Raw genomic sequence first — 121036 nt, forward strand, 5'->3', positions numbered from 1 at the left:
GAAGACCTCAAGACAATTCTACTTCTGGATATTATTTTTTTAAAGATTTTATTTACTTATTTGACAGACAGAGATCACAAGTAGGCAGAGAAGCAGGCAGAGAGAGAGAAAGAGATTGGGAAGCAGGCTTCCCACTGAGCAGAGAGCCCAATGCGGGGCTCGATCCCAGGACCCTGGGATCATGACTTAAGCCGAAGGCAGAGGCTTTAACCCACTGAGCCACCCAGGCGCCCCTACTTGTGGGTATTTATCCAAAAGAATCAAAAGCAGGTTTTAAAGAGGTATTTGTACACTTAACGTTCATAGCAACATTATTCATAATAGCCAAAAAGTAGAAGTGATCCAATGTCCACTGATGCATGAACAGATAAGCAACATGTGTTACATACAAACAATAGACCATTATTCAGCCTTAAAAAGGAAGGAAATTCTGACACATGCTGCAACATGGATGAAACTTGAGGACATTGTGTAAGTAAAATAAGCTAGTTGCAAAAACACGCGGTATTATTCCACTTACATGACTTATTTAGAGTAGTCAAACTCAAAGAAACAGCAAGTAGAATGGTGGTTGCCAGGGCTGATGGAGGTGGAAATGAGGAGCTGTCATTCAGTGGGTATAGAATTTCAGTTTTATGAGATCAAAAGGTTCTAGAGATTGGTTGTACAACAATATGAATATACTTAACACTGAAGAAGCTAAACTTTATATGATGTGTATTTTACCAGAATTAAAAGTCAGGTAAAAAGAAAAACCAAAATGAAATGAAGAGGTCAAGAGTGGGATGGTTCAGGTTAGAGTGCTTCAGCCAGCATCTATATCTGTCTTTTCCTTGGACCTGAAATCTCCATGTATTTGTTCAAATCTTGGGAATTTAAGCATTTTTAGCTCAACACTCATGCCACTTATGGTCTAGTTGGGCCTTGGCCTCATAATATTGCCTTCTTGAATTCCAGTTTTGTGAACTGGGTCCTTGCATCCCTGTACTGGCCTGTTGATGTCTCTAGGGTTGGGGTCCTGCTTTGCTCTGTTATAGTTCCTTCTCTTCTGAAACCTCATCCTTGTCCAAGAGTGGAACCTAATGTTGAGACTCTGATTTCCTGCTAACTGAATTCCTTAAAGATGACTCCTGTCTGCATTGATTTCTTGGGTGACCAACTGTGCCAAGTTGCCCAAGACTGTCCTGGTTTTGCACTGAAATTCCTTGATCCTGGAAAATTCCTCTGTCCTAAGCAAACTATAACAGGTGGTCATTCTACATATAACTGTCCTCTGTTGATGTGTTCTTCAGTGTTGGACCTTCCAATGCTTGTCCAGTAGCACTTGGTGAGGGTATGGGTGAACCTGGCCTGGAGGCCAACTATACAACCTGGGGTTAGAGTCATACCTAAAATGACCCAATACGAGAGGACACAGAGGATGAGGAAAAGCCAAATATTTGGAAGGCACTGAAATTCAAAACTTGTAAGCCAAGAAGAGGAAATTTAATGCTACAAGCTAATGTTTCAGAATGGTGCTAAGATTTTGACACAGATCAATTCATTTAATCCTTGTAACCTTATATCACACACTCTGATTACTACCATTTTACAGATGAGGAAACTGAGACTTAGAATAATGTGTAATTGGTTTTGCCAGACTTTGAACTTAGGCCATCTCATTTTATTTTATTTTATTTTATTTTTTTTAAGATTTTATTTATTTATTTGACAGATAGAGATCACAAGTAAGCAGAAAGGCAGGCAGAGAGAGAGAGAGAGGAGGAAGCAGGCTCCCTGCTGAGCAGAGAGCCTGATATGGGGCTCGATCCCAGGACTCTGGGATCATGACCTGAGCCGAAGGCAGAGGCTTTAACCCACTGAGCCACCCAGGCGCCTAGGCCATCTCATTTTAAACCAGTTGCCAGGGAGCTTTAAAACAAACTGATACCTGGCTTTACACCTAGAAATCCTCATTTAGTTGGTCTGAGGCATGGCCTCAGCACTGGGGTTTTTACAAACTTCCCAGGGGTTTTGATGTACATCCAGGATTTAGAACCACTGCACTAAAACCCAGCATTCTAATAGCTACTCAGTTCTATCTTTAATGAAGGTGACGTTTCAGAAGATGGGCAGAGCTGGGACAGCTGGACTGAGAGCTAGGAAGGAGTAATGAGAAGAATTCTCAGGCAGGCACCATGGACATAGCCACATGCTGTTGCTTCCTTCTGTTGGCTCCTGCCGATAGGTGAATCAGACAGTCTTAGACATGGGTGGTGAAGACAAGTGCCACAATCCTGTTTATTGTCTCTTGACATCTTACCCTGATGTCATGTCCTTTTTGCACTAGAGGCTGGGTGTGTCCAGCTTGGTACATGCCCTTCACAACTGACTGGATCAAAATGAGGTCCTAGTCTATCCCAGAATTCATGTCTTATAAAAGTTATCCTCAATTAAAAAAAAAAAAAAAGGACCCTCCTCATTTCTCCTCATCCAAGGCCATGATTTTTGCCTTGGAAAAGATACAGAACCAGGAGATAGATTTTGAGATTTCACTTGGTATGGTAAGAGTTTACCATTTCTTTGGGGCAAGTGTATTATTTACACATGTCTAAATAAGTTATTTATAAGCCTAATTCTTTAATTCTTTTTAATTCTTTTATTTTATTTATTTTATTTTAATTTTTAATTTAATTAATTTAATTTAATTCTTTTTGTCATTTTTCCTCCCCCCCTTTTGTTATTTTTCTAGGTACTATGAAATCAGAAATTGTTCACAGTTTGGGTGGATATCCATTAATATTGGTGCTTAGACATAAATCAATTGGGTCTACCAGGTCTCTAGCCTCAAAAACACTATTCATACCTTTCTGGGCGTTAGTGGTTCCTGGTCTTGTATAATGGTCCCAGAACATGGTTAATCTATAATCACAAAAGCTAGCTTGTACAAAAGCCCAACTGCAGATAAGTTGGTTAAGTGTCCAATTGTTCTTGGTGGATGCAGGAATTTCCAGAAACTTCATTTTCCCTTCAGGTTCATATCTAAAAGAGTATGCAGTCATTTTCCATTTTCTCATAACTTTCTGTTGCCTACAAAGTTAGAGTTTGAGTTGATAATTCTGTGGGCTGATAGAAACATAGAGATAGAGCCACCCTCCCTTGCTTGGTCTTCCTTGGCCCAGAGAGGGTTTTTGAAATGCCTGCTGGGGTGGGGTCAGGGGACATTTCTGGCCCTTGGACAAGGTGAAGCCCTGGGTCGTGGTTGAGAGCCTGGCCTCATTAACACTGGCTTTGACCACTACATCAGGGATCAGCAAACTATGGCCACAGGACAAATTCAGCCTGGCTCCCATTTTTGTCCAATGAAATGGAGTTTTGTTGAAACACAGCCAAAGTGTGGAATGACAAAATTGACTAGTTGTGTCAAAGACCATATGTCCTGCAAAGTTAAAAATACTATCTGGTCCAGAAAAATTTTTGCAGTAAGTTATTCACAGATTTAGAGAAGAATTGGTTAAAAATATTCACTTTGTCTCTAACCTCTTCTAGGGGTCACCACCAAACCAAAACAGGCCACCTCTTGGCTTAAATATGGTGCTTCTGCAGATTGGAGTCAGGCTGCAATGCTGGTCTGTATTTGGTGCTAACAGTTTTTCATTTTGCAAACACCCATTATAAAAAGACGCTTGTGTTTTTCAGAACTCATTGGAAATTATAAACTAGTGCTTGGTGCAATTTAGATTTGTGCTCTAACAACAACAACAAAAAAACAAAAAACAAAAAAACTTTTTGGAGGCTGCTTGGAAAAGTTTTCCGGGACCATCATTTTTTATTCAGCCTACAAGAATGCTCAACTATTTATTTTATTATTATTATTTTTTGGAACTCTCTTGTCCCCTTGGGTCTTATTGTTCTCATATTTTTTTTTAAACTCATGAGTCAGAACCCTGCTACAATGAGAAAAACGTTCGGTCTCAAAGGCCTTTGCTAGCGTGAGAGATGGCGATGAGGTGCAAAGATGTCACTGAACGAACTAAATATAGGCTCAGCAAGGCGCTCTCAGGCCAAGCCATTTGGCTTTAGATGGAGGCCTGCTACATGTCATAAGCCTCCTCCCCCTTTCTCTACCCTGTGTCTTTTGCACCACTCTGAGGAATCTTTCTCCTTAGGGTAGGGCTGATGAAATGTTCCTAAATTCCCTGAGGATACACGAAACTTCAGCTGCATGAACTCTTTCCTGGAGGAAGCAAGCTGGTTATGGTGACCAGGCATAGGGTCAGGACCCTCAAATTACCCTGTTAGAGCATGTTTTCTTCCTAGTTCTTAAGCTAATTTGCTATGCATTTGAGTGGCAACACTTAGCTAAGTGTGGATTTCAATTTGCTTCTTTGTACCTATGAATCAAACAGTATAGTTTACAGATTGAACAAAGGCATGTGCATTTTTAACGACAAGAAAATAATAACAGGACAGAGTCACTTGGGAGAGGGAGTGAACAGTACTATATTTAAACCAAAAAGGAATTGTCCAGCTGATTTTAAACTTCCTTAGTTGTCTGAGGCTGGCTGGCTTAAATCTCCTTAATGGTCTATGTCAGAAGGTAGGAACCTGATTTCATGACCTTCTTGTGATTGATTCCCCACGTTCCTAAGCACAGAACCTAAATCCCATTCTGTAGGAGGAGAGATACCCCAGCAGAGGGAGAACATGAATCCTTGTTTTTCCTCTGACTCACTGAGTGACCGTGGAAAATTCTGATTACAAAACATGGAAAAGCAAAGTTTTCCCTTGAGAAACATCTCCTTGACAGTGTCTCTACCCATCTACACAACCTGTGTGTGTAACACTGCCTCCTTAAGAGGTAAAGAAGGCTGGGACCTCTACAACTCTGAGAGTAAGGGGAGCAGGCTGCAGACAGCTGGGGTAACCAACTTGGCTGTGAGCCTAACTTTTGTCATGGGTGACTTTATCGGTTAATCTGAGTGCAGCTGCTATACCAGATAAACCTTGAAATCTCAGTAGCTCAGCTTTTACTCATGTAAGAACCCATTAGTGCTGGAAAGAGGGGTGGGGTGCGGAGTGGCATTTTCTCTATGTAGTCTTTGGAGGACCCAAAAGAAGAGATGTTCTGCCATTTCAACACATGGTTTTTATAGATGTCCTTGATCTAGACATCCGGCCTACAGATGGAGGGACACGTGGGAGGTTTTTATGGCTCAGGCCTAGAAAGAGAGCACATAATTTCTGCCCCAAATCCAGTGCTAGATCTGAGTCACATGGCCTTGCAAGAAGTTCTGGGAAATGTAGTTTAGCTGTGTGCCCAGGAAAAAAGGTAAAACAATTTTGTGCACAACTAACTAGTCTCTGTCACAGAGGCCAAAGCCTACTTCCCAGCATGGCTGGTAGTGATGCCAGGGTCTTGAAGTCAGATGATAAGTTATACCTGTATCTAAGAGGGTCTGCTTACTTTGAAGAGGCCAGTGGCAAGGACATGGAGAATTTCATTTAGTCCCCTCAGGAATGGGAAGAGAAGGCTTGGAAGAAGCAAGCAGGGTTTCATGGTGGAAGACCATAGCCATATGATCTGGACCCAGACAGGCTTTAGTCCTGGGAGAAATCAGAATGATCTCAAGGAAACCCAAGATGGAAACTTAGTCATGATTCCTTAGCCAATGCAACAAAATAGGAGAAGTTGTAGCCCAGGCTTTGGGTGGGTGCTCAGGGCCTGAGACAAATGTATTGGGTATGCTATGGAAAGTACAATTCTAGACCATACCATCTGGTGGAGGGGGGTCTTTAGAGCTCTGCCAGACTCAGAGGAATGAACTCTGGAGATGAGCAGGATAAATGTCTTGTGTTTCTTCAGTTGGTTGCGGTTGAGGAATATAGTTCCACACACCATTTCTCTCTTTGAACCTAGTGGAAATTGTGGTTGAGGCTCCAAGGTCTATTTCACTACGGCTCTAAACTCATCTTGGTTACTTCATTCATTTTCCTAGCCAGGCAGTTTGACAGAGCCAAGAACGCCCATGTAAATCTGAAGTTGCATAATTAATGAGGAAGTATGAAATTACCAGTCCCTTTGGTAGCCCTCTGGACCCACTCTGCACCTATGAGTAACACCCCTCTTAGCTGGGGCATTTCCCAGCACAGGATATGGAGATGCCTTGGATCTGTCCATTCCAGCTCAGTGACTGAGCTGGGTGACTATAGAATTTTAGCAAATCCCCCTCCCACTCAGCATGCCAGAGGCCCAGGGAGAATTGTTACAAGTAGGACATCAGTCTTAAGGCAAAAGTGGGAGGGATGGGCTAAGAGTCTGAGTACTATAGTTGCCTACCAACCTCCATTCAGGTGGCTGGAGACAATGAAGCCAGAGAGTGGGCTACTTCAGAAACCATGGAGGAGTTCATGCCCAGAATTTCGGGCTGCATACTAATTTTTGGAGGGATGGATTTGCAGCAGGCAAAGCTAGAGTATGTGGCTGATGGTTGAGAGCCAGGGAAGCTAGCTAGCATAAGTGGTTTAAAATCTGCTAGAACTAGGGCTTTCCTTTTAGATTTCTGCAAGCTTTGCTCTCTACAAAAAAGTGGTAGAAATTTTAGGACAATCAAAAAGGTTTTACTTACACTTCATTTACTACCAAACACTAGAGCCAAAACTATACTTGACATTACTTATACAGCCTTCCACCCTCAGTTACATCACAGTGGTCTGCTCAGAACTAGCACTGCCCCCAAGTTGGTGTAGTAGAAAAGATGGAGATGTTACCATAGCCTTTCAGGTGAATCTCTGTAGGATCAGGCCACCTGAGCAGATGTTAGCACTACTCTACCTACAACCCTTGGTCCTTTCAGTATCTGCGTCTCAGGGTCCAAGGGCTTTTTTAGAGAACAGGGAAGGGAAACCTCTTTGCCTCACTGTACCCAGGCATAGGGCAGGCTGGAAGTACCAGGGAATTGACACCTGTCACTTCCACCCTGAGCCCTGGCAGCAGGCTTCAGTCAACTTGGGAACTGGATATAAATACCTTCTCTCTTGCCCCTTGGATGTGCATTGTTCCTCTGGTTTTCTGTGTGCATAAGCTAACCACAGTAGTTGACTCTTATAGCTGTCTTTCTTTCCCTGTATCACTTAGTATTTCCTGTTCTTCTTAAATAAATGATTTGCATGTGAATCTTTGTATCAGGGTCTGCTTTGGGGAGAATGCAAAGACTCTAGTTTCCAGAAAATAGCCCGGGCTGCATGCAGGGCTAATTCTGATACTTCAAATAATGTTTCCCCAGGCAGATACTTTGAGATCATGTTGGAATTTAATCTCAAACTTTCCCCTTAGGTATCTCCCCCCGACCCTAGGTAATCATGATTGACACAAGGTGATTCCCATTAGAATTTTCTTTTTACATTTTTGAGATCCAAAGAAGATTTATCTCCACATAAGTTACAGTAGTGGCCTAAAATTTTTTGGTATTATCCTCAGTAAGAAATGTGCTCTATATTGCAAATCACTGCACACACATTCATAAAAGTAAACCAAGTCTTACTAAATTCATCCTATGACTTCTGCCATGATCTACTTTAATATTTCTATCCTATCCTATCCTCACCCATCCCATCCTATCCTATCAGATTTTATTCTATTCTCATTAAAAAATGAAAACTATTACTCACTAAAACAACTTTATAATTCTGTAATAGGTCAGCACTCACAGTTTGAGAAACACTAGCTGAAGGAGAAATATATTTTAAAACAGAGACCGACGAAACAGTGTTCTTTTTTTTAATTTGACAAAGAGAGAGATCACAAGTAGGCAGAGAGACAGGCAGAGAGAAAGGGGGAAGCAGGCTCCCTGCTGAGCAGAGAGCCTGACGTGGGGCTCGATCCCAGGACCCTGAGACCATGACCTGAGCTGAAGGCAGAGGCTTAACCCACTGAGCCATCCAGGTGCCCCCAAAACAGTGTTCTTAAAGGAAGAAAGTTCAAGAACGGATTTATGGGCTATTATTCATTGTCCTTTAAGTTAACTATGTAGCCAACTTTGCTATTAGAACCCACAATTTATTAACATCCTCTATCCCTAGAAGAATGAAAAAAAATAAATTGTAGATACCAGGCTATTTGGCAAGAGGTGGAAATTTTTTCAGATATCCCCAGTTGAGTGAGAAGATACTCTGTTTCAAATGGAACAAATAGATATTTCGGAAGAAGTATCAGTTGAATATTGGGAGGAAATTGGGAGGCTTCTGAAGGTTTGGAACAACACTACTGGGTTTGCACTTATTTTTAAGAATGGCTCTAGCGGGGCACCTGGGGGGCTCAGTTGGTTAAGCGACTGCCTTCGGCTTAGGTCACGATCCCGGAATCCCGGGATCGAGTCCCTCATCGGGCTCCCAGCTCCATGAGGAGTCTGCTTCTCCCTCTGACCTTCTCCCTTGTCATTCTCTCTCTCATTCTATCAAATAAATAAATAAAATCTTAAAAAAAAAAAAAAAGCATGGCTCTAGCGTGTTGACTGGATGGAAGAACCAGCAGCTGGGCACACGCAAGCTGTGTGTTCACTATGATCTTATACATGTGTGGTTATCTCTAGCTAGCTCCATGGGCTTACCAGAGGCTTATTTGGATGGGGACTCAGAAGAAAGACCGTGAGGGGAAACACTGAACTCGAAGGTTAAGCCCTATGAGTGGGAGAAGGAAGAGTTCAAACCCCTCAACCATTCAGGGGAAGACTTCTGAAGGGAGAACAATACTGTTATATTCTCTGTAAATTATAATTCTTTAGCACAAACAGAAGGATGTGTGTGCACATGTCTGTGTGCACATTTTTACCTTAGCAATGGGTAGTTAACTTTTGAAATACTGGGCTAAGAAATGCATCCTTTGTGAATGTTCAGCTAGCACTTGAAAGAATATAACCAGCAGTACTATTTTAACTTCATCTCCAATGAGCACAAGAAAGTTTGCTAGCTAGCATAAGGGATGATACACTATTTTTTCATTGGTCAAATGAGTGGTAATCTAATTATGTTGATTAGCTAGAAATATTGCACAGGCACCACTGTCCTTATATGAACAATAGGGGGTAAGACTCTAGAAAGAGCCTGGCTGCCTACCCCCTTCACAGGGGGTACCCCTGTGACCTGGGGCTTTATCCAGCCTTGCTTAACATCTCAGCAGAGGATCTTGTGGCCTGACTTCTGACTACAAGTTCAGATGAATTCTTCACCAGAGCACTGATACATGCTTGAGTGACCCTTTTATATCTGGTGTTGCTTAGGACTTCATTGTACTTATTGTCTCAGGTCATCTAGTAGTTTTGGGGTCTGCTTGTTGTGGGTATTTGAACAGGTGGCTTCTTTGGTTTGAAATGTACTTTCAGTAAAACCCTTGGTAATAAGGTTGTGTGGGGGGGAAGAATTATAATTCTCACTTGTTTATAGTCACTGGAAGTAACTGATATCTGCCAGAATAATCTAAAACTCATGAGCAACCAAATTAGCTTAGGCCAGTTCCCTACATACATTCATTTGATCTATGAAGCTTGTTTGAGGGTTAGAGAAAAACACTGGTTTTTGAACACAGCGTGGTAAGTGTCATTGGATTTGTTTTCCAGCTCAGTCTTCATAGTTCCGTGGATATGGGGCTGAGACAAAGGATGAATCCAAAAGCCATGTTGCTATGTCCCCTATAAAAAATGTGGAATGGAAGGCAGCCCTGCTTTTTTGAGGCATAGTCATAAAGTGGGTAGCAGTATGATTTTTCTTCAAAACACAAGATGTGAGTAATATTACATTTCTTTCCTTCCTGTAAATAAATTTAATATGCTCCAGTCCCCCATTTGACCTGACTGGTGGAAAGGCCAAGCTCTGCTATGATGGGATGCTTCTTGGTATCGTGTGAATGCCCAAAGGGTCTCTTGTATTTGGTCCCCAAAGATGATGTGGTAGTGTTTAGAGAACTACTGTTCCTCAAGGATGGAGACTCTTCTGGGGCACTGGGGTCATTGCCAAGGCTAGGAGTCCAGTACTGAGGATCCAGCCTCCTTAGGAACCCTAGGTAGCCATTGCTTTCTGAGGTTGTTACATTTTAGGCTAGTGCATAGGGTCAGGGTAGAGGCTTCCAGTGCTTGTGCAGCCTACACACTTCTGTGCTGTCTCCCCAGTCTTGAAGGACACTCCCCAGATCACTTTCTGGTGTAGCTCCTTTTATTCCTTTTATTTCTGAGAGGATCCCATATAACCATTCTTCAGGGGACCTTTAGAAACACAGTGTGTGAAATCTCCTTCTTGGAAGTGTGGCTGGGAAATAATATGTCAGTATAGGTTTTTTTCGACAAACTTAGATCCTACAGTGTAACCCTATTGTGCTGAGAGCCACATCCAATAATGTTGAAAAATGGGTGAGGAATAACTGCAGAATTGTCACTTGAATCAACCCAAGGAAGCAAGATATAACCTTATAAGATATGAAACAGCAGAGAAAAAGTAGAAATAAAAGTGGAAGAATATAATTTTTTATATTTTTGGGGGGGCACATATGTGTACAAGGAAATGTGTATTTAATTATTTGTTAATAACACAAGCATCATAGCTATGACAATCATGATTTAAAATACCACTTAATTCGGGGGATGCCTGGGTGGCTCAGTGGGTTAAAGCCTCTGCCTTCAGTGCAGGTCATGATCCCGGAGTCCTGGGATTGAGCCCCACATCGGGCTCTCTGCTTGGCCCGGAGCCTGCTTTCCCCTCTCTCTCCATCTGCCTCTCTGCCTACTTGTGATCTTTGCCTGATAATTTTAAATAAACAAATTTAAAAAAAAAATCTTAAAAAAAATAAAAAAATACCACTTAATTCAAGATGAATAACATATTTTAATAATCTATATTTGCTTAGCATTATATATTTTCATGCATGTGATCTCATTTGCTGTAACCACATTCTGGGAAGGCAACACAACAGATAGGAATTCCCCTTTTTTGTACCTAAGAAAAGTCAAGTGGTTTCCATGGTACTTGAGCTCCAAAGTCAGTCTGGTAGACAGTTGAGTAGGACTAGAACAGAGATAGATTGCTTTTCTACTTAAGCACTCTGCCCTAAGCTATAAAACTAGGAGTAAAAATATGGTTTATAGATGACTTATTCTATAAGTCTGAGCTGAGCAACATTCCATTGTATATGTGTATTATCTTCTTTATCCATTCATCTAAAAATGGACACAGGTTGCTTCCTTATTTTGGCTATTGTAGATAACACAATAAACATAGAGGTGCATATATCTTTTTGAATTAGTGTTTTCATATTTTTTGGGTAATTAGCCAGTAGTGGAATTATTGGATCATATGGTAATTCTGTTTTTATTTTTTTGAGGGACCTCCATACTGTTTTCCACAGTGGCTGCACCAGTTTGCATTCCTACCAACAGTGTTTGAGATTTCCTTTTTCTCTACATCCTTGTCAACACTTGTTGTTTCTTGTGTTTTTGATTTTCACCATTCTAACAGGTATGAAATGATATCTCATTGTGGTTTTGATTTGCATTTCCCTGATAATGAGTGATGTCAAGCCTCTCTTCATGTGGCTATTGGCCATCTGTATGTGTTCTTTGAAGAAATGTCTATTCATGTCTTCTGCCCAATTTTAAATTGGATTATTTTGGGTTGAGTTGTATAAGTTCTTCAATATATTTTGGATATTAACCCTTTATCAGATATATCATTTGTAAATATCTTCTCCAATTCAGTAGGTTGCCTTTTTGTTTTATTGTCTCCTTTGCTGTTCAGAAGCTTGTTATTTTGATGTAATACCAATAGTTATTTTTGGTTTTATTTCCCTTGCCTCAGGAGACATATCTAGAAAAATTGTTGGTAAGACTGATGTCAGAGGAATTACTGCCTATGTTCTCTTCTAGGATTTTTTATGGTTTCAGTTCCCACATTTAGGTCTTTAATCCATGGTGTGAGATAGTGGCCCAATTTGTTTGTTTGTTTGTTTGCATGTAGCTGTCTAGTTTTCCCAACATCATTTGTTGAAGAGACTCTCTTTTTCCCATTGCATATTCTTGCCTCCTGTGTCAAAGATTAATTGACCATATAATTCTGGGTTTATTTCTGGGCTCTCTGTTCTACTCTATTGATTTTGCATTTGTTTTTGTGCCAGTTCCATACAGTTTTGATTACTATAGCTTTGTAGTATATCTTGAAATCAGGGATTGTGAATCCGCCAGTTTTGTTCTTTTTCAAGATTGATTTGGCTATTTGAGTTTTTCTGTGGTTCTAAACAAATTTTAGGATTATTTGTTCTAGTTCTGTGAAAAGTGCTGTTGCTATTTCGGTAGGGATTGCATTAAGTCTGTAGATTGCTTTGGGGAGTATTGAGTGCATCAGTGACAATGAAGCATATCTTTGGAATTAACCACAAAAGGCTTTCCTCACAAAATCCAGTGAATGACTAAATTCTCTCTTTCTTAACACCACATACTTAACCCAACTGAGCCAAGAAGTATTAAATGCTCCTGGAATTCTGAAGATGAGAGCTTTTGGAGGAATGTAGGTTTATGGAGAGTTCGTTTAGGTATGTTTCATTCAGAAATATTTAAAGAGTAGCTACTATTTAAACCACCCTCTGTGGCTCAAATTGAAATTAAATGTAATTAAAACTTTTTGATCCTGGTCACAATAGCCACATTTCAAAATAGCCACATATGGCTGGTGGCTGTTACTGGACAGTGAAGATACAGTTTCTTAAAGGAATAAGGTTTCTTTAAGAGCTTTCCACTCATTATAATAGAAATAGAACATTTCTATAATCACAGAAAGTTCTGTTGGACAACACTGCTTCATAGTTACAAAGATGTAAAGGGATCAGACTTGGCCCCTCTATTTTAAGAACTTATAATTATTACATGCCTGTAGCAGAACTTAGAATATATCACAGCAAATTCTACAACAGAGTTATCAGTTCAGTTGAGCAGTTATTTATTGTGATAGTCACTATGCTAAACTCTGTAGACACAGTGGTGGCTAAAAATTGGTCTCTGCCCCATAGTATTTTACAGTTCAGTGAAGATATGAGTAAAATGTCTCAAGTCCTTGAGGACCAGAGCAGCTCTCTCTGCCTGGGAAAGTTATGAGAGGAAAACACAATTATGTCCATTTCTTCTGTCTTTCTTATCCATGTAGATGAATAACACAGAGAATACTTTAACAACTGTATTATGTAATAAGCAAATTATTGTAATTTTGTATTGACATTCCAAAACACTGAGCTCTCTTTGCTCTATTTTACAAAAGAGCCTGGACCATACAGTGGGAACCATGACAACTCCCAAATTTCCTGGCAACATTATTCGTAATGCAGGAAGTTAGACCTCATGCCAGTGATACTTCTCCTTGCTTTCTCCTGTTCCCTCCCCATCACCATGGGTCAGGTGCAATAGATATTTGTATTTAATAATAGTCTCACAGTTCTAAGTGGTCAGCAGTGATCTTTTATTGAAACTTTCAGCAACAGCTGTGTTATGTCTCTTCCCCCTTTATTATATCTCATTTAAATTCCATAAATAACGAAATAGTTGTGTCATTTACAGTAAGATAACTCCTCATTTAATTTGTGGGTAGTGGCTAAATATTAACTGTATTTTCCAAGACTCATATGAAAGAGGCATCTATTCATTGGCTGAATTCTGGAAGGGGGTGAAGGGAAGTTCTTCATTGCCATCCAGGACTGGTGCCAAGGATTTAACCCTCAGGTTCTTTTCTCACAGGCATTAATGTTACTTTATAGAGAGAAAGTTGCCAAGAGAGGGCAAGCACATTGCTGTGAAGATAGAAGTCTATTTCAAGCTGATTTATTCTCTTATTTTAGTGACTTTGGGTAGTTACTTCTTTTTTATCTATGCCTGTGTTTCTGCCTCTACAGTTGATACTGATACAGCTTTTGTTGTACTTGCTATTTGTTTTGAAATCCTTGTAATCTTAATTGCTAAAGAGAGATCTGGCAGCCTGAACTTTCAGAAAATCTGGATTTATATCTTGCTCCACCAGTCACTAACCAAGTGACCCTAGGTAAGTCATTTATCCTTGGTGTTTTATTCTTTGTATACATAAAATGGGGTTATGAGTACACTTCTTATATCATGGGAATACAGGAAGACAGAGATGTGAAAGAGTTTGGAAGATTAGAGTTTTATGGAGATTGACATTATAATGGACATGTTTGCCAGTTTGCCAGTCACATCCCTATTGCTGATTAGCTTCTCCTTCCTTCCACAATTCCTTGAATGGACAGCCTTTGAAACCAAGCTACCTCTGACTGGGCCAGAGTGGACATCAAATGTAGGAGGACCCATTGTATTATCTAGTCTGAGCAAATCAGATGCCCCTCTTGAGTCTACAGAGATACAGAAATGGAAGTCAGATGATGATGGATCCTTTAAGTAAATGGTCAGGTAGACTTTGAGCATTTTGACTCAGTCCATATTGATGAGCACAAGAAGAGATATGGTTGTATGAAGGCAGGCAAAAGCATGGCTTAAATGCGTTAAGAAAAGCAGGTAGATGACCCTGGGGCACTAGAAAGAATGAAATAAGGTGATGGAATGAGGGGCTGCCTGAAACTTTCTAATTTCCATGAGATCTGGGTCTGTTGTAGGCATTTTCACATTTTTATTTGCATGATAGTCTAATGAAGTAGGAAACAACAAGGCTTCTAGCTTGAGAGTTGAGTCAGTTATAAGACTTATCCACACTCACAGATGGTTCTAAGGTTGATTGAGGATTTGATTACAGGTTACTGCTTCTAAACTCAAAGTTTTTTTCTGTTGCAGGCATGGCTTATTATTTGCATTCATTATTGTTTAAGGTTGAAATAAGGAAATCTAAAGAAATTATTCTAGTCCAGTGTAGATACTGAAGACTGATATTTTATTTGTAAATTGCCTGGACAATATTTGACATCATCCTAGATATGTGTTCTAATGCCAAAAACCTCACTATTAAATTTATTTTCTCCTCTGGAATATAGATGACACTACTGCTTTTTTCCTAGTCATCCTACTCAAATCATTACTCATTTCTGTTAGAACCAGAGTGTGAGAGTTTGCAAGGCAATCATATATTTAATTGGTGTGTACTCATGGTTTTGGTAGACATTTTCTGACTGGTCATCTCCTCAGTTGAGCCTGCATCTTCAAAAAATATTATTAGAACATATTTAGTGATAATCACAAAAGCAAGCATCATTTCATTTAAGATCTAAGTTTGTATAAAAATGTATTTTTTCATCAACAAGTCATTCATTGGTTTTCAAATTTTCTTAGTGATGGATTATTTTATCAAACAAAATATGCTAAAAACTGATATGAAAAGAAATCACAGAGGAGCTTGCCTGTCTGAAGACAGTGGTGGATGTTATTCTTCTCATCTCTACCACTAACCTCTTTCATCTTAGAGAACCCAGTCAAACACTTCTAGATTCTATAGAGCACAGTTTCAAAGCCATCATATTAAACCATTAAATTTATTGTCAATAATTTTAATTTTTACAAAAAGCTATATTCTTAGCAGAAAAATGGCAAAATATTAATTCCATTTTGGAATTTCCTTCATTGTTGCTTTTAATGAGATTCCCTGAAGACAAAGGCCTTCATCTCACCATTCTTTGTCTTACCTTTCTATTCCCTGCTTCACCAAACAGTTGTTCCGTAAATACCTATTGAAGGAACAAAGTGAACTATTATGTGAATAGAACCTTGGATTAGGAAACACATTATCTGTATGACTTCTAACCATTTAGTGTTCTTTTTTTCCTTTCCCCTTAATAACACATAATGCTATTGTAATACTGCCAAATGGTATTCTACTTTTTGAATTTCTCCCAAGGATGGAGTGGATTTCTACATAAAGAAGAGCTTTGGAAATAATATCATGGGTGTTAAACTTGCTGAGTAACCTTGAGTAAGTTATTTAACTCCAATGAGCTTCTATTTTCTGATCTCAAAGAGAGAGCAATTGTATCCTTTTGACCTAGATTGTAGCACATAAGCCATATGGCTATTGTAAGGGGTACCATTTGTGAAATGCTTAGTACACTGCTTGGCATATTTTATATGTTCAATATATGGAAGCTATTTTTATTTTGAGGTCAATATAAGAAACAATGAAGCAAAGAAGAAAATCACTGTGAAAATGTAAAGTCAATATCAAGCCAAATTACATCCATCAATGTGAGCATTGTGCTGTACATTTCACAGTGCTCACTTGTGTTATAGAGTTGACAGAACTTTCTATTCAGAGTTGGCAGGTAACTAAATCTCACCTTTTCCAGGTGGTTATGCAATGTGATGAAGGATTAAAGAAATATCTTCTCAAAAAGGACTTTGACTAATGACTGGAATAGTTAATATCTCATTAATAGCTGGCAAGATATTAATAAAAATGAAGAAGAGGGGGGCGCCTGTGTGGCTCAGTGGGTTAAGCCGCTGCCTTCGGCTCAGGTCATGATCTCGGGGTCCTGGGATTAAGTCCCACGTCGGGCTCTCTGCTCAGCAGGAAACCTGATTCCCTCTCTCTCTCTCTGCCTGCTTCTCTGCCTACTTGTGATCTCTCTCTGTCAAATAAATAAATAAAATCTTTAAAAAAAAAATGAAGAAGGGTAGATTTTGCTCCAAAACGGGTTTGCCCATTTATAAGTGGCTCAGGTGGGCAGATGTCATCTTTTTTATTTTATTTTGTTTTTTTTGATTGCCTTCTACCTGTGGCAAGAACCTCATACTTTATGCTAGTTTTCATGTTTTTCAGTTGTTCTGTTGAAGTACTAGTTAGGTGTACAGTAAACAATTCAACATTCTGTAGCATCAAATCACTAATTCAACTTAATTTTATTTGCTTCCCCATGTCTCACTCTCCCTCTCCCTCTCATCACACACACACACACACACACACACACACACTCCCTTTTCCTCACTTGTAGCTTTCTAGCTCTGTGGAATTTTGTGTGACTCATCACATAGTGAAATTGATGAAGTCAACAGCTGCTGGAAAGTCAACTTTTTCCTTAGTAACTGTCAACATGTGTTTGCTATTATTCAATTAAGAAAAATACATATTTCAAATATCCATGATAGTTTTTGCTAAAATTTTCCTTGGTGAAACTCATATTTTGACATATCAAAATGTATAAATGGGTACAGTAGGGAAAGTTTTGATGGGAAGAAAAAAATCATGGAGAAATAAAGTGGAAGAGAAGAACAAATGATGTGTATGTTGTTGGTAATGCTGTAGTTTATATCAGAATGTAATTTATATCAGAATTTATATTCTTTGACTTTCTTCATGACACTATTTTTAAAAAAGATTTTATGTATTTATGTTTGCTAGAGAGAGAGAGAGAGCATGAGCAGGGGGGAAGGACAGAAGGAGAAGCAGACTCTCTGCTGAGCAGGGCCCTGATGCAGGACTCAATCCCAGACCCCTGGGATCATGGCCTCAGCTGAAGGCAGACACTTAACTGACTGAGCCACCCAGATACCCCCTTCATGATGCTATTAATGGTAAAGCAGAAACTTGGTACCTCATGCCTTCTATAGTCTCCAGGAGGTCTGTTCATCCATCCATTTATGCATTTAACAAATAATTGAGTATTAATTTATTATGGTGAAATCTCTCCTTCATGGAGTTCACATCCTAAGGGGGATAAAGAATAGAAAAATGTAAACGGAAAAATAAAATGATTATTCAATGTGATGTGGGCTGTAAGGGGAAAGGCAAGAGGTTAAGATGGAGATTAATATAGAGAACTTGCTTCAGGTAGGGAAGACATGGAAGACCTCTTTCTTAGGAGCCATTGAGACTGAGACCCAAAGGATAAGAAGGAGGCAGCAGAGAGGACAGTGTAAGAGCATTGGTCAGAGGGAAGAGCTGTGCAAAGTCCTGTGTCCAGATAGAACTTAACATGTTCTTGGAACTGCATGATCAGTGTGTCCGGAGCAAAGATATTGAGGAGGTGGTGGTATGAGATAAGGTGAGAAAGATAGGTCGGGCCTGGTCATGTAAGACTTTGTAGGCCTTGATAAAGAGACTAGATTTTATACTGAATACAGTGAGAAGTTACTGGAGTGTTTTAACTGTGTATGCATGCATATGTATGTGGGTGTCTGTGTTGCCATATAGCAAAATGGCTAAATGATTTAGATGGAGAACAAGAGTGGAAACAGAAAGACTAGCTAGGGTAGACCAGGATTTAATGATGATCGTTCAGTGTGAGGTAGTGACAGTGGAGATGAGTTCATGAGTTCAAAAGAAAGATTCATAGTCAAGATGGAACTGACAAAATTCTATGAACTGATGATGCAAGAGAAACCATCCTTAGAAAAAATTGCTACATGACATGGAAGGACATTTCACAGTGGTGGAAAGCTACACAACCAATAAACCTATGAATTGATGCAGAGAGAGCACAAGCAGGGGGAGCATAAGCAGGGAGAGCACAAACATGGGGAGCAGGGAGAGACACAGAGGGAGAAGCAGACTCCCCACTGAGTGGGAGCCTGCCCTGGGGCTCAATCCCAGGACCCTGAGATCATGACCTGACTGGAAGTCAGATGTTTAACCGACTGAGACACCCAGGCCTCCCATGTCCTTGTACTTTGATAGGTGATGAATTCACAGATGCTAATTAATGATGACTAAATAACAAAATAAGTAAAATCAAATAAAGAGAACCACATAACACCAATGGTGACATTGGCCTATAGTTATGCCTATGCTTACATCTGGACACCTGAAGTAACAAATTATTTTAAAAACCTATTTAGTTTAAAAATAGAGTTATAGTTAGGATAATTTGATAATATTTGATGTCTATAGATATTCTTTTGATAAGTTTGACTGTAAAAGATAGAGAAAATTGTTGATTGGAGGAGGATCTGATTTCAAGGGATAGAGTTTTGTTTTAGTGAGAAAGATGTAGGTCATGTTTGAAGGCTGATGGAAACAATCCAGAATACAGACTGGGGGAAATTGACGGTAAAGGAATGGAGCTGATAATCAAGGAGCAAAGGTCTTGGGAAAATAATAAGGAATGAAATTCAGGACACGTGGAGGGAATGGCTTTTTGTCTTTTCTCCATTTTAGCATAAGGAAAAGAAAAGAAAATGGGAGAAAATATAAGTAGATTTGTTGTCCATTGTGGGAAGAAAGAGAATTGATATTGATAGTTCTAGTAAGTTGGGTGATAAATAACACCTAGAGAAACTCATTATTGCTCAAGCAACTGACAGATCTGAGAATGCATATAAGTCAAGTAAATGAAAGGATTCCTAGAGACGTAAAAATAGAAGTGCTTTAGATCTTAATGGTAAAATGGTTCTGTCAGTTATTTATATCCTATCAGATTCCAGTATGTTATTGAATTTTCTGAATACACATAAATATTATAGTTCATTTCAAAAAGCTTATGTTTCTTTCCATCTTTGAAATCTCTGTCCTGGAGTCTGTACATTAACTTGTCACTAGTGATTTTATGGTCTTGAAAGTCACTAAACTATAAGGTCATCAAATATACACTATTGCAAAACATTTTTTATGTTGTAAAAACTTGTATTTAAGTTTTGTAATCAAAGATTTGGTAAATCTGTGAGAGTAATTTTAATTTTATACTTTAGATGTATAATGTTGTAGCAATATTTTGATTGCCATTCATATTGTTGACCATTATTTGCTCTTGGTAGAAACACAACTTGCTTTTCTCGGTTTTTGCATTATCATTAATTCTGTGGTTTGGTGCCATGGTTCAGGTTCCAGACTCTGGAGCCAGACCCTGTCACTTGCTGGTTTTGTGACCTCGAGCAAGTTACTTGGCTCCTTTGTGCTTAAATTTCCTAGTCTGTAAAACTGAGATAATAATGATAGTACATACCACATAGGATTATTGGGGGGATTAAATGAACTAATACATTTAAAGCATGTAGAGCAATGTTTGACATGTAGAGATTATTATGAGGTTTAACTACTATTACTTAACTATTGCTAAAGTTTACTCCGACTCTGCTCATATTACTTGCTTATTATGTATTTAAGCATGTATGAAGTGATTCTACAAGCCGGTAGGAACAGGAAACTTTATGAAGAGGAGGAAGGGTTAGGGCTCAGAAACCATACAGTGCAGATAGAGGAGTAGAAGGAGCAGGGCTTTGGTTGGCAGAAACACCTGGATTAAACGAGATTCTTATTAGTTATGTGAATTGGTGACTCATTAAAATGAAATCTTTTGCAAAATGAGGGCATCAATACATTTTGAAATCTTGTATAAATGACATAATACCTGTAAAGCACTCAGAAATGACACAATTATTTGACTCCTCCTCTCCATTTTTTAAAGTGAGAAAAAAGTAGTATATCTTACATATAATTTTTAACTTTACTTTTTAAATTACTATTATATCATGAATATATTTCCATGTCATTAAATATTTGATTACATAAGAATATTTAATAATTAATAGTAGCTTATTAAATATGTAACTTAACCACTTCCCCATTTCTGATTATTTATGTTGTTTCCAATATTCTCTACTGTTGACAATCAAATAATGAATATTTATGGTGATTGACCCTTGGTATATCTCTGTTATTTTTTAAAATTTTTTATTTATTTAAGAAAGTGAACGAGAAAGAGAGAGAGCACACAAACGGGGAGGGGTGGGGGAAGAAGGAACAGAGGAAGAGGGAGAAGCAGACTCCATGCTGAGCAGGGAGCCCACCACTGGGCAGCATTTGATCTCAGGATCCTGAGATCATGACCTGAGCTGAAGACAGATGCTTAACTGACTGAGCCACCCAAGCTTTCTGCTCTCTCCCCCGACCCTGTTATTTTTATTATATAAGTGAAATTGTTGGATCAATCATATGTACATTTAATTGTCCTCCAAAAAACCTTGTATCAACTACATTTGCCAAAGCAATGGATGAGTGTGCTTGTTTCTCTGTACCCTCATCAACTTGGATATTATTATTATTTTTTTTTATCACTGCAAACTCAGGCAAAAATAGTATCTCATTGCTTTGATTTTTATTATATCATTACTAATGAGTATAAGTGTTTTGATATGTTGTGCATTTCTTTTTGTGAATTATCTTTTCATATCTTTGCCTATTTTCTACTATATTCATCTTTTTCTTGACATGAGATTTCTCTATATTTTCAGTGTACTATAATGCTTTGCAATTTATATATATATGAACATATATAGATACACATACTTTCTTTTGACACTCTTGATCATTGTTTTAAATTTATTTCTACTGTTTTTGATATATAGGAGTTTAACATTTTTATGTATTCACAGCCATGATGTTTTATTCTATGATTTTGTTTTTTGTGTTATGTGTGTTTTCTCTACCTCTCCACTTTCTGCCCGGTTTTACAAATATGGATTTTCATTTATAACTGGAACATATAAATATCAGTGCTTACATTAGAGAAGGTATGTGTCAACTATTCAGACAGAGCTCTACTCTATTAGGTTAGAGTGTATTATTATTTAACTAACACTTACTGAAAGTGTGAAGTATGAAGCTGCTTATTCCCAATATGGAATAAAAGTTATCTGAACCCATGTAGTTATTTGTAGGTCCAGAAATGGAACTGTTTCATGTGTGTGGCTGAACCAAAATATATATAAGGAAAGTCTTGATTTTGTTAATATGCATTCATTTAGAAATTCAAATAATAAAGCCAAAAGAAAGATAGTCCCTCTTTAAAGTAACATCATGAATTTTGCTTGAATTGGGTGCATAACTTTGGCCAGTATTTCACATACTACCATGGTTAAAGACATGTTTCTAGTTCATATGCTAGAAATAGATTTATTGGGCAAATACAAATGCCAGACTGGGTTGCTAAATACATAGCCTCAGTGCTTTCTTGAGAGCCCAACTAAGAGAGAGACTCTGTAAACTTCATGAAAGGAATTTCAGAGAGATTAGAAGAGGATCTCCTTTGAAAAATTTTGTTTGGAAGCTGTGATAGTTAATTTTATGTGTTCATTTGACTGGGCCATAAGATGCCCAGATATTTTGTCAAACATTATTCTGGGAAGTTTTGTGTGGGTGTTTTTTAATGAATCTCACTTAAGTAGACAAGTAAAGCAGACTGCACTCCTCTGTGTAGGTGGGCCTTGTCCAATCATTTGAAGGGACTGAATAAACTAAGAGGCGGATCCTTCTCTGCATAAGACAGAATTCCTCCTGTTTGACTGCCTTCACACTGAGACATTAGTTTCTTCACTGCCTTTGGATCTGAGCTAAAACATCAGCTTTTCCTGGGTCTTGAGCTTGCCAGCAGCTTTAAGACAGGAATTCCACCATTGACACTCTCTTGGGTCTCCAGCTTGTCAACTCACCCTGCGTACCTCAAGACTTGTTAGTTCCCATAAATCACGTGAACCAATTTCTTAAAATAAATCTCCTTATCTATATGTATATGTCTGTATATAGCTTTTAATATTATTCTTTATATATACTAGTATATTTTCAAATATGAAGAATCAATATATTTCTTATTGGTTCTGCTTCTCTCTAGAACCCTGACTAATACAGAAGTTCTGAATGTAAACTTAGGCAAGGCCAAAAATAAACTGTGACTGAAATACACCTCTTAAAAAAAATTCCAGTTAAGACATTGCAAATTTCAAAGCATTAGCCCCTGGATGTTTCCCTTACCAAATGAGAATATTAATATCCATCACACAAAGTTGTTGGGGGCTCAGATTAGATGACACATAGGGTGGTTGGGGAAATGGATTACATAGATGATGGAGATTAAGGAGTGCACTTGTTGTGATTAACACTGGGTGTTATATGCAGGTGTTGAATCACTGCCATACATCTGAAACTAATATTACATTTTATATTAACTTACTGGAATTTAAATAAAAACTTAAATAAAGCATTGGGTAAACTGTTAAATAAATTCTTATTAATTATAACTTTTCTCTGAGGTAACATGCATGGTGATGGCCTTAGAACAAAGATCCCACCTAATCCCACTTTGCAATAACTGACAAGTGTAAGATCATTACCTCCCACAACCATACTACAAATACATACACACACTATGTACGTGCTCACCACACACAAACACAGACACTGACATACACACCAGTTCTGGGGTAAAATAATGAAGCTGACTGTTGAACTGTTAAACATTTTTATTGTGCAGGGTTGTAACCTTTACAGGACATGCAAGATAAAAAAGTGTAAGATATATCAGTAAGCATATAAAATTTCAGCAATCTTTGGACCAGCAATTGATTTGCATGAGGGAATAGAACAGACATGTCTTGGGATACACAGTTCACAGATTGAATCACACAGCAATTTCCCAAGTGATTTTCCTCATATAAAGATAAAAATATCTTTACACTTAAGAAGTATGCAAATATACTATATTTTTAGTTATGTACACAGTTTAAAAGTAAAACTATGTCCATGCCAGTGTCTGTTTTAAATGCAAAACTTAAACGTAGGTAACAGGTTGATAATTAAAGTGTCAGGAAATCTAGAAGAGATGAAAAATAAAATCAAGCAGAGTTCCAATAGGTGTATGAAAATAAAAATAAAAGCATATAACTGAAGGTTAAAAGTAATGTCCCCAAGGTCAGACTCTTAATATGAGCAGGAGGAATAAAAAGCTTTTAGATGTACCAGGCAGCTTTCTGTATGACTCAGGTTTACAGGTGAAATTCCTCAGTTTGAGTTCAGAAGAATTTGAATTTATTCCAGCAAAATTACCTCAATCTTTTATTACTGCCTCCTCCCCGTCTTCTTTCTGAGCAAAGTGATGCTTGGATTAGGTCCAAAGCTCCTGGCAGGGGGAGGGGCTGTGTGTCACAGCATAACAGACAGTTACAAGTGCTTTACTTTGAAGGGGGTCACATTTGCAACAAGTCTGACAGTCTCACAATGGCCTCCATTTTATGAGCCCTTCCCCGGAGGCCCACTGATCAGCTGAAAAGGGAACACAATGTTCAGCCACTAAACCACCCCAGTGATGGATTAGTTTGGAGTCAGGAAAGCGTGATTATTCTTGAAAATAAACGAAGCTGAATAGACATGCTGACCTCATTCAGCTGATGAGAGGCAGGGAAAGTTGGCTTCCACTCCTGCCAGCCCAGAGAGGGCTCAGTCCCATTTGTCCACCTTAATTTGTTTCATGGGGTTGATGTACACCATACTTGATATTGATAAAGATGCTGTGTGATCAAGTGCAGACGTGAACTTCATCCAACTCTGTTTCTGAGAGCTAGAAAGAAGCGTGGAGAATGGATTTTCTAATTTTGGTCTTCAGGAAGGCTGCTGGACCTAATGAAAGTTGATGAGTTAGACCCTATTTGAAAAGGAAAACGTGAAGAACAGGAAGGCACTTAGGTCTCATTATCTATATAACAAATATTCAGGCACAGAAAGAATCACAGGTTAAAATTTCAAGAAGTGTAAGGCATTAGTTGGAACATGTGAATGCAGATTATGTTTTCTAACTTGATAAAGATCACTAGATCCAGCTGGATCATTAAAGTGAATGGCAACAGTCTATTAATGCTTCAGATGGTGGGGGAAGAGTTTGCTTAAAACCTGCCCACATACCTGTACACTTAATGGTCTTAGCCAGGAATTCTTCCCTTACCATAAAATGATCAACATTTTAGAATAGGCACTTGAGATTGTTTGTTCTTTTTTTTTTTTCCTCCTCAGTTCTTCATATTTCTCTCAAGTTACCTTTCAACAATAGGTCCATATCTCAGCCAATAAAACAATGGTCCACATGCAAATAAGAATGTAAGGAAAAAATTTTAAATGAGTTTTAAAAATCAAGACCACCAAAAAAAAAAAATAGATGAAATAGCTCAGAAGACACAAATAATGGTTATGAAAACTGAGTGATTTCTTTGTTCTGAACCAAGAAAATTCATTCATATACTGTTGCTGTACCAGCAACTTGAAACTTGAAATTGGCACCAAGAAAATTAAAAGGAAAAAAAAAAAAGAATCAGGTATACTTCTATGCTTAAAATGTCATTTATATTTCTTTCTGCATGTTGATGCGAATACTGCTGAATATTTTGCCAACAGCCTCAAAGAACGGGTCACAGAAGGTGTGGACGTAGATGGAATACACACGGCTGACGCACTGAATCTCAATCAGGAAACTCTTAATGCACGGTACAACTGCCCAGATGTGCAGGAAAGAAAGAATGGCAAAGTAAATGCCCCATATGAGTGCCATTGGGATGCCAAAGAGGGCAGACAGCAAGCGGTAAAACCAGTATTTTGTCACAGTGAAGGTTGTGAAGCTGGCCTTCCAGATGCCATCAAAACTGTGTGTTCCTTCTGGTTCTGCTATCACATCTTCAAAATCAATCTAAAAGGAAGAAGGGACAGAATGTGAGCTTACAATAGAAGAAAAGAGGAAAAAACACTACTCAGTATCCATAAATACATATTAGCTTTAATGTACGGGTTCTGTGTGAGATGCTTGAAAGTACTCAGCAGCATCAACATCACTCTGAACTTGCTGGAAACAGGTATTTGGGCTTCACCTGGACCTTCCTTACTGCATCTCTGGGGGTGGAATCCAGGAGAATTTCTAACATGTTCTCCACATGTTTCTTTAAACTTCCTGCATTTAAGTAAAACCTGGCAACATGGATAAATAGACTAGGCACTCAGTGAAATGTAAATGACATGACCTAAGCTAATTGTATTCCAATACAACTACACAAATAGTGTTGAGGGGTAATTAGTGCATAGTTGATTGTTGACTCTCCAAACACTCCACGGGTAGACTTTCTTCAGCAAATTAGATCACTGTGAGCTGTGAGGACTCAAGAAGTCTTCATGGGGTGGTGGGACTTGGGCAGGGCTTGGAAAATGGGGTATGATTTGGAGAAGAAGGAAGAGGGTAGTTTGGAAATGGCATGAGCAAGATCCCAGGAACAAGGAAGGGTGATACAGTGAGTCTCGCAGGCAGTGAGACCTGTGTGGGCACAGCTAGTAAGACTGATTGAAGCCGGTGTCAATTTTATTTTGCATACAGTGGAAGGTCTATTGAAGATAGTAGAGTGGGGGAATGCAGCCACACTCAATGTGGTCATTTATCAAGATGAATTTGACAGCAGTGTATAGGCTGGAGAAAAGAAACTCAAGGCAAAGAGACTGTTGTTATATCCCAAGTTTGGTGCGGGGCCCAAACTGGAATTGTGGCAAGGAAAAAGAAAATAAAAGAATGAATTTCAGGGATGTTAAAAGAAGACCCCACAGGATTTAGTTACTTCAGGATTAGGGAGAGAGAAAAGCCTAAGATGAGGTTTGAGATTCTGATTTCCCAGCTAAGGAAAGCCGAGGTGACATTAACAGCAAGAAGAAAGTTAGAAAGGAAGGCAGTTAAAAACATGTTAAGGGAGAGCTTCATTTTTGAATTAAATGAACAGAATAAAGACAGATACAAATATCAGTGGTCCACACCAGTGAATCCTGTAGTAGTCCCTTTGGGTGGCCATAAGGAAGTAATCAAATAAATGAATTTGCAGTACAAAGCAGTTAACAGTAACCAAGTGCTTCTGCATGCATTGTCTCTATATGATCTGGGGTTTCAAACCAATCTGAGAAGATGGGTTGTTATCCCTTTACAAAAGAAGATACAGAAGTTCAGAGAGGTGAAGGTGACTTGCTAACAGGAAGCAAACAGCAGTGGTGGGACCAGAATGCAAACTTGACACATTTCCCTAGAGCATTCTCTTCTGCAGTACCTGCTACCTAAAGAATGAATTCGCAGGAGCTTTTATCTCTCTAGAAGGATTTATACAATCTCAACTGAAGCACAGGATTAAAAAAATTACCAATAGAACAGTAGGACAGAGCCAGCTCATCTGCTTGGCAAAGGCAGCTATATGAAGGGATCTAACGTAGTTTGAAATCTAGACAAGTTGATGACTGCCAACATCATCAGGAATCCAGGCAAGCTCAGGATTAGGGGATGAGGTCTTGGGTGACCATGGAGCTTCTCAGTGCCAGGATGCCACCTTTGATTCAACACAATAAAACCTCTTTTGGAAAAAGTACATGATGCTTACTAATAATTAAAAGTTTATTTTCTAGAACATTCTGTTTCTTGATCTATTGTCCAATGCCTTAATAAGGTAATATGTAAAAAATGGTATTTCTGCTATTATGCTTCATTTGCATGATGATTGTAATTTCATTTACATATGCTTCATTTACATAATTCATTTTTTAAACAGATTTATTGTCATTCCAACTCTTTTCTTTGCCTATTTAGATCTAGACTCAGAGAAAAACATTTACTTGTGTGTTTTAAAAGGTTGCATGAAATATGTGGCAAGTCAGATCAATCCTTTAATGATATTTCTGTGCACTTTACTTAATTGTCCACTATGGGGTTTTGTACTGACACTGTATTTTCTCAAAGCTATTAAGAATAAAAGCCTGTGGTTTTTCTTCATCCAATTTCAAGATACCCAATAGTGTTTTATTTTTTTTTTAAAGATGACCTTATTTTGTAAAAATATTTGGTGAAGCCAAAAGTAATACACTAGAGCAGACAAAAGAAGAGCAGTCCTGGTCCATGAATGCCCTTTAATGGGAACATTCATTCTGAGTGCACAATGGGAGAGGATACCTCACTTTTATTAAAAAGTAAAGGTAGTCTACTATCAAAGGAGGGCAGGGAGCACATTATTGGAGTTAGGGTATTCCTACCTCTTTACAAAGCAGAACATGAATTATGCCTGCCTTGAGATGTATTTTCTAGGGAGGGATAGCTACTAACATTTGTTGACTTGCTATTATGATCAGACACTGTTCTCATTTAACTCACATCAACTCTTCATAGATTACTCCCACTTTACAGGAAAAATTCAAGGTTCAGAAATGTTAATAAATTGTCCAGATAGATAGGAGGTGGATTTGAGTTTTGAATCTGGTCTGAAAGATACTGACGTTTTCTTCAATACCACATCACTTTAGAAAAATATTTTTCAAATTTTCTCCAAGACAATTTTACTATTTCACAATTAAAAACCATATTAACAAAAAAGAATTTGCTGAATTTTACTTTTCTTGTAACAGTAAGAATTCTCAAAACATGGTCTCTAAGGACAATGTTGCAATGAGGTTATGTATATCATATATACAATTTGGTCCTTAATGAAGATCTGTGGACATATGAATGTGGGTGAGATTTCTTGATAACAACTTTATTTTTTTAAGCATAACTATAAATGCATTTTTTCAACAAACATATTGGAAATTCTTAACTGCCTTCAAGTAAATTTAGAGCAGGTCTCTAGGGGTGGACAACAACATGACGAAAATAACATGTTACATAAATATATTCAGTTAGTTGGTTGCTGTTTTAGTACTGAAAATTTAAGATGGCTAGAGATTACTAAAAGTATAGCCCATTAGATGCAGCTGAGCAAAATAAAGTAAGGCATGTAAAGGAAACACATTGGAACCAGAAATAAAGCTTACTTTCTACTTCCGTTTCTGTAACAGTAACAGTAGTAGGTTTTTCTGAAGAGTATAGGACATAATTTATGTAAAGTGCTTAACATGGGTATAGAGAATTACAATATAGTAAATGCTCAATAAATAGTAGCATTAAAAATTCCTTGCTGTGGGTGACTAAGCTTTTTAATTGGGAATTTTAATAGAAACTATCAACCACAAAGCACCAATGGCTCAAAAGAACTAATTTCCACCTGTAACAATCTTCACCACAGTTCTCTGAGATGCATGACATTATTTCTATTTTATAGATGAGGGTGGTGTTTGAAGTTAAAAAATTGCTCAAGGTTACACAAATGTTAAGTGGCAAAGCTGAAACTTGTTCAACCTGAAGTGTGAGCTCATTTTGTTTTTGTATACCTGGCATTACAAGCCCCTATAATAGTCATACTTGCTTAATTTTGACCCACATAGATATGCTTCCTAAAACATTCCCATTTTGATTATTAAAGGAATTACTGTTGATAGTTTTTCCATTTTAAGTTAGGACATCTAGTAACTAGGATGTTTTGGATTTTTGGTACTGATTGTATCTTCTTGGCCCTGCACAGTGTGTTCTCACAATCCTGGGCACTCAGCCAAGAACTCTCACTCTAACTGGCAGATAAGGAAACTGAGGCACAGAAGGTTTAAAATGGGCCAGACATTCTCAAGGTCCCAAATGAACCAGTGGAAAAGCTGAAATTAGAACTCTAACTTCTTGATTCCCAGGCCTAGGTCTAGCTCTGTGCTCAACACTGTATCTTTAGGAACTTATATCTTTCTTACCATATCCCTTCTCCATTTACCCCAATCATATCTCCAGGTCTCCTGTAAGTCTCTCATTACCTTCTAAGGCATCGACTTGAAGGTTATTTCTATTTGAAGTTAGAAGAAATGTCCTTTTTATAGTATGAATGTGAACATTTCTGAATATCTACCTGGGGTAAAGAAAACAGGAAGGAATATTCCAAAAAAAATCTTTGTTTCACATTTTGATATGTATCGGTAATGCACTGAACTCAACAGAGTTCTGCTAGATAATCAGTCATTCCATATAGCGTTAGGTCAGAATTCCCCATCACCTAAAGCACAGTTGATTCAGCATTTTCTTAGATGTTTAAAGCTAAAGGAATCCTTAGAAATTAATGGCCAAGGTTGTCAGATGACTGGATCCAAGGGTTCCTTCCCAGGTATGGCAGACACAGGATTAGAATTCAGGCTTAGGAACTCTACTGGGCTCTTCTGCTCCTGTCTGCTACACATCCCCTGTCAGTCAGCTGCTGTAGCTGCTGCAAAAGACAGAGAGGTTTGCATTGGAACTTGAACATCATCTTGCTCTCAAGAGGTCCCATAGGGCTACTGCTGAGTAAGTGATGGTGCCTCTCTCTGAAAATCCCCAGTGTGTTCATTGTTCACATCCATCATTGGCTGATTTATCCCTCATTAAAACTGTCACTCTGGAGTCACATTTCTTCAGGAACTTATTCCTCTTACTCCTTAATGAGTATGTCTTACCTAGACAGGAACTTTATCTGCTCACTTAGATTTGGAGCAGAAGAGGAATTAGAGATTTGGTTTAAAACAAAAACAAAAACCAAGAGATGCAGGTGTCATTTATTTTCTTAAAATGAAATGCCTCAGACGAGGTTGACCTGTGTCTGCAAGAATTGATTTTCTGTTCTGTAATCCATGGAACAAATTGCCCTTCTGGCAAGAATCCTTATGCAGACCTCAAGATCAAAGGCATGAATGTGTTTCAGTGATATTTCTACGTCTTAATAGATGCTTTATAAGGAATCAACAGTTTATATTACTAGATTTTTATAAATAACATTAAATTCCTTTATGCAGCATTGACTTATGATGCTATAATTTCAGAAACATAAATCAAATTTTTGTTGCCAAAAATCTAGCAACAGACATCAAGAAAAGCAATCTGTCTTGTGTTTTGATAATACTTTACTAAGGTAATAAATCTAAAAAGGTTTCATCTTGTTAAAAGTATGTCATAACCATATTTAAAACATTTTTTATATGTACACAGGATTTATAAAATACAGGGTCATTTTTTTGTTTGTTTTTGTTTTTTGGGTTTTTTGTTTGTTTGTTTTCAGGGTCATTTTTTTGTCCTAAAATCTGGACATTTTATTTCTGAAGAGGAAAACTTAAAGTACATTTAGAATCTCAAAGAATATGAAGCTTGCATATTCTGTTTATATGTGGAAATATCTTTTTAGACTCTTAGTAGAAATTGTGAATGTATTAGATATATAGAACACATAACTAACAATATACAATATATTGAAACCTTGTGTGATGTCTGCCCAACATCCACAGAATCCTGATTTATTCAGGTAATGGAAATAATCCTTTGATCTCACAGATAAGTTAGGTTGGTTTAGACTTGCTAGGATAGTGTTAGTCTCCTTGGCAAGAGATTTGTTTAAGGAAGACATGTGGCTCAGTTCTCCCTAAGTGGAAGTCTGCTGGGTGGGACTTCCAGGAAAACTTTATCTTCCTTATGAAAAGAGACAGAGGTGCTTGATGTGGCCCTTTACTCTTTTATCCTGCTTAAATTATGTATTGCCTTGATGTAGGGAAGTCATCATGTGACAAGGAGGTGACATGCATGTTTTAAAGGCCAAGAATATAAAAGATATTGCTTTTGCCATTGTCAACCTATAAAAACAATGCCAGTAGGCCATCTCTGGGCTTCTTGGGTAACACATATATACACTTATTTTTAAGCCACAGCTATTCAGATTTTCAGTTACCTACAGCAGAAAACATTCCTAAGTAATACAGTAACTAATAGTCTTTTCTGTTGGTTGACATAGTAGTTGTATATCTCCACATTTAGAGATCTGAGTTCAATTTCTAACCTCAATGTATCTTTTTAGCACTAGTAGACTCTATTCCCAGAATATGCTCCTAACCTGTATCACAAAATGTTTGCTTTATGTTAACATTTAATTTTAGTAAAGCATAAATAGGATGATAAATTAACTACGAAAGAGACAAACATATTTGTGATAAGTAACATCTAAGATGGCTCCCAATGATTCCTTCTCCCCTATTTCCTGGTATTCTTGCCCCATGTAATATACTCCCTTCACTGTGGGCTGGAGTTAGAGATGTGGTTCTAAATAATAAAACATGGCAAGAGTGATGGGATGTCACTTCCAAAAATAGGTTACAAAGGAGTGTGGCATCTGCCTTGCTTCCTTTCTTACTCTCACATTTGCTTACCCTGCTAGAAGCCAGTGCCATATTGTGAGTTGCCTTATGGAGAGGTCTGTGTGTAAGGAACTGAGGGGGGGCACTGGCCAACAATCATTGAGAAATTGAGGCCCATAGTCCAACAGCTTGGGAGGAACTGCATTCTGCTACCAGCCATGTGAGTGTGCTTGGAAGTAGGTCCTTTCCCAGTTGAGCCTTGAAGCGATTCTAGCTCTGATACCTTGGTTGCAGCCTTGAGAGGCCCTGAGCCAGAATTACTAAGCTAAGCCACACTTGGAATTCTGACATACCACAAGATAATAAACATTTGTTGTTATAGGCCACTGAATTTTGGGGTGATTTGTTAATGCCATCAGGGATAATTAAGACAATCCCTAAACAAACCACCTTTATCTTGATTATCATTTATTTTTTTTTCCAAGGTATTGAAAAGAGGTATTTTTTTCAAGGTATTTTTCAAGGTATTTTTTTCTTATGTTCTATTTCATTTCTCTTCTCTGTTAAATAATTCAATTCTCATGCTTATAGAAAATTATATACAGTGAATGTATATAAATATCCTGGTCAATCTCTATTACAAAACTATAATCCTCAGGACTGCACAAAAACAGACACATAGATCAGTGGAATAGAATAGAGAACCCAGAATAGGACCCTCAAATCTATGGTTAACTAATCTTTGACAAAGCAGGAAAGAATATCCAATGGAAAAAAGATAGTTTCTTCAACAAATGGTGTTGGGAAAATTGGACATCCACATGCAGAAAAATGAAACTGGGCCATTTCCTTACATCATACACAAAAATAAACTCAAAATGGATGAAAGACCTCAGTGTGAGACAGGAATCCATCAAAATCCTAGAGGAGAACACAGCCAGCAACCTTTGTGACCTCAGCCACAATAACTTCTTGCTGGACATGTCTCCAAAGACAAGGGAAACAAAGGCAAAAATGAACTATTGGGACTTCATTTCTCACAGCAAAGGAAACAGTTGACAAAACCAAAAGACAACCAAAAGAATGGGAGAAGACATTTGCAAATGTCTTATCAGATAAAGGGCTAGTATCCAAAATCTATAAAGAACTTATCAAACTCAACACCCAAAGAACAAATAATCCAATCAAGAAATGGGCAGAAGACATGAACTGACATTTCTCCAGAGAAGACGTACAAATGGCCAACAGACACATGAAAAAATGCTCAACATCACTCAGCATCAGAGAAATACAAATCAAAATCACCATGAGATACTATCTCACACCAGTCAGATGACAGATGTTGGTGAAAATGTCGAGAAAGTGGAACCCTCTTATACTGTTGGTGGGAATGCAAGCTGGTGCAGCCACTCTGGAAAACAGTATGGAGTTTCTTCCAAAAGTTGAAAATAGAGCAACCCTATGACCCAGCAATTGTACTACTGGGTATTTACCCCAAAGATACAAATATAGTGATCTGAAGGGGCATGGGCACCCCAACTTTATAGCAGCAATGTCCACAATAGTCAAACTAAGGAAAGAGCCCAGATATCCATCAACAGATGAATGGATAAAGAAGTGGTGTGTTGTGTATATAAAGGAATATTACTCAGCCATCAAAAAGGATGAAATATTGCCATTTGCAATGACATGGATGGAGCTAGAGGGTGTTATGCTAAGTGAAATAAATCAATCAGAGAAAGACAATTATGATCTCACTCACATGTGGAATTTGAGAAACAAAACAAGATCATAGGAAAAGGGAGGGAAAAATAAAATAAGATGAAATCAGGGAGGGAGACAAACTATAAGAGACTCTTAATCATAGGAAACAAACTGAAGGTTGCTGGAGGGGAGGGAGGTGAGGGGATGGGGTGACTGGGTGGTGGACATTAAGGAGGGAATGTGATGTAATGAGCACTGAGACTGATGAATCACTGACCTCTACCTTGAAAACTAAGAATACATTAGATGTTAATTAATTGAATTTATATAAACAACAACAACAACAAAATAAATATCCTAGACTTCAGTCTTGGGGCAAAATTCAGAAATATATGAAAAGGAAAGAGCATTTTCAACTTTCTTCAATTCACGTCAAACAGAATGTTAGAAAAGTTTTAGGCTACTTATGGTGCAATCATTCATTTACCTTAAAGTGGCCTGGATTTATAATATGTACCAAAGACTAAGAGCCAGCTCCATATAGAAGGTCCATCACCAATTATGGAATCTTACACTTAATACTTATGAGTGAACTAGCATAGGGGTCCCAGTTCCCAGGGGTTCTCAGAATGGACCATGTGGCAAAGGAATCAGCTGGAGAGGATGCTTGTTAAAATGCAAAACTCAGCCCCATTTTATTCTCAATTCAGATTCTCTGGGGCAGGACCTGGGCAATCTGTATTTTTAACAAGATTTCTCCTCTTTTCTCATGCAAAAGACTAAATCAGAGTTATGCCTGTACCTTTGGATCTAGTAAGAACTCCTTTTTGTCTATGCTACTCTTTTCCCTCCATGCCTTGAAGCCCTAGTTTGCTTCCTGCTTCTCTCTGGAAGCTCCTCATATGCTGGATGGCATCTGGATGTTGGTGGATAATGAATGGAAATTCCCTCTGAAAAGCTTTTCCTAATTTAAACCTATTAAATATGTATTATTGGACAAGGATGAATGACTTATTTATTATGAAAACACACTAACTGGCAATAGAAATCCTGATTTATTTTCATGATTCTAAGCCCAGTATAAACAAAAGTATATTTAAAAATATCAAATATGTACTTCTAAAATTTTCACATATGTACCAAACCCAGTCATCCAGAAAGAAGGTTTAGACTAATTACAAGCTCCCTTCATTGTTCTCACACATATTTCCAACATGTTGAGTAGCTTTTGAAGTCAACAGAATAAATGTGCATGAATGTGTGGGCGTAGAGAGGGTTGAGAACTAGCACAATTAAATGTTACCAGAACACAGGAACTTTGCCCTAATGTCAGTGTGTTTTCTCAGGGGCAAGGGCCCATGTGTTTACTGGGCCAAATTAGCACCACTGAGGGAAAAGACTGCAGTGTTCTTGCAACACCAACTGAAAAGAGGAGGCCTGGATTGTGTGAATGCCTGCAATTACTTGGATTCCCAGAGGATCCCTATGTATCCCTAAGAAAAATGTAAACCTGGGGTGGGAACACTGAGTTGATTTGGGCTGCCTTGGGGTGGCAGGTACTAGGCAACTTCACCTTTCATAAGAACACAGGTTTGCCTCCTGGGGAGGAGGGGAGATAGATGTCTGTATTACTAATGCGGGTTTCAAGCTGGAAGAGGATAAAATGGGGGTATTTATCTACCTTTCTGAGTGAGAGGAGAGGGCTGGGGTACAAGGGGAGGAATTCAGAGGAAATCTGTCATCTCTGACCTGGGCCTCTAGCTGGGACCCTTGAGTCCCTTCCTTTAGACTGACCTTCCTCTTTCTGTTTTCCAAACATTACAGAAGCCTCAGAATAATGATACTTCACATTTATAGTGCCCAACTTCACACATCTACTTCTCTTTATAAACTTATAACGTTCTAGGTTATCTTCATAATAAGAATGGAAAATTGTCTTTCATTTTCCCACTAAGAAAAGGTCACTTTACTATAAATGACTGGATCAAACTAGGACTTAAGGGAGGTCTGGGTCTGTTGCACACATCTTGGTATCTTCCATGATACCTAATAGTACTATGCACACATTAGAAATAAATATTTCTTCAGTAAGTATACTTTTTTAAAGAGCTATAAATGTACATCAGAAGGATATAGGCATATATATAACATTTCACTAACCATCATATTATCTCCTATGAATTCTTTGCCTGCTATCACAAATGCATTTTTATTTATCTATTTTTTTTGTATCCCATTTTATTCAAAATGATGTTCTTATTTACCATAGCCCTACAATGCCATGACCATTCTGATCAAAATGAAGTGGAGGGTTGGTTATTGTTTAAGTGACTTGGGCACCACAGAAAGGGGCAATCCAAGCTCAGAAGTCTTCACCTTTAAGGAGAGATGATTTAGAAAATATTGATTAAAGGACTCTTTTGCTTGGTTGGGTTTTACCCTCAGTGATCTGAATATAATTGTGTAAACCTGACCTAAAAAGAGGGTGAGATGAACTCTCGGAAAGGAAGCAGGGGATCAGCAGAACACCCCAGTGGGGAATGGACAGGGTGAGGGAATAAACTTGTTTTTTTCCCCCCACGTTTTCCTGTTTTGTGTGTGTGTGTGTGTGTGTGTGTGTGTGTGTGTTTGTGTTTTCCCAGTGCAGGAAAGGAGGCTTACGAGTAATTTGTAGTTCAGAATGAATATAGCTGACTGCGTTTACTTTCCTGGAGGGAGCATAAGAAGAGGTGGAGAGAAAGGCAGAGTATTAGGGTAGTAGATACAGTTGACCCTTCAGCAGCATGGGTTTGAATTGTGTGGGCCCAGTTATACACAGATTTTTCTGATAAATACAGTACAGTACTGTAAATGTGTTTCTCTTCCTTATGGTTTTCTTAATAGCATTGTCTTTTCTCTAGCCTACTTTATTTTAAGAATATAGTACATAATACATAAAACAATCAACATATGTGTTAATCGACTATTTGTCTTATCGGTAAAGCTCCTGGTCAACAGTAGGCTCTTAGTAGATAAGTTTTGGGGGAGTCAAAAGTTATACATGGATTTTTGACTGCACAAGGGTGCCATTAGTTCAAGGGTCAGCTGTATATTCTGAGGCAGCAGACTTTCACAGAGACCTTGCAATAACAATAGTGTTATGGAACACTATATGCCTCACTGGGTTGACATCACATCCTGTATGTGTATGAGGAGTGGCAAGGCAGGAGTTGTCTTCCCTATTTTACAGACTAGGAGACTGAGCCTCAGGGAGGTTGTAATCAGTGACTGGACCAAATACAGGACTTGTGTCTCTCAGATCTTCATTCACTTCACCCTCTGTTACATCTCTTTAACCTCACACCAAAATTCTCATTCTGTTTTTGCAGCCCTGTTCATTCAGATGGAGTCACATGGGAATTTCTGAATCCACACGCTCTGATTGCTCTTTCTTGCCTGCACCCATGCTTCCCATCCAAACTGATAGAACATGCCTTCCTGACTCAGCAAGTAATGATGTTCACCAGGACAGAGCAAGTGATCCAAGTCAGAGGATGTGGCTGTCCTGCTGTCATACCTCCATGCTCAGCATTACTCTCATTCCCCAGCAACCAAGCTCCTCTGTAGCCAGGATCCCTGGGTCATTTGACTGCCCATTGGTTACCAGGTCCCCATTACCTTGTCATCTCTCTCTGGTTTTTCTAGATTTACCATAACATTATATCTTACTCCATTTCTGTAGGGCCAGTGGTTATCCAACATTAGTCCACTCAAGAAGTTTCTGGGGATGCTTGTTAAAATGCAGATTCCTGGGCCTTGGGATTCTGAATCAGTGGTTCAAGGGTGGGGTTCAGATATCTGTGCCCCTCCCCACCCATTTTGATGCAAGTAGTCTGGGGAGAAGACTTTGAGAAACAAAGGCTGCCTTAGGCTTCATTCTACGCTAGGTAAGAGGCTCTGAAAAATCTGACATTCATTTCTGAGTGGGCATAATAGTACTTTAGTTACTGTGTTGCCCCCTACTTTTGAGAGGCAGTACTGTCCTCTGGTTGATAGCACCAGGGCTTGGTTTGACTCTCAACTCTGCTATGCTATCTCACATAAGCTACTAAGCCGCTCAGTCTTAGTTTCTCATCTGTAAATTGCTGGTAAAATAGTACTTACTTCACAGGATTGTTCCATCTACTAAAACATTTAAATTATGCAAAATGTTTGGGACAGTTCCTGGGCAATGGTAAGTGCTACACCAGGAACTTCTGGCCCAGCCACTCCAACCAGGAGAAGAGGGAAGTGTCAGGGATTTCATTAACAGTGTTGGGAGAATGGAGGAGATATTTTGGAAAAGGAGAACCTCTTGGCATTTCTGAAATCATTTCAGGCAGGTGAGTGCTTATTTTGCATTCTGCCATTATGCAAACAAGAAGGAGTAGGTCACCTCTATCAAATGCATCAACCTTCTAGAGTTTATTATAAACATGAGGCACACGGCAACCAAATAGGCCCTTGGGATAAAAATGTCCCAGGTGAATGAGCTCCTGGATTTGTCAGAAAGTGACACCAACATGAAGTAATGGGACCCTCTTTGCTTTAGATTAATTCCTTTTTGCCTTCTTTTTCTTTTTCATTCATTTGAAAGTAACCAACAGGTTTCTCCATCTTTTGTTCTTAGGAGAGAGTATGAATTACCCTAGGGTTTGTATTACAGTTTGAAAATTTAAGTTAAATTTCCCTGTTTTGATAACAAAGATATATATTCCTAGTTTACATCCTGTTGTGCATTGAATTGTGTCCCTTCAAAAAGATATGTTGAAATCTTAATCCCTAGTACTTCAGAATGTGACCGTATTTGGAGACAGGGTCTTATGGATGTAATTAGGATGAGATCATACTGGAATGGGGTGAGTCCTTCATCCAATATGGTTAGCATCCTTATAAGAAGATGGTAATGAGGAGACACACAGGGAGAAGGCCCTGTGATTGGGGTGATGCAGCTGCAAGCCAAGGAATGTCAAAGATTGCTAGCAAACCACCAGAAACTAAGAAGAGACAAAGAAGGATTCCCATATAGGTTTCAGAGGGAGCATGGCCCTGGTGACATCTTAATTTTGGGCATCTAGCCTCCAGAACTATGAGACTATAAAGTTCTATTGTTTTAAGCCACCCAGTTTGTGATACATGCTAAGGTAGCTCCAGGAAATCATTATACATCCCTTTGAAAAATTGCTAAAAACTATCCTTCATGATGAGATGATTTCCGGGTTCCAGAGCGTTTTCATATTCCTTGAGTAGGCTGTCCACCCTTTTTTTTCTGAGATCCCAAGTAGAAATCTAAAGCCACCTTCAGTGTACCTGCAACCAGCTGGTTGAACCTTCTTCAGGAACCCGGAACCATCTCTTCGGTCCACGTGGCCTCACATTTTTATGATCACAAAAGGTGCCTAGCTGCAGATAGCTCAGTACAAAGCAGGTTGCATATCTTTTGATTCCTTATTTAAATCTCCAGGCTTCTGGTATCGATTTGGTTGCAGTTGTTGATGTTGAGTGTCACCAAATGAATGACATGCAACAGTGAACAGCGTAAAAATAGGCCACTCAAGGGCTAGTGATAGGAGCCTTGAGACTGAAACACTGAACTTGAACAGGAAGGAGTAATACCTTGGGGGCATGTGTATGTGTGCCATCCTTAAGGAGAAGTAACTTCAGCCCTTGGAAGTGGTGGAAGTTCTCTTTCCTAATAGAAAAATCCTGCATTGGTTAATGCATGGAAATCCTATTCTATCCAAACAGGCAATTATAAGGATTCACTCGCTTTAGTGAGCAAGTCTCACTTGCTCACTGAATTCTGTGTTTACACTTGGGAGTTTGTTATTCTTTTAAACTTCTGGGTGTGTCATGGGACAAATATGAATGATTACCACACTAAACAAAACAAAAGCTCTTTCCATTCTAACAAAGACATAAGAAACGGAAATGTCTTCACCATTTTCAAACTACCCATTGGTTTGCATAGACATTTGTTTGAACCAGAGCTTTTTAAACAGTCTCAACTTCTTTTCAGTTTCTTTAATTCACTTCCTGATGGCAGAGTTTTTTTCCTACCATTCAGTCAAGTCAAACTAGGGCTACTAATAGCTTTCATCTTACCTCACTGCTGGAATATTTTTCCCTCCAGTGCTTGGAGTCTGTTTATTAAACAAATAGAAAATGGATAAAATAAATCTCTGCAGGTTTGAACATTGCTAGGCAAGTGAAGAAAAGGATCTAAACTAAAGTTCTTGTCAGGTCTAAGCAAGGATAATCATAGCCCATATGTGGCTCCCAAGACACAACCCCTGACCTCTACTATGGGGTTTTTTGAGCACTGTTGTTGTTTTGGACTGGATAATTCTTTGTTGTTGGGGTGAATGTAGATGTGCTGTCCTGTGCACTGTAGAGTGATTATCAGTATCCCTGTCCTCTACCCATTAGATGCCAGAGTAGTACTCCCTAAGCTGTGACAACTGAAAATAACTGCAAATATTGCCAAATGTCCCCTAGCAGTGGGTGGGTGGGGAATTATTCCTGGTTGAAAACCACTGCTCTAGAAAATCAGAATTGATGTGATGAGATAGGGCTCGAATTTTAGAAATGTTTATAGGCTAGAATGCTTGTGTATTTATTACAGGAACTTTTGGTTTATAGTACAGTGGCCTTGTGAGTTCATTCATTCGTTCACTATTTATGAAGCACCTACCTTTTGAGGATGGAACAAGTTAAACAAGGAAACAGAGCCAGAATAGGGTTGATGAGCTGGTTATGGGTCACCAAAAAGGGAGCAGTGCAAATGAAATGGAGATGGCCTCTGGCTGCTCGAGCTCCTCAGGAATCATTAAGAAGGAGAGGTGCTATCCTTCTATGGTGCACTACCTTAACTGTTGAGGAAGAGGAACTAATTTTCTTGCCCCTTCCCAAATCAGTAATCATTGAGTGTACACTGGAATTTTGAATACTTCCTTTCAGGACAATGGTCCAAGCCCGTCCCTTTCCACCTGCTGTTGGTTTTGCTTGGAAAATTCCTTCCATCACTTTTCACCTGACTAACTCTAAGTTATTGGTCATGTGTTAACCTAAATGTTCTTTCTTCGGAGACTTCTTTCTGGTCCCCACGCCTTTTCTCACCTGGATGCTTTTATCATCCAGCATATCTGACATTTATTTAATGGTTTCTGTGTGTGTGTGTGTGTTTGTGTGTGTGTGTGTGTGTGTGTGTGTGACAGGGGGTGGGGAGAGATTATTTCTGTTACTAGACTATAAGCTCCCTGGAATATAATGAGTACTAAGTTAATATTTGCTCCATTAATTAATGAATTAGTGAATGCTGGTATTTGCTACGTTATATTTCTCTCTTTCTTCTATTTACAAGAGAATAATCTGATATAATCTCCTTTAGGAAAGAAGTTCTGAATGTCTTATCCTGTCCAAGGGTTAGTAATTGCATTAATTTATTCTAACCCAGTCACAGTAACTTTGATAAAAGAGTGATCAAAGGTGACTAATGACAGTGAAATAAAATCAATTTAGTTTTTGCTTCTCATGAAATTTGGGTTCAAACCTATAGATGCAGACATAGCTTTGCTTAGGGAGCTGATGAATTCCTGAAGAATGTTCAGGTGGTCTGGAATTCAGACAACTTCATGTTTACCTTTGGAATCATACAGCTTGGGTGCTAAGTGATGGGATTAAAATCACACAGGGCCCTAAATTTGAAATTTTTTATGGATCAGAAAGAAATAAACTATAGTTGGCTAATGGGAAAATCTGACTCAAAATAATAGTGCTTCTGCTCTGTAGTTCTTAGTCATCTGATCCAATTCCTCAGAGATAGGCTGTTGAAAGATCTTCAGAAATGTAGCTACATGAACTCGGCGATTTGACAATTGTCAGCACTTAGACAGTCTGAGCATTTTTTATTTAGCTGGACCTTTTTAAGACCATTGCTCTAACTAAAGTTGTAAGTAACGATACACTCTGTTATGTGAACGAAGAGGAATTTACTGGTTACAAAAAGGATTCCTGAATGTTTGTAACCTATTTTAGAAATGATTTTCTGGTCTATCTTGGAACACAAAAATCCCATTTTTGAGGCAAGGGCAATAAAAGGTACCACACAGTTATGAGCACAGTTGAGAAGGGGAAATGAACTCCAGCTCTTGATCTTTTTCATTCCAAATATTTATTTGTGGTATATTTGCATTTGCATGCTATCCTTTGATAGCTCAGTATTTCAAAGATGACTCAGCTAAATCCCGCAGCCTGAATATTAAGAATGAGATTGACCATTGGTAAAATCTAGGAAGAAGGTAGTAAACCTAGTATAGATGAGAGATCTTCCACCATTCTCTCTGAATGGACTTCATGCATCTTTACAAGATTCTACTCTTTAATGAATAATGGTTAAACAGATCACAGAATTTTAGAAATGGAGGCAACTTAGGGACCATCTAGTCACTTCTTGATTGCTATAGGTGAAGAAGCTGCTGTCCATGCGTCCAAGTGACTTTTCTGAGGCCCAAGTTACCACTTGAGCTGAATGTCCAAAAGAGGGCTAGAATTCAGATTTCTTTTGAGGCTCAGTTTCCCCATCGGCTCCGAAGAGTGATTGGCATCAGTAAAGCACTTCTTAGTGACTTGAGGTATCTTCTCTGTGCCAAGCACTGGAGAAATGAAGAAGACCTGCCTGTCCCTAGGTCCACTGAAGCTTCCTGTGGCCTCTGCACCATTAGGAGAAAAACCAGTGCATGTCATTATCTCCATCCTTAGTATGTCTGAGCCATGAACCCATGTAGAAAAAGGGGGGATAGGGATGACACTCCAACCAGATGATCTTCCTCTTGGGGAGAATAGAAAGAACAAGCAAAAGAAAGGGCAAACAATAGGGCTGGATTACATAAATCACATGAGTTTTATCCCACATACAGAGTCTGTCTTTTGCAGTTGCTATAGTAGAGTTCCAGAAAGTATTTTTTTGTAATAGGAATTTGAGAGATAATATCATATTCCAATTAAATGCTAAGACTCCCCAAATGAGGACCTAAAGAAGTAATAATTTCCCCACTGTAGCCCTTATGGTCCTGAAAGTTTTATCACAGTACATGTTTTTATTATTAAGAAATTCTAACTGAGAGTCTAAACCAGATTCAATTCCAGCTCTTACATTAGCATCACCTGGGGAGCTTTCAAAAATGAAACAAAACAAAACAAAGCACAGTACATAGGCCTGGGTCCTATCATAGATCAGTTCAATTAGAATTTTTAGGGATGGGATAGACACAACAGGATTTCAAAATGTTCCCCAGATAATCTACAGCTTGGGTAAAGAACTTCTGGTCAAAAGTCACAAAACAGACACCCTTTGCAGAAGCCATTCTCTCTCATGGTTTAAATCACAATAGGGGTTTATACAAGCTGAGAAATTGTATGAATATACAATGTGTAGGAGGGAGTGGATGGGCAGGCTTGCCATAAAGATAATGTTTCATACTGACCTTTTGGTACAGACAATGCATGCATTTTGCAGTGTTCTACTTTTAGATGTTTACCACTTGCATTCTCAACCACTGTTTAAAACAATGCCATACTGACCCCTTTTTGCCTCCAAATACACCAGGTATCCTGGAATAGAGGAAAGTGTTTGTATGCATGCTAGCGTTTAATTATGAGATTGATTGTATGTCAGTGTTATTATACCCCTAATTGTAATTGTAGAGGTAGAGGGATTTGAGAAGTTACATAGACAAGGAATTTAACACACAATCATTTTAAACAACTGTGATACATTCCTGGGATTAACCACTCTTATTACTTGGAATTCTTTCTCCCAGTTAACCTAATACTTTTTTTTTTTTTTTTAAATGAAGGGTACAACCCTTCCCCCTTTCCCCTTGTCCTGAATGGTGATTGTGTCCAAGCAGTATTTTTGTTGTAAGTCTCTTAATAACCTGGCACACCTAAAGACAACTGTCATTTCATGTTCCCTTCAGCTTTTCTAACAGATTTTCCAGACAAAGAAGTCCCTCCTCAGCCAAACTTGAGGGTGTCTCTTCATCCCTTATCTCTTTCCTTTTGTTCCTCCTTAGGATCTTTGTAGCATCACTACTTCCCTCAAAAGATCAAAATAGGAGCCCATTCTTAATGAGTCTGACAAATAGCAAGTGAGGCAGAGAATCTTGTAGGTGACATTTCTTCTGATTACACTGTCCTTTTGTTTCCATCCTTTATACTTCCTTTATTTTTAAAAAGATTTTATTTATTTATTGAGAGAGAACTTGAGAGAGAGAGAGAGAGATATCACAAGCATCGGGGGATGGTAGAAGGAGAAGCAGACTCCCTGCTGAGTGGGGAACCTGATGTGGGACTCAATTCCAGGACCCTTGGGTCATGACCTGAGCCAAAGGCAGACGCTTAACTGACTGAGCCACCCACCCCCATTATACTTCCTTTAAACTATCATTAAATTATTGAGATGTTTAATGTTTATGAATAACTGGTAGCCTAATTTCTATCCCCTATTGCCCATGGGGAGTGGAGCATGGTAAATTCATTTAAGGGCACATTTACAATAGTGATTATCACCCTGGAGATCTTTGTCCCTTGGGGACTGTGGTATTATGAGCTTATCCATTATACTCACCAACCATCTTGGTTTTCCATATCACAGGCTCCCACAAAATGATAACCCTTTCCTAGTATTTTCTTATTTTTCATAAATTTACCCACTTTTTCCTACTTAATATCTATGTTCATTATTTCTAGTCATTTAGCATTATCTCACTTTGTATATAGGTCTTAATCTTATTTTTGTGGGTGATTGGTGTTTGTGAAAATCACTTTGATGTTATTTTTATCACAGATGTTAACAAGGTCATTGTGATTGGTGTCATTTTTAAGTTGTGAGTCCTCTTAACCTATTCATTCTAGTCACTGATAAAATACTGAATGTGCTAGGGCTGTAGTCCTGGCTGTATGTTAGATACCAGTCACACCTAAAATTCTCATTACACATCATCACCCTTTTTTGATGGTTACTTCCTAGTCCTATGTATTCTGAACTGAATAATGATCCTGATTTTCTATGTTTAGCTTGTTGATAGGGAAACTATTTGGAGTCAAATTGAAAAGTCTTACTTTTTACATGTTACAGTAAATCCACCTTCTCTCACAAGAGGTGAGAGAAAGAAGCACATTTGGAAAAGGAGCTAGCATTCGTTTCACTTGGTACAGACATCAACAATGAAATGAATGATGTCCGATCCTTTCTAGAGACATCTGTGTGTTTTGTCTATTTTTTTTTTTCCTTCTGAGAAGGGTTCTGAGATTTATGAAAGACCACTTCTGAGGTACAAAGAAATTTCTATGCTGTTGGAATAGTGGATATTAATGGTCACCCCTTCCCAGCTAGTAAAATCTCTGAGCTCTGTGTACTTAAGAAATCTAGAAATAAGAAAGCCAAAGAGAAGAAAAAAGAGGCTTGGGTTTCTCATAGCTGTTGTCTCCCTCAGGTATGGAAGGTTTAGATTTTTCTTCAGGGCTGTCTGCTGACCTAGTCATTTCTTTGATGTTTGCCATTGTCCATTGGCATATGGTCTGACAGAGAGTCCTTCCACCTCTCTCTTTGAAGGAATTTCTCATGTGGCCTGAGATCCACTTGTCAGTCTTCACATTTCTGTCCCAGTGGGCAATGCCAACCACTTGCGATAGCATCTCTTAGCGTTCTGGGAATTTGCTTGTCCTGCCTGACAGATACTTAGGAGTTTAGCCTTATCCTCCAGGCCCCAGAAGGTCATGCAGGTGCCATGGCCTGTTTACTGAAGGCTCAGGAGAGATGCATCTGTGTCTTCCTCAAACGGATAAAAATAAAACTCTTAATAATAAATATATACACAGAACATATTTTTTCTTTACTTTGGTAAATACAGTGAATGTTTCTGGATTTCTTTATTCATAATTTGGATATGCTTTTTCTTAGAAGGTTTAAAATGTGGCTGCTATTGGGGAAAGGGGCAAAGAAAGACATTCAGAAATGTAATCCTATTGTCTTTTCACTCACAGGAGACATTCAGTTACTTAAAGAAGAATTTCAGATTTTTTTCAGCAGATTCAATTTGATATACATTTGCTGATGACAGACTCAGTGTGGAGCCCTGAGATGGGTACAGGGAAGCCATAGTCCTGGGACCACCAGGGTGCCATTGTCCTACCCTGAAGGACAGGCATGCAATAGGAAGGAAAGTTGGGGAGAGAGGCATGGGGATAGAGAAGCAGAATACTCAGAGGGCTTCGATATATGCCAGAATAGAGATAAAAATAAGATGTGGTGGAAGCAAAGTGAAGAGATGACCAGTTCCAAGAGGGTGGTCAGCAAAGGCTTACAGAAACCCCTGCGTTTCAGGTGAGCCCTGGCAGAAGGCTGTAGGCTGCCAGGTGGACACTCGTGCAGTAGTACTCATGACATGCTCTGTGCCTGGTGTGGAGCAGGTGCTTCCTAAGTATTTGTTGAATGACCTTCCTCAGGGAGCATAATATCTGAGAATAAGAATCATTCTATAATTATAACTAGAGTAGTGGAGGGATTTACTCAAAATAAATTGGTGAATTGGTGGTTATTAACTATTTTAGATAAGCAGTTTCTCTCCCTACTAAAAAGCATGATGCTCAGGGTCAAGTGAGGAAGAGATCTGTTGACCTAACCAAAATAACTGGGGGTGAAATCCAGTGAATGCAATTCCACTGCCTTGACAGATTTTGGTATACCCATTTCCAGCTATATATTATTACTGCTAATCGTATAGACAAGGCCAACAAGTGAGCCATGATTGATGGAACATTTCAATTGTTCTTCTGAGAGATTAATGGTGCCTTGTAAAATGTCCTATGAAGTCTGTTCCTTACTTCTGGCATTTGTTTTTGAGAACAAATACATAATTACCAGGGAGGAAGTCTCAGAGAAACTACTTTCAGGATTAAAGAGGCATTTCTCCCACTAGCATACAATTCAGGTTTTTCTCAATTGTTTCTGTTTTCACAATGTATTACTGTAACAGCATAAGTGTCTGGAATTCAAACAGACAAATCGAGAACCTTAAATGAAGCTGTTAAATTCAGAGTGCCTGTCAGGACCTGCTTTATTCTCTCACACTTGCTCCTCCCCACATATCCAGGCAGGATCGCCACACCCCAGGCTCTTCCCTTGGCAGTCAAGGTGCTTTAAAGACTCAGACGATTCAGCACAAGACAGCATTACTGCGTGTGTGGTTCTGGGCATGTGCTGTACTTCTAATCACCGACACTACACCCCTACTTTGTACCCCAAATCTGGTCTTTGAGACTTGATCCTCCATGGCTTGTTGGGAACTCACCCAGCATCCAGATTTCTTGAGGTCTGAGGTTTTATGTTAGTCTTCACATTGAACCTTCCCCCTCCTTCCCCAGCATACCTGCCAGGATCTAGAGACTGACCTTAGCCACAAGCCTGTCATTCCCAACTCAGAGGACTTCTGGAATCCCCCTTGCCAAATGCTGCCCACCCACTCTAAGAACACAGCCATCTCTTTCTGCACTATGGAGATACTGCCATCTGCTTGGATTATGATCTATTGCTGGAGAGAGAGAGAGGCACTGGAGTGCCCTAGGTGACAACCTGATTCTAGTCTCTCGCTGTCTAGGTTGAAACTCTGACTAACTACTTCTTACCTTTGTAATTCTGAGTGAATGGCTAAGCCTGAGTTTCCTTATCTGCAAACTGAATGTGATGGTGATAATAATAGTCTTCCATAGTCATTGGAGGAGGAATTGTGCCACCGAGCTAGCCTGTAGGAATGTTGGAGGAAGCATCCCATCACCTATTTCACTCTCGCCTGCACCTCCAGCACTTTTTGGTTGGCCCCATTGCTTGAAGTTAACCCTTTCTACTAGTGAAGGCCGTATCTCATGAGTTGACTTCCTGGCCTAATAATGCCTCTGTGCAATGTTGTGGCCTATAAAGGGACAAATGCCTTGGCTGGGCATGGGAGGCCCTGCTTATCTGGGAACTGCTTGCTCTGGCCACACTGTGTCATCAGACATGGAAGCATTGTGGGGATCCCCACAAAGAAATGGATGTGGGGATCCTGGAGCTGATGTGTGCAAAGCTCAGTCCAGCACAGAGTGGGTGGCAGGACAGGGAGAAGGGGCCTTGTGGTTCTCTTTATCTCTGTTTCTTTTTTCTCCCAGTCTTCTACTTTCTCACTACTTGTGTCCAGATATCAGCATCTTTTCTAGTCACTCATTATAAATGAAAAAATGTAATTGTGTTTGATACCTGCAACAAACAGGAGATGATGCAGTGCAATCTCTAGACACAATTTATCTTTTTACATAAGATTCTATCAATGCCCCTTGGTAGTGTAATGTCTATATTGGGTTCAGGAATTGAAAATTGAATACAATTTTTACAAACTTCACTTTTAAATTGCTATAAGATAGAATATTAAGCACATACACACAGCATCACAATTTATTTAAGCCTACCCCAAATTAAAAATGCCTGGCTCTTAATTACCTAAACAGCTGATAATGACTAAAGGGGAAGCTTGGTTGTGCCTTTAGGAATATGTATTTCCCCTGCCGTGAAATCATGACCAATGAGAAGGCATCTTCTCAAGGTTCAATAAAGGAAACAAGATGTATTTTATATCTGAAACATCAACATAGTTCCCATGAAAGGCAGGAAATAGGTATTCCTTGCAGGTGTAAATCTGTTCTACCAATTAGTTCCCCTGGTAGTTGCAAAGTACATGGATCATGCAGATTTCCTTTAAGACAAAATTAAAAACACTTCCCCTGCCCTAAACAATGGTTCATGTGAAAGCATGCCATTTTATGTTTCCTGGACTAACTGAAAAAATAGTTAAAACTATTTTAAACATTTTAATCTTTGATGGAGGAGCTGACAAAAAATGTGATGGAAGGATGTCAGTTTCATTAACCCTATGTTGCAAGAAAAGAAACTAAGGTTTGAGGGGGGAGTAGATTGGCATTTAAGAGCTCCTCCTTCAAGTTATAGTGCAGCTCGATGGCTGTGATGACGGGCAAGAGTGGGGTTATGCAGGAGAGCAGAGAGGAAAGAAAGGCATGTCAAGACTGGCATATGAAAATTTTGCCCATTTTGCTAAAAATTAGTGTGTGTTGGGGTTTCGAATGTATTCCAGGTTATAGGAATTGGCTATAGGCCATTACCAATCCATCTGTGACCTTATAATTGTTCTTCCAAGCTAGGACACTTCTAAATATGGAAGGGACACTATTAATAGTTATTCAGGGTTGATCAGTACTAAATTGTTTGTATGCAACAACCTAGAGCATATGGCTACCCCACTCCTAGGTGACCCTCCAGTGCTAAGCTTATGGTTGGCTATAAGCCTAAGTGGCCTCAAGAGATGGAGAACCACTGAGCAAAGTTGATCTGGGAGCCCTTCATGGTGTTTCAAAACTCTCTGGCAGGGTTTAAACTGGCCTGACCTTCAAATAGTCTTCTGGCAGGGAGAACATCTAGAATTATGTAGTGTTACTGTATAGTTCTCTATTGTCTTAGGATAGACCCATTCAGAGTGTATGTCTTTTTTTTTTTTTTTTAAAGATTTTATTTATTTGAACAGACAGAGATCACAAGTAGGCAGAGAGGCAGGCAGAAAGAGAGGAGGAAGCAGGCTCTCTGCTGAGCAGAGAGGCCAATGTGGGGCTTGATCCCAGGACCCTGGGATCATGACCTGAGCTGGAGGCAGAGGCTTTAACCCACTGAGCCACCCAGGTGCCCCCAGAGTGTATGTCTTTAAACCACCTTTCTAAACCTGACTTCACAATGTAATTATATAGGGAACTTTGAAAAATACAGATCCTTAGACTCTAGCCCTAGATATTCTAATGTAATAGATCTATAGTAAGTTCAAGCCCCTGTGTTTTCAAAAATTCCTCTGGTGATTCTGATGCCTAGCTATATTTGAAAACACTCTTAGGTTTGTAAAGAGGCTATAGGGTTTTGCAAAAGCTAAAAATTTCAAATTTTTAATATGAATATTAGAAGTTGAGAGCCAATGCAAGAAGAGAAAATATGAAAGAACATAAATATTTTCCATAATTTAATTATATTTTGTGTAGGACAAGAACAGAGGCAAATTGTTTAAAAATATATATGTTCCTTATTTTTCTTATGCCTTGTTTACTGGCTCAGGAACAATTTGAGACATTATAGATGAGTCATTTTTTGAACTAAGCCCTGAAGATTATAAAATTTTAACAGACAGTGGAATGTGGTAAAGGAATTCCAGCAAAGTTTACAAAGGAAAATATATAAACAGAGGCAAGGAAATAACTATAAACTCTGTGTGAGTAGTGTTCATATCTAATTCCATATGGTAGCCACTGGCATAGTGCATAATAATTATTTATAGAAAGAAGGATGGCTTTTGGAGGGAATGCTATTATATGAGAAGGACTCTCATTCTTTATAGTTAGAGAAATTGAAGCATAGAAACAAAATAGCTTGCCCCAAATACTTTTAGGGTTGGTATTTATTAGCTTTTATTAGCCAAACAAGTTCAATCCTATTTATAAACCTAATTCTTAGGGACTACTGAGGGAAAGAAATCTATTGGCTCTGACATTCTTTACTCCTTCCTTGGTCCCACCCTAGCGGGACTAGATGCTTTCTAGTTGAAAGAGATCATGAAAGCAATATGCCATTATGCTGAAACCAAAACTGATCTGATTACTATGTACATGTTTTCCCTTGACTGTTAAAGAAGAAGAATATTGTGTGTGTATTTAAGAATTACATTCAAGTTTTAGAGAAGAAAGTTACAAAAATATTTTTTCTTATCTTGGCACAATACTCTTTCCACTCTATCAGGATATATGTCAGGCATTTGTCTAGGGGCTGAGGGTTTCTTTTTTTAGGAATTTCTTTTAAAAGAAGTATAGTAGGCAAATCTTTTTCTCCATGGCCTTAGGGTACTATAAAGGAGATAATATACAAGGTCCACAGTATGGAAGAAGAAACGGTGTGTGTTTCTTGGCATAAACCATCTTTGTATGAAAACAGCAGCCTTGCCCTTTCCCCATACAAACCAAGTTAGAAGGATCATGAAAGGGCCCAGCACCCCACAGGTCAGTGCACACAGCCCCATTCTTGTAGGGACTAATTCTCTGTGGGCATTTCATCATAGAGATCTTATATTGAAAAGTAGGGCAAACTAAAAAGCAGTTTCATTCAAAATATGAAAATGTCTATTACTTTATGGACTTGAGTGGGCAGGACACATAAAGCAGGTGGTTTTTCAAATGACTGGACTTCCCAGATGCTGCTTATTATTGCAGCTGTTCTTACTTTAAGCCCTTTTAAAATGTAGCCAGCACTGCTATTAATTGGAAGAATAAGCCACATCATGAGCTTTTCCATAATTCAAAGATATTTGGTCTATCGGGTCTTAAACTTTAATAAATAATTATGAAATTTTATTCGGCTAAAAACAAGTTATTTTTTGATGATGGGAGATGGAGAAGAAAGAGAGACTTTCTTTTAATAATCACTTAAAATATATATCATTTTTGGCTGAACTTGAAAGTGTTTTCAGCTGCTTAAGAATGAATAATATCCCCCATTTAGTATCACTCAGTGATGCAAGAATAATTTCCCAACAAAAATGACCATAATGCTCCTTTACAAGCTGGAGATTCTGAATTGCGTGCATGATCTCATATGTGGCAGAATATCAATCACCATTGTGTGGAGCTATCTCCTAAACAAATAAACAAACAAAACCAATACCAACTCTAACAGAAGATAATATTAACAGAGTGCTGAGTGCTCTGAGACAATCTGATCTTTTTAATCTTATGCTTTGATTATATATCAAATAAATATAAAATTTGAAATTACCATTATATTGAGATTAATCAATAATCACTCTAGAATGCTTTCCTGCTGAAAAGGATTAGGGAGGCATGGGGACATTATTCTGAAATCAAAACCAATCTGATTACCACGTTATGACTTTTTTTGACTGCTAAAGAAAATTTGTGTCTGAGCATATTTAAGAATTATTACATTCAAGTTTTAGGATAGAAAGTTATAAATGTATATTTTTATTTTCCAACAAAAACCTTCTCTCAGATGTCCTGATTTTTCTCAGGACTAATCTCAGAATCATCTTCAAGTCATTTATCGCCTCATAGCAACAGTCTATAAGAATCACATAATCTTGTCTATTCTTCCCTTATTTTAAAATATCTGTTTTGGACAGTAACCATTTGAAAACATGGATAAAATTTTAAACTTCTATAGTCTTTGTGCTTCTCTTAAGGAATTGAAAATTGGGCCGGTAACCATTATGTTCTCTTCCAGTTCTCAGAATCTGTCATCTTATGCCTATATGATTTTATCCCCAGTGCCACTGCATACTGTCCTCATTTCATGTCTAGACGATGATGCAGTTACATCTTAACTGTTCTCTGTTCAACCACACTGACTACCTTTTATTACATCCTATAGCTTAACCAGTCATCTTCGAGAAAGCCAACCGTCATCATGCCATACTCAAACGTAAAGTCTTCCTGAGATGATAAAGTCCAAACTTACCATGAGAGCTGGGTAAAGAAAAGTACTCTGCCATCTGGCCATGATCAGTCTGTTCATTTTTATGATCTACCACTCTGCCACATGAATTCTCTAGTCCTACTCAAAATGGGCTACTAAACCTTCCATCATGCCCTGTAGGAGACATTCCCATCTCCATGTCTGACTTGTTTAGAACACCCTCCTATGTTTTTCTCAGCTATTTGCATTCTGTTTGTCCTTCATGATCCAACTCAGATTGTACTCCTCAGGCCCTTCTCTATTAAACTGTCTGTAATCCATCTTCTTTCCTTTACCCTGTTGACCCCATCCACAGGGTCTCCCTGATACTTAAATATCAATACCATTCACTTTTTAAAAAACTTTATTGAAGAATAGTTGACAATATAATTGTATGTATTCAAAGTGTACAATATGATGATCTAATATACATCTACACTGATTACCAAGATCAACGTAATTAATGTCATTCACTTTTTAAAAACCTTTTTATTATTCAATACTCAATGCTGCTTACTTTTGATTTATTTACAGTATATATCTGATCTATTTCCAAAATGATGATGAGAAGGTTTATAGTAGCGACCACATAAAACAGCATGTCAGTTAAAAAAGAAAGTGAAAATACAGAACAAAAAGTGGGAGAGAGGAGTAACATGTATTAATGAAACTTAAAATCTAACTATATGTTTCCTAGTAGTCAAAGCAAAAAAGAACCCATTAGTTACCATTTGGCAGTGACTTACTATTGTGATATGGTGTGTGTATTTTTTAAAACGTTTTATCTATATGCATCTTGTCTCTCTAACTCTAATCTTTGTGATTGCTAGGACTTATTTTAGGAATTATCCTTTGTAGTATGTGGTACAGTGTGTAGTCTAACATATGATGAGTTTAATAAATTAATTGGTGATAATTATCAGAATCATAAATTTGAAGCTATTTTATTTATATAGAAATTCCAAATAGGGGCATAGTGAACATACAAATGAAAACGTGAACATAAAAAGAAGACCTAGAAATCTCAGAGGAAGGATGAAGTTCTGAAGTTGTGATCACTTTAATCAGAGGAAATTTTAAAAAGCATTCATAGCCTACTGTTTTGGGATAAATGACTACACGGATGTAATATAGTACAGCAAACCTTTAATAAGATTAAGAAACCAATTTTATTGGAACTAAATTGTATAGACTAATTTCCTGATTCTTCTTTCTCTCCCGAAGGAGCTGTTTTATGAGACTGAAAGGTTACTGTGCAGATACACCATGCTGTTCCTCACACTGTACATCAGGGTTTCATTTCTTCTCCATCTAAACCTATTTTTCTAAACTTGGTATAAGAGCCTTTTTAAAACAGAGGGAACTAGTCTGGCACTGTCCAGAAGCGATTTCCATGGTGATGGAAATCTATACCTGTGCTGTCCAATTTGGGAGCCAGTAACCTCATGTATTAAGAGTTCAGAATGTGGCTAGTATTGACTGAGGAACTGAATTTTAAATTATACTTGATGTTAATTACTTGAAATTTAAATGGAAAGAGCCACAAGTGGCCGGTGACTATAGAGTTGGCAGAGGCAGCTTTTACAGAGCTACTTGCCTTTAAACAGAACTTTCCATACCTGATTGGGTACCTTGACCACTGTTTCTTCATTATCACATGAAGTTTTAAGGTACCATGTATTAACAGTAAAACTTTGTGTGTTTTTGTTATTTTAAGAAGTCTATGTGGTCGGCATCAGGGAAATACAAATCAAAACCACAATGAGATACCACCTCACACCAGTCAGAATGGCTAAAATTAACAAGTCAGGAAATGACAGAAGATGGCGAGGATGCGCAGAAAGCGGAACCCTCCTACACTGTTGGTGGGAATGCAAGCTGGTGCAACCACTCTGGAAAACAGCATGGAGGTTCCTCAAAAAGTTGAAAATAGAGCTACCCTACAACCCAGCAGTTGCACTACTGGGTATTTACCCCAAAGATACAAATGTAGTGATCCGAAGGGGCACGTGCACCCGAATGTTTATAGCAGCAATGTCCACAATAGCCAAACTATGGAAAGAACCTAGATGTCCATCAACAGATGAATGGATAAAGAAGATGTGGTATATGTATATAATGGAATACTATGCAACCATCAAAAGAAATGAAACCTTGCCATTTGCGACGACGTGGATGGAACTAGAGGGTATTATGCTTAGCGAAATGAGTCAATCAGAGAAAGACAACTATCATATGATCTCCCTGATATGAGGAAGTGGAGATGCAATGTGGGGGGTTTGGGGAGTAGGAAAAGAATAAATGAAACAAGATACGATAGGCAGGGAGACAAACCATAAGAGACTCTTAATCTCACAAAACAAACTGAGGATTGCCGGGGGGAAGGGGAGAGGGCAAGGGTGGTGGGGTTATGGACATTGGGGAGGGTAGGTGCTATGGTGAGAGCTGTGAAGTGTGTAAACCTGGCAATTCACAGACCTGTACCCCTGGGGCTAATACATTATATGTTTATTAAAAAAATAAAAAAAAAATTATAAAAACAAAACAAAACCAAAAAAATAGAAAAAAGAGAAGTCTATGTGATCAAAAGTAGAGAAATTTATGATTTACTCCCTTGTAACATGGAGAGGATCATCCCTGTTTCTGTCATTATGTTTGTTCTTGGACTTAAAGAAAAGCACTTCTAAAATAGGAGTCTCCACAGGGTATAGGCCACTTTTCCTGGGCTACTGGAAAATGACACCCTTTGGGCAGAATTTGTACTTGTAGCCTGAGTGTCCCTCTGTAGGACATTCTCTAAAATTCTCTCTCAACTGGGCATCTGAGCAAGTGGGCCTACCAAATTCTTCTCAAGGTGGACTTTCCTCTCTTATTTTGCTCATCGGACCAAATGGGAGGTGTTTGTTTTCTTTAGGCCAGGAGGAGCTTTTAATTTTTTTTTTTTTTAATATGAGGATCCCCACACTTGCTTTTTGAAATGCTATTCTGTTAACTGCTATTTCCTTTAAGCCTGTTATGCCTTTTTTCCATCTGAGTTGAAGTCTCTTTTCCCAGTGGAGCCTTTCTTTCTCAGCTTAGTCATGCTATGTGTGGAGACCCACATCCACACTGCTGGCCTCTCTGACTCATCCTGGGAGGCTTGCTTGCTCCAGGAACCCCACTCACACTGCAGTGGAACAACAGGGAGGCTCCAATAAAGCCAGCCCTTTCTGAAATCTGCCTCTTTTCCTGGCATCTCTTCTTCTTGTCTATAGCTACATGAGAAGGGAAAAAACCAAAAATGTCCTCCCCCCACTTTAAGGTAACGCTTTTAGTAAATAGTTTCTAGCAACCCTAATTTACAGTTTATAAGCTACTTCTGTTATTGCTGAAGCTTTTAAATATTCCATAATCTGGCTAGTAGAAAAACCCACTAATGGTCCAATTTTCCTTTTTCCTCTACCAGCAAGCCAAGAGAGTCAATTCTGACAGTTACATTTTCCTTCCAGTTACAGGTTAAATTGTTTCCCTTTTTGAAATATATTATTCATAAATGTGAACAGTCTCTGAACTATAGCTCCTCCCATGCACAGATAGAAGACTAGATAGCTGGAAATTGCTCATCTGCCCCATTGGCTGTTCTGGAGTTGTACAGAGCTGGGTCTTCACACTTCCAGGCCAGGATTTTCCTTGGCCCTCCCTACCCCTCAAAGTAAACCCTCTGCCAAGAATGGCTCAGGCCCATGATTTCCCAATCCAGATGGGTTCAGACAATAAATTTCTCTGACTTGATTTGCTAAAAGGGCCAAAGTTGAATAATATAATGATAATAAAAAGCTGATCACTGACTCAAATCTAAGTTTGGCCAGTAACTCATTCAATTGACTTATTTTTTTTTTTTTAAATCACTAAACACATTCTTAAAGTATAAAAAAGAACTCCAACCTGAGTGTCCCATTAACTCGGGGAAGCCTGACCCAGGCAGTCACTAAAGAAGAAACTTTATATACCTAACTAGAGTTGTCTATGGGAGAAATCAAGAGGTGCGTATTATTTTTGATTGTGTAAATTAGCTTGGTTGTGCACAAGTACCACTTTTTCCCCAGTTAAAATTCTCTCTCTCTCTATATATATATATAAAATATATGTTATATGTACTCTTTGTCTTTAGTCTGAAGCATTTTACCCACCTTATTATTTTTAAGAAAATAACTTTGGGTTATCTTGATTTGAGCTGGGAGAACCTGCCCACTCTGTATTACTTTTCTCATCTCGGCACAAGACCTTACACAATGACCTTACTGCTTTAATTTTGTGTGCAATGGGGCACCACCCTTTGCTAGCCTTTAAGCCTGGGAATACACAGAGGGTGAACTGCAAGGCAACTGTCTCAGTCTCCCAAGGAGTACGGGTCAATCTGTTGCAGAGATCTGGAGGTTCATTTGCCAGGAGAAAAGTGCAGTTATATGAAACTCAAGTTAGCTAAATTCCACCTGAACTAACCAGGTGGGGGGGAATATGTGACATTTTTGACAACTGTGGAAGCTCCCACATTACCAAGCCGAGAAAACAGTATGCGTGGCAAAGGTACAGTAGGATACACAGACTGCTTGCCAGAGAGAGATGTCCCAACCCTGACAGCATCCCTGGGGCGGGGGGCACGGAGGGGCGGCTGCCTTTACACGCTGGCCGCCTCACCTTACCTTGACCACATCGTCGTTGAGATGCTTGGGGTCGCGGTTGACCAGGTCGATTTCCTTGGTGTGCGCGTCGTACACTTGCTTCTCGTTCATCTCTTCTGCCATGGCCTTGTTGTTGGGCTTGTAGATGTTGCCCTGTTCCCGGATGGGAACAGTGTAGAGATGTCCCTGTGCAGGGCAGACGTCCAGGAAGGGGAGGGTGGCCGGGGAGATGGGAAGAAAATTTCAAAAAGAAAAACAAGCGATCAGAAGTCAGCCTGGTGGCGGGGCAACCTCGAGTTTCAAAATCGAACTAACGGCTTCGGCAGTGGTGGCTCCGCGCACAGTAAACTCCTTGGCGCCGCAAGCTTTTTAAGAGGATCGAGGAGAGGACACCACACCCCTCCGTACCAGGCAGGGAGCTCCGGTCTCCCCAGCCCGCCGCCAGGGGTCAGGGCAAACCCCGCAGCATCCGCCTAGGCCCCCGCCCGGTGCACACCCAGCCCACTGTGCCCTGCGGAGACCCCAGCAGGAGAGGGGACCCAATCTCTGACTTCCGTCCAACCACCCTTGCTGCTACGCCATCCTCGCCCCGAATGATTCACCTGCTTTATTTTTCCCGTCCCCCCTAGCCCCAATTCCTTCTCTCAATAAGCTCTTCAAGCTTATCTTTCAGATCCAGTTTGAGCCCCCGACCCACGGAGTGTCCCCATTTTTATTGCTTTCTGGTCGCATTTTCCTCGCACTTGTTCGAGTCCCCCACCCTCCCTCAGCCCTCTTTGTCCCTACATTGCTCTCCCCACCCCCGTGGGGGTCACAGTGCCGAAAGCCCCCATCTCTGGAGCAAACCATGTGTCAACCCCCCCTAAACTCCTTAGAACAACGATCTCTCACCTGCACAGCGCCCTCGACCCACCCTCAGGTCACTCTTAGGCTGCCGGCCGGTGGCTGAGCCGCGGCCGCTCTTGAGAAAACGAGGTCTCCACACCCGGGCGGAGCCCGAGCACAGGAGGGTGGTTGGAAGGGGTGGTGGTAGTTGGGGGGAGGAGAGGTCCATCCCTCTCCAAACACCCCGCCAGGCGCCAAGATGCAGGAAGAGTTCTTGAGGTGGCCCAAGAGCTTTGGAAAGTGCAAACAGGACGCTCTCCGCCCAAGCCACCCCGTCCAGGAGCCTGGCAGGGAGCCGCGGGGACTGTCCCCAGGATTGCGGGTGAATGACTTCCCACCCTGCGTTCCATCTCGCCGCCTCTCAACAGGCAGGGGCTGGACCGTGGGAGTCCCGAAATAAAGCAGCAAGCAGCACCCCAGATCCACCTAGAAATGCGTCCTTAGTGCTAATTTCAGGACCCGACCCCCCTTTCCGCCTCCCTCTAGTATAGGGGCACCCGGCCCCTTTTCTAAATAGGAAAATAGAAAACATTTCTGCCTCCTCTTCACCTCTCTGCCCAGGCCCATTCCGCAGAGGTGCCAGCGCGAGAGAAGTGTCCCGAAGTCGAGAGAGGGCTGGGGCAGGGAAAGCAGTCGGAATATTTGGAGTGGGAGATAGCAGAAGGAGGCACTCCTTGCGCTCGGCAGGGCTCGGCGCGTACCCACACAAGCCTACCTCGGAGTCTACGTATTTGCCCCCAGACATGCTGGCCGGTGGCTGGATGAAGGCTCTGAGATTTCCCTGGGCTGTTATTTAAGGGAACTGAGGAAGGAAGATCTTGTATTGTATGGGGGAGAAAAAGGCGCTGGCGGGGGGCGGTGGCTGGGAGGGAGCCTCCTGGCGGTCCTCCAAGGGTTTGTTCTGCAGCGGTTGGCCGGGACTTGCGCGGTGCCGGGTCTAGGCACATCCCCAAGGTTCTGGCAGCAGAGGGCGGGGAGCGCCCGCAGGGAGCAAAGAGCAATGAGAAAGCGTTTCAACCAGCGCTGAGTTGCTTGGGCAAATATTTTAAACCTGGGGCAAGATTTTCCCAGTTATGAACCACTCAGAGGCGTCCTACGGAGAGCGAATGTTTTCGAAGTGTTATCACTCTCACAGGGGTGGGGAGTGAAGGGACCCGCGCGCAAGCAGAGATGCCCAGTGTGGGGACCCGAGCTTCAGAAAGAATTCAGCTTTGTTCTAAGCCGTTTCTCATCGCCCACGTTCCATCGCTGCCCAAGACACAGCTATCTTCCAGTTTCACAGAGGAAGGGAGGAAAAATGACCCAAAACCTTTAGGTGCATTTCACATTTAAACACAAGGAAGGAATTTGTGTGTGTTCCTGTGTATGGTGTGCTTTTGGTGACACTCCTTTACATCTAGTTGATGGGGATGGAAACTGGAAGAAGCAGACATGTAGAATTTAACATTTCCCAACCAATTCTGAAATTCTCCACCACGCTTTGAAATAAATGAAAACGTTAAATTTTACTGATCTTTTTGGAACAAAGGAAATTCATGCCAACACGTTATGTCATATTTACAAATAGTAAAATATTTACAGTTGTAGAAATATTTAATTAGAGCTTCAAGTTTGTCAGAGTTTTTTTCTAATGTACTCGCCTGTGAGTTAGAGGAGACCCGGTTTTTCTAATTGATTAGAAGTTTAAGAAATTGTTAGCAGTTAAAATAGTTTATCTATTCCTGAATTTGGGGATGCTGAATTTGGGAATTTTTATTATAAAGCAACACAAGATAATTAAACAATCAGCAGTAATTTTCCATTTGGGCTATAATAAGTCAAGAAATTCACTGTCCGGAAAGGACATTTTACCTAAGGTTCCACATACAATCAAGAGTAAAATTATGACTTGAAATAAAAAAAAAAAAAACTGAGAATATACATGAAGGGGCATAGATTACATTAAAAAATACTGGCAGTCTGACATGGGGGTGGGGACACAAAAGGGGGAGGAGAGGTGGAATAGAGGATGGAACACTTGGAGTTGATTATCTAGTTAGGGAGAAGATACGAAAATATAAAAGAACTATAAAGGACAAGCTATTGTTTATAGTAAAAAACCAATACAATTTTTAAAAAAGATCAGCTTTAATTATATGGCAGGGAAAATGTCAGAAGTGTTGGCATTAATTATGGTGGCTAGTCGTTATTAGAATACTAAAGATCTTCTAAAAATTGGGTTTTTAATTTTTTATTTCTGCCAAAATCAATTTCTAAATGTTTTGAACAAATTGTGGCTTAACAAACATGATATACTACGGAAGAGTGGTGTCAGGGTCAGTGTGTTGTGTGGTGCCCAGTCTACCTCTAAGTGATTGCTAAAGGGTTGCTTTTCATTTAATTCTTCCTTCATAAGTTGGTTGCAAAGCAGTTGTGGTTATGGTCTATGGAAAAATGTGGAAGCTGTTTCCCATCCATTGTTATTCAATTTTCAGCTGTGATGAGTAATCTTGACTGTGAAAAAAGTCAACAGGAACAGGGAGAGTGTGTGTCCTGCATTCCAGCAAGGAATGGACTTTCTGGGGAGGCCTGTGAGTGAATGCTTAACTAGCACTCAACCTAGGGAAGTCCATGGCAAAGCCAAATCAACAGCAGCACAGGGAATCATAATGATCACTGAACCGTTGTCAATGCCAAAATGAATTCCTAATGAGAGGAAAAACCACAAAGTTTTCATTAACCTGCCTCAACAAGAAGCTAGAACCAAAAAGAAACAGATTGTATTCTGGTTATAACAGCTGAATTAAACTATTGGCTCCAACTTCACGAGAAATAAAAATGAAGAACATTGTTAGCATGGATATAAGATTTGAAACGAACAGATGATATAAAAAGCAATATATTTTTTCTTTGATACTCCTACAGATAACTTTAGGCTTGGAGGCAAGCTAATAAATTTCTCCAAATCATTTACTAAAAAATGAGTGAATGGCAACTTATTTGTGTTCTTTTTTTTTTTTTTTTTAAAGAAGCAGCCTTAAAGGTCAGCTCACGCATTATATGTTACCAAAAATATAGAGCTAAAAGGGACACCATTCATCCAAGTCAGTCGCGTTAAAGATGTGGAAATTGATGTCTAAATATATAAAAATGGAATTTTGCGGGTATCGAAACATTTTAAAGTTGATAAATAACTAGAGCACCTATTAACAATTTCTGGGACATAAGATTCTTAAATAGTCTGGCGAGGATCTACTCATGGTAAAATTGTGAAGTTAGTTGCCCTTTGTGTTCTCCTATCTTACCAACCGCCACCCCCCCAACCTCTCCAGTCCCCACCAGCCTAGAATCCTCTTACGCTAAACTGGCTTCATCTAATTTCCACTCTAGGATTAGGAGTCTAAGGTTTGACTGCTTACAATGATATCAGTGGTTTTCAGAAGCAGGCAGCTTTCCAACATTTGTCAATATTCAGAAGCCCAAGACTGCCCAAATATGACTTTGTCAGTGAGCTCAGAAAAGTGATTACAGTTTGGATTATAATAGCAGCCATCACTAGGTGTGATATAAAAAGAATAATAACCAGCAAGGCAGAGCTACCCAGCAGTCATTCCCAACTTGGATCACAGCTCTGGAGCTATGTCTTGGAGTTCTGGCTCACTAGGATGTTAGGGCCTTTAGGAGAAGGTCAGAAGGGGAAGGGGGAACATTTCGGAGGTTGACTATTTACATGCATAAATATCAATATTTTTACAAGCTGTATGTTCAGCTGAATATTTATCCTGTTTTTCAGCATCACCACCTCACATACCTTCCACTGAATTCCATTCAGGCCTTCCCAAACCTGCCTTACCTTCTTCTATAACTTCCATTTTATATATGGAAAGAAACAGCTTTCTAGATGAAGATCTGCCTCATCATCTGATCCTATTCCATCCCTCTTGTGTCTTGAAGGCCCCCATTGGACTCTTCCTTGTTGTGGGCCTTTCCATCTTGAGTATTTTAAATGTCTTTTTTTCTGTTTACTTTCTTTTTTCTTTTTTTTTTTTTTAAGATTTTATTTATTTGACAGAGAGAGAGAGAGAGAGGGAACACAAGCAGGGGGATTGGGAGAGGGAGAAGCAGGCTCCCCTCTGAGCAAGGAGCCTAATGTGGGGCTCGATCCCAGGACCCTGGGATCATGACCTGAGCTGAAGGCAGACGCTTAACAACTGAGCCACCCAGGCGCCCCATCTATTTATTTTCTTAAAATAATAAACAAACACCTATTTCTACATTCAAAAATCTTCCTGATCACAATGGATGAGAAAATATTCTTTTCATATTGTTTCTTTAAATTAACCTCACTCTGCTTATTTGTAAAATGGAAAACATATTGACATCTACCCAATAGTGATGCCATTGAACATTTAATGAGGTGATGCATTTAAAGCACAAAGGATATTGCCTAAATCATAACAGATGCTAGGGTTAGGGACAAATTTCAGCCTATAGATTCAGAATTGAAATAAATGTATTTACTTTAAAGTATTTTTATTGTAAAATAGTTTAATCCCCCAAGTTGCAGGAAATAGTATAATGAACTCCCACCATCAAGCTTGACCAAATAATACCATTTTGTCATTTGTTTTAGATTTTTTTTTTTCGATTTTTATTTATTTGACACAGAGAGAGATCACAAGTAGGCAGAGAGTCAGGCAGAGTGGGGGCGGGGGGCGGGGGGAAGCAGGCTCCCCGCTGAGCAGCGAGCCCAATGCAGGGCTTGATCCCAGGACCCTGGGATCATGACTTGAACTGAAGGCAGAGGCTAAACCCTCTGAGCCACCCAGGGCCCCTGTTTTAGATTTTTTAAAAATGGAAAACATGTGTATTACTGAAGTCCCTTGTGAGGTGTAACTTCCTCTCTTTTGGTAACTGAGCTTAATTTCTTTCACAAATCCCACCCTTTCAGGTGACAGAAACTTCAGGTCAGTCCATTTCTAGTTTCTGCCATGTCGTCAGGATTGCACCTAAATTCCAGGGGCTTATGAATTGCCAAGGAATCTCAGGGTGGGTCTGTGGGGGAATGTCTTCCTTAACTGTCCGTCTTGGATCTGCTGATAGCTACATCATCATCCTCAGTTATTGGTCCATTCAGAGCACTGCTACTCTGTCCCTTCGTGTTCCTTCAATATACCCCTTAAGGCTAGAGACACTTTTTTGCTACTTCTGTTTTTTTCTTGGGGCTCTAGTTATATCTACTGAATCTGGGTGGGCAGGCCTTACGTAGCAGCACGGATCCACCCACGGTGAAGCTGCTTTGGAGAAGAGAAGAAATGCCCTGCCATGGTACAGAGAAACTCTAGGGGGTTGCCATCTCCACAGGCCCTACTCAGAAACAGGAAGCACAAATATCTCAGCTATTAGATTCTCTTAATTTATCTGGGCCTCAGCTAAAGACACACATATGTCAAAAATCATTTTGCTTATTTCCCCAATTTCTTTTCCCTTGTGTAGGAAGCCATGCTTATACATCACCCAAGAATTTTTCTGTGCCCTGAATTCCCCCAGGACATTCACCAAGGCTTTTGGAATCAAGAAAAGTCTTATCTCTGCTTTTCTGCTGTAATGATCCTTCCCTAGGCATGGGGGTGGGTAGGGAGGGGAGGGCTCCAGGGGCATCTAGAGAAGAACAGAAGTTAACATTTCAGAAGTGTCATCATTCAGTTTTCTTTTTCCCCTTCAACCAAATCCTGCCAAGTTTTGCCAGTAACATCTTTCTTAAGTTCTATCTGGTATTTCTGAATGATAACAAACCCTTAAATTCAAATTTTAAATATAGGAGAACTTCTGTCAGTATTTATATTTCATTGATAGCCTTACATTAAGGCTTCCATCCTTCTAATTAACTCAAAATATTGGTAGTGGAATAATATATCTGGCCTTTAGCTATCATATCAGTTTACTTTACAATTTTCTTATTAAATATTTGTTACTAAGACCAAAGCAATCTGACTGGTTATTTAATATGATTGAAATAAGATTAATTCTTGAGAAAAAATTTTGGATACAAATCATGTGTAGAAAAGTGCAGTTCTTTTCAGTGTCCTAACTAAACTTGGTAAAAGTACAGTTATATGTACTAAATCAGTGCAGATGAAGCTTTATGGCTATGTCTGAGTGATATCACAATAGCTAGTTAAAAGTGAAAGATGGTGTGAACCAACACTTCTTTTTTCATCATCTATCTATTGCATATTTTTTTAAAAAAGATATTATTTATCTATTTGACAGACAGAGATCACAAGTACGCAGAGAGGCAGGCGTGGGGGTGGGGGAAGCAGGCTCCCTGCTGAGCAGAGAGCCCTGGGATGTGGGGCTCCATACCAAGACCCTGAGATCATGACCTGAGCCGAAGGCAAAGGCTTAATCCACTGAGCCACCCAGGTGCCCCTATCCATTGCACATTTTAAACTGAATTTTAAGGTGTATCAATCAGTTATTGTTATAATATTTTGGCATAAATAAGCTACTACAAAACTCCGTAGTTCATTTGTTCACACAGTTCTATGGACTGGGTGGGCTGGGGCTTGGCTGATGTAGGCTAGGATGGCTGGGGCAGCTCTGCTTTTCACTGCAAGTCTGTGCTGGCTCTGTTCCATGTCTCTGTCCTCCTTGGACCAGCAAGCTATTGGGGAAGATTCTTTTCATGATACAAGAAATAGCAGCTACAAAAAAGGAAGAGAAAAAATATGTCATAGGCTCTCAGCAGCCTAGACCTGGAAATGACACACTTACTTCTGCCCCATTCTGTGGGCCAAAGCAAGTCACATGACCTAGGCCAAAGTCAAGGGTTGCGGAGTGAATTTCATCATTGGTGAGACCAGGGCAGAGTGTGAATACAGGAAGATGTGAAGTTCCCAAATATACATTAAATGCATTAGTTGTTAGGGACTGGTTCTTGGTTTCAGTTTCTGTGTTTTAATCTAGTTTGTTAGATATAACCTTTTGCTATCTTTTATTTAATTCTCATAAAGCTTTATATAGTATATTTAAAATCTTCCCATTAAATAGTTGGTAACAAAAAAAATCTCTTAATCCTAAATGCCAACTTCTGTATGAAGATTCCCACATGTGATGCTTGACAGAGGACTTCAGCGAGAAGGGTCTAGACAGGTGATAAGATGGGTGCACTTTCTTGGGATGCCTGGCTGGCTCAGTCAGTTAAGTGGTTAAGTGGTTAAGCATTTGCCTTCTGCTCAGGTCTTGATCCCAGGGTCCTCGGATTGAGTCCTCCTTGGGGAAATTCTTGCTCAGACAAGAGCCTGCTTCTCCCTGTGCCTGCTTCTTCCTCTGCCTGCAATTCCTCCTCTTATTCTCTCTCTCTCTCTGACAAAAAAAAGAAATCCTTAAAAAAATGCATATAAAAAAAGATGCACTCTCTTGCTTTAAAGCAGAATGTGATTTTCCAGACAGTTGACAATTTATCTTACTTTCAAAACATTAGGCCATCATCTTATCATTGTCATCTCCATTATTATTATTCTGGATAATTGTTCTGGATTACTATTATTGTTGTTCTACTGAAAGTTGTGGCTTTCTTTGAAATTGTAGCAAAATATTGTCTCTAAAAGTAGGCGCTCAAAACTTATAGCTTTACATTTTTTTTACCTATAAAATTTTTCTTTGAGATACTGTCTTTTACCTATTATATTAAAAGCAAAACTATAAAAACAGTCTGGTTTGTCATCTTATATAAACTTAAATATTGAGCAAATGCTCAACGAGAAGCAAACACAAATCACATTGAGTTCTTTTTAGTTTGTGCTTAGATCCATGCAAAATTCCAGGTTCAATTTATCATCTCATTATGATGACATAAGAAACCAAACTAACTACTATGAAATTAGGTTATCTACCTACCTTGATTATTTTAATAACTAGATTATAATAGCCCTAACAAAATAACCGGTCCATCTTTATTTATTTATTTATAGATTTGGTTTCTTTCTTTCTCTCCTTTCTCTCTCTTTTCCTTCCTTCCTTCCTTCCTTCCTTCCTTCCTTCCTTCCTTCCTTTCTTGCCCAGAAAGAGAGAGAATCCCAAGACAGAGACAGAATCCCAAGCAAACTCCTAGCTGAGGGGGGTGTGCAGTGGTGAGCTGGTTCTCATGATCTCATACCCTGCGATCATGACCTGAGATGAAATCAAGAGTCAGATGCTTTAACCCATCCAGGAGCCCCTGGTCTAGCATTCTTTAATAGAGAAAATCTTAGTCTAAACTTAGAGCCACATAATAATATAACCTAGGGATAGAGCATTCAGAAAGCATGAAATGAGAGGTAAATAAATGTTTGGCTCATTTTATCATCTACATAAATTTATATCAATAATAAAAGTTATAATTGCAGTCTTATCTAATCCAACTTTGAAAATATTTAATATAAGGCTTGGGTATAGCAATTTTCAGAATCAGATTACTACATCACATCTATCTAATTGAGAGAAGTAGAAAAGACATGTGGACAATGGCTGCATTTCCTCCTACCCAAGCAAAACAAAATTATGACTACCTTTAGAACTATGAAAACTCCATAAGTCTTATTCAAACTATGACTAACTCTTAGAAAACCTAATAGGACAACAAAATGTCATATGTATGATATAATGTAATGTAACATATTTGCAATATTTACCATTTTATAATATACTAGTAGAGTGATTTTTTTTTACCAGCAGAGTGTTTTAACAGGATATTAGAAAAAAACAAAACAAAACAAAACACAGCATATTAGAACATCACATCTTTCACCTTAACAAATAATTAACTTTAAAATTCCATTTTTAACTATAATGAAATGATAAAGAATAAAATAACATTATCCCCTGAATATCAGCAAAAATTACAAGGAGATACAGACTTCCACCTTTTTCTTAACTTAATGTAAATATTTGGGAGGAGTCCTCTACAAAAGCTCTTTGTTTTGTAACGGACCCGCCTGGCTTTAAGTCAGAGCTCCATTATATAACAAAGGAAACTCTTTCCTTTTGGCCCTTTCCCTAGTAAATAAACTATTTACCAGGAGTTGCTTTTACCTGGAGAAATTTATCTCTACAACCACTCCCTTTGTGGCCAGGATGCTTAATCTTCACTCTTCAAAAATATATGTAAGTTCATATTGATAATTTATTAAGTGGTTTCGTCTGTATAGAGAACTCTGCTTTCTTATAATCATTTGATGAGTTTGTTTTTTCACTAATTTCAGAGAAAATCTGTGATTGCCACATCAGCTTTTGTAGATACTAGAGGACGGGCTTAATTCTGCACTCCTGGTTTTGCCTTCAATCAATTCAGCTTACTTCAGAGGAAATGTGAATGTGTTTTAAAAGCAGGTATCATGAATTATGGTTATGAGACAGATCGTAGAATCTGTTCATAGGACCAAACAAATTTATCTGTCAGTTTCATCTTTTCTCTGTCTGCAGCTGCTTCATTGCCGTCTCTCTCCAGGTCTTATTCAAGCTTTACTAGGTAGGGCCTTATTACTCAAAGTGCGGTCCAGGGAGCTACAGCATCAGATCACCAGAGAGCTTGTTAGAATTTCAGGCCCAGTGCCTGATTTACTGAATCCAAATCTGCTCTTTAACAAGAGCTCTAGGTTATTGGTATGCACATTATACTTTGAGAAGCTGTGATCTAGGGGAAACTTGAGAATGCACATTTTCTGAAGCATTTTAAAAGTCAGGAGTTATGCCAGCAAATACTACTTTCCAATGTAAGAACTATAAATGAAGACCCCCCTCCCTCACCCCACATATAATTACATGCAAAAAAGATCCTTTACATGATGGGAAGAGCAGTAGAACTGAAGCCTGGATGACTTAACAGGGAATCCCAACTCCACAAGAGGAAGTAACAAACATACTATTAAGGAAATATTTGTAAACAAAGTGAAGGAACCATCATTTAAGGGGGAATCCTACAGGCTAAGTTGGCCAAGTTGCTTGCAGGGAACTGGCAGTTCTTTTCATTTCTATAAACTGAAGGCTTCTTGGAATGTGAAATCAAGAATTACAAACTGGAAACCTGCCAAAGGGTTTTTTTTTTTTTTTTGGTATGAAAGGTCCTGAGCTATATTAAACTATCCCATTAGCCACACCCAAAAAAGTATTGGCCTGTAGCAAGATTTGAGACACCACTAGCGTGTTAACTATTAAGAACACGGAGCAGTTTCTTAGGGACTGCTTAAAGTAGCCCAAACCCATCTTGCACCATGAAGTGTTTCATGCTAGTCAGACTTCACTGCAGATTTTAAGGCTGGGGAAATTTTCCTTTACAATTCTGAATATTTCTTCAACTCTAAGCATTATAAAATCATGAAAACCTTTAAATGAATCCCTAGTTCAATATGCAGCATAGAACCTGCCTGCATTTAATCTGTCCCAGATAAATTAATGCTTATCATTCCCAAAGTTCTTCCAGGAAAAATATTTTATAATCTCCTTTTTGTCGTTTCCTTTTGTTTGAATATATTTATGATCACAATCTTATTGTGTGTATTTACTCTAATGAAATTTTCACGTAAGAGAATTCCACTTAGACTTTCTCCATCTCAGAAAAAAAGAATAGTTTTAATAAAATCGTTTCTTTGTACAAAATCTTGCATGTTTCACATGGCCCTTCAATCACCTTTAGAATAAATAATACCAAAACTGGCTCTTTTTAAAACTGGGGTCTATTTCAAATTTTTAATTATGATAGGATTCTTCCTCTCATCTAAATAAAATGTATATAAATAATTCAGTTGATTGCTCACCTGTTTCTTCCACATAGTAAAAAATGAAATTTTGGTGTTTTATTTCCAGTGCTTTGGTTATGCCCCTTTCATCCCCCTTCTACCCCCTGCATGGCCCTGGTACAAGGAGCCCATGAAATTGATTGAGTATGCTAAATACTCAGTGGAGATTTTCATTTTGCTTATATTATTTAACTCCAAATAATGTGGACTATTCCTGTGACAGCCTCAAGTAGGTCATATCTAAACTGGAGAGGAGGGTTTGGTTTATCTTATGCTTCATTTTATATATTCCAGTGCTGCAACATCTCATTTTCAATATTGGTCTCTATTTTAATATTGATTAGTTTGTGGCTGTCACTTTGTGAGAAAATATGTATGTAAAAGTATTTGTCATTGCAGACATTGGTAACTTCTTTACTTGGGTGCATTGTAGTTTACAAAGTTTTAATCAGAAGGAATATTAAACTTTGTTAGATCATCTCAGACAGAGTTCTAAAGACATCAAGATTATATTTTGTGGGCATTTAGTTTTTCTTTGTCTCAAAAGAAAACTTTGTAAAACTTTGCCCTACACAGCCATCTAAAATGTTCAGTTCATTGGACTGCAAAAGGGGAGGAGGAGAAAGAAGAAAGGAAGAGAATGGATTAGTCCTAGCCCAACACTGGGCCAACACTGGGAAATAGAAAGTCCATGCCCTATGGTAGGGTCTAGCATTATTATTATTATTTCAAAGCACAGATGGCATTACTGTTTTAGATGTGGGTGAAGAATCCGGAAGAGAAATGAGTATGGGAATAACAATCGTGGTTATCACTATGAAAAGTGTTTTTTACGTTTTTATATGTATAAAATGAAATACTATAATGTTCTACAATAATACCTAATACCTTATATGTATATGCATAACTTTTTACTAACATACATATATACATAGAAATGCCGTCACACACTGTGATTGCAATTTTAAATTGTATAAGCCCATTGTAAAGCAGTATGACAATATACAAACACCATTAATATGATTGCATACTTCAATCCAGTTTTTCTGCTTTTGAAAACTTATCATGAGCAGGGCACCTGGGTGGCTCAGTCAGTTAAGCATCTACCTTCAGCTCAGGTCATGATCCCAGGGTCTTGGGATCAAGTCCCAGTTGGGTGCCCTGCTCAGCAGGGAGCCTGCTTCTCCCCTATTCCCCCTCCCCCCAACGCTTGTATTCTCCCTCTTGCTATCTCTCTCTCTCAAATAAATAAATACAATCTTAAAAAAAAGAAAAAGTTATCATGAGCAAATTACCTTATAAGAGAAAGAAAAATCTAGATATGGTTTTCCCTGGGATTTCCAAGATTAAACAACTGTTAATCAGACTGGATAACATATTAAAAGATGTACAAACTGACAAGAAATTTCCAACCAAGTGAGAAAAGATACAAAATATGGCCTCTGTTTAGAAAAATATACGCTTAGTATCAATAGAAGTTATTACTATAAATATTAATATTTTACATGTCAAGCTGTCAAGTACTGAAGATAAATATCATCATGTTTTTGATATATGTTAAGGATGTCTATGTTAAAGATAGTGAAATTTTATGAAATTTACAACAGATAGGAATAATGGTATTTGAAAAATATTTTTCTGCCCTGAACTAGCATATAGGGCTTAGAGCACAGACCATAAAGGTAAGGAAAGAGTGTGCTCAGGAGAGCAGAGTATGAGACTCAGGGAGGCCTTAGGGATCAGAAGGGGACAGAGTGAGGAGAGTACAGGGAACTCAGTTACTAGCTTGAGGGGAGGTCTTAACCACTGAGTACTTGGAACTGACTCCATTGATCAGAGTGCTTCTCAGGGCAGGAAATGTGACATGACTGAATGACGAATGAAAAAGAATTTGTCTGGAAGGGAGAACAAATCATTACAATAGCTGTGCACACATGCTAGAAATAGCAAATCATCTCTGTAGTAATTAAGAGCCTAGGCTCTGGTGTCAGATTCTCTTGGTTCAAATCCTGATTCCCATTGTGATCTTGGGAAAATCCCTCAACTGCAGGGCTGCATGGGGATAATGATACAACACATGTCATAGGGTTATCATGGAGATTAAATAAATGCCTAACAGGTAATAAATGATCACCAAATATCAGTGTTAGTTTTTGTACCAGAGATCAGAATTCTCCTGCTGATACTACGCATGAAGGAGTCCAACTAGTTTCCCCCTCGGTAAAAGAAGTATGTTAATCCTTGCTACTTGGCCTCACTGGGAAATTGTGTGTTTATCCCTGCAGCCTTCCAAACAACTTCTTGTTTCACTGTCCCAGTTAGCTGAGCCAGCAGCTGGTTGGAACTGGTATGCCATTCAGCTAGAGAAGCAGGTCCTGCTTACTGCCCTTCCCTTCCCTTTTGTTACTGGCAGGTGCTGGATGACAAGCTACTGGGAGGCTGGGAGAGAAAAGAATGCTCCACAGATGACCTTTTGCTCCAGTCTCTTCCTGCTGCATTTATGTCTGGGAGAAATATTTGCCCTTGCTTACGTGCTGTTTCCCACTCTGAGTCATGTCTCTTCCTTTCTCTCATCATTTTCCACCCCTACCTTTTCCTATAATGGCAAAAACCACTTCTCCAGCCGTGCAGCCAAGCTGAGTGACCCAACACGTCCAAGTGCAGGCTGATAGGTGTCTCTGTCCTATTTTTGGATAATTGTTGAAGTGGTGTCCTCTGATTTCTCTGACTGCTGCATGGTCTTCTTTGCTACAGACACATGGCAACAATCAACAGTACAGAGAGGCAAGGTGGGAGACAGACAGATAGTCAGAAGTTATAGTTCCATTTTTACTTCAACTTTTGCTTTTTAGCATTGTCTTTAGGGCACATGGTGGTAGCAGAGCCCTCATGCGCCCTTCCAGGGCCCTTTTCCTTCAATAAGACATAAGTAACACTTTTTTTATGAAAAAAAGAGAAGTCCATAGATAACTTCAACTCCCTTTATCCCTGTTCATTTTCCATTGTCCCCTTCACTAGAGGTTTGGGGGCAGGAATGTCCAAAAGCAGAGCTGTGATGGGTGAGGATTGTCTTTGGAGGAATCTCCTATTTTCCCTTTTTCTGTCCCAACTTCCTCTTCGGTACTCTCATGTGGAACTCAGGTTAAGGTCCTCACTTTCAGGCCCATTATGTAGTTTTCAGTATCCCCTTCTCAGGTCCTTCATTCACAAAAAGTAATGGATGACGCTCATGATTGAAATGTTACCCCACCCAAGGGCATCTTTTACTTAAACAAACCTCCAAGTGTAAGGTTCCATTGTTGGTATTTCAGATATAGTCCAAAGAAAAAGGCTGAGGAGGAGGTACAAAAATGTCTTAAAAATATAACAAACACTTTGCTCATTTTGCCCTCTGGGGATGAACAGGGAGAGGAAACTGGGATGATTAAATTATGGGAAACCTAAATTGTTTTTATTCCTAAAAATTATTGCCAGAATATCTAGTATATCTTTATCTTCTGCTTCCTCCTCCTTTAATTCTTTCTCTTGTCCTTCCCCATACACATAGATATACCTCGAAGGAAAGAAATATACCAAATCCTGGTTTATGATAAATTGCATTAGTGGTGGTAATTTTTTATTGCAGTACTACCTACATTTTTTTTTTTTTGGTTTCTTAATGTACAGCTTTTTCAACATTCTTTTTTTTTTTTTTAAGATTTTATTTATTTATTTGACAGACAGAGATCACAGGTAGGCAGAGAGGCAAGCAGAGAGAGAGGAGGAAGCAGGTTCCCTGCTGAGCAGAGAGCCCGATGCCTCAATGCGCCTCAATGCGGGGCTCGATCCCAGGACCCCAGGATCATGACCTGAGCTGAAGGCAGAGGCTTTAACCCACTGAGCCACCCAGGCACTCCATTTTCTTAACATTCTTTAAGCTCTTGTTATCTTAACTAAACATTCTAAAATGACAAAGCTGCAAGCTAAAGAAAAACTAAGCCACTATTTTATATGATTTCTCTACTATGCTATTTAATTTGTCCTGGGATTCAAATGAGACAAAGTAGGGATTGTGTTTTCGACAATGTAAAACTCCATAAAACAATCTTTTAGTATTATAGATTTCAAAATGGAAAATACGATAGTAAAAGAAATAGCAATATTTTAAACATACCAGAAAATATGTTTCCAGATGAGCTTTTAAGTGCTGGTATTTCCTACCCCTGAGATGCGAAAATACATTTCATTTAGGTAAGAGAATTGCGAGTAAAGACAAGCATTATCCCAAAGGATGAAATACACCTAATATGTTTTATATACATTTTTGTTTTCCCAACTTGATGATTCATGAGTGAGAAGATGGTGAGAAAGGAAATATTACTAGAATCAGTACATTTCAAACATCTCTTGAAAATAAAGAAAATCATGAAGTTGAAATGTGATTCCCATCTCAGCTCTGCAGTCATTCCTAGTTTTCTTCAATTATTTATTCACATTGTCATTCATTCAGAAAATATTGATTGAGCTCACTGACTGCTGGGCACCATTTCAGAATCTTAGGAAACAAAGATGATGTCTTTGGTTCTCAAAGACCATGTAGTAGTCTAGAGGGCTTTAACAGGGTTGGTTTTACCATGTGGGAAGTGGTAACAGGGGTTTGCACAAGATTTTATCTGAAGACATGGAAGAGGCACTTGATGTGGAGGAGTTTTAGAAATGGGGGTGGGGCAGGCCTCCGGAGGGATGTTGGCATGGGAACAGAGGAGAGGGTGGGGCACACAAGAGCAGAATGGCACTTCAGTGAGGGCTAGAATAGGCACTGGCTGAAGACAGCAATGGGTTGAGAGTGAATATCTTGTATCCATAGCTCAAGAGTTTAGATTTTGGTCTAAGGGTAATCACATGCAATTGATCATTTTATGCAGGAGAATGTCAGGAGAGTTTTGATAAGATCACTCTGTATTTTGAAAAGGAAGATGGATTGGAGATCTTTGAAGGCTGGAAGTGAGGCCCCTTAGGAGGTTGTGGCAACTAGCTAGGCAAAAGATGAAAATGGCAACAATTATGGTCTTACAGCAGTGATTTTGGTAGAAATATCTTCAAATAAAATATATTTTAATTAATTAAAAACATAGAATAACACATTATTTTCAGAGAAAATGTAACAACAATAAAGAATCAGAATTGTTAAAGACCTTGAAGTCCCCGTCATGGAGAATCAAAGCCACATTACTCATTTTCACAATCAGCTGAAGATTGAAAAGTAAATGCATTCATTATTATCTTTATAGCACATAGGCCCTCTAATTGATAGAAAGTTTGTGATTTTTAGAAAATTCTTGGTCTGAACTAGAAGCTAGACTGGCTTGCATATATATAGGCAAGTCTTCATCCTACTGAAGTCACAGAAAGCAATTAAATGGCAAGCTCCTGAGATCCTTTAGTTCAATTCTTTCATTAAAGGGGTAAGAAAACTGAGACCCTGAGAGTAAACCCCTTACAGGTGACACACCTCCGTAATGGCAGATCTGAGACTGGAATCCAGATGCTTAATCAGGAGGGCAGGGCCCTTTTCACTGCACTCTAACAGCTTCCCAGGAAAGACATCTAAGTAAATCAATGGGATGTGGATGGCTATTTGAAAAGAGGAGATTTTTAAGTTCTTCAAAACTATAAAAAGCATTTTAGAAAGCCAAACACCTGCTTTATTATTAGGGGCTGTTCATTTTTCCAGATTAGCTGATGGGAAAATCCATGCCAATATCAGCAACTACTCATCACATACTCACTTTCCAAAAATAATTTTGGACTCTAGTCTGGCTTCGTGGTACCAGTATCCAAGTACATGTGATTTATATTGTTTTACTTTCTTATTTAAAAAATTGAAAACAGAAATATCAGTTTATTTAGAATTAGCAAGAGACTTTCATTTCATGAGAAAGATGAAGTATGATGGGCTTGTGAGCAATTCATGGTGTATACTATTCATCAAATGATAGAAAAATTTACAGGGAACCTGTTTAAGTGCTGGGAAAAGAAATAATTAAATTACCAATCCCATAATTTTTCATAAGTACATCCCTGAATGAGCAGTAACTCATGTATTTTTTTCTCTTATGGGTTTTTAACAAGGTTTAAAAAGGTTCTTTATTGATCAATTTAATATCTAATGTAATAAAAACAATGAGCACATTTTATGGGTTTTTAGAAAGTTTATTATAGATACTCATCATCTATTTGCCCCACCCCCAAATAAAAGAACCAACATATTTGCACATGAAACCTGGATCCACTTGGTACAAAATTTCAGTCTTTGAAATAAAATAGTTCATGGTAAATCTCAATAAAAATTCATTTTGGTGAATAATCAATGCAATTCAGAATTAAGGAAATCATACGTCTCACTTGTTAAAAGTTAAAAGGTTTGCTATATATTTAGGCTTTAAAACTTATCAACAGCTATTTGAAAAGATACGATTTATTTAAACTTTTAACTTATTTAAATGCATATTAATCAAATACTTTTGTCAATCAGCATATCCACATATTTTAAAAAACACTTTAAATACAACTATATAGTTGTATAGTTTATAGTATAACTATAAAGTAATGAGATTGATCTTTTTAACTAACATAATAAAATCTATGTAGTCAAAAGAGTGGTAATGTTTTAAGGTAATGATCATGAGAATCTTTTCTAAGAATGCTACAATGTCCTAGTGGCAATTTTGCTCAAAAGGATAGGAGTTTCATAGTTTAATCATTTGTTTACTTTGGCCCCCAGTAGTATTCCAGTTAAATCATCCTTCATCTACGAAGATAGATACTCAAAGGAATGTTAATTCAGGTTCTGATAATAATTCTTAAAATTTGAGCATTTACACACTTAAGATATGTAAATTATAGTAACCACTTACATCATAGACATCTTTTGTATATGCCTATCATTTTGGAATAATGAGATTTTTAAAATAAGTGACTCATAACATTGAAATAGGACTCTACAACTCAAAAGTGGTAAGAATAATTTTATACTGTGTAACAAATCCCATATCAGACTACATCATGGAAGTCTGTATCTGTTAGTCTCTTATATATATTATGTAGCTAAATAGCATGGGCACAACAAATTGACAACTTTCCTATAAGCGTATCTCCACGAATCACTGTAGTTGAAATAGTACTTGAGTGTCAGAAATAGCCTTTATGTAAAATGTTATTAATTAGCACCAGTATTACTTGAAGGTAAAGTGAGACATTAACAGGAATGCAGAATGCACGTTTAATTTCTAACTATAAGAGAGAAAGCATCTCCCAGATGAAATACCAATTAGATTTGGATTATTTTTAAGGTCACAGCCAGGAAAGTTCAGTCATAAAACATTTTAGGATTTTGCCTGGAAAAGTTAGAAAAGCCTTGTATATTGCTCTTTTACATTCTATTCCCAAACAAGATATATGTGCTTACATTATCAAGACAGTGCAATCTCACCAAGAAGTTCCCCGTGAAAGAGACATTTACCATTCTATATATTAGTTCAAAAAGATAACAAATAGAATAAAAGTACTTAAAAGTAATCTGATTAGAGCAAAATTTACATTAAGTACAAAATATACAGTAAAATGAAACATCTTATTAAATAGATCTATAGGTTAACAATATCTTATTTAAAGGTACACATGTTCATGAATCTATTTTCACATTTATTTGTCCTATTATATTTCATAGCTCCTATCACCACTGCATGCTTTTGTTACCATAATTTCTAGGATCTTTGTATATTTTTTCTGTAAGTATTCCCATGACTTTATCTGCAAAGGTAATTTTAAAAGTATTACTTTCAGAGTAAAAAAATAAGAAATTCCAGATTTTTACAGGCAGTTGTGCAAAAAAATTAAAGTGTTTGAGAAATGTCTCTTGATCTTTATAAATTCATCATTATAAAATGTATACTTTTGTACTAAAGTAAAAACTGTCTGCCTTTAAAATTAAGTGTTGCCAACCTACTGTATAATTCTGGCTCTGAAGTTATATATTAAATCCTTGACTATTAATTAGAAAAGCATTATTTGAAAAGATCTGCCAATAAACATTTCTACATGTGGTTGCCCAATCTTAAAAATTTTCTTAATTAGAACAGTTGGGAATGCTTAGAACAGAACAGTAGTGCTTTTACATTATGACAGTCAAGAAGTATTACAGTATCCAAATCTCCAGACCTGGGGTCCAAGTGTTTAGTCATGACTCAGTTGCAAGCTGATAGAAGAGAAGCTGTGTCCTACACTTGTACACAATGGGGCAATGACAACATCTGTTATAGTCTTCCATATTGTCTGCACCGAAGGCAGGACCATTAGGCAGGTCTTTACAAAAGGCATTATAATCCTAGAATGGAAGAAGAGATTTGTGTAAGGATTATTGGTGTAGCCAAATAAGGTCACTGACTCTTGTACATGCATGAAAAGATATAATAATGGCCTAATTCACCTAAATCTGAACATCTGAAACAAATAAATAGTGACCCACATAGTGATAAAATGCACAGAGATATGTTGCTTAAAAAAATAAACAGGCATATAGATGATAACACCAGTATTCTTTCTATAGATGGCATGCCATCTGAAACAGTAAAACAAAAAAATAAATAAAACGGTAAATGGATCTACCTGGTCTCTGCCCCTAAACATTAACCTGCTTAATTCTTCATAATTCCCTGGAGTTCTACTTGATGGTAGCCTTTTCCTGTTGCCTCATTCCACTTCCACCCCTTGGGCCAGGCTGGGTTGGATACTCCTTTTTTGTGCTATAGTACTAAATTTCTTAATCCTTAAATTTACCAAAGGGTATCATAAATACATGGCTATACTTCTGTCTTTCCTACTTGAATAAAGGCCCCTCTCCCCCTTTTTAAGAATTTTATTTCAGAGCATGAGCAGGGGGAGGGGCAGAGGGAGAGGGAAAAGCAGACTCCCAGTGAGCAGGGAGCCCCACGCAGGGCTCAATCCCAGGACCCTGAGATCATAAGCTGAGCTGAAGGCAGACACTTAACCAACTGAGCCACCCGGATGCCCCTAGAGTAGAAGCTGTTTAAGTGAGGACAATCTTGACCTTTATTAAAGGTTTGGGGGGAAGTGAATTTAGCATTGTCATGCTTAATATTACTAATCTTTCATGGTAATTACATACACTGAAAAGAACTGTGTGGTAGAGTTAAAAGAACCCTGAATTATGTCAGAACTCTTAGAAAAAACAAAACAAAACAACCTAGACTATCCTGAAATTATTTTTTCCTTATGTCTTTTTGTAAGATAACTGCAAGTCTTCATATTCCTCAGGCTGATTAATTTTCTGTATAATCCTCTGTATAATGCTCTCTGTTGTAGTAGCGCTATTTGAGCACAGAAGTATCTTTGAATTCTCAGGAACTGTTGGTAGCCTCAATGGGATTTTTATTATTATCTGGATGGGCACAAGGAAGTAAGGTTGATTTTCTTGATTTGCTATTAATATGTGACTTAAATAATGGTCTGTTGTACTTAGCTAACAGTGAAGGGAAGATCAGGAAACTGATTGAGATATTTTCAGAATACTGAATATTCCTAGATGTGTACACATTTTTATCTATAAATGTGTACACATTTATATTTATCTCATATTTTGTTCCAAGTACTAAAGACTTAAAGAAATTTTTAAAGAAAATTAATTACTAGGTGTTTCAAAGCTAAATAGCTGAATAGAAACCCGAATGATGACAGCTTCTGATTTCTTATCACATTATGTTTCTCACTTGATATATGGCCTTGGGCATATCACTACAAATGAAAGTAGAACCGGAGTTCGTAAGATTGGCTATAAGGATTAACACTTACTATGCACCCTTGAAATGCCTATATGATGCTGTCATTATAATGTGTATATGATATCATCATTTGTAAGTAGGACAATTTGAAGTCAGAATATATAGTATAAAGAAAATGATCTCAAACTGATGTACTCTAAGACTAAAGTTTAAATCAGAAAGCTTCCTAACCAAATCTACTTCACTGAGAATATAATATACTTTCCACTCTTCCATAGGTTGAGACATTTTCTATCTCATAATTTCTTAGATTTCTATATCCTAAAAGGGAATGCAGCACAGGACAAAAGTGGACTTTCCAGTACAGCTAAGTGTGGCTGCTTACATGTGAGAGTTCAGTTGATATGATGTGGTAAACTCATTTTATTTTCTTTAAGTTGTTGTTCTCTCACTGTGGGTCAGAGGATCCATGATTCAAACGCTTCTTTTTTTTTTTTTTTTTTTAAGGTTTTATATATTTATTTGAGAGAGAGAGAAAGGGTGAGAGAAAAGGAGAGAGAAAGGGAGCACAAGGTGGAGAAGCAGACTCCCCGCTGAGCAGGGAGCCTGATGCAGAACTTGGTCCAGGGATTCCTGGATCATGACCTGAGCTGAAGACAGGCACTTAACCCACTTAGTCCCCAGGCACCGGATCCAAACACTTCTTAAAGAAATCTTATAATTTGTAAGATTATACATTCCTCCATTGGACAAAGCTCTTGGGACAGAGACTTTTACTTAGCTTTGTATTAACTAGAGTGTCATATAGGTTGCATTGTCATAGCAATTCGCTGTATAAAAATTTCTTCTAGAAGTGAAATTGCTACTACTATATTTCTATAAGTTGGACTATCTATTTGAATTGCATCCCAACAAACACAAAAGGTAAGGGTGCTCCAGACACATTTCTTTGATATGATCCCCTTATGACCAATAATCTGCTGTTCCCAAATGGTGGTTATCTTAGTCTGAATGTGGTATGGTAGCAAAACAATCCACTGGTCCCTCATGACCTGTACTTCTGACCTAGGATCCAACATCACCAGACTGAGTTCTGGATGTTTTGTTGTTGTTTGTTTGTTAAGGAATCTAAAATCAGATCCATTGTAATGATGTGATGTGGGTTGAATATCTATTACTGCATAGTTTCATAGCTTTGGTTCTCAAACTCTTGGTAATAACAACCCCTACTTCCTGCCAAAAGGGAAAAAAAAAAGGAAAGAAGGGGAAGTGAAACAATGGGGAAGAAAGGTTTAGTCAAATAGGTTTGTTTTTTTATAGGGCCTCTCCTTGATCTGGTCTTATCATGTCAAGGGAATGTAAACCATTAATGATAAATCTATTTTATCAAGATACATGCTAACTTTTAAGCATTTTTTTTGTTTGAAGTAACTCCTCTACTTGCAATCACAGCTGCCTGATGATGAATGGATGATTGTTAAACATTAATGACCCACATGAATGTAATTTGAAAAACAAGCTGAGGTTAAATAATACATTTTATGTGTCTGAAAAATAAATGGTTTGATGATTCACCATTGGAAGCACTGCACTCAAAAAACATCTTCCGTTTTCAGGCGACCCAGGTTAAGAGAAGCCTCATTGGGTAATTGTAGCTTTACTTGTATCTTCCCAGCATTTAGTAAATGAAAACCATTTTGTCTTTAATTCCTCAGCCAGTGCTTTAGGAAGTCCAGCTTTGTTGATTATAAATGCAGCACTCTGTATTTCCAAACAGCTTAAGAGCCAACCTTTCACAACATACTATGTGGTCACTCAGTTTTTCACATTTTTGAAAGAGGTTACACGATTGGTTTTGGTTAATTAGGAATCCAAAATTTTATATGCTGGCTGGCACCTCTTTTAAAAAAATCCATGTGCTAATAATGTCAGATTATAAGCAAACTATACATCTGGCCTTAGTGAATTTGCTTATGTATAAAGGCAAAGATTTTCATTCCTCCAACAGTCTTTTGACACTTTCAATATATTTTAGTTGTTTCCATCTTTAGTGACCAAATTAGATTGGTGTTGTCCTTTACTTATTTGGTGAATTTTTATTTATCTTTTTTAAAAAAGATTTATTTATTTATTTTTGAGAGACAGCGTACGAGCCAGGGAAAGGACAAAGGAAGAGGGAGAGAAAGAATCCTCAAGCAGACTCCTTGCTGAGTGCCAAGGCTGATGCAAGGTTTGATCTCTTGACCCTGAGATCATGGCCTGAGCTGAAATCAACAGTTGGTCACTTAACCAACTGAGCCACACAGGTACCCAGAATTTTTATTTATCCTTTAAGAGATTTTTTAGATTCCTTTTTCTCTATGAAGGCTTCCTAGTGCTTCCCTCTTCCTTAATAGACTTAACAGAGTTTTCCTCAGCATCTACTTCTGTACCTAGCCTGCTACCCTGATATGCTGAATAAACTGAAGGCAGATTCTACATTTTACTCATCCTTGGCCCAGTGCCCAGCACAAACTAAGCACTCAATAAATTTATCGGGTTGAGCTAACTAGCTAAGTAACTAAAAGAAATTGATTTACAAGGTAAAGGGGAATTGAGAATAATTCTGTAACTTCTAACAATGAACACAACATGGGTTAGGGTGTGGCAATACAATAAGAAGTGACTAAAAAAGACATGGAGGCAGTTAGGATTATACATTTTGCCAGGACTGCCCTAAAGCACAATCTTGACAACTGTTGCAATACAGGGGATGATCAGAATGTTCTTTCCCTCAAAACAAGGTGGATGGCTTTTAAAACAATGTAACATTTTCCTTTAAAATTTTTTAATGCTTAAAATGTCCTCCAAAGTTTTATGATGCACTTTGAGTGTGAATAAAGTTACTCAAAACATCCTATTAATGCCCAGGAGGTTTCATACTTATTTCCCTTAAGTTGATGCCACTCCCTATGTTGTCTCATAGGGAAAAAGTAATTTGGAGGCCTTCTCATTTCATTATCCTGCAGCTTGACTTCTCATTCATTTCTGCTGGGGGCCCATCACCTTAATTGCACACACACAGGGTCACATTCTTGCCATCTGCTAGTCTCAGGATTGGAGCAGCCCCTCCATAGCATTTCTTAACCAGGCCTGATACCCCTGTTCAATTGTACTGTCACTGGCATTCTGCTCAGAGATCACTTTTGTTTTAGCCCAAGCACAGGTGGTGACTGAATAAATGGTGATGATAGAAGTAAGAGTCTAGCCCAGAACCACTGGCACAAGTCCTAACTTGTCCTATAAGAGAACAGTCTGTGGCAGGAAGCATGGCCTCCAGGTCTGCACCTCCACAGTCAGCGGGGCCTTATTAACATAAGAAGGAAAATCACACCCGAGGGCAGAGGGACATTACTTCTGTTTAAACTCCTAACCCAACCTATGATTCTCGAAAAAGCACACTGCCCTTCAAGGCCTCCCATTTCTTGCTACTGTGGCGAGCTGATGCGTGTTCTTCTTGCAAGCAGGCCTTGGGAGAAGGGAATGCAGGGGGCAGGTAGCAAAGAACATTTCTACGTTTCAGAAAGTCGGTCCACCCCGGTGTGCCCTTCTCACCAGATGTGCAGACAGCTGAGGATGGCAAAGAGAATTCCTGCAGCGAAGGCCATGGGGATAGCCAGGAAAAATGTCAGGAACTTGTAGATCACGTATTTGCTGATTTCAAAGAGGGCATGGCTGCAAATCCACACTTTGTCAAAGGAGTGTGTAGACACCGGCTCTGCAATCACATCATCGAAGCCCACCTGCAGAGGCAAAACACAGGAACACCCAACAGTCACCCAACCCGCAGCCCCGGGAACCAGGAGTGCTCGGATAGAAGAAGCGGGAAGGAAGGAGCTGGCTGGGTCGCCTACCTTCTCTTAGGGTAAGGTTGGGCACACAAGAATTTGGCTAAGAATTCCAAGTTACACAGGCGGCCCCAAGGCATGTGAATTCCGGGTCACGGACGCCGCGGGGCTGACCCAGTGGCGAGGGTGGGGGTTGGGGTCCGGGCAGGGGTAAAGGGGGCACCCGTGCCCCCAAGCTTTGGCGGGGCCCAGGTTACGGCCCGCCCCAGGCTTCTTCACCTTGAGATGCGAGTTGAGCCGGTGGGGATCCCGATCGGAGCCCGAGTCCGCGAACTTATCCAGGTCCGCGTAGTCGACGCCGCTATGGCGGCTGTAGGCATCGTCGTCCATGAAGAGCTGGACGTCTGCTTTCTCGGTCTCCAGCCCCATCGCGGCGCTCAGTGCGCGGCGGCGGCGGCGGCGGCTGCAACGCGGCCTGCGCTGCCTCCCCTTCCCGGCGCGCCCGGCTCCGCCCCGCCTCGCCTCTACCCTCGCGGCCCGGGCGGCGGCTGCTTCCCGCTGCGGGCTACCACTCCCGGTGGGGGCCCAACCCGCCCCGAGCCCCGCCTCGCTGCCCCGGCTGAGGGGCGGGAACAGGACGCAGCCGGAGAGGTGGTTCCCACCCAGAGTCCCGCCGCAGCGTTTCGGCCTGCTCCACGTCTGCCTCCCGGTCGGGAATCATCCCAGCAGGCACGTTCCGGCCCTGCACAGGCGGGCGAAGCCTGCCCTGGGGACGAGGACCAGTATTCCCCGGACCACTGAGGAGCCGGAGAGCCCCCTGGGTCTTATCGCTTGATGCTTAGAACAGAGACTTTTAAGAGCTGTCCAGGGTTGATGGACTTAGTGAAGGGACGCAGCTAGGTGTTTAGGAGCGCAGGTATAGAATCACAACGTTTGCCTTAACCTCCCTGCTGTACCGTTGACATGTGTGCTAGGGACCTCAGCTACCTCCGTGTAAAATGGGAGCAATTGGGAATGCCTGGGTGGCTCTGGTCATGATCCCAGGGTTCTGCTCAGCAGAGAGCCTGTTTTGCCCTCTGCCCCTAACCCCTATTCGTGCACTCACTCTCTCCCGTCTCCCCCAAATAAATACATAAAAGTCTTCTTACAGAATCGGAGCAATTGTTCCTGCTTCACAGAGTTGTCGCTTGAGAGTTAAATTCTTGTAAAACTCTTATGTGGTCTTAACACACAGGACATACCTGACTGCCAGGCAATCCCACAAGTGCTTGAGGATCCAGGAAACACATCAGAGCTTCAGCTATCTCAGCGCCCACAGATGTGGGAGCCTGCTGGAGGCAAGGTGAGGAAATAGAGTCGGTTTGGTGAGCTCCCTGTCCAGGAGTTTGCACTCTCAGAGCAGAAAGGAGGTCTCTCTCTTTTTTTCCTTTCTAAATTAAAACTCTCGATGTGCCTTTGAATCAAGCCCTGTTGAAAGATGTCAGGTCTCTCCAAGATGTCAGGTATCTATCTGCAAGATGCAGTCACAGCCACAACTACCTGTAGCAAACATATGAACAGACCCCTACCATAAAGCCACTCTGCAGGAGAAGAGCCAGACTGTAGAGCGCTCACTCAGAAGCTTTCAGAAGGGAGGGATTTGCATGTTTATAAAGGTTTAAAAGTCTGGTGGACTTAGATACGTGTTTGGGGAGGGAAAGTACTTAGTGAAAATTTGCCAAAAGCGAAATTGGGAGTGCCTGTTGCTTGCTCAGGGCCTGAGACGCAGTAGGAACATACTTAAGTATTGCTGAACTACAGTGTATTTGGAACTTGCTGCATTCAAATCCTGGTGTGTGAACTGGATTTGAAGAATTGCTTTTTCTGAAAAAGAAAAAAAAAAAGATGACTTTTGAAACAATAAAAATTACATACAAAGAGCGGGATCTGAATAGGAAAAATATTTTGGAGCCCAAACTCAGTATTTCTAATAATTAAATGGATGGCAGTGTTGTAACCCCATGGTTGAGTCTCATGCCTGTCATCGTGCATCTCCCCACCAAGCAGGTGGTCCCGCTTGCCTATTCTCTTCTTTTCTTACTTTACTTTCCCCATTTATTTATGTTTAGTCATTCCAAAGTGATGACTTAGACATTTTGCTTATTGCTTTTTCTATCCTTCTTTACCTCCTCCTTTCACCTAAACAGACTGATTCTCTTCTAGAGAGTCTTGGGGCTCTCCTAGAGTTGTTGCCCAAAAACCGTTTTTCAAAGTGAAATAGTGAATAGAATAGAAGACATTAATACCTCATAAAATTCATAATAATGATTACCAGGAAACAGAAAAGAAATGTGTTTACAACTAAATAGCATTTTGTAAAAGTTTATTTTCCTTAAAATAATCCCAGAGTTTAAGATATTGCTGAAGAAGAAAGTCATGCCCATAGTGCTGGAGTGAGTTAAAGCAGTGACTGAAAATCCGGCTAAGCTTCTTTCCTTTCTTTGTCCTTTGATCACGTTTACATTGCCAGTGGGATTAGTAAGACATTTGCAATAGTTATCAAAAGTAATTGACTTATTTTTCAGGCAGCAGGGCCAGGAGGCCAAAAGGCAGAAGAAATTAACATTGTCTTAATGGGACAACTTAAATTATAAATTCATTTGTAAAATGATAGGTATTTATGAAAAAGTTACTCTGAAACCTAAACTAAAAGAAACCCATCTAGGTCTGTTGTATTTCCCATAGAGCTTAAAAAAGAAGGATTCACTCACCCATTTGCTATCAAATTTTTATTGAGCACCTCCCCCATGGGTTGATCTGTGTGAGGTTCTTATGTTGATGAAATTCTGGCTCATTTCATCATTTTAATACCAAAGATTTTTTGAGAGGAGCTATAAAAATGATTTTGCTTATCTTATTAGTAGATACTTAGGAAATGTTAGCTACTGTTCTCAAGGACTTTAAACCAGTGATTACCAAGGCAAATGGTCCCTACTAACTGGGAGGGAAATCTAACAGGAAAGGGAGAGGACAGGAAGTGGGTTAGAGCTAAATGGCTGAGCACACTCTAGTATCTCCCAGATCACAGGGTTACTCCTTCCATAGCTTTCTTTATTTTTTTTTTTAATTGCCCTATAACCAAGGGAACTAAAAAATTTCATAATAAATACATACTGTTATACTCCTCTCCTAGCTGTTATAGCTTCTGATAAGAGAGCTGATTTTCAGATAGCATATTATTATATTTAAGGAATAATGACTTTTTAATTGATTAGTTTTTATGAGTAACTTGATAATTGATTAGTTTTTATGAGTAGGACAGCTTATAATTATTTCGCTCCTTTTCTCAGTGTATTGTCTGAGAAAGATAATTATTATGGTTCATTGAAATTTGTATCTGAATACCTTTATGAATAAAAATAGCTATTTCCCCCCCTTTCTTTCCTTTACTTCCTTTCCTTTCCCTTTCTTTCCTCCTTCCCTCCCTCCCTCCCTCTCTCCCTCTTTCTTTCTCTTTCTTTCTTTCTTTCTCTCACAAATCACGAAGGTGTCATCTTTTCCTTCTGTATAGCTTACATATAACTTTAGGGCAGGGTCTGTTTTTCAAACTGCCATGGTGAAATTGGTTCCTAATGAAAATAATAAAGACTCCTTAAACATACCATATAGTATTATGAGTTAATAATATTTAAAACATTTGGAGTAGACCAGGTTTTCTCAGCCTCTACAGTATTGACATTTCGGGTTGGATCCTTCTTTGTTGTGAGGAGCTGTCTTGTGCTTTGCTGGATGTTTAGCAATATCTCTGCCCTCTGTCCACTACTTGCCAGTAGCACTCCCTAGTTATGACAACCAAAAACATTTCCAGACATTGCCAAATGTCCCTTGGGGGCCAACATCATCTTTCCCCTCCTTTCCCAGGCTGAGAACCCTTAGATAGGACATTGTTGAAACAGTTCTTCATGTGAATAGGAAAAATTATGCTCCAGCTGTCCGTTTACAAACCCACGATGAGGATAAATCTCAGAACTATAACACCAATTTGTCAGAAATTCCAGGGATTTTTGAAATTAAACTTAAGGATACTTGTTTGCTCTCTTAAGTTTTCAGAATAACCCCTTGTCGTTGTTTAGTTACAGATTTTCAATACAATGCTGGTATTATTTGAGGGATACCTACACCTCATTTAGAGACCAACAAGAAGCAACTGCCAAGCTCTGTCTACCTTGCAAACTCCTGCTCCTCCCTCATATGAGCCAGAATGATTTTAATAATTATAGCTAGATAAATGGAAATTTGGGACTTCTTGATTCCCTTAGCTGGTCAGGTTTAGTAATTTTTGAGACTCTTCAGCAACTGGATAGCTTTTCAAGTTTTATATGACCTTAACAGAAAAGTCGATGGATCTGTTAGTGAATAGCCAGACAATTGCTTAAGCATCTCTAACCAGACTTGCTTACTAACAGCAAAGACTAAGCCTGAGAAATTTGGAAAGACCTCCAGAGTCCTGTACGACCTATTCTCTCTGTAGATAGTGACCTTCCCATAAACTGTTTCTGGCCTAGCTCCCTGTCCCCCAGACCTTCTTCATCAGTGTATCTTTTCATCTTCTCCTCTCTCCATCCCCACCCTCCAATTATCCCCTCCTCAATACATAGGACAGCCTCCCACAAAACAATTTAAAGGAAAAGATTTAAAAAATACCTGTTGTTAAAGTTATTCAATAACTTGTTATTGAATAAAGTTATTCAATAACTTGTGGGGTGGTGCCAGGTAGTTGTATGGCATTTAATGAAATCTTGTTAAATTTATTTTTCTTACCTATCACTTGTCTTTATGTCTACATTCTGAGTAAAATTAGCCTTGTACCAGCAAACCAGGGAAATTTTAGTTTACTATTAAGACATAGTCATTTGTTTGTAATTAGTGCCAACTTAATCTGTTTCAAATAGTACCTCCTCTGGCCAAAAGCCTCTCTTCAGACACAAGAATTTCCAGAATTAACTTTTGTTTGGAAATACTTAACTATTAGACATAGGGAAAAGTGCACTCTTAAAAAAAAGTCTATATCCCTGATTAGAGCTGAGAGGATAGGTCATTCTGTTCTTATTCAAAACAATGTATGACAATTAATTTCAAATTTATTTTATCCTGTTTTCCATAAGTAAAGGATGTTCCTGTTTAATCTTTTGAGTATCCCATTCATTTCTGGAATACTGTATACATAAATAAGACATGTGCATAGGACTTTGATATTTTATCTTTCTAGAACATGAAATAGGTGCTAATTAGCTTTTGGTGAGCACTAACTTTCAAGTTAACCTCTTAATAAATACAACTTCCTCTATATTCAAATGGGAACGTATTTCTGTAAAGATGAATAGTTATGTGTTTTCCAAATACAAACTGAAATGTGTACAGTAAGATTACTGATTATTAAAACAACAGATCTAGAGGTTGTTTTCTTGATTTGGGGTTTTATTTTAGACAGAGAAATTTAGCTTAATTTGAAGACTTTGTTTACTTCTATAATTCTTTTTACAAATGTTATTTCATTTTCATTTAGAGTGAATGCCAATTTAAAAATATAGCTAATCTACATTAGCCAAGAGAAAAAAGGATGGAAATTTTGTTTTGTTTTGTTTCATATTAGTGCATATTTCCAATATAAGAATAAAGACAAAAACACAGAATACCTTTTACCTGATTCTTGTAAAGTGGCATTTTAGTGTCTGCGAGGTGACCTTTAATGAGCGCGAGAGTCATCTGGGAATCAAGAGCAAGGGGAATCCAACTGCACGGAACAGATGGAAGACTGGAAGGCTGCCATGGGGTTGGGCAGGAGAATTTTTAGATTATATTTTTCTATCAACAAATATGTGGGAAGAATTTTGTTTCTACAGAGTTTACTGAAATAATATTTGTCTATTTCTGTTCTATGGTTACACAAAACTATAAGGCAGATTTTTATACTACTTAAAGGCACAAAATAAATTAAGCAATTTAGGTATCTTTTTCCACTCTATCTGGGCTGCTGAAGCCCAGACAGACCCTCTGTCTGCCAATTGCTTTTTAACTTCTAGGTTCCTTGTTTAGAACAGTGAGAGGACTGCATTTAGAGGTAGATATTAAAGAAGTTACTTTATTTATTTTTTTTAAAGAAGCTACTCTACTAAATACATCATATATAGGACCATTGGCATTCTTGTGTGTCTGAATAAGGTAATTTTTCTCTAGTTAAACAATTAGTAAGTGAAAAAATGTCTGATTTCAAAAGCAATTTTAATGGATGTTTGTATTTTCCTAAAAAGATAGGAATCCTTCAGAGCATTCAGAACATTCTCATCATGCTAATCTCAGGAGAAACAATAAACTTTTCATTGAAATATGCACTGTTTCCTATAACATCTGTATGTCATCTGATGTCACCATCTCACTTTTGGTACCTGATAACGATTATTTCTCAAATAGAATGACATTTTCTCTTTAATACTAGTGAACGAATGTAAGATTCTGCTTGTCACTTATCAGTCTACATACATTCACATAATTACACATTTTACTAACAAGTATGCCTTTTGCTTTTTAAAAATTATCGTGGTCATTGGAAGCTCTTGGATAAACATGTCACTAAAAATAAACTTAGATAGTAAAACACTGTGGCCCTGAAAAACTGCACACTACTTTATTTGGAAATAGTAGAATTTCCAGAATGCTGCTGTAAAGGGCATGTTACTCAAATTACTTGGTTCTGAAGACTCTTACTATGAAAGCAAAGTATTTTCTGAAGGAGTAGAACACAAATAGCTAAATGTTTGGGCCAAAAAATGGAGTTATTATTTTATCACTTTGGAAAAGCTTATCCAAGTTCACCATGTATGTATTGTAAGGCTTATTAATAATAAAAAAAAACCAACACAGCATAATACAAAACACAAGAGGTGACAAATGAATGCTAAGTTTAAATCGTTTATAGTTATAGGATTCTGATTATCTGTCAGAGCTCAACTATCTGTTAGGAGCAGAATAAAATGCAGGTAAGTTCCTTTTAGGTGTAGGGAGATGTTTTAGGATATTAGAACCTCGTTTAGAGGCTTATACTTGTGCCATGGATCTTACCTTCTTCTGAGTTTCTTTGGTGTTTTCTTGTTGTTTGTTTTTTCCTGCCAGAGAAAGTGTTTCCATGATGGAACTGTTTCTTTTTTTCCTCCTCTCTTTCTTGTTTTCTTGCTCTCTTCTTTTCCAAAATGTTATTTTTCCCAGTCACACAGTCTTGCTCATTAATCTCAGGGTTGGAAAAAACTTATAGGTTCTAGACCAATGTTCACCTATCAATGAACCTTCATAATTGATCTTACAGATTGTTGGAATATTTAGCAATGGTTGCTAAATATGGTTGCTATAAAATTCTTCATTATTTGTTTCAGAGTCATATATCTGAAATTCTTCCTTCTTTCCTACTTATCTTTCTCCTTCCTTCCAACTGTCCATCCAACCATATCAGCTTCTGCCTTCTACAGTTAAAACAATAGTATGAAATGTCAGCTCTTGAAGTATTTGAAAGTAGTTTTTAAACACCAGCCCCTGTTGCTATTAAATCCCCTTTCTAAGTGAACAGATTCACTTCCGGCAATTGTTCTTTACATGTCACTGTTCCCAAATGTTTCTTCTAATTCTCTTTTTCTCTGATCCTGTTTTCTTTCTTTCTTTTTTATTTATTAATTTCTTTTCAGCGTAACAGAATTCATTGTTTATGCACCACACCCAATGCTCCATGCCATATGTGCCCTCCATAATACCCACCACCTGGCTCCCCCAACCTCCCACCCCCTGCCCCTTCAAAACCCTCAGATTGTTTTTCAGAGTCCATAGTCTCTCATGGTTCATCTCCCCTTCCAATTTCCCTCAACTCCCTTCTCCTCTCCATCTCCCTATGTCCTCCATGTTGTTTGTTATGCTCCACAAATAAGTGAAACCATATGATAATTGACTCTCTCTGCTTGACTTATTTCACTCAGCATAATCTCTTCCAGTGCCTTCCCTGTTGCTACAAAAGTTGGGTATTCATCTTTCTGATGGAGGCATAATACTCCATAGTGTATATGGACCACATCTTCCTTATCCATTTGTCCGTTGAAGGGCATCTTGGTTCTTTCCACAGTTGGGCGACTGTGGCCATTGCTGCTGTAAACATTGGGGTACAGATGGCCCTTCTTTTCACTACATCTGTATCTTTGGGGTAAATACCCAGTAGTGCAATTGCAGGGTCATAGGGAAGCTCTATTTTTAATTTCTTTTTTTTTTTAAGATTTTTATTTATTTATTTGACAGAGAAATCACAAGTAGGCAGAGAGGCAGACAGAGAGAGAAGGGGAAGCAGGCTCACTGCCGAGCAGAGAGCCCGATGCGGGGCTCGATCCCAGGACCCTGGGATCATGACCTGAGCTGAAGGCAGAGGCTTTAACCCACCGAGCCACCCAGGTGCCCCGCTATTTTTAATTTCTTAAGGAATCTCCACACTGTTCTCCAAGGTGGCTGCACCAACTTGCATTCCCACCAACAGTGTAAGAGGGTTCCCCTTTCTCCACATCCTCTCCAACACATGTTGTTTCCTGTCTTGCTAATTTTGGCCATTCTAACTGGTGTAAGGTGCTATCTCAATGTGGTTTTAATTTGAATCCTGATGGCTAGTGATAATGAACATTTTTTCATGTGTCTGATAGGCATTTGTATGTCTTCATTGGAGAAGTGTCTGTTCATGTCTTCTGTCCATTTTTTGACATGATTATCTGTTTTGTGTGTGTTGAGTTTGAGAAGTTCTTTATAGATCCTGGATATCAGCCTTTTGTCTGTACTGTCATTTGCAAATATCTTCTCCCATTCCGTGGGTTGCCTCTTTGTTTTGTTGACTGTTTCCTTTGCTGTGCAGAAGTCCTTGATGAAGTCCCAGAAGTTCATTTTTGCTTTTGTTTCCTTTGCCTTTGGAGACATATCTTGAAAGAAGTTGCTGTGGCTGATATCGAAGAGGTTACTGCCTATGTTCTCCTCTAGGATTCTGATGGATTTCTGTCTCACGTTGAGGTCTTTTATCCATTTCGAGTTTATTTGTGTACGGTGTAAGAGAATAGTCGAGTTTCATTCTTCTGCATATAGCTGTCCAGTTTTCCCAGCACCATTTATTGAAGAGACTGTCTTTTTTCCACTGTATATTTTTTCTGATCCTGTTTCTTATCTCGGAATCACACATAAAGTGTGGTCTGGGGTCTCAGCAGTATGTGGTAAAGCAAGCATGCTATATTGCCTTCTGTGTATTGATCTCTGGACTGATTCTTTGAGTGCTGTATCCTGATGCTGATTCAGACTAATATCGTTGGATAGTAAACTTTCTAAGTCGTTTGTATTCCTTTGTATTTTGGTTAGGTCATCTGCTCATATGAAGTAGTTGATTATTTGACCTCAATAGGATGACTATATTATTCCTAGTAAAATTTATCAAGCTTTGAGTTTCTTTTCTTGTTTTTGACAGTTTTCAATGTATTCCTTTATTGTTAATCTGTGTTTTTGTTTAGATCTTTATTTGTAGTTACTGGTAAAATTTTGAATAGGGCATGTTGAGAACTGAGTTAGTTGTAAGGCATTTCAGTGTAATGGCTATCAATATTACCTATATGCTGATGATTGGAAGCCTGTTCCTAAACTTCAAATTTATATGTCCTGCTGATAACTTAGACATCTCAAACTTTTTATGTCCAAAACTTAGCTCTTGATTTCTACCACTGGTCATTCTCATCACATAGTTGGTCAAACTCAAAGCCTAAGAGTCAACTTGAATTCTTCCATTTCCCTCATTGCTTCTTTCCCCATCAAGCTGGTTAGTTCTACCTCCAAACCCAGTGCTTTCACCTTCTTTCATTTTTATTTCCTCTCCTTGGTCTAAATTAACATCTCAACATGAATCATCTCAGTAGGCTCCATGTTTGACTCTGCTTCCATTCTTCTCCCCAAGATTATTTTCTCCACACAAAGCCAAAGAATATATATATATTTTTGTTAAAGTGTTATATTATATATATATATATACACACACACATATGTCGTATATATGTATCAAACATATATACACATATCAAAGTGAACAAATTATAAGTATCAACTCAACTTATCACAAGGAAAACACACCCTATAACTTCTACTCAGATCAATAAACAGATTACCAGACCTCAGAAATCTGTCACATGCCAGTCTCTGTATCACCCTCATCTCCTCCCCCAAAGTAATTATGATCCTGAATGCTAACATAATATATTAGACTTGCTTGTTATAAATTTCATATAAAAGGCATAATACATAATACTTTTTAAAAGTCTAATTCATTTCATTAAACATGACTGTGAGATACATCCATTTGTAGGGAGGAATAGTCCTGTCATTTTCATTTCATCTCTTCATTGCTGTGTGGTGTTTCATTGTATGAATAAACCACAATTCATTTATCTACTCCAATGTTGATGGGTATGTGGGTTGTTTCCTTTGAGGGGTTCTATGAATTATACTGCTATGAACATTTCTGAATATGTCTTTTGGTGCATATATATGCATATTTCTGTTGGGTTTATATCTAAGAGATTATTCCCTGAGTTAAAGGGTAAATGTATGTTCACTTATAGTAGTTATTTCGATTTTATAAAGTGATTTTACTAATTTACACGTTCAACAGCAGCAAGTGAAAATTCTAATTGCTCCACATCCTTTCCACAAATTTGTTAATTCAATAGGAATATAAGAAAATATTAAGGTTGGCAATGTCAAGAGTGAAAGGTGACAGACCCCTGTTGTCTTTCTAAATTTAGGAGGTGGGTGAAAAGGAAAATCGAGTACTGATTTGAGACTGCTATTTTTCCCAAAAGGTGTATCACTGGAAAACACACTCATAGGAACATGAAAGGGTCAACATAATCAACCTAGCTCTTCAGAGAGTAGAAAATACATTCTTATTCATTCTGCTTGCTTCCTGGGAATGGATATATCAAGTGTTACAGGTTACATCTTGCTTTACAAGCTGTCTTTTAAAATATCTGATTAGGAATGAGTGAATTTTTTTTTTCTGAATATGGTGATATATTCAGTATGGCAGTTTTTCTTTTACATGCTGATGACTTATCTTTTTCTCTTACCTTTGCTGTCCCTTTTAACTGCATACAACTTGAAATATATATATATATTTACACATATATATAAATTTATTTTTAATACATTTAAAGATCTATAATCTTGATATCTAGTGATGACAGTTGAGAAGTACTGATCTATTTCCTTGATGATTCTGATTAACCTTCAATGGTGTAAAGCCAATGTTAACATCTCAGGTCCAAACTAAAACATTTCTGGGAGTACAACGAGGGCACTTTTGATAATTACATTAGGATAACGAGTGTAGACATAGACTGTTCCGGGGAAATTAAAACCTATTGCCACTGAGCTTGACAACAGTCTTCAGACCATCTTTCTCCATTTCCAGGGCTATGGATGGCAGACACTGTAATTTGGGATGCCTTAAAGTTGATTAGAGCTGTTCAGGAAGTTGGGGAAAAGAGAATTTTCCCTGAAAGTATCATGTAGTAGAAAAAAACATGAGTTTAAGGTTAAGTTTTTAATTCCTTTCCTAAAAATCATTAATTTTGTAACTTTGGTTGTTACTTGACCTCTCTTATTCTTGGGTGCTTCATTGTAAAATGGTAATGACATAAGCATGAAACAAAATGCCTCAGGAAGTGTTAAATTCTGCCATTACCAGAAATGATACTTAATACATTTTAGTCTCTTCAGAGGGTCAATGCTTGCAGGAAACAAGGTAACCAAAGGGAGGGGAGGTGACTTCATACTGAATAGGTTTAATTCTCTCACCCAACTCATAATTCTTAATATTGTGTGTGTGTTTTACATTTTTCTCCAAATACATTTTACATTTGCTGCTAAGAACTGTCCTGTGAGTTAGGCAAGCCAATTATTATTATACCCATATTAGAGACAAAGAAACTGAGGCTCAAAGAAGTATATAGAGTTGAGAGTTTTCACTGTTATTAAATATTAGGTCCAGGACGTAAACTTGTTTCTTCAGTTTTGGTCCAGGACTTTTTCCAGCATGTCCACGTTCTTCCTGCCTTTTTCAAGGAAATGGGTGGAGAATTAATTAACTTTGGCCTTAGGCTTGAGATAGATATTACATTGGTTTGGAAAAAACCTTTCAGTAAAAAATTTAAGGTATGTTTGTTTGTAGAATATGCTCATTATTTTTTTGATACAAGTATCGATTATAGTTCTGGAATCAGCTAAAGAATAAAATCACTAACCTCATAATCTGCATATGTATTATATATATTTTGGTTATTCTAAAACAAAGGTTTAATTCTGCAGTGGATTCTCCCTGAATGCTAGAAATGCCTCAGATAGCTTTCCTTCAACTCCTTATTCAGTGAGAGCATTATGTTCTGGGACTGCTGATAGTATATCCAAAATGAAATAGATAATTTCAGTTTGTGAAAAAAGCACATAAATTATTTTGAAGGCAAATTAAAAGGAAATCATGGGCCAATTATTATTGAGAATTATTTTCCACTGCCTTCTTTGATTAATAGCATGAGGGAGCTAGAATTAATCCTAAAACATTTGGAGCTTAAAAGTTAGGGCTTTGCTAGTTCTTCAACAACAAAGGAAAGAAGGGAAAGCAGGTGGACAATGTTCCTAGTCAATGGGAGTGGCTCATGCCTTTCCAAAGGGGGATGAGCCGGTGGACTGACCCTGAGCACTGGCAAGGGAAGGGGCCACCCACATGGCTGCTGGTTTGGCCCAAATAGTTTTGAAATACATCAGAAAGCACTGCACTAAAAGAGTAGAAAGAAATGTGTGTACTTTGCTGTCTTTGGGAGAATGGTCTAAATGGAAGATGGAACCATATGGAAAAAAATTCAGGTTATTTTGGGTTTCTTTTTTTTTTTTTTTTAAACAACAGCTTTATTGAACTATAATTCACATACCATACAATTTACAAATTTTAAATGCACAATTCAGTGGTTTTTGGTGTATTCACAGAACATGCAGTTATCTCCACAATCAATTTTAGAGCATTTTCATCACCCTCAAAAGAAACTACACATTAGCTATTATATCTTAATCCCTCCATTCCCTCCTCCTCCCCCACCACTTCCCCAGGCAACCACTGATCTACTTTTTATCTCTGTAGATTTGCCTGTCCTGAGCATTTCAAATAAATAAATGCATGCAATATCTCGTCTTTTGTGATTGCTTCTGTCTCTCAGCACACTATTTCTTTTTTCATATACTTCTTAAATTATTAAATTTTATTTTATTTTTTATTTAAATTCAAGTAGCCAGTGTACATTACATCATTAGTTTTTGACCTAGTGTTCAGTGATTCGTTAGTTGCATATAACACTCAGTGCTCATCACATCACATGCCGTCTTTAATGCCCATCACCCAGTTACCCCATCACCCCCCATCTCCCTTTCTGCAACCCTCAGTTTGTTTCCCAAAATTGAGAGTCTCTCATGGTTTATCTCTTTCTCTGATTTCTTCCCATTCAGTTTTCCCTCCCTTCCCTTATGATCCTTTGGGCTATTACTTATATTCCACACATGAATGAAATCATGTGATAATTATTTTTCTCTGATTGACTTATTTCACTTAGCATAATACCCTCCAGTTCCATATGTGTTAATGTAAATGGTAGATATTCATCCTTTTTGATGGCTGAGTAATATTCCATTGTATATATGAACAACATCTTCTTTATCCATTCATCTGTTGATGGACATCTTGGCTCTTTCCACAGTTTGACTCTTGTGGACATTGTCGCTGTGAACACTGTGGTGCATGTGCCTCTTCCTTTCACTACATCTGTATCTTTGGGTAAATACCCAGTAGTGCAATTGCTGAGTTGTAGGGTAGCTCTATTTTTAATTTCTTGAGGAACCTCCATACTGCTTTCCAGAATAGCTGCACCAGCTTGCATTCCCACCAACAGTGTAAGAGGGTTCCCCTTTCTCCACATCTTTGCCAACATTTGTTGTTAATTTTAGCCATTCTAACTGGTGTAAGGTGGTATCTCATTGTGGTTTGATTTGTATTTCCCTGATGGCAAGTGACGTGGAGCATTTTTTCATGTCAGCACAATACTTCTAAGGTTATCAGTATTGCATTATGAATCAGTACTTCATTCCTTTTGGTGGATGAGTAATATTTCCTTTTAATAATGTTATTTATCCTTTAGTAGTTGGACTTTTGGGTTGTTTCTACTTTTTGGTTTTGGTGAATAATGCTCCTGTGAACATTTGTCTATAGGTCTTTATAGAGACATGTTTTCATTTCTCTTGAACCCTAGAGGTGGAATTGCTGGGTCGTTTTGTACTTCTATGTTTAGTCTTTTGAGGAGCTGCCAAAGTGTATCCTAAAGTGATTGCACCATTTTATACTTCTACCAGCAGTTTATGAGGGTTCCAGTTTTCCACATTCTCATCATTGCTTGTTATTAGTTATCTTTTTGGATATAGTCATGTGAGTAGATGGTAAGTGGTATCTCATTTGGGAAACTATAAAAAAATACCACAGAATGGGTGGCTTATAAAAACAAACATTTATTTCTCACAGTTCCAGAGGCTGGGAAATCCAGGATCATGGTACCAGCAGATTCAGTGTTTGGTGAAGGCTTCATGGTTCATAGACAGCATAAAAAACGTATTACCTCAAAATCTATACTATCAATATTGATAGTATAGTGGAAGTCACTTGGAATAATTGTTTGAAGAAGATAAAGGACTAAGTCAGATTTTTACAATTAAAGAGAAGCTTGTCATGTATTTGCTCATACATTAATAAAATAACTGATGATGGTATCAAATTGATGTGATATTTCTATTCCATTGGCTATATTTAAAACAGCAATGTTAGTATTTATAATATTCTGGAAATTACATTCTTTGGAGTTATTTAAACAGTGGTAGGGAGGACATTTTATATATCAACCTAGAAATGTACAAAAGGGTACATACTTTTTTCAAACTTTTTCAGGGGATATTGTAGAAAAAAATAATGACGTGAAGAACATTGCTATGGACCAAGGAAGGATATTTTCCAATTGCATAGGCTTTGCTTTTGTAACTGACTTTCCTCTCTGATGCTATCCATTACATTAATTTTGATTCTGATTTTATCTGAAAAATCTGGTGTTCAGGGATGGTGGGAAAGCAAATGAACAGCAGCTGTCCAGTCTCTGAGCACACTCTGCTTCTGGAATTCATCCCAGAAGATGCTCCTGAATGATTCCAGTGAGATGTGAACCAAGCCTGCTTTTCAAGACCTTCACAGAAGGCCTTTGATCTTTCCCCTCAGAGTGGTTATCATCATTTTTTAGGATTTGGATTAGGATTTTTAGGATTAGGATTTTGTTTGTTTGTTGTTGTTTTTTGATCAATATATTGAAAGAATTTAAAAATACTGTCAGGTTAAAAGAAAAACCTAGTTATATCTAAATTATAGTAGATAAAATTTTAGAAAAGTTGTTACATTTAAATATTATAAGGGGGTTACAAGTTGGTAAGTATATTGCAGTGTTTGATTTGGCAGTGAGAAGTACAGCTTTAACTGAGGGTAAGATTTTCTCTTTTCCAGCCAAATATGGTCAATTTTTTACTCTTGACAATGTCCATCCATATATAGGTTTCTGTTTATAGTGTGACTTGGATTTATCACTCATACAACTTCTCCATGTTGCAGAATGGGTTTTTCCTGCCTTTAAACTTCTCGTAGTTTGGCACTTAACCACGCTCCCTCAGAGGTCCAAGCTCATGAAAAATTAGGCTAATAGGAGGGGATCTTTGATAAAATGGAGAAAGGAGACAGGTAATCTGTATGCATTCAGGATCTTGTGAGGAAATAGATAGGGTCCTTAAGGACAGTGTGCTAAGAGACTGTTTTCAAGGGTATGAGGTGAGGAAGGGGAACCTTACCAACAGTGGGTGCTGTTGCCAAACAGCCCTGAAGGGTGGGAAGAAAGGGTTACTGACCAGAACCCAGAAGCCATCTGATAGTGTGGACTTCGGAGGACAAATATAGCTGTTGGTAGGTTTTGGGGGAAAAAAGCCCAGGTTCATTCTCCTCCCATCCTTTGATCTTCTACAAGTGCCTCCAACTGGCCAAACTGAGCTAGAAAACAAAAGGCAGGGGCACTCTAGGTGCTGTCCATAAGGCCAGCTCTCTGGGACACAGGCCAGGGCAGGGGAGAATAGAGAGCCTATCTGAAGAGCACGTGGAGAATATCCAGCATGCTGAGAAAAACAATATACTAGTGCTGTAAGAAGTTGTCAGGGCAAGAGAAAGTTATGTCTTATAGCTCACTTACTTGTAGATTTCTAAAAGAATTGAGGGGTGTGGTGAACTGAATGTGTTTTCCTTCAAAATTCTTGTTGAAATCTTAATCACCAATGCGATGGTATTAGGAGATAAGGCCTTTGGGGTAGGTAATTGTATTTAGACAGGGTCATGAGGGTGGAGCCCCCATGATGAGATTAGTACCCTTATAAAAAGAGGAAGAAACTCCAAGAAGAGACACCTTGCTAAGTGAGGGTAGAGTGAGAAGGATGCTATCTGCAAGCCAAGAACAGTGCCTTTATCATGAACTTGTCAATGCTAGAACTCTATCCTTGGGCTTATCCTTGGGCTTTCTCACAGCTTCTTAAACTGTGAGAAAATAAATGTCTATTGTTAAGGTTCCCCAGTCTATGGTGTTTTGTTATGGTAGCCCAGACTGACTAAGACAAGGGGTCTATAGGTCCTAAAGCTACTGTCCTCCACACAACATATACACATTTCTTACCTGGGAGCTAGGACCCTGGGAAGTTACAGGGGCAATAAACCTTTTAAGGTAGACAGAGCATGAACTGATAAGAGGATCGACAGAAAAGGAAATGAATCATTCTGTTTCATTCTCTGGGAACTCTGCTGTTTTCACTGAATAGCAAAATTTCTTTCTTCTAATGAACTTTTCCTCTCCATCTTTTCAAACATTAGTGACACACCTAAGAAATTATTTATGTATATGTATATATATTTATATGTGTTTATACATACATACATACATACATACACATAAGCATATTTATATATTATATAAATACAATTCTCAATATTGGTTGTTAATTTTAATTTAAAAAGATAGGCTTTATTTCAAAGTGATTAGAAACAGATCCTGTATCTATATTACTTCCAAGTTTTATGCCATAGTGTCAAAACTATATAATTCAAAACTGTATTTAAATTGTTTGATTCAGAACTTGTATAACTCCATAGATGTTTAACACTATTCTAGCATTTAAACAGTTACAAATAGTTAGTTTTAAAAGAAATAAAAAGTATGGTAACATGATTTCTGTAGATATCCTTCAAATAGGGACAGTGATTATATGATAAATTTATTTGCTGTTGAATAAATATATGGTACTTTCTAACATTTTCTTTAGAAGAAAATGATTTAAGAGAAGTGAAAGAAACTGAGTGTTAAGAAATCTCTTCAGTTATGTGAATATTGGCATATTCTCTCCCCATAAAAGGAAAGAGAAACAAATGGTATGTGTGTAAGGATATATATTCCAGCTCTCTTGTCCAGTAGGAAGAAGTAAATAATTGTGGCATTGAGGCAAGATATAGTTGAGAAGCAGGAGCATTACTTGTTTGGACAAGTCGTGTAAGAGTCTGTTAAAAACAGAGTATCTCCTAAATTTCTCACTTTTTAGAAGAGAGTGTACATATTGAGGGAAATACCTTTCTGGTCTTATTTCAAACTAAGCTTGTAATCTGGAATAAGGGGGGACCTTAATGCACACCTTGGATCATTAAAGGCAAAGCAACTGTTTACTTGGAAGGCAGGTTATAGGAAGAAGCTAAGTATGACTAATTGAGTAGAAATAGCTAGACAGAACGAAATGTCATAGTTGGAATGGAAAAGAGGAAAAACCTAAATAAACCAATGTTTGTTGCACATTGAACTATGGTACTAAGCAAGCATGTCTGCATCAAATGGAACCAAAAAAAGGTGTAATTAAAGAGAAATGAAACAAGTGTTGTAAAAGCTAGAGACAAAAACAAAACAAAGCTTGTGAAAATGGTTAGAGGCAAAATATAAATGTAGTGAAGGGTATGGATGGCTTAAAGCTCAATTTGATGCAAGATGATCAACAACAGTGAAATTATCTGCCTTCTAGTGGGAGAATGTAGGCCAGTTAACCATTGCTAGATGGGAGGCTAAATTGCTAGGATTCTGTTTTACTTCTGTCTTACCTGTCAAAGAGGAAAAAAAAAATAGGTAGAAGCCTTTGAAGCTCTTAATAAATGATGAGAAAGTGTGATTGTGAAAGTAGGAGTTTGCAGAATCATTTTTTTTTTCAGACATAATTACATGTGATAAGATGCACAGATCTCAGTTGTGGAGTTTGATGGATCTTGACATATGTGTACACCTGGGTAATCATCACTCTAATCATGACAAAGAACATTGCTATTATTATAGAATGTTCCCCTGTGCCCCTTTTCAGTTAGTCTCTATTCACCCCCACCCTGGTGAGGAAATGAAAGTTCCAATTTCTATCGCCATAGATTAGTTTGGCTGATTCTTTTTTTTTTTTTTAATTCTTTTTAATTTGGCCAATACTTGAACCTTATATAAATGGAATCCTATTAGGATATGCTCTTTTTGTATGGCTTCTTCTGCTCAACATATTTTGGAGAGCTATCCATGGTGTTATAAGAAGAGCTGTGTTTGAGTCCCAGCTCAAATACTCTAGTTCTGTGAATTCCACACAGAATTCAAGCTCTACAAGGGCAGGGATTTTTATCTACTTTGTTCAATGTCCCGTCCCCAGTAACTAGAATAGAACCTGAAACACAGTAAGTGTTCCACTCCTCAACTATGACATGAAAATAAAGGTAGTAATCTTTTATTATATTAAAAGGAATTCATGAGGCACAAGTAAGGAAAATATCTAAATTGCTTTGTAAACTCTATAGCACATTCTAAAGGTTATCTTTTATTACAAACAAGCCATGAATTCCTTGAAGACAGCAACCATACCTTATAGATCTTCGAATTTTTCACATCTAGCATAGGGTTAAATATACAGTGTGAAGTCATTAATGTTCCTTGAATAAATTTCAGTTTGTCCTGAGAATCTCAAGTTAGTGCATACAGCTTTGGGAGGCAAGTGAATAGAATCCACGTTCTTCGAGTATCTACTATACATGGTATTTTGGTACTTTTTAATTTTAAGGTACTTCATGTGTGTAAAGTGTGTAAATTGCTTGTGTTCCTTATGTCATAATCACTTGGCAATAAGAAACTCTGAGAGTTCACACATGGGCTTATTTTGGGCCCACTCGACGGGGAGGAACTCAGAGAGATAAGCTGACTATGGAGCCAGAGGTGCACCGAATTGAGTCTTCTGAAGAACAGACACCAAAATGGGATTATATAATGGATGTGCAGGAGATTTCTTGGGGGAACACCTGGTGAGAGGAAAAGGGAAGGAAGCCTGTAGGTGGTTGGGAGAATCGTCAGATCATGGTGCAATGTAAAATAAAGAGGAAAGGAAGAAGAATTGGTTAGAAAGAGGCTCAGACTGCAGTGAAGTTAGAAGAAATTTTGGGTTGGCTTCAGCATCCCCATGCTCAGTTACTGGCTGTGGACAACCAGTGGGAAAGTGTGGTATCAGCAGGAACAGGGTATGGATAGAGAGAGCAGCAGCTAGGGCCACCTGTCAATTATGCTCCTTGGGACAGGAGATCTGAGTGGTGCATTTTGGTGAATGCATTCCAAATTCCATTGTCAATGGAATGAGGCAAACCTGGTTTAATCTAGCCAACTGATCCTGAGAAATGGATAGAGAAACAGTAAATTAGTAAGGAAGAATGGTAATCTGGAAGCATGTGCCAAGGAGGAGCCAGTCTTCTGGGGTTGAAAGAGAGAATGGGGGTGAAGTAGAGAATGGGGTGAAGTAGAGAATGATAGGAAGAGGTGCTCATATGGTTTATGCTGAGTGAAGTTACTTAAACAACTGATACAGAATATTCTTAATTATATAGATTTTAAATCTTTAGATTCTTTTCAGTGTGGAAATGTGCACTTAAGAATGGTTGATGGCATGTGCTATTAGAATTTGGAGAAGGGGCATCAAAGAGAATTAAAAGAACAGATCACTGATCTACCCCAGTAGTATGAGAAAAGAGATAGGTGGAGACTTGGTAAAGAAAATTCTGAAAAGTTAATGGAAATATTTTGTTCTTTCTTTATATTTTTTGAAAGACCTGTTAGCATTCACTTGTCCTTACTCAGTTATAGTCTAAAAATTAATATATATCTTATATATTTTCTTGACATATATGCATATCCCACACCACCCCTGCCCCCTACCCTCCACACAAAAGAGTAACTTCAAACAATTTGCAAACCCAGGTTTGATCACGTAACTTTGTGGCAATTATATACTCTAGGGTTGTGATAAATGATTTTTTAAAAATTAAAGTATAGTTGACACAAAATGTTTCATTGGTTTCAGGGTTACAACATAGTGATTTGACCTTGTGATAAATGATTTTATAAGACAAATTCATACCCCAGAATTTGCGTGGTGGTCTCCCAGATCTGCAGTGATCTTAGAGTAATTGTGTAATGACTTTTCCTGTTATAGCCTGATCTTATCAATTAAATTAATTTGTTTTTTTTTTAGTGTGAATATACTAAGCTTACTTACATTTAGGAGAGAATGTGTTATCATATATTTTCATTTTCTTGATTTATTTAAGTCTGTGGGTGAATGCATGGGAGTTACTATTTACCAAATCATGACCAACATTAACAGGAGGTTTATTAAGAATCTTCTTAGGAATTGTAAATTTTTGTAAGCAGTGTAAGTGCTTTGCAAAAAAGATGTTATATGTTCTTCATATTTTACATAGCATGGTAGATTTTGGTATTTATGTACCTTAATTATAAACATTAGAATTTGTTGTCTATAATGCCAATAATTAAAGTAGATAAGTATTTAACATATTTAACACATAAAGTGGATAACATTTAACATATTTAACACATACCTAACATATTCTAACATATTTTCTACTTTTTGTTGATTTCTAAACTTATGCATTCTGTAACTCATTATAATTACTGTATTAAAATATTTCATTAAACATCTAAATTGCTAACTCTAATGATTAAAATGGTAATCGTTTCAGGATATTTTAGAACCCTTGGGGTTTTGACCATTTTAAAGGGATTTAAAAGAGGAAATACATTATGAAATGTAAAATATATAGGCACCATTTTGATGCCCTCTGAAATTTCATTGAGTGTTTAATGCCCTATAAAAGGGTGGTTTTCACTGTTTTTGGATTGGGATGCAAGTATTTTGGAATATAAAACATCAATAGCTCCCCTCCCACTTCCCAGTCAACACACACACACACACACACACACACACACACACACAATCAGTGTGTCTATAATCTGTTGTATGCATGAAGCTTCTTTTTTGCTGCCAGACTCTGAGTTTCATTTTAGGAAGGTATCATAGGAAATGGGGCAAGCTAGAGAATGGAAAGGATGGCATGGCATATGTTCCTAGCCTGGCTTTTTGGACTGGAGTGGGACCCTTGGATTAGAAAGGAAAGGCTAGAAGTTGGAAGAACTGTTTTCTTAAAAGACCTTGTAAAATTCTGTAACTACTGGAGCTACTTTAGGACCCATTCTTCTTGACTCTTTATGGATTGCAGTCTTGCTCTGATATCCCTAAGTTTAATGGCTTTGACAGCTTCAGGATTCAGCACACTTGACATAGATTTTGGGTTGGTGGGCACCATCAGTGAGGACAATTATAGGTTTCTTCAGTGAGACTCAGTGAAATGGGGGAGAGAGGATATTGGATGGCATTAGGTGATTACAGCTAAAGAAGATTGTTCAAATGGAAATATGAGTGGTAACCATTTGGGAGCATTAGAAATAATTGGAGAACACTTTGAATAGGTTAACATTCAATTTGGGTATGTATATATGTATAGATGCATCCTGGTGAAACAAAATGATAATTTGTTTAATATTAATAAGAACTTTATGTGTGTGTTTAAAACCTACACATTATTAATTTCTTTAGAATAATACATGTATTATAAAATGACTTTTAAACTAATTAGATTAATTTTAAATTGTTCTATTTGTTGCCAGGGATGTATGGGGCTTTTGAGCTTAGTCAGAGGTGACTGTCCACAACCAGTTCTAACATGATGGTGAATGTCTTTTTTGAAACATTCAATTACAACACATTGCTTCAGGTAGAAATTTCTAAAAGAAGTTGCCATATAAACTCCATTTAGTCTGTGGACTAAGCCATTATATAATGACTACATTCATTGTATAGTCCCACCCAGGAATAAATCTTGTGCCAACACTCTGTTAAAAAAACATTGTCAAAGACCAGCTTTAATTTCCCATAGTAAACAATTAGACAACTGATCAAAATAATGAAATAGATGTTTTTAGTGATTGGGGAATAAGCAGCATGAGACTGTGATCCTTGTGAGAAAGAAAGTAATTATGAACCCTGCAATCTTCCTGGCTTTCTGCCTAGAGTTGATTTCTAACCCTGGACACAAAAAGGAAAACCCCAACAAATTCTGGAGGCCCACTGACTTGAGAAGATGAAGATTCAAGTCTGGGGAGACTGAGGCAGCTGGAAGTTAAAGGGTGGAATTTTAGGAAGGGGGATACTCTATACTAAAGGAGCTCCATAAATCTGTATAGCATCTCTCTGGTATTTTTTTAATACTGGGCTCCCCCTGTGTAGAATAAAGCTTCACAAAGATGGACAAAGAATCACCATGGAACTGTAAATGCAAATATTCCCAAAGGCCACATAGGGCAGGAAGATACTTGAACGCTAACCATCCACAATGGAGATTCCTTGTTGGTCATCTGGGAAATTTGATGGAGATCCCAGGAGTCCTGACTCAGAGGTAGGAGTGAACTAACACTGGAGTGAAGGCTATTGTAGACCTACCCTAGCAAAATGTAAAAATAGGGTTCAAAGTGATAAAAATGGATCTGCAAGTTATTTAACTCTATAAAGGAAGCAAACACAACCAAACCCTTAAGAACATAACATTCGCAACACCCAGCATCCAACAAAAAATTAATAAACAAGATAAGAAGGAAAATGTAACCCATAACCAGGAAACAAACTCGTCAACAGAAAAAGCACAGAAGTAACAGAGTTGTTTGAATTAGCAAAGACGTTAAAAACATGAACATAATAGGGAGAGAAATGTAAACTATTAAAATAGACCAAATAGAATTTATAGGAATAAAAATATTATGTGTGGAAAAAAAGAAATGATGGCTCCCAATTTTCCATGTTTGATGAAAGTTATAAACCCACAGATCCCTAAAGCACAATGGGCCCAAAGCAGGGTGAACACACACATGCTAACACAGTTTCATCAAAGCATACCATAATCAAATTTGTGAAAACCACTGAAAAGGAATATTTTAAAAGAAAGGAAAAAGGCACATGATTTACAGAGAAACAAAGGTAAAAATTACAGCAGATTTATTATCTCAGAATATAAGCGGACAATGGAATGACGTTTTTAAAGTACTGAAAGGAAAAAGAAGCTATCAATTTAAAAGTCAATGAACAGCAGCATTGCTCCCCCCCCCCCCATAAAGCTAAATGAAGACATTTTTTCAGGAAAAAAAATTGAAAAAATTGTTTTAAAAAAGACTGAACTGTAAGAAAAGTTGAAGTTCTTTAGGTGGAGATGAAATGAGACCAGATGGAAATGTGGATCAATACAAAGGAATGAAAAGCACTGGTAATGCTAAATATATAGTTAAATATAAAGACCATTACCTTTAATTTTTAGTACTTTTAAAAAGTATGTAATTGCTTAAAGTAAAAATAATGCAATGTATTTTGAGAGTTTATAACATATGTAGAAATAAAATGTATAATAATAGCACAGGGAGAGGAGGGAAAAGTAAAAGAAGATACATAAATGACAAAACCTTGAAAATATGCTCAATATTATTAGTCATTAGGGAAATGCGAATTAAAACCACTGTGGAGGGTCTGGGTGGTGCAGTGAGTTAAGTGTCTGACTCTTGGTTTTGGCTCAGATCATGATCTCAGAGTCATGAGATTGAGCCCTGGGTCAGGCTCTGAGCTCAGTGCAGTCTGCTTGAGGTTCTTTCCCTGTTCCTCTGCCCCTCCTGCTCACACTTTCTATCTCAAATAAATAAATAAATCTTAAAAAAAAAATACTGATTATCTAATTTTATTTTATTCCTTAAAAAAAAAGATTTTAGTGAGGGAGAGTGATCAAGAGGTAGAAAGAGAGAGAGTACAAGTGGGAGCAGGGAGAGGGAGAAGCAGACTCCCACTGAGCAAGGAGCTCTACTTGGGGCTCAATCCCAGGATCCTGACCGAGATCATGACCTAAGCCAAAGGCAGATGATTAATGAACTGAGCCATCCAGCCCTCCACCCGCAACATTGTCTAATTTTAAAAAGACTGACCATACCAAGTACTGGCCAGGATGTATAACAATTAGAACCATTATACATTGACTTTGACACTATAAATGGTATAGTTTGAGAGTTTCTTTTAAAGTTAAACATATATTGGAGCACCTGGGTGATTCAATCAGTTAAGCGTCTATTGATTTCAGTTCAGGTCGTGATTTCAGGATCATGAGATGGAGACCCCCATCTGGCTCCATACTCAGTGGGGAATATTTATTCTTCTTTCCCTTTCCCTCTGCTCCTCCATAGCATGCACGAGCACACTCTCTTTCTAAAATAAATAAGTAAATCTTTAAAAATAAAATTAAATGTAAAACTACAATGTGATTTAGAAATCCCCCACCCCATTTTTACCTAAGAGAAATGAAAAGTTAAGTTCACATAGACTTATACACGAATCTTCATTGCAACTTTATTTATAGCAGCCAGAAAATGAAAATAACCCAGGTGTCCATCAAGAGGTGATGGATAATACAGACGATGGTACATTTATAGCATAGAATGTTACTTACAAGTAAAAAGGAATGAAATACTGGTGCATGCAGCAACACAGACGAAGCTCAAAACTATTACAGTGAGTACAAGGAACCAGATTCCAAAGAGTATATAGTGTGTGATTCCATTTATATGAAACTATGGAGAAGACAACATTTATTTAGAATGACAGAATAAAGATCAGTGGTTACCAGGGAACAAGGCACATGGGGCATGGCTGTTTATTGACTTAGAAGGGACACTAGGTACTTTTAGAGGCCATGGACGTATACTATGTTCTGACTGCTGTGGTTATATGATATATATACTTGTAAAAACTCATTGAAATGTATACCTAAAATGGATGTGTTTTACATATGTAAATTATACCTCAATAAAGTTGATTAAAAATGTGTCATCACTAGAACAAAAAGGAAATTAATTCTATTTGGCTGAAGAGTGGACACACTTTGAGGAGTCCTGTGTCCTAAAAGTCCTGTGGTAAGCTTGTTTACTGCAAGAAACAGAATACAACAATATGTAACTATAGCAAGAAAATAATTGCATTCATTTGCTAATTTGTATCCTTGATCCTGTATATGCTATTAGTGCTTGTTTCTGGTTCAAAGTGAAAGTATCTTTGAATTATTTTGGCATTATCATTCTTGCTCATCTTAGAAACAAGTCCAGTCTCTTGTAGGCTGTGGTAACTTAAGTGTCTACTGCAACTTAATTATTCTGTGGAAAACAAACAAACAAACAAAAAACAGGGGCACTTGGTTGGCTCAGTTGGTGAGTATCTGATTCTTGTTTTCTGCTCAGGTCATGATCTCGAGGTATGGGATTAAGCCCCGAGTTGGGCCCTGTACTCAGGGCAGAATCTGCTTAAGAGTCTCTCTCCTCTTCCCTCTCACTCATTCTGTCTCTCAAATAAATAAATCTTTAAAAAATGAAATAAAAATAATATATGAACATAAGCATAGATATACTGGAATAAATAATAAAATCTTAGAATGGTAAAGACCTAGAAATTTTTCCAATATCTGAGGGCAGGGAAGATGAAATTACTACCCAACACCACAAAACTAGTGAGTGGCAAAGTCTTGATTTTTTTTTTTTTTAAGATTTTATTTATTTATTTATTTGACAGAGAGAAAGAGAGCTCACAAATAGGCAGAGAGGCAGGCAGAGAGAGAGGAGGAAGCAGGCTCCCTGCCGAGCAGAGAGCCTGATGTGGGGCTCGATCCCAGGACCCTGGGATCACGACCTGAGCCAAAGGCAGAGGCTTTAACCCACTGAGCCACCCAGGTGCCCCAAAGTCTTGATTTTTAACTGAAATTTCTTTTAATTGATATTGAATTTTATTTTATTTTATTTGGTATTGAATTTTAAAATAGAGTCCTTTCTTCCTGCTTTTTGTTACTCCGTCCTTGTCGATTCTGCCTTATATCTGCCTAGATGGGGGTTTTCACCTTTCTCAGGCTTGTTTTTCCTGTTCCCATTTCTGTGTCATTGCTTATATTACTCACTCATCTGGAATGTCCTTTTGATTTTCAGCAAATAAAGATGGTCAGGGAAATTGCCATGATGTTAGTGTATCACAATGTGTTTCTGTTTCTTAAGAAAAATATAATAATATACTTAATAATATACATTCACCTATATCATTTTTACCACAATCTTTATGTCCATTATTCATATCATGGACTAAATTGTGTCCTCCCAAACTATACAGTTTGGGTCAAAGCCGCCCTGATCTTCCAGTTGATTATTTTTGGAGATAGGACCTTGAAAGAACTGATTAATGTTAAATGAAGTTGTAAGGGTGGGGCCCTAATCCAGTAGGACTGCTGTGCTTATAAGAAGGGGAAGAGACACTGAGAATGCACATGCACAGAGAAAAGGTCATGTGAGGATACAGTAGGAAGCCAGCCACCTGCCATCCAAGGAAGGGAGGCCTCAGGAGAGGGTAACCCTGCCAGGACTTTGATCTTTGACTTTCAGACCTCAGATCTGGGAGAAAATAAATTCTGTTTAAGCCACCCAGTCTGTGGTATTTTGCTATGGTGGTCTTTCCAGACTAATACAGTTTCCTTTGAATACGTTCCTAGATCCATCTACTTCACAGAAGTATTTCTAACCCATAGTTGGTGTTTCCTTTATCCTTATTATCTATTTTGTAATTTGTTATGTTTTATTTGCTTTAGTTTTTTTTATAGACAGTTATATCATAAGTATACATAAAATAACACTTTTAGAAAATTCATTATTTAGTGCCTGTGGGTTCTTCTGTGGCAAACTAGAATTATTTGTTGGTTTGACCCGATGTCTTACAAGTCCTGCTTATAGGCATTTAACTATGATGATAAGAAAAATGCCCTTAAATTAAATAGCCATCCTCGAATTGTACAATTGATTTGCTTATCAAAGACTCATCCTCAGTCAATAATTTTTTAAAAAAGACTTATTTATTTATTAGAGAGACAGAGAGAGCATGAGCAGGGAAGTGTAGAGGGAGAGAATCTCAAGCTGACTCCCTGCTAAGTGTGGGGAACCCCACACCAGGCTTGATTCCACAACCTGAAATCATGACCTGAGCCAAAATCAAGAGTCAGATACTTAACTGACTGAGCCTCGGTGCCCCAATCAATACTTCTATAAAAAAAATTATACTGTAAAACACAAGGTCTTAATTAATAAGTTGCTAGTTTTCATAGCACAATGAAAACCAGATCTTAATTAGTACATTTTTTTCTACTTTAGATGTGTTTTGTACACAAATTAATACAGAATTCTTTAGACTTACATAGGTATGTCTCATCTCCTGTGAAGGTACATAGCACATCTTTTATTTCTTTTGTATTATATTTCTTATTGAGGAGAAGAGGGAGGGAAGGAGGAGGGAGTGGAAGAAAGGAGGAAATGACAGTTCCATACTTCTCCATACATTCTTTGTGGCGTCTTCATTAGAAGGAAAACATTCCAAATTCAAAAGTATGAGTCAGTGAAAGATGCAGTAATATGCAGTATTAAGTAGAGGGTGAGTTGTTCAAATTCAAGATTGTGGGTTAGTGAGAGTAAAATTGTCCTATATGGGAGATGCTGAGAGAGAGAAAATTACTGAAATAAAAGAAAATAGCAGGGAGGTGGTGGACTGGTGGGAGGAATGAATGGAGAGAGAGGGCAGACAAGTGTCTGGAAGAGTGGGGGATTGAGGCTGGGAGAAGTGCTAGGTGGTGACAGTTGAAGAGCATGGAAAAGAGATATGACTAACAAGTAATATTTGAATTGCTGTGTATTTTCTGTCTGAACTATTCACTAAAATGTACACAACTGTCTGAAGATTTTCTCATCAAATTTTGTTACGTATTGAAGAGGAGGACAGGAGGAAAATCTTCTGTGTTACATAAGTAAAAAGAATGTTTAAATCTACACATCTCCACAGTGTTCCTCATTGCAATTAAAATCAAGAGCTGTTGGGGCCCCTGGGTGGCTCAGTTGGTTAAGCGTCTGACTCTTGGCTCAGATCATGATCTCAGGCTTGTGAGATCAAGCCCCATGTTGGGCTCTTTGCTGGGTGTGGAGCCTGCTTAAAATTCTCTCTCTCTCTCTCTCCCTTCACTCTTCCTCCCTCTCTAAAAACAAAAAAGAAAATCAAGACCTATTTAAAATATTTTAAATACCCATAATAATATGAGGGTGTTGTCACATATAGTATATTTTCACTCTTCACTCTCTTGAGAAATGTAGCTTTAAGTCTTGAAATAAGTTTATATAAGTCCTTTAACTTTATTCTTTTTCAAAAAATTTTGCTCCATTCTCATCCTTTGTACATATATATGTATAAATATGTATGTATATTAGAGTCTAAGTGTGTGCATATTAGAATCAGCTTGCCAGTTTCTGTTAAAAAACCTCTGGGACTCTTGAATGCAACTGTGTTGAACTTACAGATCAACTTATGGAGAATGAGCATCTTAATAATGTAGTCTTCCAAACAAGACAAATGACATATCTCTCCACTTACTTAGGTCTTTATATGTTCTCATCAGTATTTTGCAGTTTCAAATATGTAGCACATCTTTTGTTATATTAATTCCTAATATTTTAATGTTCTTGATACTTACACATGGTAATGTTAAAACTTTTATTTTCCAATTATTTGAGTCTATAGAAATACAATTATTTTTTTTAATTGACCTTGGATTCTGAGACTTTGGTAAATAGAGCTTTACTTCTAGAATTGTTTTATTGATTCTTTTAGGATATTTTATGTACTCAAACATGACATCTGCAAGTAACAAGTCTAGTCCTTTCTTTACAATCTGTATATCTTTTATTTTTATTTTGTTTTATTACCATATAGTACTTGCAGTACTGTGTTAATAGAAGTGGTGAAAGTGGTCATCTTTGCCATGTTCTCTATCTTAAAGGAAACTATTCAATATTTTACTATTAACTATAATGTTAGCTGTGGGTTTTCCTTAGATGCACTTTGTTAAATTGAGGAAATTCCCTTCTATTCCTAGTTTGCTGAGTGTTTTTATCATGAATCACATTTAATTTTTGTCAAACATTTTTTCTTCATCTATTGAAAGAATCCTGTGATTTTTCTTTATTCTATTAGTGTGGTTATTTTCCATTAATCTTTGATCTTTTTTTTGAGAGAGAGAGAGAGAGAGAGTGCATGGGCATGCATGCACACATGTACACATTCACAAGAGGGAGGGGTGGGAGGGGCAGAAGGAGAGTGGGAGAGAGAGAAAGAGAAGTACTTAAAGCTGGCTGCACACCTAGCATGGAGCCCCACATGGGGCTCCATCTCGTAACCCTGAGACCATGACTTCAGCAGAAACCAAGAGTTGGACACTCAACCGACTGAGCCACCCAGGCACCCATGACCTTTGAATTTTGAGTCAACCTTGCATTCCTGGAATAAACCACACTTGGTCATAATGTGATAGCTTTATTGTATTTATTTCATTATATCCACAGTTTATATCAATGTATTTACTCAAAGTTTATAATAAGAATAAAGATCTTCACATATCTCAAATCATTCTCTGTAACTTTGATCTATGATTTCTTTAGATATATTATACATAGTAACATTTATATAAAGTACCAGATATTTTCTTTTCTTTTCATACAGGATATTTTAACTTGGACTGTTACACAAATACCTTCACTGTCTTCCTCTCTTTCCTCAGACCCAATCGTCTTCTCCAGTATTTTCTGCTATTAACAACTCTGTACATTTTATCATCCAAATCAGAAAAACATGGTTCTTCCTCTGTTATTATCTATCTTTGATCCATAATCAAATATTGCGAACTCTATATCTTAAAAATTCATCAGTGTATCCTATTTTCTGTATCCTATTATTTTCTGTATCCTATTATTGCCTAGATGCTCACCATATCTCTCTTGGCTTACCAAGAGAAACCATACTCTAACTGGCTACTGTTGCCATTACCAGCCTGTCTTTTACATTGCTACTAGCTTAACCTTTCTGAAAAATAAATTACCCTTTTCTGCTTAAAATTACTTAATGTCTCCTTTTTTGTTTTTAGCACATGAACTCATTAATACAGTTCTTGAACATCAAGATCTGTTCCCTGTTAAAGAAATGTCCAGAAAGGATTTGAGTTAAAAATTAATTTCACTCAGGTGAATTCCACATAATTTAGCAAGGTGAAAAATTATCGCAACTTCTGTGCAGTAACCATAGTCAACATTTCCCTAACTAGAATAACCAAGAATTAAATACTTGATTATAGCACAGCCAGGATGATGGGAACTGTCTTATTCCCAGTATTGGGTGGGCCAATAGTTACATACTCAATTAAAAAAATTGTCAAGTTATTCACACTTATTTGGCTCTAAATCTATTTCAATTTGTGGGAGGCATAAAGGCCCATGGCCCTAATGGAAAACTCATCTTAATCCTATTCGTATGGAAAATTAGGCTGCATTTGGTGAAATGCCAATGATTGAAATTGAACATTTTAGCGCACATGTCTCTTCATTCTTAATTCTTTACCCTAGTTCTAAAGTCAGAAATTATCCATTCTTTTTTATGCTCTGAAAGCCCCTTTAAGCTCATATTGCCTTGCTTTGCAGTTAGTATTGAATGTTGAAGTTTTTGAGGCAAGAACATAATAATGCCTCATGCGGAGTCTGGCTCAAAGATGCGACATAATAAATATGAATCAAATTATGCCAAGACTAAAATTATAAGAGTATAGACACGGAACTATTACAAACATGAACCTTATACAAAGCCAGCTTTGGAAACTCTGGTTTTTATCTTCTTCCCTGCTCCCCAAATCTGGAGTTTCATAGAAATACAAGTGTAAGAATATAAAAAACAGCTTCTTATATTTGTATTAATTAGACTTTGGTACTTTTTTCTTCTTAAATATTTTTTTGCTGAAGTTTTATGAGGTAATACTCATGTCTTGCCAACAAGGCCAATATATCTTTTGGCTTTCCTATCCCCTTAGACTTCAGGTATTTGGTTTTGGTATGCTATTATTTTTTATTTTTTGCCATTATTCACTTAATTTTTGATGAAAGAAAATATTTTGTTTTTCCTTATTTTTTATTTTGTTTTACAATAACTGACTGATGTAAATTAAATCAAGGTTTTAAATACGGGTGGAGAAAAATCTTAATGAGCAATTTGAAGTACATTTTGCATATGGTCAACATATTTAAAAATTTCATTTGCTTTTTACTTTAATCTTGGATATAAGAAAGGCATCATAAAAGCAGAATCTTAGCAGATGCTTGATATTCACATGTGGCTTATGAGCACAGATCACTAATGACTAATGCCAACTTGTTTATTATTTCCATTCCTTGTGGAAACTTTGATGAATAGAAAGTTAGATCATGAGCAAATTATAGCTTTCCAAAAAAACAAAAAAAGCAATTTGTATCATGGTACAAAAAAATATGCAAATTCATTTAAGATATATTGCTATATTAAATTTATTTTGAAAACTTTTCTATCTACATCAAATCCTCTTTGAAAATTTGGTTGTTAAAGCCAGTAAAAATGGAGCCCCTAACATGTATCATTCTGACAAATTAATCCAGAGTATGAGCAAACAAGTTAAGTAGGTTTATATCCAACATCAGGATGAAACTACAAGGTTTAAAATATCTGGTAAATGTAGAGAACAGAGACACTTCTGTCATATTTGGGAAATTGTGCTTTTGCATCTTTTCGTTTTTTGGATACACTTATTAATTAGATGATTTGGGACAAGTCTATGCTGTCTCTGAGCCTGCATTTTTACCTGTGACATGTAAAAACATTTCTGCCTCACCTACCTTAGTTAGTACAGTAAAAGTTTCTTAAGTTCCTATTATGGGACATAATGACTATTCTAGATATTTATGTTACATGGCAGAAGAGACAGAAATAAGTAGGAAGATCCACAATAACCACAATAAATCAATAAACAATATAGCAAATTAGAAGATGGGAAGTGATATGGAAAAAAATAAAGCAGGTTAAAGGCAGAAAGTTTCTGGTGGGAGGGATAGACTCATTGCTATATAAAATAGAATTGTTGGGCACCTGGGTGGCTCAGTGGGTTAAGCTTCTGCCTTCGGCTCAGGTCATGATCTCAGGGTCCTGGGATCGAGGCCCGCATTAGGCTCTCTGCTCAGCAGGGAGCCTGCTTCCCCCCATATCTGCCTGCCTCTCTGCCTATTTGTGATCTCTCTCTTTCTCTGTCAAATAAATAAATAAATAAATAAATAAAATCTTAAAATCTTTAAAAAAAGATAGAATTGTCAGGGTAGGCTGCATTGAGAAGGTGGCATCTGAGAAAAGACTCAAGATATGTAAAGGAGACAGCCACCAAGGAACATTCCAGCCTTAGGGATTCACTAGGGCAAAGGCCCAAGGCATGTTTGGTGAGTCTGCAGTCAGAAAGGAGACCAGTGTGACTAAAATGGAGTGAGTGGAAAAGTAGTAGAAATCAGAGAGATAAGGAGACAGGAGCACAAGTTGATTATGTAAAGTTTTGTAAGCCATAGTAAACAGTTTGCTTTGATTCTGGGGGAGATGAGAGAAGTTATGAGGGTTTGATTAGGAGTGATATGATTTGAATTGGGTGTTAAAAGTACCACTCTAACCATTATTTTGAGAATATATTCAAGAGAAAAGAGTGGGAGAAAGAACTTTGTGAGGCTGTAGAGGAAATCTGAGAAAGACGATATTGGCCAATGGACCAATAGGCCCAGAGGTGGGGTGAAGTGCTTGATTTGTAGATATCTTTTTTTTTTTAATTATTTTTATTAACATTTAATGTATTATTTGCCCCAGGTTCTACAGGTCTATGAATCATCAGGCTTACACACTTCACAGCACTCACCATATCACATACCCTCCCTGATGTCCATAATAGAGCCACCCTCTCCATACCTCCTCTCCCCCTGGCAATCCTCAGTTTGTTTCGTGAGATTAAGAGTCTCTTATGGTTTGTCTCCCTTCCAATCCCATCTTGTTTCATTTTTTCCTTTTCTTCCCCCCAAACCCCCCACTCTGCGTCTCAAGTTCCTCATATCAGGGAGATCATATGATAATTGTCTTTCTCTGATTGACTAATTTCACTCAGGGTAATACCCTCTAGTTCTATCCACGTCATTGTGAATGGCAAGATTTCATTTCTTTTGATGGCTGCATAGTATTCCATTGTATATATATATACACCACATCTTCTTTACCCATTCATCTGTTGATGGACATCTAGGTTCTTTGCATAATTGGGCTATTGTGGACATTGCTGCTATAAACATTCAGGAGCATGTGCCCCTTTGGATCATTACATTTGTATATTTAAGGTAAATACCCAGTAGTGCGATTGCTGAGTCATAGGGTTGCTCTATTTTCAACTTTTTGAGGAACCTCCATGCTGTTTTCTAGAGTGGCTGCACCAGCTTGCATGCGCACCAACAATGTAGGAGGGTTCCCCTTCCTCTGCATCTTCTCCAACATCTGTCGTTTTGTGACTTGTTAATTTTAGCCATTCTGACTGGTGTGAGGTGGTATCTCATTGTGTTTTTGATTTATATTTCCCTGATACCGAGTGATATGGAGCACTTTCTCATTTGTCTGTTGGCCATCTGGATGTCTTTGCAGAAATGTTTGTTCATGTCCTCTGCCCATTTCTTGATTGGATTATTTGTTCTTTGGGTATTGAGTTTGGTAAGTTCTTTACAGATTTTGGATACTAGCCCTTTATCTGATATGTCATTTGCAAATATCTTCCCATTCTGTCAGTTGTCTTTTGGTTTTGTTGACTTTTTACTTTGCTGTGCAAAAGCTTTTGATCTTGAGGAAGTCCTGATAGTTTGTTTTAGCCCTTGCTTTCCTTACCTTTGGTGATGTTTCTAGGAAGAAGTTGCTGTGGCTGAGGTCAAAGCGGTTGCTGCCTGTGTTCTCCTCAAAGATTTTGATGGACTCCTGTCTCACATCAAGGTCTTTCATCCATTTTGAGCCTATTTGTGTGTGTGGTGTGAGGAAATGGTCCAGTTTCATTTTTCTGCATGTGGCTGTCCAATCTTCCCAACACCATTTGTTGAAGAGACTGTCTTCTTTCCATTGGACATTCTTTCCTGCTTTGTCAAAGATTAGTTGACTATAGAGTAGAGGGTCTATTTCTGGGCTCTCTATTCTGTTCCATTGACCTGTGTGTCTGTTTTTGTGCCAGTACCATACTGTCTTGATGGTGACAGCTTTGTAATAGAGCTTGAAGTCTGGAATTATGATGTCACCAACTTTGGCTTTCCTTTTCAACATTCCTCGGGCTATTTGGGGTCTTTTCTGGTTCCATATAAATTTTAGGATTATTTGTTCTATTTCTTTGAAAAAAAGTTGATGGTATTTTGATAGGGATTGCATTAAATATGTAGATTGCTTTAGGTAGCATAGACATTTTCACAATATTTGTTCTTCCAGTCCATGAGCATGGAACACTTTTCCATTTCTTTCATGAGTACTTTATAGTTTTCTGAGTACAGATTCTTTGCCACTTTGGTTATATTTATTCCTAGGTATCTTATGGTTTTGGGTGCAGTTGTAAATGGGATTGACTCCTTCATTTCACTTTCTTCTCTCTTGCTGTTAGTGTATAGAAATGCAGCTGATTTCTGTGCATTGATTTTATATCCTGACACTTTACTGAATTCCTGTATGAGTTCTAGTAGTTTTAGAGTGTTTTGGGTTTTGGGTTTTCCACATAAAGTATTATATCATCTGCAAAGAATGAGCGTTTGACTTCTTCTTTGCTGATTTGGATGCCTTTTATTTCTTTTTGTTGTCTGACTGCTGGGGCTAGGACTTCTAGTACTATGCTGAATAGCAGTGATGGTAGTGGACATCCCTGCCGTGTTCCTGATATTAGGGGAAAAGCTCTCAGTTTTTCCCTATTGAGAATGATATTCGCTGTGGTTTTTCATAGATGGCTTTGATGATATTGAGGAATGTACCCTCTATCCCTACACTTTGAAGAGTTTTGATCAAGAAAGGATGCTGTACCTTGTCAAATGCTTTTTCAGCATGCATTGAGAGTATCATATGGTTCTTATTCTTTCTTTTGTTAATGTATTGTATCACATTGATTGATTTGCAGATGTTGAACCAACCTTGCAAGACCGGGAATAAATCCCATTTGGTCGTGGTGAATAATCCTTTTAATACTATTGGCTAGTATTTTGGTGAGCATAATCCTTTTAATCCTGTTGACTAGTATTTTGGTGAGAATTTTCGCATCTGTGTTCAGCAAGGATATTGGTCTGTAATTCTCTTTTTTGATGGGGTCTTTGGTTTGGAGATCAAAGTAATGCTGGCCACATAAAATGAATTTTGAAGTTTTCCTTCCATTTCTATTTTTTTGGAACAGTTTCAGAAGAATAGGTATTAATTCTTATTTAAATGTTTGGTGGAATTTCCCTGGGAAACTCCCTGGGCTCTTGTTTGTTGGGAGATTTTTTTTTTTTTTTAAAGATTTTATTTATTTATTTGATAGAGAGATCACAAGCAGGCAGAGAGGCAGGCAGAGAGAGAGGAGGAAGCAGGCTCCCTGCTGAGCAGAGAGCCCGATGTGGGGCTCGATCCCAGGACTCCGAGATCATGACCTGAGCCGAAGGCAGCGGCTTAACCCACTGAGCCACCCAGGCGCCCCTGTTGGGAGATTTTTGATGACTGTTTCAATCTCCTTACTGGTTATGGGTCTATTCAGTTTTTCTATTTCTTCCTGGTTCAGTTGTGGGAGTTTATATGTCTCTAGGAATGCCTTCCAGATTGTCAAATTTGCTGGCGTAGAGTTGCTCACAATGTGTTCTTATAATTGTTTGTATTTCTTTGGTGTTGGTTGTGATCTCTCCTCTTTCATTCATGGTTTTATTTATTTGGGTCCTTTCTCTTTTCTTTTTGATAAGTCTGGCCAGGGGTCTATCAATCTTAGTAATTCTTTCAAAGAACTAGCTCCTAGTTTTGTTGATTTGTTCTAGTGTTCTTTTGGTTTCTGTTTGATTTCTGCTCTGATCTTTTTTTTTTTTAATATTTTATTTATTTATTCGACAGAGAGAGACTCACAAGTAGGCAGAGAGGCAGGCAGAGAGAGAGAGAGGAGGGGAAGCAGGCTTCCTGCTGAGCAGAGAGCCCGATGTGGGCCTCGATCCCAGGACCCTGGGATCATGACCTGAGCCGAAGGCAGAGGATTAACCCACTGAGCCACCCAGGCACCCCTCTGCTCTGATCTTTATGATTTCTCTTCTCCTGCTGAGTTTACGCTTTCTTTTCTGTTCTTTCTCCAGATCCTTTAGGTGTAGGGTTAGGTTGTGTACTTGAGACTTTTCTTGTTTCTTGAGAAAGGCTTGTATCGCTGTATACTTTCCTCTCAGGACTGCCTTTGCTGTGTCCCAAAGATTTTGGACAGTTGTGTTTTCATTTTCATTTGTTTCCAGGCATTTTTTCAATTCTTCTTTAATTTCCTGGTTGACCCATTCATTATTTAGTGGGATGCTCTTTAGCCTCTATGTATTTGAGTTCTTTCCAACTTTCCTCTTGTGATTGAGTTCTAGCTTCAGGGCATTGTGGTCTGAAAATATGCAGGGAATGATCCCAATCTTTTGGTACTGGTTGAGACCTGATTTGTGACCCAGGATATGATCTGTTCTGGAGGATATTCCATGTGCACTAGAGAAGAATGTGTATTCTGTTGCTTTGGGATAGAATGTTCTGAATATATCTGTGATGTCCATCTGGTCCAGTGTGTCATTTAAGGCCTTTATTTCCTTGTTGATCTTTTGCTTGGATGATCTGTCCATTTCAGTGAGGGGTGTTAAAGTCCCCTACTATTATTGTATTATTGTCAATGTGTTTCTTTGATTTTGCAATTATTTGGTTTGTATAGTTGTCTGCTCCCATGTTAGGGGCATAGATATTTAAAATTGTTAGATCTTCTTGTTGTACAACGCTTTGAGTATGATACATTGTTCTTCCTCATCTCTTATTATAGTCTTTGGCTTAAAATCTACCTTATCTGATATAAGGTTTGCCATCCCAGCTTTTCTTTTGATGTCCATTAGCACGGTAAATTGTTTTCCACCCCCTCACTTTTCTGGAGGTGTTTGGGTCTAAAATGAGTTTCTTGTGGACGGCATATAGATGAGTTTTGTTTTTTTTTATCCATTCTGATACCCTGTGTCTTTTGACTGGGGCATTTAGCCCATTTACATTCAGGGTAATTATTGAAAGTTATGAGTTTAGTGCCATTTTATTGCCTGTAAGGTGGCTGTTACTGTATATTGTCTCAATTCCTATCTGGTCTATTACTTTTAGGCTCTCTCTTAGCTTAGAGGACCCCTTTCAATATTTCCTGTTGGGCTGGTTTAGTGTTTGAAAATTCTTTTAATTTTTGTTTGTCGTGGAAGCATTTTATCTTTCATTCTATTTTCAATGATAGCCTAGCTGGATATAGTATTCTTGGCTGCATATTTTTCTCATTAGTGCTCTGAATATATCACGCCGGTTCTTTCTGGCCTGCCAGGTCTCTGTGGGTAAGAGAGTATGTTACAGACTTCTTGTACCAAGCTGCTTTCAGGATTTTCTCTTTATCACTAAGACTTTTAAGTTTTACTGTTAGATGATGGCATGTGGACCCATTTTTATTGATTTTGTGGGGGTTTCTCTGTGCTTCCTGGATTTTGATGCTTGTTCCCTTTGCCATATTAGGGAAATTCTCTATTTCAATTTGCTCCAATATACCATCTGCCTCTCTCTCTCTTTCCTCTTCTACTGGAATCTCAACTATTCCAATATTGTTTTGTCTTACGGTATCACTTATTTCTCAAATCCTCCCTTCATGGTCTAGTAGTTGTTTGTATCTCTTTTGCTCAGCTTCTTTATTCCCTGTCATTTGGTCTTCTATATCACTAATTCTCTCTTCTGCCTCATTTATCCATTCTTGATTGCTCCTCATTAATACCTTTTTTGATTTCAGCTTGGTTAGATTTTAGTTCTTTTATTTCTCCAGAAAGGGATTTTATTTCTCCAGACAGTGTTTCTCTAATATCCTCCATGCCTTTTTGGACCCCAACTAACAATTTGAGAATTATCATTCTGAACTCTAGATCTGACATATTACCAATGTCTGTATTGATTAGGTCCCTAACCATAGGTACTGCCTCTTGTCCTTTTTTTTGTGGTGAGTTTTTCCACCATATCATTTTATCCAGATAAGAATATATGAATGAGAGGGCACCTGGGTGGCTCAGTGGGTTAAAGCCTCTGCCTTCGGCTCGGGTCATGATCCCAGGGTCCTGGGATCGAGCCCCATATCGGGCTCTCTGCTCAGCAGGGAGCCTGCTTCCTCCTCTCTCTCTCTGCCTGCCTCTCTGCGTACTTGTGATCTCTGTCTGTCAAATAAATAAATAAACAAAATCTTTAAAAAAAAAAAAAA

The 121036-nt window shown here is 38.2% G+C and overlaps 2 protein-coding genes across 4 annotated transcripts; both read right to left on the reverse strand.

Moving 5' to 3' along the window:
- Positions 1-23168: 23168 nt before the first annotated feature.
- CAV1 (caveolin 1) lies at positions 23169-58437 on the reverse strand. 3 transcript variants are annotated; one of them, XM_032870891.1, is made up of 3 exons: positions 58313-58437; positions 56734-56898; positions 23169-25396 (listed from the first exon to the last, which is right to left on the reverse strand). In XM_032870891.1, the coding sequence occupies exons 1-3, from the start codon at positions 58340-58342 to the stop codon at positions 25055-25057; spliced, it is 537 nt and encodes a 178-aa protein (XP_032726782.1). In that variant the 5' UTR covers positions 58343-58437; the 3' UTR covers positions 23169-25054. The 3 variants fall into 3 exon arrangements, with proteins under 3 accessions (XP_032726782.1, XP_032726791.1, XP_032726800.1); XM_032870900.1 differs by lacking the exon at positions 58313-58437 and adding an exon at positions 58147-58165; XM_032870909.1 differs by lacking the exon at positions 58313-58437 and adding an exon at positions 57604-57841.
- A 17917-nt stretch (positions 58438-76354) lies between these two features.
- Positions 76355-82500, reverse strand: CAV2 (caveolin 2). Its single transcript, XM_032870919.1, has 3 exons — positions 82240-82500; positions 81728-81915; positions 76355-76719 (listed from the first exon to the last, which is right to left on the reverse strand). The coding sequence occupies exons 1-3, from the start codon at positions 82387-82389 to the stop codon at positions 76569-76571; spliced, it is 489 nt and encodes a 162-aa protein (XP_032726810.1). The 5' UTR covers positions 82390-82500; the 3' UTR covers positions 76355-76568.
- Positions 82501-121036: the final 38536 nt, after the last annotated feature.

Source organism: Lontra canadensis, unplaced genomic scaffold (assembly GCF_010015895.1).
Source record: "Lontra canadensis isolate GAN:19392208 unplaced genomic scaffold, GSC_riverotter_1.0 scaffold2, whole genome shotgun sequence".
NCBI classification, from domain to species: Eukaryota; Metazoa; Chordata; class Mammalia; order Carnivora; family Mustelidae; genus Lontra; species Lontra canadensis.

Excerpts from the sequence above, each read along its gene's own strand:
- CAV2 (XM_032870919.1), bottom strand. The coding sequence starts at position 82,389 with ATGGGGCTGGAGACCGAGAAAGCAGACGTCCAGCTCTTCATGGACGAC. Across the intron at positions 81,916-82,239 it reads GGCTCAACTCGCATCTCAAG|GTGGGCTTCGATGATGTGAT; the intron begins GTGAAGAAGCCT and ends TTGCCTCTGCAG. Across the intron at positions 76,720-81,727 it reads CTCAGCTGTCTGCACATCTG|GATTATAATGCCTTTTGTAA; the intron begins GTGAGAAGGGCA and ends CTTCCATTCTAG.
- CAV1 (XM_032870891.1), bottom strand. The coding sequence starts at position 58,342 with ATGTCTGGGGGCAAATACGTAGACTCCGAG. Across the intron at positions 56,899-58,312 it reads GCAAATACGTAGACTCCGAG|GGACATCTCTACACTGTTCC; the intron begins GTAGGCTTGTGT and ends TGCCCTGCACAG. Across the intron at positions 25,397-56,733 it reads TCAACGACGATGTGGTCAAG|ATTGATTTTGAAGATGTGAT; the intron begins GTAAGGTGAGGC and ends TCTTCCTTTTAG.